This window comes from Thamnophis sirtalis, unplaced genomic scaffold, assembly GCF_051295495.1.
Source record: "Thamnophis sirtalis isolate CommonGarterSnake01/CBP01778 unplaced genomic scaffold, rThaSir2_p1.2 scaffold_7, whole genome shotgun sequence".
NCBI lineage: Eukaryota > Metazoa > Chordata > Lepidosauria > Squamata > Natricidae > Thamnophis > Thamnophis sirtalis.
Window position 1 is genome coordinate 24,279,896 of NW_028261387.1, and position 111,244 is coordinate 24,391,139.

At 37.1% G+C, this 111,244-nt stretch overlaps 4 protein-coding genes across 12 annotated transcripts; 2 read left to right on the top strand and 2 right to left on the bottom strand.

The window, feature by feature from the left end:
• Nucleotides 1–3,883: 3,883 nt before the first annotated feature.
• MIER1 (MIER1 transcriptional regulator) lies at nt 3,884–54,948 on the bottom strand. 4 transcript variants are annotated; one of them, XM_014072003.2, is made up of 14 exons: nt 54,886–54,948; nt 41,055–41,079; nt 32,868–33,013; nt 29,827–29,973; nt 21,117–21,237; nt 19,237–19,301; nt 18,106–18,178; nt 16,493–16,644; nt 15,961–16,042; nt 15,105–15,199; nt 9,106–9,233; nt 7,678–7,817; nt 6,661–6,968; nt 3,884–4,596 (listed from the first exon to the last, which is right to left on the bottom strand). In XM_014072003.2, exons 3-14 carry the CDS (start codon nt 32,964–32,966, stop codon nt 4,522–4,524), a joined length of 1,485 nt encoding a protein of 494 aa, XP_013927478.2. In that variant the 5' UTR covers nt 32,967–33,013; nt 41,055–41,079; nt 54,886–54,948; the 3' UTR covers nt 3,884–4,521. The 4 variants fall into 4 exon arrangements, with proteins under 4 accessions (XP_013927478.2, XP_087575626.1, XP_087575627.1 ...); XM_087719500.1 differs by lacking the exon at nt 54,886–54,948 and adding an exon at nt 53,820–54,028; XM_087719501.1 differs by lacking the exons at nt 29,827–29,973; nt 54,886–54,948 and adding an exon at nt 53,820–54,021.
• On the top strand, nt 54,579–94,170 carry DNAI4 (dynein axonemal intermediate chain 4). 4 transcript variants are annotated; one of them, XM_087719497.1, is made up of 17 exons: nt 54,579–54,948; nt 65,125–65,308; nt 69,467–69,657; nt 72,185–72,291; nt 72,993–73,149; nt 75,472–75,611; nt 78,644–78,799; nt 79,535–79,732; nt 81,184–81,425; nt 85,493–85,579; nt 86,261–86,412; nt 87,276–87,433; nt 88,404–88,519; nt 90,088–90,186; nt 92,032–92,258; nt 92,969–93,122; nt 94,016–94,170. In XM_087719497.1, the coding sequence occupies exons 1-17, from the start codon at nt 54,941–54,943 to the stop codon at nt 94,064–94,066; spliced, it is 2,427 nt and encodes an 808-aa protein (XP_087575623.1). In that variant the 5' UTR covers nt 54,579–54,940; the 3' UTR covers nt 94,067–94,170. The 4 variants fall into 4 exon arrangements, with proteins under 4 accessions (XP_087575623.1, XP_087575625.1, XP_087575624.1 ...); XM_014054895.2 differs by lacking the exon at nt 54,579–54,948 and adding an exon at nt 61,953–62,107; XM_087719499.1 differs by lacking the exons at nt 54,579–54,948; nt 90,088–90,186 and adding an exon at nt 61,938–62,107.
• A 4,265-nt stretch (nt 94,171–98,435) lies between these two features.
• Nucleotides 98,436–99,697, top strand: INSL5 (insulin like 5). The gene is made up of 2 exons (XM_087720756.1): nt 98,436–98,565; nt 99,504–99,697. Exons 1-2 carry the CDS (start codon nt 98,436–98,438, stop codon nt 99,695–99,697), a joined length of 324 nt encoding a protein of 107 aa, XP_087576882.1.
• A 1,047-nt stretch (nt 99,698–100,744) lies between these two features.
• DYNLT5 (dynein light chain Tctex-type family member 5) lies at nt 100,745–108,459 on the bottom strand. 3 transcript variants are annotated; one of them, XM_014054886.2, is made up of 5 exons: nt 108,135–108,459; nt 106,270–106,387; nt 105,199–105,290; nt 103,002–103,126; nt 100,745–102,311 (listed from the first exon to the last, which is right to left on the bottom strand). In XM_014054886.2, exons 2-5 carry the CDS (start codon nt 106,380–106,382, stop codon nt 102,108–102,110), a joined length of 534 nt encoding a protein of 177 aa, XP_013910361.1. In that variant the 5' UTR covers nt 106,383–106,387; nt 108,135–108,459; the 3' UTR covers nt 100,745–102,107. The 3 variants fall into 3 exon arrangements, with proteins under 3 accessions (XP_013910361.1, XP_013910360.1, XP_013910359.1); XM_014054885.2 differs by having other exon boundaries at nt 107,995–108,459; XM_014054884.2 differs by having other exon boundaries at nt 107,966–108,457.
• Between the last annotated feature and the right edge of the window lie 2,785 nt (nt 108,460–111,244).

Sequence of the window (111,244 nt, forward strand, 5' to 3'; positions counted from 1 at the left end):
GTATGGGAGTCATCAACTCCACCTCCTGCCAGGTATTTCTCTCTCCAGACCGGCTGTCGAACCTGAGGCGCAGAGTGAAACACTGCAGCCTTGCCAGGTCGGTACTAATCATCCAGCTGTCCCAGCTCCTGAGGATGATATCGTGCCTGAAGGTGGTCCCCTGGGCTCGTCTCCACGCCAGGGAGCTGCAGTGGTTCCTGTTGCCCATGCAGAGGGCCAAGATCAGCAACTCACACAGGCGTGTTTGGCTCCCGCGAAAGGTGATCCGATCTCTGGCATGGTGGAGGTCCAAGGCAGTCAGGAAGGGCTGCTTGTTCAAGGAGCCAGAAAGACTAGTTGTCACCACAGACGCCAGTCTCCTGGGGTGGGGCGCCCATTGTCAGGGTCACCTAGCCCAAGGCCAGTGGACTCAGAGGGAGGCTGCTCACAACATCAATTGGCTGGAACTGAGGGCAGCCCGCCTCGCACTGCGAAGGTTCTCCGCTCTTGTAAAAGGGGCTCATGTTCTGTTAATGACAGACAATGTGGCGACCAAAGCACATATAAACCGACAGGGGGGCACTCGATCAAAGGCCCTCATGCTCGAGGCAGAAGCTCTTGGCAGGTGGGCGGAGCGTCATCTGGCTTCTCTCAGTGCAGATCACATCTCCGGCATCAGCAACTGGGAAGCAGACTGGCTGAGCCGCCAACGCATCGACCACTTGGAGTGGCGCCTGCACCCGGACCTGTTCCAGCAGATCGTGAGGAGATTCGGCAAACCGCAAGTAGACCTGTTTGCCACACACAACAACACACATCTTCCACGCTTCTTCAGTCACTATCATTCGCCCCTGGTGGAGGGAACAAACGCCCTGAGGTCAGTGTGGCCTCAGGGACTACTGTATGCCTTCCCCTCCACTTCCGCTCATTCCTCAGGTGGTGAACAAGCTCCTGGCCGAAAAGGCAGACCTCATCCTCGTGGCTCCCTTCTGGCCCAGAAGGCCCTGGTACGCAGACCTGGTCAGTCTCTGAGTTCAGAGACCGTGGCGAATCCCTCGGGACCAATCTTCCTCAGCCAGGGGGCCATCAGCCATCCAGAGCCCCAGTGGCTACAGCTAGCCGTTTGGCATTTGAGGGGGAACACCTGAGGAAACAAAAGTTCTCTGACCAGGTCATTCGAACGATACAAGCGTCCAGGAGACCTGCTACTACTAGAATCTACGATGCCACCTGGGCTGCTTTCAGTGGTGCAAGGCTAGAGACATAGAGGCCTCATCAGCCTCGATTCCTCAGACCCTAGACTTCTTGCAGGAGGGTCTAGATAAAGGACTTGCTGTTAGCACCCTTAGACGTCAGGTTGCAGTGCTGTCCACTATACTGGCCAGGGGCTCCTCCTGTTCTCTGAGTCAACATCCTCAGATCAAGAGCTTTCTTAAGAGAGCAGCGAACATCAGCCCTCCAGCTGTTCACCGGTATCCGTCATGGGACCTTCCATTTGTGCTTAAGGCCCTGACGAAAGCCCCATTTGAGCCTTTGCACACGACCAGTCTCCGCCACCTAACCATAAAAACGGCCTTCTTGGTGGCGATTACATCAGCACGCCGGGTATCCGAGCTGGCAGCCCTGTCTGTCAGGGAGGATCTGTGCGTGGTTCACCTGGACAGAGTAATTCTGAGACTTGATCCGTCCTTTACTCCGAAAATTAACTCTTTGTTTCACAGGACTCAAGAGATTATTTTGCCCAACTTCTGTCCCCATCCTTCTCACCCTAAGGAGCGTGAGTGGCACAAGTTGGACATGAGACGAGCCGTGTGCACGTATGTAAAGAGAACAAAAGACTTCTGCCGTTCAGAGGCGATCTTTGTCTCCTTCCTCCCTGCGTCTCTGGGCCACAAAGTCTCTTCACACACATTGGGTCGTTGGTTACGCGCTTGCATAAAGCTGGCATATGAGCACCAGGGCAAGACTGCTCCAAGCTGGGTCACCACACACTCCACTAGGAGCGCAGCAGCTTCTGCAGCCTGGGCGACCCAGGCTTCTATTCTGGGCATTTGCAGAGCGGCCACGTGGGCCTCCCCCACGGCTTTCATTAAAAACTATAAGATTGACACCTTTGCCTCAGCCGAAGCCTCTTTTGGCAGAAGAGTATTACAAAGAGTGGCTGAAATGCCAGAGGCTCCGGTGCTTCCCCACCCTGGGACTCAATAGCTTGGGCATGTCCTACTATTGGACTCTCCGAGCAGTGCACTGGAGAAAGACCGTTGGCTTACCTGAACAGTCATTCTCGGGGCACTGCGAGGAGAGTCCAAACTCGCCCGGGGTATTTTTTCTCTTACACGATGTGACTGTATTGACTGTAACTGATTACAGGACTGTCTCCTTCGTTTTCAAACTGAGCATGCAGAGAGAAAGGGAGGCGTGGTCAACATAAAAACATCACTCAGTCCAAGGGCAGATAGGCTGTGTTAACCCACTATTGGACTCTCCTCGCAGTGCCCCGAGAACGACCGTTCAGGTAAGCCAACGGTCTATCTCCCTGAAAACAAGGCCAAGTGCTTGTTTCGGGGGTCAAAAGAAGAAAAGACTGTCTTATTTTCGGGAAAACATGGCATAGAAGTGTCCATGAACTGAAGGTTTATGCAAAGTTATTATATAACACTTATTTTAAAAATAACGTCCTTATATATAATGTGGAAATTTTAATACTTTAGATAATGATTTAAACTTTTCCAGGTCTATATTATTAAGTTTCTATACAAACCAACAAAAATATATAGCTAATTGATATTTTATCTCAAGACTAGTTTGAACAATGGAGGAGTCTTGATTGCATCATCTGATTATAATCAGAAATAAAAAAGGGAATAAAGATAATTCCCACCTCCTGTTATATCTGAGTATTATTTCTCTTAACCATGATGAAGTTTGGTTAAGCACACATGAAGTGAACCAGTACCAACGCCGGTAGGAACCCACCCCTGTCTTAATCACAATAATCACATTCCATTATTCTATCTTTATTGAATTTCTAGGTACCTGTGACAACCCTTGAGAATAAACTAAAGAGTACTTTTGAAGATGAAAAGTACTAGATTCTACCTAAAAATGATTTGTTTTCTGCCAACTTACCCAACCTTGCATGAAACCCTATTGTACTGTACTATAATTGCACCACAGCAAGCAATTCAAATAAGACATCAAACTAGGAAGATAATAGGTCATTCTTTAGAATTGTTTTATTTCCTGTTTCTATTTTATATAAAACACACCTATAAAATAGAAACATGACACAGTTTAGCATTTTACTGATTTTCCATGCAAATTGTCATAAAGTAGAAACCCTTTGATTTTTAAAATAATTTCCTAACATCTTATTAACTCCAGGTACTATAATTTTTAAATTTGTACTTATATGAATATAGCCTTATAAGATCCTGGCTTTACCAAATTCTTCCTTATTAAATCAGTTACAAGTTTTCATTTTTCTTTACTGAAGATTTGAATAAATCTTAAAAAAATCTATAAAACAAATTCTATCTGGACTAGTAATTTATCAATACTTCTAATAGCGATCTCCATTTTTTATTACAACAATTAATTGAACTCTATATTCTATTGTACGTCAGGAAATGATTATATTTTATTGGTAAATACCCTCAACAAAAATATTCAGACTTGGATATTACAGATCTAATTTCACAGCAAGAATGCATACATCTGTTTTTTCTATTTTTTTTAAAAAACCCTATTAAATATCTGAAGTTTAGTTTGAAACTAGTGTGAAGCACATAATTTTTTCAAGTGCAAAGGTTTGCTAAAACTATTATTGAACAATTCAAGTATTCTCGCCCATATTAAGCAGCATTTTCACATTCTCTTAAAAGAAACAAATTCCACTCGTAAGTACTCAATATTTGTATTTATATAAGCAATATGTTTAAAAAAATACTTTAATAAGCTTTTCCAGAATTGCAGACAGGGAGCTAGGTAAGAGACACAGGTATTACCAACAGTGCAAAATTACTATGTGAAAAATTTATAAAAACTACTTTGCAATTTTTTTTTTGATTTCTTTCAAAATATCACTTTAAACCCTTTATAAAGCCAACAGTCAGGCCTGTTGAGTTGAAGGTTTGATTCAGACTGCACACAATGCACTTTATGGATCAGGACACAATAGTGCTTAAAATATACATTACAATCACTATACAAAACTGTACTGACTTTTCAAACTAATTTGGAAGCAATGGGTTTCATCTTTTCCAAACTGCACTAAAAGCTGTTTGAACTGGTTGCTAAATTACAAGATTTTTAAATAGTACTAATAGTGCAATGTCTTTATCAAGTTATAGTGGCTGCATTTTAAAGAACATGAATAAAATATTGTATAAACACCTGCATAAATGAGATGCACATTATAATTAAATACTTAAAAACAGCTGAGCATTACATATTGAGTATGGAATGTCAGGATTTTCTTAGGCATACCATCAAAGGTAAGATTAAAGACCAAAGTAAAGTTTCTGAAAAATGTACACAGTGCTATATTTTACTTACAAGCCTGAGAACAATATATTTATAAACTTTCCTATGAACAGTCTTGCAAGCATTTCCAACCTGCAAAAATACAGACAAGGAACAGAAAATAGGCCTTCAAAGTTGCAATAAGAGTTCTAAAAGCATTGCCTTGCCTTGCTTTGATATACTTTTTAAAACATAATCTTTGATACGAGGCTACAAAAACTTTGGATTTTCATATTAACAAAACTGGGTTTGGTCAGCCATGGCACTTTCCCTAAAGCAGTAAAATTTAGAAGATTAAATATTTTATCTATACATGTATACTGCTTGTAGCCAACAGACAATAAATACTAGTCTTACAATGTTAAAGCATGGAATTCATCAAAAGTGTTTCATGAGAAAGCAGAAGGCTAAAAAAAAAATCTCCAGAAATTACAACAAAATTGTGTTGGGACAATCTAAAAATCTAGTGGACTTCATAATTAAAATGAAACTCTATTTTGCCAAATCATTAAATAAGATCAACTTGAAGCTATAGTTGTAACATTTCAAGTAAGCCCCAAGACAAGCACAAAATAAAACTTTATTTTATATAGCCAATGTGGCAACCAAAAAATGAAAGACTTTATATGTCATTGAGTGATTGATTCTGTACACCTTCATTATGGCCATAATCCAAATTCTTTTATATATGGGAACTGTCACTACTGAAATATCCCCAGACTGACAGGATTTGTTTCAAATGTAAAAAAAGATTAACAACCTTTACAGTACCTCAAATCCGTGCATATTAGTGCACATACACACCGTAATAACTACTACCCACACTCTTCTACTTCCTCAGAAGCAGTTAATCCATAGATTTGTTGATGCAGCATAAGGCCCCTCGGCATGCAGGCTAACATTTGTTCCTCATCAAGGTAGCCAGATTTAATTGATTCAATTCCTAATTCTACTGTGCTCACCCAAAATGTACATATAAGCTGATAAAATAAGGTAATGGATGACCTTGACTAATAAGATTTAAACATTAAAGCCTTTAGCTGATTTTTTTAGACTATCTCATAAAAAGAAATCTGAAAAACAATTATAAAAGCAAGAACACTTGTGCAATTATAGCATCATGCTAATCTAAAAACTTTTAAGTCACTATTTGTCCCAAGATAAAAGTTTGAAAATTCTGATATTTGTAATTTGGGTAAGCAATTTAAATATTTAAAATTTCTACTGCTTTCGAAACATGACTTTATTAATAAAAAAAGCTTTAGCAAAATAAAGTGAAGCTGACAAATCCTCAGAAGATCAACTCTCAGAAGATCAGTTTAACATACTGTACAAGTTATGAAAATTACATACTTCTTTTTAGTATTGTAAAAATCTTTCAAAGGCTACAAAATCTGGAAAAATACAGAAAGTATTTCTTATTTCCAGATAAGAATATGGAAAGACATCACTGATGTCAATAATTTTACATACAAACCTCTTGGTTTATTTTTAAAATATAATTCATTCATATATATGTGTGTGTGTGTGTGTATATATATGTATCCATGTATGTGTGTGTGTGTATATTTTATATATATATATATATATATATATATATATATATATATATATATATATATATATATATATATATATATATATATATATATATATTTACACACAGATAAACATACACACACATATGTATATACATATAGACACACATAGACACACATATACATATACACACATCAATGAATTCTCATGCAACTTTCAGGATTTACAGGCATTTCTTAAACTGTTCAATATTGCTTCTTTCTTCATGTCCATTTTATCAATTCTGCTTGGGAATTTTAAGTTATTTTTCAAAGTATAATTTAGATAACAGGTTAGTGCCCTGAAGTCATCTAAAGAAATTTGCCGAAAAAAAATCCCAACAACCTCTCAACCGATTCTATAGCAACCGGCTCTCTGATAGAAAATTCTCCCACATGCTGTATCTGCATTTCAGGATTTTAAAAGGTAACCTTAGCTTGGATTAGGAAGCAATTTAAATATATTTCAAAATCTCCATAAATTATTTTATGGGATTTGAATCTGTAAAGAGAACCTATTAACCCTGAAAATGCAGACATCCCATAATATTATTTGAATGAAACGTATTCAGTCACCCACAGTGTCCTGGTCTTCAAAATTTCCATGGGCTACTGTTTCTTGGAAAATTTCAGAGGAAGCTGTGCACTCTTTGTCACTGCTGTTGATTCTTCTCCTTTTCATGGGCCTTTCATTCATATCTTCAAGATCATGCCTTGCATTTGAATGAGGAAGTTTAGAATGATTGGAAAGGTTTTCAGGCTCATAACCATTTGTATCGAAATCTACAAGATGTGGTTTTTTGCCAGTTGTTGGTCCATTTATGTGCAGTCCTTCAATTTTCACGTCATCTTTATTTGATAACTCACTTGGTCCATTAGTAGATACACCTAGAAAGAAAAGAGAATATAAAACAGAAAAGAAAGAACTCCCATCTTTAAAAAACAAGTCACAAAAACAAATCATGCATATGACATTATCAAATATATAGAATACATGCTTGGCCAATTTGTAAGTATTTAGCTTTTAAACAGTATAAGTGACACACTACAAACATGGTTGATGACATGATGTCCCAAGCTAAATTTAAATAATGCTTATCATCTGGTATGCATTTTCCCCTGCTTCTATTTACTTAATATTATTATTTCAGATGTCTCTAGAACTGCATTGAGATGTTACAGTGGGCTGGGAAACCAGTTTTAAATTTATCCTTGGTGCTGGAAGTTTCAAACGTAGATATGGCCAATCCTTCTCTCTCAGTCCAAGCTACTTCACAACAAAGGAATTAAAGTGAAAACAAGAGATAAAAGGAGCACCACACTGAGTTCTTTAAAAAAGATAGGATATGAATCTGACAGACAAATAAATAAAAAATTTAAGGTAGCCTTGTGATTAAGAGTCTGCAGACTGTACATGAGCCAAATAAATTTTGCAGAATTGAATATTGCAGCGTCCATCTTTTAAAAAATGACAAAAATAGGGAATTGTAGAGAAGAATAATTTAAAATTAGATGAAAATTACTTGCAAAGATGTACTTTGTTGGCTTAAATAATGTACCATTAGAGAATTTAGATGGAAGAAGATATTTTACCTACCATTTTGATTACTATTGCTGGTTGTGCTGTCCTCTCTTTCCGAATGGCTGGTGCTACTATTGGAAGTTGTAGGAGGAGGGCTAGGAGCTCTGCTGGATGCTGCACTTTCACTTTCATCTAAAAGACGATCCATGTAGTCCCTTTAAAAAAATGATAAAGAAATTTGCTCTTCAAATGCTTCACTTTAATGTTCCCATGTGATACAATCCTACATTGAACAATCTGCATTCACCTAATGTTAAGCCAAGATTTTAAAACCACTGTTATTATTGAAGACAAATTTGTCTGCTTTGCACATTAATATTAAATCTTATTATGCTAAAGCAAAAGTATAAAAATGACATGGTGTTATATATGATCTAGGCAAGTTCTATTATCGTACTTAAGATAAAAAGCTCAAATTCAATAAATATGTAATAAGATAAAAAATAATCTGCAATCAAATAGTGTAACATCTTTTGCAGAATATAAACAAAACCCTAGAAATTCAACAATTAATTTGTTTACAGCTTGGCATAGAATTTGATGCTCATGATTGTTATTTCTAGGTGAAAGTACTTGAGAATAGAAGTAACTCTCACTTACTGATTACCCTAGTCATGTTCAAAGTTATTGGGGTGCTAAGAAATAACTTTATAAACAGTCTTCATATTTACGACTGTTGCAGTATCTTGCAGTCATGTGATCTCCATGCCTCAGAGTTGACTTCTGACCAATAAAGTCAATGGAAAAGCTACCAGTAAAACTGCAAGTTGTGGTCATGTGATGTGAACATGAGTGATTCACTTAATAACCATAGATGAAGTGACGTTGTAAGCCTATTGCGATCATATGATATCGTGCTTAACAACCATGTAACTTACTGATGGGGTTGCCAGTCCCAACTCACAAGTATGGTTGTTAAATAACCAGTAATCCCAAGGCATCATTCTAATATAATATACCTTAGTAGAAAATGTCCATTTAAGTTCATTTTAAATTTTGAATGGAGATTTATTATCAGTAAATAACACAACAAAGGCTTGTCTAAAGTAGCTATTCTATGCCAAGCTGCTAGAGTTTTTAAATTATTTTTATGATCTTTTTATTTGTTGTCTATTGTATAAGGTTTTTTTTTTTTAATTCCTAGGTGACTTGGGGCTATTTATTGTTGAAATGTGCACAGAAATTCTCGAGGGAACTGGCATACTCAGCAAGGTCCTCACTTTGCATAATGCTTTTACAAAAGAGAGAGGGTGAGTGATTCAGATCAAAAGAATCTCAGTTAAAATTCTCATTCACTGATTTTCCTATTCTTTTCTAAACTGATATTGACAACAATAAAGAAACATTTTCATTTCTAATTAATTTAGAAAGCTGTCATTTTAAAAAAAATGATTTCAAACCAGCTCAAGATAAGGAAACTAACATGTAATCAACAAGACTTACGTTACACCAGGATGGAGATTGTACTTCTTTTTACCAAATCTTGTCTGCTGAGCAAAAAAGTCATATCGTTCTGATTTTTTCCACATGTAGTAAAATGCTACACACTCTCCAACAGATCTTGTTCGTACCTGTGTTTATTACACACCAAGAATATAATCCACTTTAATATAAAATTCATAATAAAGAACATATCTATAGGAAAGGGAATATTCAATATGGAACATTTTTGTTAAAGCCAGCGGACAGCAAATTGCTCTTATTTTTTTTCCAACTCAAACATCATGCAACACCCCTTTTTGAATTTGTAATGCTTGGCATACCACCCTTACCACTGTCATTGTCATGATTGTGGTGATACTCTAATCTTGCCTACATATTCATTTTCTTAAATAATACTAGAATAAAGTAGTAGGACTATGATACAAACAATAATCAAAAATAGATCTCTGTAAGTTAAGTCTCAGGCAAATCAGTTTTTAATAAAGTGAACAAGAAACTATGGCTTCTATTAAAGAATAAAGTCTTGTTGAGTTTGTTGGAGAATTCCACTGTCATGGAGTAGATGTGGTGAAAAAATATTTGAAATAACACATTACAGAAAATCATGAGTTTTTTTAGTAGCTAAGAAAGGTGTGGGAAAAAGATAAACTCAACATTTTAGCTAATTGACAACAACGATGGACCGTAAGCAGGGGGCTAATCAAAAGTGGTAACAGCCTTGAAAACAGTGAATGTCTTTCTGGAATGCAAAAGCTTATAAAGAGACTAACAGAATTCTGTACAATCAAAGGAACATTATCTCAATAAACTACTGTATATCCCAAAAGAATTAGTGCCATAATTGCATAAGCCACTAGAACTGCAATCAAATAGTGTAACATCTTTTGCAGAATATAAACAAAAGGGGTTTTAGAGATGGAATCAATAGTAAATGTCCTGATACATTGACATTAGAGCCAGTGATTTGGCAGCAGTACTTCAAAGATAAGGAGCCACTGTAATTTCTCCATAATGCCTCCATAATGTCTGCTTTAAGTAATACAATTTCAAGGTACTGCCAAACAGTACATAATGACTGCTTGAAGTTCCAACGAGGTAACATAAGGGAGCAGGACATGCATCAGCATTGTAGGATCCTCTGGGTGAAATGGGATTTAACAGCTTCTCCAAGGTTGTCACATGGTAATGCCAGGTTCTCTAACTTATCCCTAAACTTAAGCATGGTTAAAGTTAACAAGATTCTCTGTTTAAGATGGATAGAAAGTGATTATATGGCAACTTGGTCAGTTGTTAATGTTAATGACGGTTATGTGATAGCCACTGGTGTTCAGTGATAATCACTGTTAAATTGTGTAAGGAAAATTCAATCTGTGAAAAGATCATAACATCCCATAACCGAGAATAACTGCATTTGTCATTCTGAGCTCTCATGAGGTCAAAGCCAAAAGCACTCTTTAAGTGCCACATAAGAATAAAACTAAGCAATAACACACGAGCACAATTGAGTCCAAAATTTCCATTGTTAAGTGAGACAATTGTTAAGTGAATTGTGCCCCATTTTACAACTTTTCTTGCCACAGTTGTTAAGTGAATCACTGTAGTTGTTAAGTTAGTACCATGGTTGTTAAGTGAATCTGGCTTCCCCACTGACTTGCTTGTCAGAAGGTTGCAAAAGGTGATCACATGACCCTGGTCACTGCAACCATCATAAATATGAACCATTTGCTAACTGTCCAAATTCTGATCGTATAATGATAGGAATGCTGCAACAGTGTTGTGAAAAATGGTCAGAAGTCAAACAGCAAGAATGCCTGACTACTGCTTTGTCCATCAGATTTTTTCCAGCAGTCTCAGGAAAATTCTAGCATTGGAAACTAGGCTGTTGAAAAAAAACAACCACAAATACCATTTCCACAATGCTGACAAGAAAACTGCAGAAAGGCAGTCCCAGAGGTCAGTGTCAACGTGTTTTACCTCCAGTTGTTGAATATTTATTTATTTATTTATTTGTTTGTTTGTTTATCATAATCTTCTTTTGAAGAGTGATTTCTGTCAGCCCCATAGGCAGACCAGACCATGAAATCAACCCTACAGAAAGGCTGCAACTATTTTTAGACTAGCTCCAACAGCAGAAACTTGCAAATCTGACTGTATTGTATCTCCACCTCTTTCAAGGAATTTGTCTGAGTCATTTCCAAATCAGTGACGTGCAGTGAGGTTTATGGCTGGTGAGGCAAGCGGGCAAAAGCCGCCCTATGTCTGCCAGTAGCAGGGCTTCGGGAGGGGGGCTTTCCGAAAGCCCACCCAGAAGCCCCGGCACGGCTTTCCGAAAGCCCCGGCGAAGCCCTGAAGCCCCGGCACCAGCCTGGTGGCTTTGTACCAGACTCCCATCTACGAGCCAACGGCGATCCACCCGGCCTTCTCACATCCCCTGGCTGCTGCAGCTGTCCCACAGCATCAATCCACAGCATCAATCTGACAGCAATCTGATGCTGTCCCACAGCATCAATCCACAGGGCTGAATTGCTGCCTGCCCGAAGCCCCGGCGCAGCTTTACGAAAGCCCCAGCGAAGCCCCGAAGCTTCTCACCGCCACCGGGCTCCACCGCCTTGCCCCCCGCCTACTCCAACGAACAATCCTCCGCTTTCTTCAGCTCAGACGGAGCCGGGACACCCAAGCTGCTGGCAGCGGCGGCGGGGGCCACCTGAGCGGTCATGATCCTCCCTCCCCAGCCAGCCAGCCCAGCCAGCCCATTCCTTCCCCGGTTCGGCTAGCTCCAGAGGGCTACCTGCCTCTCCCCCTTTCCTCTCTTCTCAAACTTCCTCTCAAATTGAGAGTTTGTTTGAGTGATGTAAACACACACACACACACACACACAAATTACTTACAAATTACAATAATTTTGAATTCCTCCCTCTGACCCACAAACCTTTTCCAGCTGTGTCACAGAGGATTTCAACTCTGCTCTTGTCTGCCATGATGAAAATGTAAAAATGTAAAAAGAAAAAGGCAAGCGCTGCTGAAGCCAGGCTGAGTTAGCTGCTGTCAGAGTCCCCAATGGATGACTCTGCTTAACTGTTTAAAAAAAGCCTCTAAAAAAAGTGCCCTCTACAGGAGGAGGCGAGAGAACCACGTGCCTCTTCTACATAAGGAATTTTTTGCCTTTTAACTCTTGCTTAACTCTGCTCAAGTGATCATAAAGATAGACTAAATGAGGCACGTGGTTCTCTCGTCTCCTCCTGCAGAGAGCACTTTTTAAAGAGGCTTTTTTAAACAGTTAAGCATTAAGCAGAGTCATCCACTGTGACTCTGGCAGCAACTACCTCAGCCTTTTTCCTTTTAATTTTTTTTTTCTTTTCATGACAGTGGTGAGGCCTTGCCTCCCCTGCCTGCACGTCCCTGGTTGAGAGAAAGAAAACTGAAATCTCCCACATACATTTTTGCACGTAATGCTTTCATTACACAGGTCTGCAAAAAATTTTTTTTTTGAGAGCTGTTTTGGTTATTCCACATAATCTTTATGTTTTTTGGTGTGCTGAATCTGAAAATGACCTCCATTTTGTCATAGGACATCACATTTCCTTACAATTTAGGTAACTATGTTAAATAAGGCAATACCTCAAAATAAATGGAAATAGACTTATAAAATTAAAGTTTTATTACAATATTTTCATGAAAATCCTTTTCTGAACTGAAATGAGCTCATCTACACACACTAAGCTCAACTCTTCTTCCTTGTGGGGCTCCCCTTGGTGCATTTACGCTTGTGAGTAGCATCTGGAATGTCTCTCTGAAGCATCCAACAGTAGTCTGCCATCATTGTAATGCTCAATTTTCCCTGGTATCTCCTTTCCATCTCTTTAATGTCTTGGTGGAATCGTTCACCTTGTTCCTCACTCACAGCTCCCAAATTTTCAGGAAAGTAGTCAAGGTGGGACTGGAGGAAATGCAATTTCAAACTCATCAGGCAACCAAAAGCTTGAAATGCTTTCAATATTCTTCCGATGATCTTTTTGTAGTGAGGATCTTTGTTATTGCCTAAAAATTTCTGTACGACTTCTTTAAATGCAATCCACCCTTCTTTTTGAGGATCCGTCATGGTATTGACAATCTCTTGATCTATAAGCCTTCTAATATCTGGTCCGACGAACACACCTTCCTTCAATTTTGCCTCCGACAGGCATGGAAACTTGGTGACCAAGTATTTGAAGCATTCTCCATCTCTTGGAAGTGATTTTACGAATTGCTTCATCAATCCCAATTTTATGTGGAGAGGTGGTAGAAGAACTTTATGGGAATGTACCAAAGTTTCTTGGAGGACATTTTTTTTAACCGACTGTTAGCATTCTCGCCTGCCAATTCTTCTTGGTCCAGTGATTTTGTCAGTCTCGACTGTCCCATAGACTCAGAAAACAAGGGTATTTGGCAGCATGCACAAGATCTTCAAGTCCGCACACACTTGCCAACCATGGTCTTCATATTTAGGTTTACGAAGAACCAATTCCAAGTTCTCGTAGGTTTCCTTCAAGTGTACGGAATGACCTACAGGTATGGAAGCGTAAAAACTGTTGTGGAGTAAAACTGTTTTGAGACTTCTTTTTGAAGAATCTATAAAAAGACGCCATTGCTCTGAATCATATTAGATTTTAAATTGACCCATCAGACCTTCGACATTGATGCAATAACCAACTTGTCTTCCTGGGCGAAGTAAGGAACGAACTCCTTTTCACGATGTCTGAATCATGAAGATGACACTCCTGGCAACAATAAATTCCTGCTTCTCAGCCTTGATCCGAGTAACTCAGCAGCATCTTTGGGAAGATTCAAGTCTCTTACCAAATCATTCATCTCCTCCTGAGAAAACAATTTTGGTCTTGTATCATCTTCAAAGTCAGAACTTGATTTGTCATCTGGTTCAGGTATGACTTCACCTTCATCAGAGCTAGGTATCTCTTCCAAGGTAGCAGGGGGCTTGGGTACTGGTATATCTGTGCCATGGGGGATGGGACGAATGGCTGAATGAAGATTGGGGTATGAAATGGAATGCTTCCATTTGGAATTAAACCCTTTCATATCGCATGAACAAAAGTAACAGTCATCACTATGGTTCTTTTGCTCACGCCATACCATAGGAATCCCATAACGGAAAGATTTTTTCTTACCCTTGAACCAGTTTCGGAGGTCCTGAACACACCGTTTGCACACTTTATGAGGGGCCCAAACTTTATCTTGATCTCCAATTTTTAGTCCAAAGTATGCAAAGTATACTTTTTTCACAAAGTCTGAAATATTCTGCTGTTGCTTCAACACTGTATAATCACCACAGATGAAACAGAAACTGTCTGGCAAATTAAAACACTTTCGCGGAGCCATAACATAAAGGTTGAAGAATGACGAGCTAACATGAATTGCGATGATAAAGTGTGAAACAAGAACCTGATGATGATCCGTGCACAAGTGTGGCATGCAGGAGAGAGCAGCTCTGTGTCTGTACACAAAATGTCACAGTGCTGGCCACGCTCCCTGCACTGACCGTAGATGCTGTTATCTGCCCTGTGTCTCCCTCCCACTGGATTCTTCAGGAAAGATTAACCCCTTCTACCATTAGCACAGACTTAAAACTGGCTTAGCTTATGTATATACTGCTGACCATCAGATTTACAGTGCTATATTTTTTTTTTACATAACTTGGACAAGCCCTTTAAAGTTTTTTTGGCATTTTATATCTTAAATGGACTTAAATGCACTTATATGAATTAATTAATAGTAATTTGGACCTTAAATTTGGTTAAATACCCATAAAATAAAAAAATACCAAAAATTAAAAAAAAATTGATAAATTTAAAGACAATTTTGCATGTTGTGGCAAATCATGATGTCTAGTAGTTTGATCAATATTTTATTTGTTTTCAGCACACCAAAATACATGGAAATTAGATGAAAATAATCAAACAGCTTTTTAGTCATAGACCTGTGAATTTATTATACAAGTTACTAACCTTGTTTGCTTGGATTAAGTGAAAATCCTTTCCATAAGCCTTCAAACCTTGTTCAAAATTTCTACATTCTTCTTCTGTCCAAACAGATAGCTCCTCTGAATTAAAATAATACAATGCACAAATTAATAAGAAACTGCAAGTGAAAGTCAAAGAAGGAACGCTATGAATTCTTAAATATTAAAAATGAGAGCATATCTCATGTTTGAAACTGGACTTTCTCTTTTTATTTAGATAAAGGTATTTGGAAACAGGGAAGCTCCTTATAATGTACTTAAAAGAGTACATGGAGAAGATGAGCAAATGCTTCATATTGTAAGCATCTTCTTCCTGCCTAATTTATTTCCTAGGATAGGGTTGGGGGTTAATTGGTTTAGAAAGCAGAATCTAGCAAGGGACTGTTCCTTTCTTTCTGTCATTTTTCATTTTCAGAGCATAGAAGTTCTTTACATTTACACTTTTACAGAAATCGATGCATTGTGAAAATACAATGCCATGAGTTGCCATCATTATCTTTTTTTTTATGCTGTACTAGTTTTCAAGATAACCAAGGTAGTATGGAAATACCTCCACAGCAAAAGATGTGCTATGAATTAGGTCCTCCCTGTCCTCTTCCCGTCCCACCTCCTCCACCACCCCATCTTCAGATGAACTCTCTTTCTCCATATCTACCAGAAGGAAAATATGGTTACTGTAATATATGTATATACCAGAGCTGAAGTTTAAGAGAATAAAATATTCAACTGAAATAAGTATGAAAATCACTGTGGCTGTGTGTGCATGTAAATGTAAGAAACAAATTTGAAAAACGATGTAGAAATTCACAATAGTGAAACACATTAAAAAAAATCATACATACCCCGAGCTGCTTTTACATTAAATCTCAATCTTCTTAATGCTTCATCTGTATCAAAATTACATTTCACTAATTCATACAAAGCCTGCAAAAGAAGAAGTCCAAATTGTCATCTAAGGTTTCAATTTTAAAATTCTAATGTTAAAAATGACAGAGCTCAAGCAATATGAACTATGATCTCCAGGCTTTTCTATATCTAATATAAAAATACAGAACCACCTCTTCAGGATATTCAAAAATGTTATGGATTTGATATAGGCTATTATTACTTTGCAGTAACATCCTGAAGGAGTGGCCTGCTTAAAATGCCTCTGTTGATGGAAAAAGGGAACCAATTTTCCCCGATTATGTGGTTTTTAAAAAAATCATCCACACAATCTTCTTCCACTGTTCTGGACAGCTCATACCCCTCCAGGGAAAATTTTAACGAAAATGTAAATAATAAAATGGGGAGGAGGACTGCTGCTAAAAACCAACTCCCTTTTTAGACAGTGGAAAAGCCCTGTTGGCCAATGAAGATTTCCATGTATTTTACCTGTTCATTATCTTTAATATGGGATCCTTCAGGAATTGCATCAATTCCTCTTTCATCGCCTGTACGTCTGGAGGCTTCATTAAGGAATTCAATCACTTTATCTTCAGTCAAGTAATCTGGATTCCATAGCAATTGATCATCATTTTCATACACTAAAATTAGAGACAGATAATTACAGGTTTCCTAACAACACTTAAATATCAGATAATTCTTTGCATTCTTTGCAGGCAACTCATAAATTTTTCATTGTTTAAAATATTAATGAAAAACAGGAGACCTGTTTTTAAAGAAGGGAAAGGCAAAGAGCTTCTGGAAAATGCCTCATTTGTGTACTTTACTGCTTACCTTTTTACTTATTTCACCCAGTTCCAAGTAAGCACAAACTATATTTCTAACAACATTACATATTACATAGTTATTATTTTTAAATATTTATATGTAAGGAAAAACTAGTACTTGAATGTTAAAAACTTTTTTGGGAATATAATAGCAAAAATATCCTGATCCGTACTTCCTAACATCCTTTGCAGAAACTATTCTAAAATTATATTATATCCTGCCAGCTATAGAAGATGTTACCAAATATGACATCTATGAATGCTGCTAGCCTCAGATAAAACCACATAATGAAAACTGAAGTGTCTTTTAATCTTATAACTTTTCCCTTTAACATATAAATGGAAGAGAGGGGAAAAAAGCACACAAAGCAAAAGAGAAATAAATTATTACATATTTTCTGTATTTAATTAGATTCTGCCTTTATTATTTTTACAAATAAAGTGGAAAATACACGCAATACTCCTTCTTCTTATTTTCTTCACACCAACAACCCTATGAGGTTGATTGGGCTAAGAGAGAAGTATTGGCCTAAAATCACTCAGATGGCTTTCTAGCTTAGTTGGAACTTGAACTGATGGTTTCCGGTTTTCTAGGTGCCTTACCCATTAGATCAAACTGGCTCTCAACTATAGGAAATATTTCAGACTAGTTTCGGAACACATCATTTTACCCTGACATGAAATAGTACAGTTCATAATTCAAAGTCGTCCATTAATATAGCCAATAACAGAATCAAGGTATTAGTTACCCAGCTAATTAATCATTAAGCATTGAACCAGGCAGAACCAATGTTATGAATTAATTGGAATTATATTTATTTCACTGTAATATATACAGTACCAAATTTCCAACTGGAAAGAAGTGTTGGAGTTGCTCAACCAATAAGTTGTTCTTAGAGTTTCTGCAATTTCCAAAGTACCACAGCTACAATTTCTGAAAAATGCTTTCACTATTATAGCTTCTGTAATTCAGGCATCTTGAAATATTCTTATTGATCAGTAATTCATGGGATGTTAGGAATTCTGAAGTTATATATTTTTAAATAAATCAAAGTGATTTCAGTTCACATATAACACTAATTTAAAAGCATTATAAACACACCAAGACAAACAAACCAATTCATTTAAAATGGCGCTCAGAGCCAGCTTCTGTTTCCTTTGTATTATTTCCTCAGTATGAATAAATCTAAAGCTTCCCTATATATTCTTTGTATCTTGTATCTTATTCTTAATTGTAACCTTAATTAAAATGAATTGCCAATTACTTTACTTTACCTTTCTCATTCTCTTTATATTTAGATATACCAACTGGAATTTCAGCTTGATACATGGAGCCCACCATAATTTCCTGTTTGGGAAAAAAGTATGAATTATCTATAATCACAGATCAAACACCATACCATTCAATAATTAGAAAGACAGTCAAATACCAATTGCAATAAAACATTTTAAGAGTATGAAATAAGTATATTCTTTTGTATATTGATTTCTTTATGTATTGTAAACAATTACACAGGCTTAATAGTAGCCAAATTTGCCAATAAAAATGCCAGATTCCACTGATTTTTTTCAAAAACTGCCAAATAGCTCCTTACTTAAATGGCTAAACAACTCAGGAACTTGGAAACAAAGAACAAGTTAACTTTCGATCCAAATTCTAGAATTACTGCTGCCAAATGCAAAGAGTTTGCAGCAGCTATAAACTACAACTCCAGAGTCTGTCTAGTTAGGATATTGGCAAAGCAGATTACAACCTATATTTAAAGTTGTTCACGAATAAGAAAAGATTCTGGAATTCTGACTTTTTATATGAGAATGAAGCAAGTACACTTAAGTAATAAATGATCCAATTTATCTGCAAAATTGAACTGTTAGCCTTGAAAATCAGATTAAAAACAAAAATCTGCAGAGTCAAAACAAGATTTTCAGTCTGACCCTAGCTATCAGGCAGACACAACAGTGAAACGTTTCCCCCAGTGACAATCATTTGGATAAAGAAGGGGAGAGGGGAGGAAATTCCAATGCAACATAACAAAATTGCAGATGTAACTAACAAAAACATTTTTCCAACCCTCCCTTGCTGTATTAACAGAATCTTCTGAAATGCTCAATACACTTTATTTAATAAGATTTTAACAATGATTTTATTTAAGTCAGATTCAGAACTTTTAAAATAAACTACAGCTGCATGCTTCAGATTTTCTGGCAAAGTACTCAGTCTGTGAGATCATTCAAATTTAATCTTCAAATAGCTTCACTGCAAAGGCTCCTTGAGTCCCATCTAGCTGGGACTAGCTTCGTAAGGAGCTTTGAATACTCATAATGTTAGGAAATATTTTTCCCACAAATTAATTTGTATAATAGTCATATTATGTTGATACAGTTTATCATAAAGCTCATATTTACTTTTTTCCAGTCTTCTGAAGGAATATAGTCTTCGTCTTCTTCAGATTCCTCTTCTATTTCACTATCTATATTTTAAAAAATTAACAGTTTTCACTTACATAGGGATAGCTATCCTGAATTTACATTTTTTCAAACAAAATATTTTTTACAGACAGATTTTTCAAGTGCCATATCTGGTTGGTTAATTAAATAATGAACTGTGATGTCACAACCAACTCTGGGTGACTAATTGTGGTTGGTATGTCCTGACTCATAATACTCTGAACTACACTAAGCTAGGAGATTTCCGATTTTGAAAAATATTGAAATGTACATTCTAATATATTTATTTTAGGCAAATAGCATTGCTAAAGAACTGATACATTAAAGATGTTGCCTAGGAACATCTATATCTTGAAAGTCCCCAAAACATAGTACTAAAATATAAAACAAGTTTTTTATCAGAGGCAAGTTTTAGCATGCAATACTTTAAAAAAAATAGAAATGTTCTTTATATAAGGAATCAGGAGAAAGGTTCATACAACTAAAAGTTAATTATATTCTTTCAGGGATATAAATTATAAGGATTTATACAAATGGTTCAGAATATATTAGCTAAGCAATTCATTGTAAAATCATTTAATCATCCCACAAATTCCATACAACAAAGGACAAACAAAATGACATTTTAAAGCAGAGATTCATGGATTAAAAATTATCATGTCATATATTAGTTTTGAACATTAAAAAAATTGCTGCATTTTTGGACTAACTTTATGTTAAGAGCATTTCTGCTCATACATACATATATGTAATTAGAAATAAGCTAAGCAAAAAACAGACAGTAATGGAAGAAAAATTAGTTAAAATTCTTAGCATTCATATAGACAAATATAACTATTAAGAGCAATGATTGAGTCAGCAATAACATCAGCTAAGCGTCTATTTCTCTAGCCAGTTTTCCAAATATTAGTTGTGAATATCAGAAATGGAAAATTTCTGTTTAACAAATCAGCCAGCCACCTTTACCTCTCTTCAAGACCCCCTTCCCCTTTTCCCACCCTTCAATATTCAGTGTGACAGTGCTCAGAGCTTATTATCTCACTAGCAAACAAGAAAAAGATATCCAGCAGTTAGAAATACTCTCTTCCAGAACACAGAGGATTTTCTCACTTGAATGCAGTAATAGCAGCATATGTGCTATATATACCTGGATTATGTTTTTACACATAACTGCAAGTTATACTCTTCTCAGAAATATATTAGAAAGTAGGGCAGTAGATCTTGAGATTTAAATACAGAATTCAGAAGTTTTAACACCAACCAGCATTACAGAGAAAATACCTTCTAAGTAGATCCATTCTCCTCAGTAGATCCAATGATATCAAGAGACAAGACTTTAGAGACTTTAGAGAAGATCATTCTCCCCCTCCCTATACAATTTATCCTTGATAAGTACCTTCACTGTAAAGACAAACAGCAACTACTATCTGCCTTTCTCTATGAGAAAGGAAAAGGCAATCTTTTATTTGTACAGAAAGTTCTTACTGTCTCCAACCAGCAGTTGATAAGAGCTCTGAAGTTCATAAACATTGTCATTCCACAAGAAAACATTTTCTCCTTGCAGATGCTTTTAAAATATTAGAGAAATGAGAAGAGAGACTCTTTCCCTACATCCAGAAGATTTCAACTATAGAGGAAAAAAACCACTGCCTTTAAATTTGTTCTAATATATAAAAGTAAGTACTGCAATCATCAACCTGATTCAAAATTCCAGATTTCATTGTTGCAATGGTTCTAGCTCTCCTGATGTTCATTTCCTGCATATGAGAATGCCCAAATATTTGTACAACTTCCATCCATTTTGAAAATGCTTGAAAACTGATTAAATAAATACATACTTGTATCAAAGTATTTACAACGACGTGGGCGAATTATTTCTGGTACTACAGATGAAACTGGATCTCCATTTGAGGACTGTGTCTCATCCTCTTGACCTGATGAATCCTTGATAGTCTCCTCCTTAGAAACAATGTAACAAAGATAAAAGCAATTATTTTACTCTACCTGGCTTCTAACAACATAATGCAGCAAAATAAATACAACAGTGATCTTAAATCAAAGGTCCAATTAAATGATGAATACATTAAAACATAAAAATCAGTATATCTTAAGAAGCATCTTAAAACTAAAAATAGAAGCAGCCTAGTAAATATTCACAAGAAATATTTCAGTTTCAATACTATCACTGGAAAAAAATTCACCTACTCATCCTTTTATATCATACAGGATGAGACCAAGAAAAAGATAACTGATTTTATGTTCATATTTAATTGGATAGTTTTATTATTATTTATGAACTTGAACAGTTCTTGAGGTTATCTTCTCCCAAGATATTAAAATATTTTAACCAATAATTAAAGGACAGAAATAATCTCCCTAAAAAAATATGTTTCCCCCAAATGAAGAGACAACAGATTGAATGTACATGCACAGATTTATATGCACATTCATGCCCACGCATGTGTGTTTGTGTGTAGACAAATACACTGTTGAAAGCTTCCTCCCTCGTTAATTTAGAATTGCTAAGTCTAGCTGAAAAATATATCTGTATATATATATATAACATATAAGCTACACTCCCAAAAAGGGGATGAAGAAAAAAACAAATCAAAACAAAAACATAAATGACTATTGGGTAAAATTTTCAGTGAAAGTAATTGATTCTTTTCTGCATAATCTCATGTGAGACAATCATGTCTCATGTGAGAAAAGTATGGGGATGAAAGACTTCTCTGCAACTTCCAGAGGAAATAGGAATACCACCAAGTATCAAAGTTTATTCGTGACCATAGACCAATATTCTATGTATATAGTCATGTCATAAATCAAAATAATAAGAGAAAAACCACAGCTAATTATCTTTTGACATGGAACAATCTATATGAAAAGTAATCCTACAGATTTTCATTACAGTGATCATGAGGGAAGAGTGCTTTTTTACCTTTTAAAAGATTTCTAAACTTTTATCAGCTAACAGGAAAAAGTGTTTCTTCCATGGCACAGTTGAAGCAATTAATAAAGAAGAGTAACTTTAGTACAAAGTGCCATTTCTACCTCCTATTTACAAGCTTCATGGAAAGACCAAAAGCTGGTAAGAGTATATGTTCTTCTGCGAGGGAGAAAATATATAAATATTTAAAGGAGTAGATAAATCCTGTTCCACAGGCCAGTGTTATAGGAAATTCTGCTTCTAGTGTAAACCCTAGATCAAGAACACATAGCATGGTTTCTTATAAGGGCCTCCCAGACTCCAGTGAAGTGAGATTCCACAGCAGACTGAAGTTATGTGCTTTTTTTCATGAGTAGTCAAGCTTAGATTCAACGTATAGTAATTAGAATAGATACTTTTCTCCTTCAAAATTAATTTTAACTAGTGTTTCAAACCCTCGTGTGGGCTTTCACTGTAGTGCAACCTAGCTCTGGCCTCAGCTTGCACTGAAATGCAATGAGTGAAGAATTCCTCCTAAGAATTTGTACTGAATTACGTTCAATTCCCCTCCCCCCCACTTTATAGACACAAATTTGTATGCTAAAGTGCACTAAACTCAGCTCTCTGGTCTTGAAAACTATGATTCCAAAAGGAATGTGATTATTTTCATGGTGCTTGACAAATTTAATCATTAGATTTTTGTGCACAAGATGAAATAGTTTCCTCGGTCTTTCTAGCAGAGGAATTGAAAAAAATATATTTTACACTGTTCAATGTTTAGGAATTGTCATTCAGTTCTCTTAATACCTTTAAATATCTGTTAAACTGCATTTGATTTTCTATTTATGAGAGATTTGTATGTATTGTTTTGTGAATGTGACTACTTTTGTTTTACTACAATTATTTCCTATTTTTTCTTCCATAGATAGGTAGTCCTCAACGTTCAACTACAATTGAGCCCAAAATTTCCATTATTAAGTGAGAGAGTTAAGTGAGTTTTGTCCTATTTTATTACCTTTCTTGCCACAACTGTTAAGTGAATGAATGCAGTTGTTAATTAAAGTAAGATGGTTGTTAAATGAATCTGCTTCCCTATTGACTTTGCTTGTCAATAGTCACAAAAGGTGATCACATGACCCCATCATAAATATGAACCAGTTGCAGGCACCTGACCTTGATCACATGACCATGGTGATGCTGCAACAGTCATACATGTGAAAGTCACTTTTTCCAGTGCCATTGTAATTTTGAGCAGTCACTAACAAATGGTTGTAAGTCGAGGACTAGTTGTAAATATTAACTTTGAAGTCAGCATGTATCAGGAAGAGGATGATGACATTATCTGCATAAAGAAAAATAGGTAATGGTTTGTTTCCTAGCCCTGGGGGAATGAAATGAACATTTTGTCGGAAGTTAGATATTTGTTAGGGACTTGATATGCATATTAAATTAAAAAGAGGCTTATATAAACCTTCTTACAATGGGAATTCACCGTACATTTGATTTGTTTATATATACTTTTACAGAATGAAATAATTAATCTAATAAGATTGCAATCCATAGACGTGTTTGATGATTTCTATTATAAGTTTTAGAGATCTAAAATTTCTGTTACATGGTTTAGGATAATTGATTAGTCTACAATTGATTGTTTGGAACTGTTGTGTCCTGAATCCTTACTAGCCAAGACCTGTTTTTCCTCTAGCCAAGCCATGTGGTCCCCACATATGTTTGCTATATTATTTATTGACAACATTTAAGAGACTGTTTGGACAGAAATTAATAGGATTTTAAAAAACTTTTCTTAAGATTGGCACTGAATAATAGCAATCAATGTATGTGAAGAGAAAGCCAGCACAGGAGCCCACTATTCTGCATTAGCTTTTGTAAGTAATGCCAGAAGAAAATAAGATAAAATAATTACAAGATGGAGATGGGGTCAGCAGTAGCAGCTCTAGAAAGTAAAAAGAAAGAGGGAAACAAAACTAGATGTAAATGGAGGCGGTGAAAGAGATCAAAGAAAAGAAAAGGAAATAAAAGATAGTTTTCGTCAGATATATTACAATTTCAACATGAAAACAGTCTCTACCAAATGGTTTATCTTCAAAGGCACCAATGCTTTTCAACAGTGAACTTTGCAATTGCTTGAATTTCCTGTCCACTTTTACTTTCAGCATCATTTTCTACTCTTTTAAGAAGTACAGGGAATGGAAGAGCCCCATCCACAAATAATTATTTAATGTGGGGTGGGGGGGGGAGGGGATGTCATTTTCTTGTAGATTACCTGTTCTTTATAGGATATATACAGGAAGCTAAAAATACACAAATATTAACACTATATTACAAGCTAAAATGACTATAAGGATAACTGAGGCTGATATGCATTCTTCATTAAAAGACTGCAGGTGATTAAAGAGCTGACGCTTGTCAGAAGCACTCTTAGCTACAGCCACCATCAAAACACCTAAAAATGGCAAGAAAACAAGAATAGCAATAAACACTCCTTACAGGAGTTTCTTAGCTGTATCAGGTTCTTTTTTTAATGCTCCCAGTTTATATATGGTATAAAGTGTCATTCATTCATGTCTTCCTTCTAATACTTTTTTTTAAATATTTAGATATAAATATGATTACATCTGCCTCCTTGGGATCTGATTTTAGAAACAAATGTTTTCAAACCTTTATTTATTTTGGACAATACCGTTAGTAATGTATCCCAGTTTCAATGAAGAAACTTCACTAAATAAATAGAAAGATAGATGGAAAGAAAGAAAGAAAGATTTGCTTTGCCCAGATTTGATAAGAGTGATTTTCAATGTTTCCAAGTGCAGGTTTCATTTTTTGAAGAACATTATCAGAAAATGTACTCTTAACTCTGCAGTTTTAAAAACAACTGACTGAAGTATTCTAACAAGATTCTATGACAGAACATGAAACATGTAATTGGTAGCCCACAAACTGGTTTGTAGTCTGTCTGTAGCATCAAGCAAGAACAATCTCAGATGTAGATACTATATATGTACTAATTTCTGAAGCGCAGGCCACATATTCCTATTCAATTCTTCAGTGCTCAGATGGGCTGCTTCCATCAACTCCCTATGCAGGTGCAATGAAAAAAAGATTTCATTATCACCACCATTTCCTTTCTAACTCTGATTCTAGCTTAATGGATATATCTCAAATCTTCCACAATCTGTGGGGGAAAAGAAAGTCCAGTGGTCCATCTATTTTAATGTTTTTACTTCCTAACAACTTATGAACTAGAGATAAACAACTTATTGCTTATAAGCTCTCCTATAAACAGGCATTTTAAGTGTTCAATGTTACTGCCACTTCATCTGAGATTCTGAAACAGATCTAGTAGTAAAATATGTTGTTAGTATGCTATAAAACAAAAGGCCAGCCTTTAGCATCAAATAAGAAGAAAAAGGCAATATACTAATGCAGGTTATATTTCATTGCAGGAATGCCTTTGGTCTCCACAAAAAGGTTAGTAGAGAGCACTGTGAGAGCCTAATTTGCCTTCTGAAAACTTGTGTTATATGACTGGGAATACCTATTATTACAGCTACTTTACAAATGCACCAACTGCATTTAAAATATGCCTCTAGCTTATAAAGTCCTCTATTCCCATAATCTTTGTTATAAATTAAACAGTTTTTTTTAAAAAATACAGAGAAATACAGGTCTCATTGCCTCAGACATTATTTCACATTAATTACAGTAAGACTTTGTTACACTTAAGTAACTTTACTTTGCATTCAACTTGTTAAGGTGCCTTTGTGATTGATTGAATAAAGTTAATTAGAAAATTGTTGTGTGATATCTTTCAGTAGAGCCAGTAAGTGGGCTATTTTCTATCTACCTATAAAAAATAACTGAGGTTTTACTTAAAACAAAGTATCTCAAAATAGGAAAAAATAAAGTTCTTAGCAGCACAATCAGAAACAAAGATTTATTTAATTCAGCTTTCCAATTGGAAGTACGGATATATCAATTTGTCAAAAAATTCTGCAATTCTTAAGTGAAAAATGAGAATTGGCAGGAAGAGCATTTTAATCTGAAGACCTTCTTGGACAAAAGAAAATGGCATATGCAATAGTCATACAAATAAATTTCTATAAATGTCAGTTCATACTGGATATAAAGAAATAATTATCAGTGTGTGTGTGTGTGTGTATGTGTGTATACACACACACATGTGTGCATGTGTGCATATGTACATACACACAGAGACATATTGTTCAAAATATGATGCCAAAGTAGCCATTGCATATGCAAACACTTTAATATGCAAAGTGTTCATATATTAGAAAGTTGGTTTTCAATTATCCATTTCTAAAACATCGTCCCAACTGCCAATCAAAACCTGTTGAATAAAATTTACTACCAATGGCACAGGAGACTAACAAACATCAATTTTCCCTAAGGAAAACATATTAAACATCTCCTGACAATTCCACTGAATTCAGTATTGATACTCCATCTTTTATTCAGGGTGTGCTCCAAAAGGTATTCCTGGCAAATATCTAACAATGGCAGAATAATGCAAGGAAATATACTTCTTCAGGTAATTTCAATCTAGGGAATTTAGATATTTATGAGTGATCAAGTGATCAAACAGAACTGCCTTCTGTGGTTAGAATGCAGTATTATAGACTACTTCTGCCAACTGCCAGCAATTTGATTCTCCGGCTCAAGGTTAACTCAGTCTTCCATACTTCTGAGGTCAGTAAAATGAGGACTCAAATTGTTGGGGGAAATATGCTGACTTTGTAAACCGCTTAGAAAGGGCTGTAAAGCACTGTGAAACTGTATACAAGTGTAAGTGTTGTCGCTATTATGCAATGTAGCCCAAATATTGGCAGCAGCTATCCAACCTTGACTGATTTCAAAATAATCCAGATCTTGTTAGGGAGAGACTGCCTAAAAAGGACAGGGAATGCTAGACATGGAAGTAGAAAAAAAAACATATCAAAAAAAGGAAGTGGAAAAAGCACTTTAATAGTTATGAAAGAGAACCATAATATGGCCAGAAAATTACCAAAAGATGAGTTCACACAAATATTTTATCTATGTCAGTATTTCTGAACCTTCATAACTTTAAGCATGCCGTCTGAAGAATTCTGGAATTTAAGGTCCACACATCTTAAGAGTTGCTAAGATTGAGAAACATTGATCTATGTCACCAAATCCTGACTAAATTTTGTGCAAGCAACTATCTCTGAACTATTTTCAAGGAGAAACCAAGATGGAGCACATGATAAGTCTATCTGATAAGTCATTGGAGTATGATTACTGTGGGCAATAACTTTTTTTATTGTGTATGTGTGTGTGTGGGTGTAAACATTCCACACAATTATTATCATTAAGCTCTGGTCATACACCTATATTGTTCTGTTTCACTATATACCATTGCAAATAGAAAGCAAAAAAGTTTCTCTAGGTGTGTGTGTATGTGCAGGCAGGCACATGCTTTCAGGCCTCAGTTTTATCAAGTAGCTTCAAGGTGCCAAGAAACCAATAAAAAGTATTAAAGTTGCACATGTCCTGTAACTGTTAAATTAAGTTATTAATGAAGGCAAACAAAGCCAATTCAATGCAATTTAAGAAAAAAACTGAAATTAAATATCCTAAATAAATATTACAGAGGCAATTTTTAACAAATTGGCTTGACATATTTTAGCTTGAAATCTGGAGAAAAGACTTGGCTTTAAGGAGAAAAATTCAACTCCATTTCCCTTTTTGTATTTCCCCATCAGCTTTCATAGCTTGTTGTTTGCAAAAAGGACAAAGTCCCACGTTGGAAAAAAGGAAAACTTTTTTGGGGAAAATTAAGGATGTGAAGGATCCTGAGTGCTTTCAAACTACCGTATTTTTCAGGGTATAAGACACACGTTTTTCCCTCAAAAAAAGAGGCTGAAAATCTGGATATGTCTTATATACTGAATACAGCATTTTTGGCCTCCCGCCCCCTTTGCAAATCCTGCCTCCTTTGCAAAAATGGCTGTGCATAGCCTTTAGGAGGCTTCCAGTGCTCTTGGTGCCTGGGGAGAGCAGAAATGAGCGAAAAACAGGCTGTTCCCCCCCCAGCCCCCAGCAACACTCTATAAGCCTCCTAAAGGCTATGCATTGCCCTTTTTTTTTGACAAAAATGGCTCCATTTTTGCAAAAAAAGCTCTGTTTTTTGCTCGTCCCCCCCAGCCCCCAGGAGCACTCTACAAGCTTCCTAAAAGTTATGCATGCACTTTTTTGTGTGAAAAATGGGCCGTTTTGGAGAGGTCTGCAGAGTGCAAAAACTTTTTTTATAATTTGCCTCTTCAAAATCTTGGTGCATCTTATACTCCAAAAAATACGATAGTTGCAATTGTAAAACTAATTTCTAAATGTTTATGGTAATTCTTTACATTGTTTGCATTGGGGAAATTTTGTTTCATTTGAAAAAAGAAAGCAAGAACAAAAGAAAAAGCCTGGAACAATAGCAGATGTTAGCACGGCACTATATATTTACCAGATGCTCTATTATAGCACTTTCAGAACAAAATAGGATTTTTATCCAATTTTTATTCTAACAACATACAGCAAAATAGCATTTTTATTACGGGAAATGGAGCAATGTAAACAAGGAAATATTTTTAGTAGATTAAATGCATGGACCAAAGATTAATAAAATTCTTAGGAAAAAATACTGTAGTACTTCATATGATATTTCTATTATTTATTGATGCCTCTTAGATTTTTTGCATTGTCTTTTGTGCTCTGCACTGTTCCATATTATTCTCTTGATTAATCATGTAACATGGTAACATTTCTGGTACTACTTAAAATTAATTATCATTTTCTTTATTGTAATATACTACAATAATTATAAAATATGCCATTTATTTGCAGATCAAAAGTGAACAATAAATACTCCCAGATAACAGGGTGAAAAGATGAACCTTTCTAATATGATAGCCCAATACCTCTACTCCAAAATTAAAAATATGATTAGCAATCTCAATTGCCCTACTCCAATTTTCTATGAAGTTAGTTACTTATTTCTTGGATCTCAGACTGTATTTGAAATTAAAGCGGGCAGTTTGCATGCTTCCTCATTTATTTTATTCATAAGTAATGATAATGGCAGAGGCTGAAGTAGGAAAGTCACTAATAAGTCACTAATAATTTTAACTGTGAACAGTCCCCTTTGATTAAACAAATATAAGTTCTCTCCTATTCAACAGTTAACTAAGTGAATGGAACAACAAGCTCCAGCTTTCTTCACAGCCTAGATTTAGTCTCATAAAGCCTTCAAGATTCATCTTGTCTCAACACTCAAGAATTGCTTAAACAAAAAACAGAGAAGACACTAACATGTACAAAACTATTGTAACACTGTGCTTCTTCAAAATAACCCTAAGAAGCAGTCAATCCCAGCTTGCCTTCCAATCTTTAAGACCCTGCACATATATACACAAGATTAAATCTGAAAATCAAAACTACACACTAGGTTTACATTCTTTTATCTACAAGAGCTTCTCTATATATTGCAGATTTCAAATAATTAAATTCTTGCTTACCAAAGGCACATGTACATAAAACACAAACCAAGTTTTAAATTAATAAATCTAACTCACTTTATTTTCTCCACTGCACCCACTGTTGTTATCATTATCTTCACCCTCACCCTCCTCCTCCTCCTCCTCTTCTTCCTCTTCTGGTAGTGGTACAGAACCATCATAACCATAAAGGCTAAGAAGCTCATGAATTGGCATATCACCTTCCTAAAAAGAATTAAAACAGGATATGAGAATTTAACCAATTATAAAACCATTATGGGATAACTAATCAACAGTGGCAACAATTGCTCCTTGGTGAGCATATGTTGAACTTCATATGTCTATAGTGACAGGGGTCAAGTATATATGTGCTTGTTAATAGCAGAAGGCAGGATGGGATACCGATGCAGTCTGATCGGATAGCCACATAACAATCAGGGATAGGAAAAGCAGGATAGAGCAATTTCTACTCTGTGCGAACAGGAAATAGTAAGACACTCACAGGCACACGCGCGCACACACACATACACTACTCAATTTGATAATAGCAACAAGGAAGAAAAAGCTACAAGCGATTGGTTTGTGTTATATTGACTTTGAACAAGTTAATGCTAGGCAAGACAACAGATGTCAAATTATCACACATGAAAATGTCTTTTCAATGTAGTAACAAATGTGTACATATAAATGTACATCTACAGTTATAAGTGTTTTTCAGAAAGCTAGTTTATCTTTTTTCTCTCTACAAATTAATTACATGGCTGATTAGTGCCATATAATTAGTGCCAAAATTGTCCTATAGTGCCAGAAATATACTATAAGAACGTATTCATTCTAATAGGTAATTTTTCATCCTGAAAAATATTTATGTAGGCCAGCAATTATTAACATGGTACACATAACACACATGTACATAATATACTATGTATATAGATTATGGATAAATATCTGCATGGGTATTATACACAACATATGAACACACGACTATAGAGATAAAAAATAAAATATTAAAGAAAGAGCAACTGGAATAAATCAAACAAATAAAACAAAAAGAAAAGTCAGTTTGATGATTAAGGCATCAGGCAAGAAATCAGGAGATTGTGAGTTCTAGTCCCGCTTTAGGCATGAAAACTGGCTGGGTGACTGTGTCTCTCAACCCAACCTAACCTACTTCACAGGACTGCTGTTGTGGAGAAAACAGAAGGATGAATGGATAATATGTATGTTCACAGTCTTGGGTTAGCTATAAAGTAATAAAAATTGAATAAATGAAATAAATAAAGATAATTCAAAACATAACTGCATTTTCCAAGTCTTGTGAATTCCAAGTCTCTGAAATTCTAACAGATATGGCTCAAAGATTTTTAAAAACACCTTTTACATTATGATTTTACCAATTAATAATCTGTTATATGTACTCAATAAAACAATATGCAAGCTAAACGTATGTAATCAAATCATACAAAAATTGATGTAACTGGCAACAATACAATTTTCAATATTGATCAAACTATCCATAGAACTGAATATGTGCAATATCTTTAATATGTACTAGCACTTTATCTGTACTAGGCTTTCACTGAAAGTCAATACTTCTGACCTTTGCTGTCTATTTTATAAGCAACTAACATCTTACTGGAGTGCAGACTCTTTATTCCATTAAGAAGCTGCACCAGTTTGATGGGACACACATTTTCATGGTGACACTTGCTAGATAAATGATTAGGAACACAGACATGGAATTTACAATGTTCTCATAATCTCACATTCACTCCTATTCCCCAGGCATTTTCACTTCACTATTTCTTTGATTTCAAGAAGAAGTAATTATCTCAGAAATCATTGACCTGAAAACAACCTAAATATTTTTCACTTCAGTCTAATATAACTAAACTATTGTATATTTTTTCAAAAAGTGCATATACCAAGAATTTATAACCATCAATATAATTCTAATCCCATATCTGACGATACAATTAGTCAATAACCAAACTACTTTCATCCTTACATAAAGAACAAGTCTAAAACTGTTCTGAACTGTTTTCAGAGGGAACTTTTTTCCATGTAGGTTGACTTTTAAAAAAACTTAACCAGCAGATAGTATCTTCAAAGTTAATGTAAGCACTGTCAATTTCTTTTTGACATATTCCACTTACTAAATAACATTTTTGCTTGCTTAAACAGAGAAATTTTTAAATGCAGCTTGATTTTTATCATTCACAATGGATAAATATTTGTTTACTCGCTTTTTCATCCTAACAGTCCCAGGAACTGCTTAGGATACAATTTAATCACAAGTATGCCAGTGTTTAATGTTTTATGATTATCAATTTCTTTTTTTTTTTTTACTTTCAGATTTACTTCATGAAGTAACCTGAAGATTTTGCATTTTGGTCTAAAATACTTTATACTAAATAAAGCCTATACAAATTTTATGCCATATTCGAAAGAGATGACTAAACTTTAGAGCCAAGGTGGCGCAGTGGTTAAATGCAGCACTGCAGGCTACTGCTAGATCAGCAGGTCAGCGGTTCAAATCTCACCGGCTCAGGGTTGACTCAGCCTTCCATCCTTCCGAGGTGGGTAAAATGAGGACCCAGATTGTTGGGGGCAATATGCTGACTCTCTGTAAACCGCTTAGAGAGGCCTGAAAGGCCTATGAAGCGGTATATAAGTCTACTGCTATTGCTATTGCCATAATGTTTAATATCTATGAAAAACTGTAAGAGCTAGGAGTATGGAGAACATGCTACAATGGCTATATAATATTTTATATGTCCTACTGAGATATAAAATTTTTGTTTCCATTATTTTTCAAGCACCATTTTAAGTGTGCCATTCAAAATAACTGCACGGATATTTCAGATATATAATACTTACATAATTCAATTTTTACTTGGATAATATTCATTTCAGAAACATTAACTTAATGCACAAGCACAGTCATGATACAACCTCTTATTAAATATAAACAGGTTATACCATAAGTGGAGCAATGTGCAAAAAATGTAATATAGGGTAAGAATTCTGAAGTCACAGAAATTTTGAAAAATGTCTATGTGCTTTCAGGCATTTACGAGAATATGTATAATATTTGCAGTTTAAAAAAAAATATTTACCCTTGTAAGATCTTCTATTTCAGAACTGAAGTTTGTTTCACCTTCCATCATTTCTTCCTCTTCTAGCGTTCGTTCATCATCAAAATCATGTACCAGCATGTCTGCTGTTGGGTCAAATTCATGGTCATCTGATGTTGCAGACCCTCCTAGAATTTGATTAATAACCACAAAATTGATCATCTCATAGATGTAAGTATAGTATTATTACATGACTGCAAAAATCAAGAATAGTTTAACAATTAAGGCAAGATAATACAGTACTTGAAGAAATCATAGAACAATGATAGTAATTCTGCAGGATCTAATCTGGGTCAGTCACTGGGACCAGAGCTTTCGGACTTGTGCTGGAGCCCATCTTCAGGGAACTTCATTGTAGAAAAAAGTTCCCTGAAGATGGGTTCCAGCAGAAGTCTGAAAGCTCGGAAGACAAACCTCTGGTCCCAGTGACTCATTCAGATTGGATCCTGCAACATTATCCTGGAACACATATCTTTGCCTTCATTCACATAGTAATTCTACTCAAGACTTTTCTCCACTATAGTGCTATGCACTCCACGTTGATCTAGCAGAAAACTATATGAACAATTGGACATAGCATTTGCTTTCTCCCTTGTCAATCACTATCCTGCCTTTATTGCTTCTATTCACTGCAAGTTGATTCACTGCAAGGCATTTAACCTCCCTTCAAGATAACAGGTTGTGAAACTAATGGATTTTGCACATTATGAGGCTGTTCCTGGACAGTGCCAGAACAACATAGCTAAAGATCACGTAAGTATGTCTCACTTGGGCTAAGGATGAGATGAAGGAAATATCATGGGGATATCACAGACGAAATGTTGCAAGTTTAGTTTTGTGGTGGGCAATCTCAGAATACAAAATTCTGGTGTAAATCCTATGGATTTTCTATAGAAAAATAATATATAGGACAGACAAAATAATGTATAGGACAGAAAAAACTAATTATAAGCTTTTTAGTGCCTATGCTCACAAAATGTTTCTTTCTCTTAGAACAATGTACATTCAAATTTCCAGATTGGGAGGATAATGATACATTCTGCACAAACAGATTTCAAATCTTTATAATCTTGGAAGGTTATTTATAATATTTATATAGTTATGCTTTGTACTAGCCAAAGTTCTAGCTGCAGTTGAAAAGTCCTTTATTTATTTGCAGCATAAGAACAATTCCAATTTTCACTATTCCACTAAAAATTATATATATAATTTTTAGTAAATCTAAATAGATACCTTTCACCCTGGCTTGGCTGATAAGAAGTCGAGCTCTGTGGCTTAGTGGTTAACACATCTGCCTAAGATGCAATACAGCACAGGTTCGATTCCCAGTAAGGGTATGGCTAGCTGATGAGAGCTAAATAGCTTGAAATAGATCTATACTAGTCTCCCTTTATTTATTTATCAGCACAAATACAACATATATATATATATATATATATATATATATATATATATATGAAATACAATATATATATATATATGAAATTATTTGAAAAGCTCCCCTCAACCTGAAGTGAAGATAAACAATGACCTGCAATATAAAAGGACGCAACATTCCATTATGCAAACATAAATGTTCTTCATTATTTGGAAACTAACCATGTGGTAATATCTTCTAGCTGCTGGTGGTTCTCATATGTATGCTTACAAATAGAAATTATGGTCTGCACTTTCTTCAGCATTGAACTGAACTTCTGTATCAAATAACGTTAGCCCTCTTTACCTAATGCACATATTTGCCATTAGGGAAAAATATGCTGCTACAGACATCATGTGATACAATTTGACATATTTTGAAAAATATAGCTTCCAGATATGTCCCTTTGACCATATGAAGTAAATCTTCAGAGACTATATGAATTGTCATTCTTCTCTCATTTTAAATGCACCATATTTTTTGGAGTATAAGATGCACCGGAGTATAAGACACACCACGGTTTTGAAGAGGCAAATTAAAAAAAAAGTAGGTAGGTAGATAGAGGGATAGAGAGGGAGAGAGAGAGAAATACAGTAGATAGGTAGGTAGAGTGGGAGTAGGTAGGTAGGTAGGTAGGTAGGTAGGTAGATAGATAGATAGATAGATAGAGGGAGAGAGAAGTACAGTAGGTAGGTAGGGAGAGAGAGAGTAGGTAGGTAGGTAGAGGGAGAGAGAGAGAGAAATACAGTAGGTAGGTAGGGAGAGAGAGCAGGTAGGTAGGTAGATAGATAGAGGGAGAGAGAAGTACAGTAGGTAGGGAGGGAGAGAAAGAGTAGGTAGGTAGGTAGGTAGATAGAGGGAGAGAGAGAGAAATACAGTAGGTAGGTAGGGAGAGAGAGAGGGAGTAGGTAGGTAGATAGAGGGAGAGAGAGAGAAAGTACCTGGCTGACTATCTCCTCAGCCCTAGTTCTATTTTAATTTTTTAAAGTTTTAATTTAATTCAATGTAGTGTGATGATTTTAGTTAGCTACAAAGAGATTCTTGTATCCATTGCCTTATTTTTTTTAAATAGTCCCCCTTTTAGTCTAAAACAGTGTTTTTCAACCTTTTTTGTGCAAAGGCACACTTTTTTCATGAAAAAAATCACGAGGCACACCACCATTAAAAAATGTTAAAATTTTTTTAACTCTGTGCCTATATTGACTATATATAACACAAGGTGTTATATAGCAAATCAGATACTAAGGCCTAATGCCACAGAGGGGAGAGAAATTCATAAGTTTTCAAGATTTCCTGCACTGCTTCAAACATATACACTTAATACCAATGAATCCACAGCTATTATTTGATACAAGAAGATGGGTATGAAGAACGGAAAGAAATTTAAATTAATAAAAAAAGATGCCACTGAAATCATCTGTTTTAAATTATAATCCCTCTTCCTGACAGTGGATCAATAAAAAAAGATTTGGCCCTGGTAGTGGTCCTTCATTTATTCCCTGGAGCCGTCGGCCGGGCTGGGCATCTTCGGCTTGAAGCCAGCGAGAGGGCCCCTGTGCCCCGGCGGAGGGCGGGCGGGCTGTGGGCTCCCGGTCCCCACATCAGTTTGCCTCAGTTGACGCGGCTCCAGGGTCGCTGCCCGTCAAGCGGGACATCAGGTCGCGCACCGCCCCTTTTGCTCCAATTCGGGGCGTCCTGTTCTGTCGAGGCTCGCGGCGAGGCGGCGCTTGAAACCTGCCACCGGCCCCGAACGGAATGCGCCGCGCGAAATGTCTCCCCCGCAGCCCCGGCTGTCCAGGAGGGCGGCCGGTCGGACCCAGCGCAGGCTCACGTACGGCGCGGCAGCGGGAACGAGCAGGCGGGCGGCGGGTCTCCAGCCCCAGAGGCGCTCGCGGGGCAGAGCGGCATCCCAGGCGCGCCGCACGCCCCGCCCGAGCCACACGGTAGTTGGCCGGCGTGGAGGAGAGAGCCAGCGGGGCGAGGAGACAGGAAGGCGCTTTCGGGACCAGCCAGTCAGACCCACCGCTATGAGCGCACGCATGGGACGTCAGTGACGTCCCTGCGTGCGCTACCTCCCGGCGGTCCCCGCGTTTTTAAAGTAAACGCGGGGCCGCAGGGACTTAATAGAGGCATCCCTGTGTCCCGAAAGCAACTTTCGGGATACAGAGATGTCCCGAGGCAAAAACACCCGGCGGGTGTTTTTCCCACGGCACACCTTACACTATGTCACGGCACACTAGTGTGCCGCGGCACAGTGGTTGAAAAACACTGGTCTAAAACATTTATCCAACTCTCCAAACACCCCCCCCCCAAAAAAAAATATGGCCAGCTTGTTTATTGGAGAAAGAATATCTTTGACTGCTTGGGTGAATGATTAACAACCCGACTCATTTCTCCCAGTAACTACAAAATGGCATCAGAGTCAGATTTCATCCAAGAAGCTTCTTCAGTTCTTCAGGAACTGGAAAACAAAAGAAACAAAAAAATCCCAAAAGTCCAGTTGCCTTTTGCGAAAAAAGCACCTTTGGGACTAAAGTGGGAAATAATTATTTTAAAAAACCTTCATTTAAACATTAGCCAACCTGCAATGGAGTAATATAATTAACAGAGTTGGGAGGTACCTTGGAAGTCTTTTAGTCAAAACCCTTGCACAAACAGGAGACCCTATACCATTCTGGATAAATGGTGGCCCAATCTCTTCTTTAAAACCTCCAGAGATGGAGTACCCACAACTTCTGAAGGCAAGTTGTTCCACTGGTTAATTATTCTCACTGTCAAGAAATTTCTCCTTAGTTCTCAATTGATTCTGTCCTTCATTAGTTTCCATCCACAGCTTCTTGTCCTGCCTTCTGGTGCTTTGGAAAATAGTCTGACACTCTCTTCTTTGTAGCAGTCCCTCAAATATTGGAACACTATCATGTCACCCGTAGTCCTTCTTTTCATTAGACAAGACATAACCAAATCCTGCAACCATTCTTTATATGTTTTAGCCTCCAGACCCCTAATAATCTTTGTTGTTCTTCTCTGCATTCTTCCCAGAGTCTCAACATCTTTTTTATATTGTAGTTGACTAAAACTGAATGCAACATTCCAAGTGTGGTCTTAAAGAATTGGCTAAGTAGAACATACTTCACTCTGAATTCACTCTGTACATATGATTAAACCAGCTAAAAATATTACTGTTCTACTGATCATCATCTCCACATCATTTCATTCCTGACTCCATCCCTTCTTGTTTACTTTGCATAATGTTTAAATAACGATTCTTACTGTACTAACTTGCTTTTAGGTTTTCCCCAGTTTTAATTTCCATATTGTCAAAGTGGGCAAAAATATGTTCTTATAGACAAGCGGTTGTTTCTTCTTTCAACACTCATTCCTCTCAACAAACAGCATACTACACTTTATGTTTTAATCAGTATTTGCACATACTAACATCTCTACCTATTTTCCCATTGTAAGTAAGCATTCTATTTATATAAATTCAACTACAATAGTGAGAAAAATATTGTGAGTCCTCTAAAAGTATTTGTAATCCTGTGGTTCTGTGACTTAAATTGTGAACAAAACTTCATCTAAGTCCTAATAATAAAGTGATTTTGATAGAACAATGCCCCAAAATAAAGTATTGTGTCATATTTTTGCTGAATACAGTACACCAGTCTTCATAGCCTTTCTTAGAAAAAGTATGTGAATTTTAACATTTAGTAACTTTGGGTAGAAATGTATAATTTTTTTTGGCCTTTAAATGTAATAGCTAGTAGTACCTAGTTAGCAATGACATCAACTAAACATTTCCTGCACATGTTGATTATTCCTGTTTTATCAGCTTACATTATTATAGATCATTCTTGCTGTAACAGTGATTTGGGTTGTCTTACATGAACTGCTCATTTCATGTCATGCTGCAACATTTCAATTGAGTTAAGATCAGTTTTGACTTCGCAATTCCAAATTGCAAAATTTCTTCTGCTTCAGCCATTCTGCTGTAGTACTTGTGTGTTTAGGGTTATTGTTGTGCTGTATGACCCATATTTGTTTAAGCTTCTGTTCACAGATGGATATCCTGACAATCTGCAGTAGAATTTTCTAGTAGAACCCAGAATCCATTGTTCTTTCAGTAATTGCAACTGTATGAGTTGTGAGACTGCAAACCAACTCCGAAGTATGTGCAATGTTTCAAAATCATGATTCAGTTTTTCTGTTGAAATGAAACGTTTCTTTTCCCACTAATAGAGAAATTATTCAGTTCTTTTTTTGTTATAGCTATCCACAGAACATTGTTCCAGTAGTCATCCCTCCTTGCTTTTTGGCATTAACTCTTTCTTGAGGCCACAGAGAGCTTTTTTGATCAAGGTGTGATTTGTTTCTGCAGATCTGCTACACGGTAAGTGAACTCCAGCGGTGGTAACTAATGTGCTTTTTTAACATGAAAGTTCCCCTCAAACTCACACAAAATTGACTTTTCAAAACTTGAAACTTCTGACATCTGATTATCCTAAGGTTAAACTTAACAGTGTATGGTCACAGATCCAGGGAGTCACATAGTTTGTTTTTTAAAATAGGTAGTGATTATTGACTCAATGTGTTTGATAAAGACATGACACAATGTACTGTTTTATGCTTTGTTTCTTTAACCAGAATATATTAACAGAATTTAAATGATGCTGTGAGCACACTGTGCTTCTCAAGGTACTGCAGGATTACAAAGAGTTCTAAATAGTTCACAAATTGTATTTGCTCTAATTTTTGTCATTTATTTATAATTTTCAAGCATGCACACCAATTTTCTTCTTAGATACCATTATTTTGGTCTCATACCATTTTCAAATCTGCATTAAACAGTCTATTTAATACTCATTGAAAGTCATTCCTATTCTCAGCCAAAAACATGGCATCCACATACAAGAAGCACTAAACATTTACTGCTGCAGCCAAAATACCTCTATTATCACAAGCATTTCTTATATCTCCATCAATACATTAGATAACCAACAGGATTTCACACATTCTAATCTTACCTTAAAATTATAATTTTACGTTTACATTCTAATCTTATCTTAAAAATTTCCTGACAGTGAGAACAATTATTCAGTGGAACGGTTTGCCTTCAGAAATTGTAGGTGTTCAATCACTATAGGCCAGTGATGGCGAAACTTTTTCGCATCAGGTGCTAAAAGCCGTACGCCCACATGCCCACCCCCATAACTTAATGCCCCCCACACCATGCCGCCTGTGCATGCATGTGACATCCCCCGCTGCCCCGTGCATGCACACATGGCTTTCAAGGAGCCTGGGGAGGGTGAAAACGGCCTCGCCTGCCCCCCAGATGCCCTCCGGAGGCTGGAAACAGCCCATTTTTCAACTTCTGGTGGGCCTGGTATGTCAGTTTTTTGCCCTCCCCAGGCTCCAGAGGCTTTCTAGAAGCCTGAAGAGGATGAAAACAGCCTTCCCCGCCCCCCGGAAATGACCCATTTTCTGACTTCCACTTTGCGCATTGGGCCGTTTTGAACGTTGGGCCATTATGATAGGGAATATTAATCTCATATTCCATATCATAATTTATAAAATTAACGTCATATGTAATGACTATAAGTACAGTCTTATTTCAAGATTTCTCAGATTATGTAGAAGAAATATAAGCAGCATTGAATATGAGTTGAAAGGAACATTCAGGTTCTGTACCAAATGTCAGATTATAGTGGCCCAGTCATGATTGTTAAATCTTTTTTAAACACAACCAGGTAATCCCAACATACTTTGGATAATTAGAATTTTTCTAATAGTGAATCAGAATTGGCCTTACTTTAGTCTGAATCCATTATTTTTGTCCTGAACCTGGGAATAATGAAGAATGTAATTTGGGTGCCTATGTCACTTCTTTTTACATGTTTGAAGTATGTTACCCCATCCATTCCTATCACCCGTTTTACTAAACAATTCAGGTGACTTAAAATCATTCTTTATAGGACTTAAAATCATTTCAAGTTAATGACTTTGCTTTTAGTATCAATTAAGTTAATCCCCCAATAAAATAACTTAATCAAAATACAAGTGAGATCTCTTTTGCTAATTAAGCATGTCTTGAAAGGGTTAATCTTCTACAAAAATGTGTGTATTACCTAAGAAGAATAAATAAACCTGCAATACAATTCTATTTCAAGTGGATAACATTATTCATGTTGGCACTTCACCTTAGTTATGGGCATAATAAAGCTTCATTTTTAAAAAGTTGCTTTCTTGCATTAATCTGAAATTTGTTAGATAATGCCATAGTCATATGCATCATATTTTCCAAATTCTAGTGATAGTTCAAAGGTAAATTTTTAGAAATATATAAGAGCAACCTCACATAGGCATATTTGTTACGGCTATGCAAAACATTCAAATGAAACATGTCTCCTAAAATAATTAAAGCAACAATCTTCTACAAGTGTAGTATAGCTGATTCCGAAGCTGTTCCTAGCTATCTGCATGCACAGCTAGTTGCTTTGTTGAGGAGAAGCACAATTGTGAAGCATTTCATTCAAAAGCTTTGTACATCTCTAATATTTGCTGAGCATGTAATGATCATTAGAAGTGGTCCCTTGAGATCAAACTGCCTTTTAGCATGGAACACAGACCTTTAAATAAAGTTCAATGTATTTAATTACAGCAACAATTGTGCATTCTATAATATATACAAACAAAATGAACTTGAATAAAGAACTTATATCTTCTCCAGTTTAGTAAATATTAAAATAAAACATTACCTGGGCTTGCTGATTCAACTGATGGCTGTCCAAAAGAGAAAAAGAAAATATGATTAGTAATAACACCAATTACAATGTTAAAACTTTGTATTTAAATCAAGCATATACTTGTCTAGAAAATGTCTGTTTGAATTGTTACATAAAGAAAAATAAATTCATCATGGAAATATTTGCAATCATCATTTTTATCCATAGGTAAAATACAGGTAGTTCTTGTTTTATGACCTCCCCCCCCCAGATACTTATTACCCAGTTACAAAATGCCATTGGCCAAGTCCCCCACCACCATGGTCAAATGGCTGCATTCTGGGCACCCAGTAACTGACTCACATTTACAGCCATTGTGTGCTCGCAATTTATCATAGTTTTGCTGAAAACTGGTGTTACTTTTGGTTTTGACAAAATGCCTCATAGTGAATAATACATTTATTTAATGACCAAAAACTCACTTAATGACCATGGTGATTCACTTAATAACTACTGGAAAAGGTAACAAATTTGGGTTGGGCATGTGATGACCTGCTTTACAAGTTTCACAACTTATAATTTAATGGGCAGGCTTCATTATGGTCATAAGTCAAGAACTATATATAATTAAAGAGAAAAAAATCTTACAGGGAACCTAACAGCAAAGCTCTTAAAATAGTATTAGCCTAAATAGTCAAACACACAACTGTTAAGAAAATTAATAGATATTTCAGATTTCTAATACTCGAGTACTCATTGGTAACTCAATCTTGTCTATCTGAAACATTACCAGTTAGCATGTTCATGGTATTTAATATGGTGTTTATGTCTGGTCTGCCATATTTTATTTTGGTATTGCTCGTGAAGATATATTTTACCTTATTCATCTTTCATGATGAAAAATCTAACAATCCTATATCTGTCACAAACATAAAAATTCGCCTATCAATACAAATAAAGAATTTATGAAAAAAAATTAAGAAAAAACAATGTATCTGTGTATATATATTTATGTATATGTGTGTATAGACATACACATATGTACAGACACATATACAGACACATATACACACACAATAGATAAATAGGTAGACAGATAGATAGATAGGATACATGAATATAATATTTCAAAGTTTCTGAATTACACCAGGCATGGGAAATCAGGGGTCCAGGCAGTTCAAAATAAAGGTGTATTGAAAGCTTAAGCTCTCTACAAGAATTTAAATTAATAACAGTCGAAGCAAATTGGCGGTAAATAACAGTAAATGGAATTCAAAGTGGGCTGGACTCTTATGGGTATGAAGGGACAGCCTGATGACACATTTGACTCCTCCTTTAGGCTCAGCCTGGCAATTTCCTATGGTTTAATTTAGAATATATGACATATCCATGGATGATTTAAATTTGTTTTCTGATAATTATCAATGATATTTATTTACTGTATTTTAAACCATATAATTTAAGTGATTCCCAGTGTACAAACTATTAACTATAAACATATAATAAAACCCAGAAATAAAATTGTAACAAATACAGTATATCAGTATAATATAGCAATAAAATGACACAAAGATACACTTGATGCTAATGCCACTTAATGTGCAAAAAATTAGACTTCAGAGGCCCTCCAGAAAAGCTGTTATCATAGGTCTATGAAAGATTGGATTGTATGGTGACTAGAACATAGGTACAAGAATATTCCTTAATTGGAGACTGCCAAATAAAGTTTTTTCTGCCCCCCCCCCCCTTCCATTTCCTTTATTTCTTATATGTGGACAAAGATCCTTGGAGGGAAGGAAAGGAATTCCAGGGTCAAGCCGTGATGGACCGTGTTCAGAATCCAGGTGTCCGTCGTGGTCTCCTCCCACTGGATGGCGTAAAGATGGAGATGGCCGCCAATGGGAGGATCCCGCTGACGGTCACTTCGACTTCCAGAAGGGACGGTTGGAATACCCCCCCCGCGGAATGGTTTGCGGAAGCCCTGCTGTCTGTTCCTATCTCTGAAAAAGGATTTATCCTGGGAGCGGTCCTGGGACTGAGGGTAGGACCAATTGTTTCCCCCCCCCCTCCAAGGAGGTGGAAGGCTCAGGGCTTTGAAAGGAATTGCGGCGAAAGGGCTGCCTCTTGCGGTCTGGCTTCTTGGTGACAGGGGGCAGAACCTTGCGCTTGTCCTTAGACTCCGTTAGAAAGGGGTCCAAGGCCTCTCCAAACAATTTTCCTCCCTTAAACGGAGCGGAAGCTAGTTTCCACTTGGCTTTCACGTCCACCTGCCAGTGGCGAAGCCATAGCAGACGGCGTGAAGTTACGTTGGAGGCCAGTGCTCTAGAAGAGAACCTGGTGGCGGCAAGAGAGGCGTCGGCAGAATATTCTACGGACGCTATGATTTTATTAACATCCTGCCTAGCTCTGGTATCGCCCGCAGGGAGGCCGGCCAACAACTTATGTAACCAGAACAGAGCCACTCTACCAAAATATGAGGACGCCGAAGCCTTCATGGCCCATGCGGTGGCCTGGTGGGTCTTATGGGAGACCGACTCTGCGCTCTTGTCTTCGCTTTTAAGCCCTCCAGTAAATCAGCCGAAAGGGCAGAATTAGACGTGAGGGAGACAATGGGGTCATCTACCTGGAGAAGCTTAAGCAACTCCTCCAGAGGGGCCTCCATAGAATAGAGCTTCTTGTCCGTACCACTAGGATTGGCCATGGTGCCCGGCTGGGCCCACTGATGCTGAATGATGTCTAAAAACAGCTGAGGAGCTGGGACCAGATCCAGAGGAGGGGAAGCCTCCTTGAAAAGTCCCGCACCTGGGTCCTGGGGCCCAAAGGTGTCCTTGGTACCCTGAGCCGAAGACGCCTTCTCAGCTGGGGCCAGCAGACCCATTTGGGGTGCCGCCACCCTAGCCTTGGTTAGGATAGCCCTAAACATGGAGGGGTTGAAAAGACCCGCCTCGGGGGTGGAATTCTCATCTTCTGAGAGGTCCGGAGCGTCTTGCTCCACCTTCTCCCCATCGGATACCTAACTGATTCCAGTAGGGGCCGGGGAAGCCTCCCTAACCGGGGGCTCCTGAGAGCGGGTGGCACAAGGCTTGTTGGCACTGCCAGGGTCCCTGGGAGCAGGGGAGGCAATTGCAGTGGCAAAGGGTAATTTAGTGGCCAACTGCTGGATCCCATCCGAAATACCCTGAGAGATTGCACGTGCCACTACAACCTGCATGGATTTGGACAACTAGGGCTCCTGAGAGGAGAGCCTGCCTGACAAAAACTAGGCCCTTGCATTAAGTGCTCTCCGCGGCGATCTGCGAGTGAGGACAGGCAGCGCGGTAATGGTCAGCGCCTCAGAGAAAAAGCACGCCAAATTGGATTCAAAATGGCAGCCGCAACATGCACGCGCACCTGGAGCGACACCAGGGGAAGCTGGAGAGCCTAATGCTCCGCGCTGGGGACCCTACCTCTCTATCCGTCACCTGGGCTCATTAGCAGCAGCTAACGAGCCTCCCCACGGCAACCGCCTTTACAATAGAGAAAGGCAGCCTCACTCCAGGAAGCCTGCCTCGCGCCGAACAGCTTTTAAAGTGAACGAAAAGCCGAATTAGAACGGAGGAGAAATTAAAGGGGAAAACAGAAGATCTAAACTAACTAACCACAGTAAAAATAAAATTCTAGGAGCTACACTACACTGACTAGGAGAACCAGCTTGCTGCACAAGGGCTGGATCTCCCCAAAATGCGTCCTTTAGGGCGACTGAGTTTTTTTGAAACTGAGCCTCTCAGGAGAGCAGGAGGTGGAGCTACAAAAATATTAAACTCAGTCCTTGGGCAGCAAGCTGATGTTAACCTGTGCTTGGACACTCCAAGCAGTGCGTAGGAAAAAAAGGCTTCAAAAGGAAAACAAAAAGAAAAAACTGAGAAATAAATTCAAATGGCAAGGAAAAGGAAGACTAAGAAGAAAACTATAGGAGAGTCCAAGCTTGGTTTAAATTAGAAGCTGGAGCTCACTAAATTAGTCCCTAATCGGCCAGACTGAGGGAAAAAAAACTGGCATTAACAAGCACCAGGAGGCGTGGCCAAGGAAAAAGATTCCTCAGTCCTAGGGCAACTAGACTAATTTAATCCATTGCTTGGACTCTCCAAGCAGTGCACAGGAAAACTATTGGTTCATCAACTTATGAATAAAGCTAGTATTATTACAGATGGATCTGGCATTCAGCAACAGTAGCTATAGTAATTTACAACATTATATGGTATATGTAATATCAAAACAGAATTTAAATGTTTTGTTATTGGCAGTAGGATCTTCCTCAAAGACTAAAGTGCCTAGGAAGTTATACTAAAGACATTAAGATATTATCTTAATATCAGTACTTAGACACTGCTCATCAACTACACATAAATGTTGATGTTCTATCCACTGAAGCTGCCATGTACAATAATAGAGAGCTGCTTCAACAGTCAGTCAATCACTTCAAAATATATGTTTCCATCTCCTTTACCTTTCAAGAAGCACAAAATTTCATAACAAATGATAAGCATGTTCTCAATAGTTTTGCAAAATTAGGAATCATATCCTTTAGAGGCTTAGTTTTTACTCAATTTTTTACTCCCAAGTTTAGTTTTTATTCAAACAATAAAATACTTGGTTCTTAATGAAGGGAAAAAAAATCAAGCAAAATAGAAGAACTTGTGAAATATACGAAGTATTTCTAAAACTACCTAGATATTTGCCACTATTGCATAAATAGATATTTTCCATTTCATCTCGCTCATGTCCCAAAAGTTCCAGATCACATTCAGATCAGATAAGAATCAGTTCTGATTATGGTATGAGAGACAATGAGAGTTGGATACAAATTTACCAAAAACATATTTTTAAAAGCTAGGGATGCAGAGCATAGCATTCAGAATTCATTCCAACCCTCTAATAATAGCTCCACTTTTAAGTCATGTGACTGGCAGAGAGGAAGAATGGAGTTCAAAGTTTTTTTGTTTTTTTTTAAAGAAAAGCTCACATTACATGGCACTCCAGAGGGGAATAGCGGTAAAATTTTCTTGGATTTTTTTTTCTGCACCCTTGGCCTATTCTGCCTATTTTCAAACTTGATCTTTCTTTTGACAGCTTCTATTCTAACAGCAAGTTTTGTCTCATCCTGTTCAGTATTATATGCTGATGGACAGAGTCCCAAGTCTCTTTTATCACAACAGAGTAAGAAATAGCTGAGTATGGTCCAGTTGTCAGTTCCATAACTCCAGTGTGCCACAAAGTCAGAAGCCCTGGAAATTTCAAATAAAAAGAACAGCACTTGTACAACTATCAATAAACTATTCAAAGTAAATATTATACTGTTCCTATTATCCAGAATAAAACAACTGTGGATTTTAGAGGCCTAATATACAAAAGCAAGCATAAGTTTTTGAAATGCCATGATTTCCTACTGTCTCTCAAATATATATCCAATAAACACAACAAAAAGTATTGGATATAGCTTCTGGTGATTACATTTTAAAAATAATGATATAACACTGAAAATCAGACTATTATTTGAATTGATTCAAAAAGAATATTGAGTTCACAGTAAGTCATGAAAGGAAGTTACTACATAGATCTCCAATGATTTAATGGCATACCTTTAGGATTATTATATTGATAGTCCATTTCTTTTCTGGGGATGAAGTTCATCCCCAGCCAGACACTTTAATTACCAGACCACTGCCCAAGGATAAATAGCATCAACTGGATGGAAAAATCTAGGTAAAAAGTTGATCCTCACCTATAATTATTCAAACTACAAAGTTCATGCACTATAATTAGGAATTTCTACTGCTTTGCTTATAACAGAAAAAGCTTTTCAAAAGACATTGGTATTCACTTATTTACTACCAGATGCATATTCTACCTTTATTTTATATAATCAATATAGGTGTATATAAAGGTCTATTTTCTCCACAACAATCCCCCTATGAAGTGGGTTGAGCTGAGAGAGTGACCCCAGGCAAGAGTAGCTCCCACTGTCATGATGCTCCAAAAGATCATAAAACTTGGCTTTTCTGGAGTACCTTTCCTTTCTGATTATTATAGAGTACCTAGTGTAGGAATGCTGTGTTATAATTTTAAAACACAATAAGATATTGCTTTTCTTTTATTATTGTTGTATTTTATTGCCAATGCATTAGAAATTGCTTTAGCATCATTTAGAGTCACTTTGACTGAAATAACTTATAAATGTATAAATAGAATGAGGAAATATTCCAAAATTTGAGGGCTGTTTGGCAATCAAACAGATTGCCTCAAGTAGTTATATATTTCTTCTGTTTTGGAGGTATTGAAGGAGAAGCTAGGCAGCCTTCTGTCAAGCATGCTAAAACAGCATCATTTCACTAAAAAAAAAATAGTAAAATGAACAGTGAGCTGGGCCAGGTGATTTTCAAGATCTCTTTAACTTTACCATCCTAGGCAAACCGGATTTATATAACAAACTATATATCAGGAAATGGAACTAGTGTAAAAGACAGCAGGGAGACTTTTGTACTCGTGTTGATCTACAAAGTTCTAAACTATGTGAGACCAGGAAATGTAAAGTATCATTTATTTCCATATTAATGTTAATGCCAAGAGGCTATCTGAACTGTGGAAGGATGAATGCAATAAATAAATATGGGTAATTTATTATCATAACTGGAAACCAGATTCTGTAGCATAATTACAAAATTTACTACCAAAGGGAAAAAAAATTGGCTCCCTTCTCATTCTGCTTTCAACAAATAAATAATCTACGTTGTCAGAACATGTAGTGTATGTAGAGCTCTCTGGGCCTCAAAGCAAAACTCTCACAAAGAGCTGTGAAATTTGAAAGTTAAGTTGTTGCCTCTCTCCAATTGAGATTGGTTCTGAGAAAGAGAAGAGAGGCATCATGAGCTGCTTCATCTTCTCTGCTGCTGTCACAACATGCTTAAGCCTCACAAAGATCTCCTCTTACTCTCTTAGTCATTACAAAGCATCCCAATCCTGGCAAACAACTAGAAGGTGACTGTCGGTAATGGCCCCACTACTGTTGTTGAGGCAACAGCTTACTTGGGAACAACAGTGGAGAATGATGAAGTAGAAGCAGCTCTACCCTCACATGCCATTCTTCTCTTGGTGGAGCACTGAGAGACCAGACTTATTTCTTTGAAAGATTGAAGGTATGGAGCAAAGAAGAATCTGGAGTATCCTGTATTTCTGAGCTCTGTAGAATTAAACTATTAATTTTTAACTGAGAAAAAGCCTTGCCTTCGCTATTTGTATGCCCCTGCTTTTAACTCTGTGATGCTATGTTGTTATTTAAATTAAATACCTCTTTCAAAGTTGGTATTGTATAGCTTAATTGCATGGTAAATATTGATATTTTTATTGCAACAAGTAATCCTCAACTTATGATCACAAATAGATGGCAATTTTGGTCATTAAGTGATGTGGTCACTAAGTGAATAATCAGGTGACTGAATTGGAGTGTACTACCATTTTTACTGTGGTTGTTAAATGAATAACAGCATTTGTTAAATGAATCCAGCTTCCTCCATTGACTTTGCTGGTTGGAAGCCGGATCGGAATGTGACTTTGACTGCAAGATGCTACAACCATTATAAATGTGAGCCAGTTGCCAAGCACCCAAATTATAATCATGTGACCCTAGGGTGGTACAATAGTTGTAATTTCAAGAACCATTATGGTCATAAGTCAAAGGCCGCCATAGTTTTGAACCAATGATAACCATTGACATAATGATAAGCAGATAAAAGTAGAGTCAGAATTAGTTCCCCAACTGATAAAGACATATAAACAACCTAAGTAAGCTTCCTTGTTATAGGGTCAGAAATCCACTTCCTTATCAATTTGTCTCAATGTTGTTGAGCATTTTAATTTATATATTGATTCTAAATTGAAAATAACTAATTGCTGAAATTCTAGTAAGCTCATCCCATCTATCTCAATTAATTTTGCTAAAGAGAATTCTGTGCACTCTTACTTCTAAGAGGAACTTTCCATTTAAGCAGTTGTCAATCACCATATTTTTTCTACAGCTTTAATTTCCCACATACTATTGATTCAACCATATAAGGAATGCATATCAAAACTCTGCAGTTAATCTAAACTTAAAACAAAATGTAAAAACTTTTACTAGCTTTTAGAAATTTGTTTGTTTGTTTTGTTTTGTTTTGCCTTTATTTGTATGCCACCCTTTTCCCTGGGGGGACTCAGGGCGGCTCACAATTCAAAAGAGGGAGGGGGAGAAGACAAACAATAGACAATACAGCATGTTAAAAAGAAAACACAACAATCACACAATTCGAGTGGGGCTACAATCTTAACCCCAGGCCAGCCGGGACAGCCAGATCTTTAAAGCGGCGCGGGACTGGAGGGTGGTGAGGGTCCGAATCTCCACGGGGAGTTCGTTCCAAAGGGACGGAGCAGCCACCGAGAAGGCTCTCCTCCGAGTAGTTGCCAGTTTGCACTGGCTAGAAGATGGGATTCGGAGGAGGCCTAATCGATGCGATCGAATCGGTCTAGTGGAGGTAATTGGCAGTAGGCGGTCTCTCAAGTACCCAGGCCCACTACCATGAAGGGCTTTATAGGTGATAAGTAGCACCTTGAAGCGCACCCGGAGATCAACAGGTAGCCAGTGCAGCTCGCGGAGGATAGGTGTTACGTGGGTGAACCGAGGTGCACCCACAATCGCTCGCGCGGCAGCATTCTGGACTAGCTGGAGTCGCCGAATGCTCTTCAAGGGCAGCCCCATGTAGAGCACATTGCAATATTCCAGCCTAGAGGTCACAAGTGACTGTTGTGAGGGCCTCCCGGTTCAGGTAGGGACGCAACTGGTGTACCAGGCGAACCTGGGCAAATGCCCCCCTGGTCACAGCTGACAAATGATGTTCGAAGGTCAGCTGTGGGTCCAGGAGGACTCCCAAGTTGCGAACCTTGTCTGAGGGGCGTATAATTTGACCCCCCAGCCTGAGAGATGGAGTACTTGGCCAATTCATGGGAGGGAAGCACAACAGCCACTCGGTCTTTTCTGGATTGAGCACAAGCTTGTTGACCCCCATCCAGTCTTTAACAGCATCCAGCCCCTGGCTCATCACATCCATCGCTTCGTTGAGTTGGCACGGGGCGGACAGATGCAACTGAGTATCGTCCGCATATTGATGGTACTTTATCCCGTGCCATCGAAGGATCTCACCCAGCGGTTTCATGTAGATGTTGAAAAGAAGGGGGGGGACAGGACCGAACCCTGGGGCACCCCACACGTTAGGGGCCCAGGGGTCGATCTCTGCTCCCCAACTAACACCGACTGTGACCTGTCCGAGAGGTAAGAGGAGAACCACTGTAAAACAGCACCTCCCACCCCCACCTCCCGCAGTCGTCGCAGAAGGATACCATGGTCGATGGTATCGAAAGCCGCCGAGAGGTCAAGGAGTACCAGGATGGAGGCGTGGCCTCCATCCCTGGCTCTCCAGAGATCATCGGTCAACGCGACCAAAGCGGTTTCTGTGCTGCAGCCAGGTCTGAAGCCAGACTGGAACGGATCGAGATAACTGGCTTCCTCCAAGGACCGCTGGAGCTGAAAGGCCACCACCTTCTCAACAACCTTCCCCACAAAGGGGAGGTTGGAGACTGGATGGACGATAGTTATTTAAAACAGCTGGATCCAAGGATGGTTTCTTCAGGAGGGGTCTCACCACCGCCGCCTTTAAAGCGGGGGGAAAGATCCCCTCCCGAAGAGAGGCGGTAACAACCGCCTGGATCCAGCCTCATGTCACCTCCCTGCTGTTTACAACCAGCCAGGAGGGGCACGGGTCCAGCACACATGTGGAGGCACCTACAGCTCTCATGGCCTTGTCCACATCCTCAGGGGTAACAGCTTGAAACTCAATCCAGTGATGACTTACCAGATCATCCCTTACTTTTACATTTTACAAATGTAGTTTTCCTGTTAGTTTACCCAAGTGGGGAAAATAGTTTATTTTATTGTTTATTGATTAGTCTGGGAAAATAAAAACTATAGAAACCAGAAATGCCTGCTTTTTTTTCTTACAACATAAAAAACTAGCTTTGCAAAACCAAAGCAATGTATAAAATTTGTATGACAAGAAAGGTCCAAACAATGTATGACTTTCCACATTCTACAATGCAACACCTTTTCTCAGTTAAAAATCAATAGTTTAATTCTATATATAAAAACCACTACATGATCAGATTATTTGGTCTTTAAAATATTTTGATAATTAAAGACTATTTGAATTATTTTAAAACTACTATAGCAAAATTAATAGCTAGCAATATTATTAATACTCTCATTCATGCATATTTCAGGACTTTTTTTGTTATGGTAATACTGTTCAAAAATATTTTCCCCAGAAATGCTGGCCTTATTTAATGCTTCTTTATTTGGATCAGGTAATGATTTGGAGAATTTTTGATGAGTTCAGTAAACATGTGTGTCCCTAAGGGAAAAAAAACCCTTCAATATTTCATCTTGTTTTAATGAAATTGTTACAAATTGTTTCTATTTTTAATATACTATTTGGGGGGGCTTTGATTATAAAAAATGTTTAAAAATATACTCCTTTGTAAATTACTTTAGGAATCCTTCTGATAACAAAAGAGTAAACAAAGGAAAAGAAAAATCATTAGATAGTCTGATTATCTAGCAGTGATCATTACTTCAAAACAGTGTCTTGTTTCAGAAGCAATGTAAAATATGGTTCATGTGTATGCATATATTTCTTCCTCTAGCATATAATTAAGAGCTCCAATTTTGGATTGAATTTCCTTTCACCATTCTGTTAGAATAAAATAGAAATGTTATTTAGTCAGCATAAAACTGACTAAATAAGTATAAAACTAATACAGATATACAAGTAGATACAAAACTCCAGAAAACAATAGGACATATTCATAGTAAGTTGTCAGCCCTACTATTAAAAATTGAATTATATAAATGATAAACTTAAAGGTGGCACTACTTTATTTAGAAAAGAAAACCAAGCAAAAGCTACTACTAAAACAGAAGAAACTTTCAACATTGTAATAAAACAAAGAAAAGTTAAATATACCCATTTTAACTCATTGTATCAAACTGATGTAAAAAACATTAAGTTTCAAAAAGGAAACTGTGAAGAGAGGCAAGTTTGAACATGAGTCACATATTCATGAAACTAATCAGTTTCATTTTCTGAATCTCAACTAAAATGATTAATTTTCTCTGATCTTTTCCTTGTTATTTATAATTTTGATGGATATCTGAAAACTGCTATCTTGCCTGTTCTGAGATAAGCTTCCCTATTTTTTCACATATTAATGTAATTGTAAATATAGACCAATTTCTTTTACGTCTTTTCGTTTTTGGTATCATTTTAAACAAAAATGTCATACAGACACAATCTTATTTAAGCTAGCAAAGGTGAGGACAACACAGGAATCAAAGCACTGTACTTGTTTGGCTCCACTTGGAATAATTATAACACTTTTTAAGATGCTTCTTTTCAAAGACATGTGCTAAATCAGGTTAGCAATTTTTGAGATAAGTAATTCATCCAAGCTGGGATAAAAGATTTTAAGGGGTTTTCCTTGTACAAAAAAACCCTAGTAACTATACTACTATCAGTTTGAAACAATACCCCATTACTTGTGGAAATCAATCAAAGGTGCTACAAATGGTAGTATAAAGGATTAAAACAAGCTTTCCTAGACAAGCTCAACTACATCCATATGCTTTTCTCTTGGCAGCAAAACAGAAACTGTTTGCTATTGCTTTTTGGGGGGATTTTTTTTAAAAAAAAATCCTTTCTACCCTGTAGATTTGGTATCCCTTGGTGGTCTTCCATCCAACTTTTCACAAGGCCAGTCCCTGCCACACCCACAAAAAGCTGGACAGGTGCTTTCACCTCCAGCACCCAGCCACCTTGAACAAGTCTTATAAGTTTCTCAACCTCACCATGGGAGCCTAAAACACCATTTTAAGCTTCTGAATTTCAAGTGGGAGGGGAATGACAAATGTTAACAGTTTGGGCAAATTATAAACCCCATCCCATCAGGAGAATGGCCTTTTCCAATGTCCACAAGCCAAGAACTTAACCTGTTAGAAAGTATCCTGCCAAATGCTGGAGCAGCACAGAGATCTCCCCACTTCAAAGACTTTCAAAGACTGTGCTAAAACATCCAACCATCGGAAGTGTGGGGGGGGGGGAGGCGCTTCAGCAAAATAAGCCTCTCTTGACTTCCCACTCGCCCCTCGAAGCTTTCGGGTCTCTCTAGATCTCCCATTCTTCTGCTGAACGGGGGGGGGGGGGAGACAATTTGGGTGAATCCAGACTGTCCCGAACAGGAAGAAAAGCAGCAGCAGCCTTTTTTTTCATACAGGAAGGCACCTCTCATATCCCAGAAGGAAACGAAAGGGTCATGTCAACGTTTCTCGCCCCCTTTGCCCAACCCATTCCCGCCACGCCGGGGTCCCTCAGGGCCGGGGCGTCCTCCCAGACTCCGGGGCCCCGCGAGTTTTAGGCGCAAGACGCCACCCAGGCCCATCTCGGGACCTTCCTCCCATCTCGGTAACTAACTTGTGGGGGAAGCGAAAGGAAAAGGAGGGCAGCGGCCGCGCAACAAGTTCCCGATTGGCCCCAGAGTCTCGACTCATATGTCTTTTCCCTCTCCGGCCGCCGCATCTTCCTCCTCTTCCTCTTCCTCCTCTCCTCTTCCTCGTCTCCCTCCTTCCTTCCCCTCCTTTTCCTTCCATCCCCTCGCCGCCACTCGCGACTCTCCCTCACTTACCTCCGCCATATTCGCCGCTCAGCTGAGGCGGGCCGAGCCTGGAGAAGGGGAATCACATCGCCGCCGCGGCGGAGAGGAGGAAATGGCACGGAAAGGTTGCGGCAGCGGCGGCGGCGGCGATGGGTCACAGGCTCTGGGAAGCGGCAGCAGTGGATGCAGGGAGGAGGGAGCGGGAAGCCACCAGGGGGAGGAAGAGGCCCAACGTCACCGCGCAAAGGAGGTGGGCGCGCCCGCGACACCGCCTCTCCCGCTCCCCCGCCCGCTTTTAGCCCGCCCGCCCGTTCGCTCGTTTTGCCTGCCCTTCCCTTTCTCTACCAGAGCGAGCGCTTCAGTCACGAGACGGCGGCGTCCGTTTCCCGGCGTCGCGCTCGCGGAAGGCGCTTCAACCCACCCACCCCCGCCCCTTCCCCGAACACGGGAAGAGAAACGGTCTCTTCGGGGACGGGGGCCGTTTGAAGTGGGGGAGGTATTTTAAACGGCCTACGCACGCGCAGTCCACACCCAGGGCCGAGGTCCCGACTTCTCTGGGCGGACGACGACTCCCCACAACGTAACGCGGGGCGGCCGATTTTTTTAATTTTTTATTTAAAATGAGCACCTTGTACAAAACCGCAACTCAACCCACCCGCCCAGACGGGCCGGGGTGAGTCAAAAGCTCCCGCTTCGCCAAAGTTACACCCCCCCCCCCCAAATCCTCTTCGGCGCTCTCTTCGCACGTTTCCTTTCGCGCATTTCCCCCGCGGTAAAAGAATGGAGCCCAAATTCTTTCCATACTTGGGTCAAATAAGTAGCCGTGGCCACTTTCCGTATCGCGAATGCCCGGGAATAAAGAAGCAAGGAGAGGGGGACTTGTGACGGGGAAAGTGCTAAAACCACTCCAGGGCAGGTTACCGCTGCCTTTTATCGTTCCCGAAAGGCGGGAAGAGTCGATCAGGGCTCGCCCCGTCTCCCCCCCCCCGGCCCCTCCAGTGTAGTCTACTTGAAGTGGGTGGGAGAGGAACTAGACTAGAAGCCCCCCAAGGTCCCTTCTAGCTCTATTCCGGTTCTGATTTGTCTCTTCACGTACCTGTTTGCCATGGTCTAAGAATGGCAGCTTCCGCCTCACGAAGACAGGAGCGGGGATGAACAGGTGGGAAACGAGCCACCGGGGGGGGGGGGAGGATTCGGCTTCTTGCTTTGAAGCGTTGGCGTTGCTGCCAAAATCGAATGGCAGAAAGATTATGACAGCCAGGCTAGTTTATTTCTAAAATTATTTGTCTTACAGCCAGGCTAGTAATGCTAGCCTCTGGTTTCAGCTGTAAATGGAGATGATTTTAGTTTTGTAGCATTTATTTGTTCCGTCACATGTAGTCCTCGACTTATAACAGTTCATTTAGTACTGTTCGAAGTCACAACTGCACTGAAAAAAGCGACCAATGACCATTTTTCACATTTATGACCATTGAAGCATATCCAGGGTAAGTTGATGTACATTTGGATGCTTGACAACTGACTCACATTTATGAAGGTTGAGGCGTCCCAAGGTCATGTGATCACTTTTGTGACCTAACAAGCAAAGTCAATGGGGAAACCAGATTCATTTAACAATTGTGTTACTAATTTAAGAACTGCAACGATTCACATAACAAATGAGGCAAGAAAAATGGGGCAAAACTCACTTAAAAAATTTCTCACTTAACAACATAAATTTTGGACTCGATTGTGGTTGTAAGTTGAGATCTACCTGTATACTATTTCATATGGATAGTCCTTGACTTACAACCATTTATTTAGTGACAGAAGTTACAACGACACTGAAAATAGTGACATGGCCTTTTTTTCACACTTAGAACATTGCAGCATCTCCATGGTCATATGATCAAAACTGGATCCTTAGCAACAGGCACATATTTATGAGGTTGCAGTGTCCCAGAATCATGTGATCTATGTTTGCTACCTTCTGACAAGCAAAGCCAATTGGGAAGACAGATTCACTTAACCACTGTTTTACTAATTTAACAGCTGCTATGATTCACTTAACAACTGAGGCAAGAAAAGGTGTAAAATGGGGCGAACCTCACTTAACAACTATCTTGCTTGGTAACAAAAATTTGGGGCTCAATTGTCATAAATTGAGGACTACTTGTATATTTAAAAGACTACGTAGTGAAAAGAGCCAAGAGTGTAAGTGTCATAGGAAACAAGGACTGAAGCAACTAATTTATGGTTTGTCATTCTGCTCGTGTGGGGAGAAGGCTCAGGTTAGGACTCAGCAATTTGCAAACCATCCCTCCCACCAAAGCAAAATGATTTCCTTTTTGGAGTTCTTAGAACTATATTGGTTGAGCCATCAAAGTTTGGTGATACAGTGCCAACAAAGGAGCTTGGGTTTTCTGACGTTTGGTGGCTGAAAACTTCCAGAACTGTTTAACATAGTTAAGGATGTAAAGAAGACCCTTTAACCAGGGATGGGTTGCTGCTGGCATTACTGCTGGTTCGGCGCACACATTTGCAACAAAAAAGGTCTGCGCATGGGGACAACCTAAGAAAAATAAAAATAAATTTCTGCAATGAAGATTATTCTGTGTATGCACAGAACCAAAAATTAAGATGGCGGCACTGGCGATAGAACCGGTTTGGGGGTGTGGTAGGCCAAATTACTACTTACTTGGCCGAACCAGTAGGAACCCACCTCTGCCTTTAACTCAGGGGTGTCAAACTGGTGGCCCCTCAGGCTGGATGTGTCACGCATAGGCCATGCCCGCCTCAACTCCGTGAATGGGAAAAACGTCACAGAGTGTCATTTGACAGCAATGTGACACTGCAAGTTTGACACCTGTGCTTTAACCCATTAAAAAAAATCCCAGCACTGCCTGTTTTGTATCTACTGATTTCAATGGGACAGTTTCTAGTTACATTCAACTATTCTACTCTCCAATAAATATGCATAAGATTGAATTCTGCTGAACTCAGCAGGATTTCCAACAGGACATTAAATGTTGCACTGTAAATGCAAAGATGAAAGCAGTGGAATTTTCAATATAATCATAAAAGTGCATTGCTGTACAATCTGTTCTTTTAATGTTGAAATCCAGGATGTGGTTTTATTGTGTCTTAATGTGTCTTCTACGAATTACCAACTATGTAGAAGGGACATCTGAAGAATGTTATAGACAGTGCTGATATTTTTCTCTTAAAGAAGCAATAACTTCAAGGTGCATGAAGAAAGGCCTGGAAATTTTTTATTGATTTATGTGCATGAACAAACATGCATATGTATTTATATCCCATCTTTGTTCAAAAACTCAAGGCAATACATAGAGTTCTATATTATTATTTTTCTTCTCAACCTTGTGAAGTAAGTTGGGCTGAAATTCATTTAGTGAGCAGCTATGGCTACTCTCTGATGTCAATCAAATACATTAACCTCTACACCGTGTGCACAATTATTAGACAAGTGAGTATTTTGACCATGACATCCTTTGTATGCATATTTTCCACCTCCAAGTTGTATAAACTTGAATGCTTAGTGGATATAAGCAGATCAGGTGATATGTATTTCTGTAATGAGGGAGCATGTGGCCTAAGGAGATCAACAACCTATCAAGGTGTGCATAATTATTAGACAACTTCTTTTCCTCAGGCAAAATGGGCTTAAAAAGAGATTTAACTGACTCTGAAGAGACAGAAATTGTAAAAGGTCTTTCAGAGGGATGCAGCACTCTTGAAATTGCTAAGATTTTGGTGCGTGATCACAGAACCATCAAACATTTTAATGCAAATAGTCAATAGCATGTGTCCACTGTATAACTACAACCCAGTACACATCTACTTTAATATTTATTGTACCTTTTTTGTAGGTAGTAGAATTGTAACCTAAAGGAATTCATAAGTAAGTAAACATGTCATGGAATTGGTATGCACAATAAAAATGTATGATTTTTTTAGTAACACTTCATGAGGTGAGGACAAGACGTAATGAGTGGAAGCTTATTAAAAAGAGATCCAACAATACAAGATTTTCTGACAGAACAATCAATGAAATAGCTTGCCTCCCAGAGTTGTGGGTGCCTTATCACTGCAGGTTTTCAAAAATAGATGGGACAACCATTTAACTGAGATGATGTAAGCTCTTGCCTTGCGCAGAGAGTTGGACTAGAAAATCTTCAAGGTCCCTTTCAGTCCTATGATTCTATATTTTAACTGAGTTGATCCCATTGGTTGCAACAAGAATTGATTGGTTTGTCAATGACATCATGGGCTGAGAGACTGGTCCAAGGTCACCTAATTGGCTTCCATGCCTAAGAAGGGACTAAAACACAGTCTCCTGGTTTCTAGGCCATCATCTTAACCACTGAACCAAATTGGTTCTCCTTCTATGGATTAATATGCTACTAAGTTTAAATTTATTCATAAAGTCTGTCAATATTTAGCAAATTTATTTCCTGCCCACTCCTAATTGACTTTAGGCAGCCTAAAGTATAGTTATATAAATACTAAAAACTATATATGAATGGTGTGGGGACCTACCTAGTGGTGAAGATGCTTGCCTTCCACTTAGAAAGTTGAGAGTTTGATCCTAAGTAGTGGCAGTTGTTTGTGGATTGCAAAGAGAAAATATCTGCTGGGAATTCCACAAAGGTATCAGGAAAGGCATCTGACCAGTAAATGCTCAGTTCCATTTAGCCTCCCCAACTCTATCAGACGGGATTACAAGACCATTAAAAACCCCTAAAAATGATATGTAAACATTAAAAGTCCCCGAAGTCCTCTAATAAATTATAATGAGGAGGAGAGTCTTAGTTCCAGCACTAATGAAGATCTCATATCAAAAAACATTTACAAATTGTAAAATTTGTAAAATAGAATTTTACAAATTCTGAAACTACGCAAATCGGAAAAACTTTTACAAATTTCTCAGTGGAATATCTAAGAAAAGGTAAATATTGCCCATTTTTTTAGAAATTCATTATCTGGATTCTCTTATTTTAATCCTTTGGTTTTCTGCTAGTGTTGTTCTGTGCAGTAAAAATGCAAAACAATTAACAGGCACAAAACTAGTTAATAATGTATTGGGTCAGGAATAGGAGTAAAGGTGTGTCTATTTCAGCTCTGTATTTGTTCAGTGTGTTTGAATTACAATAGCCTGATCTGATACGATAAGTTTTCAAAAAACAGAAAAGAGGAAGAAAGTCCTGGAACTCAGAATCTGAGGGAGCATAGCCTTTGCTCCATTCTTTGCACCCTACTGGGCTTCTGTATTGGGAGGGTGTGGTAATTCTGCACTGTTGTCTTTAGATGGCAGTTTTATCTGCTGTTTGCTGTTTTGCCCTACCTCTTCTATTTATTCAGACAGTTTGGTAGTGCTGGAGCTGACTGCTCATTGTTGGCACATCTGAAGCTGTCTCTGGGTCTGGCTCTTTGTTATCAGTCTCCTCCTCTGATTCCAAATCTGAGCCTACTGTGAGCAAACTAGCGCACAAATTAGCCTCTGCCAAGTGCATTAATAGTTTTAAGTTGAACCTTGATCTTTTTAAATGACTGATAAGTCTATCAAATTTTGCCTGAAAATATCTTGCGATACCAATAGCATAAGAAGAGTGTTTTATATTTTCTAGATTTAATAGAGATTAGATCTAGTAGCCTTGAATAATGAGGTTTCATTTCAAAACTCTGATTCACTGTAATTATAGATTCCATTGCTTCAATAATTGACATATGTCTCCACAACCAAATATGGAGTAAGAAAAGAATATCTTAACACAATCCAATTAATATGTTCTTGGTAGTAAAATGTTATTGTTTTAACTATTTTACTATTAAATGCATGCTTTATAGTAAGTTTCATTGAATTAAACATTCACTACAAAATGCCATCAGAAATGGGTTGAATAGATCAAGCCCTATTTCACTTGAAAGACATGACTCTTGAAGAAACACACAGACTTGAGTTGCATAAAAAAGACTATTTGAATGTCAGTGCTAACTAGTAAACATTCAATGAAAATGTAAAAGGAAATGAAACAGTCTTTAACAAGAATATTAATCAAAACTCAGCTGAAGGCAAAACTTGTATAAATAATTTAAATATCATAGGTATACTCACAAATTGCTTTTTATGATAATAGCATAATATGGATGCCAGCCCCTTTGGAAGATGCATTGAACTGGACTGCATATTATTTGCAGAAAGAGAAGAACTTCATTTGCTTAGCTATTCTGAATTTTTGATGCAGTCATATAATGAAAATCTACAGCTTAACTGCCATTGAAATTGCTTTAGGTATAGCCTCTGTAAAAAGTGATAAACCTAAAAGACATGGGAATCTTAATGACTATAACATGTAATATTAGTTTGGGAAGGCAGCAATGATTGCATCTTCAGAAAAAGTAAACAAAAAGAAACTATAATTTTCAGAAAATAGGCTCATCTGTTAACCAATTTGGTACAGTGGTTAAGAAGTTAACCTAGAAACCAGGAATTTCTGAGTTCTAGTCCTGCCTTAGACATGAAAAACCAGCCTGATAACTTTGAGCCAATTACTCTAAGCCTCATAGGGTTGTTGTGGGAAAAATAGGAAGAGGAGATAGTGTTAGGTATGTTTGCAGCCTTGAGTTACATATAAAGTAATAAAAATGGGATTTTTTAAAAATCAAATAAATAAAACCAGTAATGCAAGATCTGTAGGAAGAAAGTATATATCATATAGATATGACAGAAGAAATAATCAGAAAGAAGACACTTATCTTTGGATATGATTCCTGAACTGGCATGTTCTCCAAGAAATATTTTTAAATATAAAAGCTATAAATTTAATTTTCTCTTTAATCTTTCTAGATACTTTCTTAATGGCATAAACTTTATTATTCTTACCTTGTTACAAAAAGTCAGGCAACAAAAAATAAAAAAATAAAGAGCAGCTCTTTTTTTGTCATGGATCAGTATATACAGCTTCACAGTAACAAGGGCTCAGATTGAGAGTGAAGATGTGTAAAGTATATCCTACCCATCCCACATAGAACAAAGTCATAGAACAAATAGCATTAATGTACTAATAAATGTCCTCCCTTTTTGTATTCATGACTCTAGAGTAGATGGTTAACAATGAAAACAATGTAAGAACAATTAAAATGCAGTCAATAATGAAAAACAAATAACATACAGCAACCAAGAATTAAATACCACACAGTTAATATAAAAAGTGGGCTGGCCTACATTATCAGTATTATTTTGACAACAAAGCCAATTTCTTTAATGCCTTGTGACCTGAGTACGCTGCTTTTGACAAATCTAATGAGAGAGTTACCACTGGGAAGAGAAAGTCCTATAAGAACCCTGGTCTCAAATCGTGAAGGACTTTAAAGGCAACCACCAGCTCCTTGAATTGCACAGTAGCTAATACAGTCATGAAGCAGAAGCATCATATGTCCTGAGAAACTAGCACCCAGAACTGCCCAAGCTTCTGCATAATCTTTAAGAATAGCCCCAATTTTTGCCCTTTGTACAACAATTGATACTAGTGAAATATACAATACAGAATATACTGTAGTTTAAGCAAAACATAGGTAGAATAATGACAGAAAAAAATTACATTCAAAAACACCCTTGTGTCAAATTTATCTCAATATAATATTATATGAGATTTCAGATTAAGCCTCAAATCGCTGTGAACAACACACTTTAAAGAGTTCCTGAGGAAGATGATCTATTTTACGTGTTAGTAATATATTGCAGGTTAACTTCAAAATGCAGCATCAGTGGATGAGAGAAAATCAAATTTACAAAGAGGTTTAGTTGCATAGTTTTCCCTTTTATTTACATGGAATGAAAGGCTGACAGAACTTTCAAATCTGAAACTACCGTAACAATAGTAATAACATTTCCAGAGTAGATTCTAAGTCCCTGAAATAACCAAGAGGGGAAAAAATGCAAATACAGGCTATCCAATCTCAGTTTTCATCCAGGCTTTCTCATATTATCAGCCAATCATATAGCTACTTGGGGAAAAGGTGGCTACCATGGTTACTACATAAACAGTTTCCTATTTCAACAGTAGCTGTTGAGGGAGTCAAGCTTTGTACCTAATTTGGATTTTAAAGCAGAAAACTAGTGGCCTAGGCATTTACCGGTACTGAATCTTATTTCTCAAGAGTGCTGATATACTGGCAATAAGAACTGCTGCATATTTGGCAGCTTCAGTGTTCTCTCTGCCATTGTGTTGGGAGACATATTCAGGAGCTGGAAACAACTTGACCATGTCGGAAATGACTAATGACCAGAGCAAGAGGTTTAGCATCTTAATCAATACGTAAGTGGTATGATATGGTTGAAGCAAAGGGGTGGTTTTGAAGCAGGCTCAATGGAGAGGAGGCTATCTGTAGTCATTTTGTGACAAGCTAATACAGGTTTTCCTAATATGCTGCTGTTCTACTGTTTTAGATACGATGTTCATCAAATCAGTTTGGACAAGTAGTTATGGCTTATAAGCATTGCAATCCATAGCAGTCAATAAGGACCAGTTTGTGGGATTATAGGATAAATGTATTTCTTCCTGAAATCTGAAGGGCAGTATTCCTAAAACTCAAGTTGCCTGTATTAAGGCAAGAGACTTCAGCAGTGGGACATGAGGTTGGAGAGAAGGCATGGTCTTTATAGAAACAGACTTCTGCAGTTTAATTGTCTTCCTCAAACATTTGGTAAGAGTAAGAATCCCCTCAATTAAAAACTGGAATGTAGAATGTCATTCTGATTCTAATTTGTTTGTTTGAATTGATTCCTTTCTCATGTTCTAAAAGTTTTCATTCTGAAGTAAAAGTGTAGCTTGCTAAATAATAAATACAGCGATACCTTGGTACTCATTGTTAATTGTTTCTGAGAAGTGTGATGAGTACCAAACAATTTTTTCCTATGAGGAATAATATAGTGAGTAACAAGGCAACTGACATCAACAAGTTTTAGCTTGTGTGTTGAGTACCAGGACAAACTTTTCATGTCAAAATGCATTGAGTACCAAACTCAATGAGTTTCAAAAAGTTGAGTACTAAGATACAACTATGTATTAATTGAAATATTCTCAATTAAATTTTAGGATCATTACTAAATTAAGAATATTTAAGTTTTATTCTTAAATAATACATTAATTGTGCTTATCAATTTATGATTAAGGGTTTTTTTAAACTTTATTTGAAGAGATTGCAAGTGGTTGAGAAAGGTTAATAGGGTATGTGTGTACACAAGTTATTCTGAACCCTTCCTAATAGCCATGCTAGAAAAGGGAATGAAAGAAATAGAATTGGCTAGTCTCAAATTTACCTAATATTAAACCACAATGAATAAGATATCTGTCTCCATATTGGGATTTTTATCAATTATTTATTCTTTCAAAAACAATAAAGGTTCTTGCAGAAAAAATGGTTCTTGATCATACATTGAGCATCTATTCTGTCCTAAATAGATTTTAGTGACTAAAAAGATAGAAAATATAATGGGAAAATACAAATTCTAAAATGAAGACATTCATTGTGGCATTGAATACATGTAAAATATGTGTGTGGACGTGTGTGTTGATGCACACACTTAGAGATAGAGGTAGAAGTATCTAAATCAGTCATGATGTCCTTTCCTACTTTAGTCCTCTATATGAACATTGTAATTTATCCAGAGTTTGCCCTGTGATATGCTCAAGTAAGAAAGGATTTTTAAAAAATAATAATAATTTACTTACATAACAGCTGGGTATAATAGATTGATATTTTTGCATTTCATGATGTTATTAGAAAATTATAGCAATTAGCCATCAATTGAATCCATGAACATGTGTATCCACTAAAGCACAGATGCACAATGCTGAAAAACTGTAACACAAACTATCTACCATAATTCTACTTTTTCCTTTTTCCTTATGATATGCAATTGTATAAAACCATACTATAGTAATAAGAGATGTTAGGTATAACAATCTAGATGTCCATTTTCCCATGTTTGTCTATATTATAAAATGATTATGGCACTCATAGAAACACCCTTAATCACCTTAGTCTTGAAATATTCAAAATATGGAATTCAGATTACATACTTTAGATAATGGAGGTTAAGATTTAAAAACTTGATAGTTTCAAATAACTCACCATATAGAAACCAGTTTTCACAGGTGAGACAGTTCCTCTACAAAGATGTTCACTGAGGTTGACAAACTAGTGTGTGAACTTTTCCACCATTTGGGTTCACACATAGTTCTTCTAACCCACGTTTTGTTCAACTGTAGATTGTTCAAGAAATCACAATTGTTACATTCATATATAATCTTATGCTATCTAGATTCATACAGTTTGTCAACTAAAACTAAGCACCTCATATCTTAACCTTTCCATAGGATACTGTTTACTATAAAGACCTATAGCACACTTTACTAATCTGGGATCCTTAAAATGTACTGATTGTAGCAGTGATGGCGAACCTTTCTGTCCTCACGTGCTAAAATTGTGTGCTCATGTGTGCACCCCACAATGCAATGCACCCCCACCACCTGCACATACACATGCGACCCCCCCTGGGCATGGGGGGTTTGCCCTGCTCTGTAGGCTTTTCTCAAGGCAAAAATGGCCTCCCTGGGTTCTAGAGGCCCTCTGGGGACCAGAAACACATCCGTTGACACCAGAATGTTTCAGGGAGCACCTCCGGAGGGCTGGGAGAGGCCATTTTCACCCTCCGCAGGCTCTGGAGGCTTTCCTGGAGCCTGGGGAGGGGAAAAACGGCCTCCCTCAGGCCCATGGAGGCACTCCGGAAGCCAGAAATAAATCATTTCTGAACTTCTGGTTGGCCCGTTGGGCCTGTTTTTCACTGTCCCTAGGATCTGAAGGCTTTCCTGAAGCCCGGCGAGGGCAAAAATGGCCTCCCCCAGCCTCCCGGAGGCCCTCTGGAAGCCAAAAACATTGTTTCGAAACTTCCAGTTGGCCCGTTGGGCCTTTTTTTCATCCTTCCCAGGCTCCGGAGTCTTTCCTGAAGCCTGGGGAGGGTGAAAGTGGCCTCCTCCAGCCCTCCAGAAGGCTGAAAATCAGCTGGCCGGCATGCACATGCTGGAGCTGATGGCTCGTGTGCCACCTGTGGCATATGTGCCATAGGTTCGCCATCACGGGACTATAGTTTTATATTTGTCACCAAGTATTCTCAGTTATAGTCCAATAACACCTGGCTTGGTTAAGAAATGATAAATTATAATATTGTTTTGAGAAATGAGTTACAGTAAATGTGTCACATTTTAAAGAGCAAATTAATTTGAATCAACCTTGTAACTTCTAATCTGTATACTCATCTAATTATTACCAGGAGCCTCACAAAAGAACAAAACGCACATAAGAAGTTACCATCATCTTCAGCATCTGGAAGACGATTGAGCTTCGCTAGTGCCATGCAAGGCAGTAAAATTAGTTCAATGGGTCGCAGGAGTATCATAATCACTTCAGAACCAAAAATGGAAAAGGGTGCTTTACCCAGCAAACCTCTTGTCCAGGTAATCAGGCACTATATTAATTATAAATGTAGATCTAATTAACGGTTAAATCTAAGATAAAGGGCTATTAAAGATGCAAAAATGTTAGAAATGTATTGGTTCATCACACAAATCAACCAGATTTGTGACTGAATGTGGCATTCTTATCTACCTGTCAAATCCTTCCAAGGATAGGCAGATGTTGATGTTCAATGGTGTTAGAGGTATCATTGCAGGATGTAAGTTGTTGTGAGCAAAGTTGCCTTTTGTAACTAATGGTGAATTTGTCAATGCCGATGGTGTTCAAGTAATACTGCAGTTGTTTTACGATTGCATCCAAGGTGCCAGTACTATTGGTACTACCTTTGCTTTCTTTTGCCACAAAAACATATTGTTATTATTATTTCAGATAACATATAAATTAAAATCTTTCTTCTTGAATAGTTCTATAAGTGAGAAATATGAGTGTTATTTTCCCTTGATATCATTCCATCAAATTAAATGATAATTTATTTTAAATAATAATGCCAATTCAAGATAGTAACATTTTGCTCCATGATGTAACAGTAAATGTGATTGCATATTTTATCTCTTGAAATGAGCTATTTTCTAACCATTATCCAGAGATCATTTGAAGAAATAATAAAAATTCAAGCAATGGGCAACAATTTTAAAATTGAATTATGATTGAAAAAAGAATATTTAAATCTATTGTAAACATAAATGAAATGTAAGAATTGCATCTATTTCTTAAAAAAAATATTATTTTGTGCTCTTATTATACACCTGGTTATGTGGTTTTAATATTAAGGCTGGAAACAACGGAACATAAAATACTCGATCAAACCCAAAGCCTGAGTTGCTTAGTTGTCTTCTAAGCTGCAGATATAGTACATATTTTTAGTTTTAATCAAAAGTTAATTCTTGTATAAACATAAGTCTGTCATTTAATTATGAGAGTTTATATATGGTACAACATCCATTGTAGACCCATTGAGAACGACTGTAAGATTTTGTATCTTTTTTCACCAGGTCTATATAGCTTTTAATTATCTGTTTACAATTACTTTACAATCTGTTTTAGAATCTTCCCAATTATAAACTGACTGCTCTGCAATTCTTTGTATCCTCCTTTCATCCTATTTAAATATAAGAGACATTTGTCCTCTTCCATTTATGTAATAATTAGCGTTATATTACTTAAAACACATTATATAAGTATATGTAATTATATTACTTATGTAATATAAAGAATAGCTAGATGTCTAGCCAGGCTATCAGCAATTTTTAAAAATATTTTTAATGGATTTGGCTCTGAAATTTTGAATGCCGTATTTTTCAGAGTATAAGGCACACCTTTTTCCCCACTAAAAGTAGGTGAAAATGTAGGTGTGTCTTATAGACCGAATACAGGCGTTTTAGGCCTCCCAAGCCCTCCACACATCATGTTTTTGCCTCCCCCACCCCCAGAAACACTCTGCAGTACTCTACACAGCCCCTTTTAGCCAAAAAATGGGCCTGTTTTTGAGTTCCCAAGCCCTCAGTGCACCGCCCCCAGAAACACTTTGCAGGCCAAAAAAGAGCCCATTTTTGCTGAAAATGGACCGCACGGAGCACTGCAGATGCTTCTGGGGGCCACGGAGGGTGAAAATGCAATGCATGGAGGCATAAAACAATCTTTTTCTTGTTTTCCTCCTGTAAATTTAGGTGAGTCTTATATCTGGTGCATCTTATAATCCAAAAATACGGTATATTCAGAACAACTAGGTGTCCCCTGACCCCACATCAAGCTGAAGATGCAAGGCTTATTCCTTCAAACTATTCTTCATAACTGGCTAGTAGAATATAAGTCTTTTATTGGAAAAGACTCAGTTAAAATGAAAAGCTTGGTAGTTCTCCCTTTTCTTTGTAAGTCTGTTAGCCTTACCCTCTTTACTGAGCAATTGATAAATAGTTTATTTTGAGTACATAGGAAAGCTTATGTTGTTCTTAGTATCCTGTACTAACTTTTATTTATTTAGTTATGTATTCAATTTATATGGTCACCCATCACAAACATAAGAAACTCCATTTTTTGTAACACAAGCTGTTTTTCAATTAGTGATTTACAGCAGTGTTTTTCAACCTTTTTTGTGCAAAGGCACACTTTTTTCATGAAAAAAATCATGAGGCACACCACCATTAGAAAATGTTAAAAAAAATTAACTCTATAGCAATAGCAATAGCAGTTAGACTTATATACCGCTTCATAGGGCTTTCAGCCCTCTTTAAGCGGTTTACAGAGTCAGCATATTGCCCCCAACAACAATCCGGGTCCTCATTTTACCCACCTCGGGTAAGTCTGTGCCTATATTGACTATATATAAAGTGTTTTTCCCACGGCACACCTTATACTATGTCACGGCACACTAGTGTGCCGCGGCACAGTGGTTGAAAAACACTGATTTACAGCATCTTCCAATGTCACCCAATCTTTACTGAGATAATATTAAACCAGTTCCCTTTACATTAACAGTGAAATAATGATAGTTTCATGACTTCAGAAGAAATTTCAAATGATTAATCTTGCCATTCTAATGATTCTGCTTGTTTTTTGTTTGTTTATAGTTCCTGGTGCTTGTCCCAAAGATGCTTTTTTCAAGAGGCAACTGGACTTTATGGTTTTTCTTTGAAGACATTTTGCATCTCATCCAAGAAGCTTCTTCATCTCTGATAGGATATTGGGCATGGTGTCAGAGCTGAAGGAGCTTCTTGGATGAGAAGCGAAACATCTTTAAAGAAAACTACAAAGTTCAGTTGCCTCTTGAAAAAAGCACCTTTAGGACAACCATCACCTGGATGATGAGAATTTCCATAGATGTTCCTGGGGCTTGTTCTGTTGCTCAAACACCTATATCATACTTCCTCCTTTCAAAATCCAGTCTTGTAAACAGTCTAGCTATTTGGAAGTAAAAATAGTTCAACTTTTTTCTCTATTCTTCTGAAGTCCATTTTCCTTCTCTTCCTCTGTTATCCTCTAGCTATTCCATGTTGTTAACATGTAAGTCCTCCTGATCTTGTATTTTGTAAAGTTTCTTGCACATTGATAATGCTATGTAAACAAATATATAATCTGGAATGAATATGGTTTGCATACAAATGTTTTCAGGTTCAAGGAATACTCCGTTTAAAAAAATGTAATAGAAATGATAGGAAATAGCTGGATTAACTACAAAATATGTGGCTTGTATCAGTAAATTAGTTAGAAGAGTCATTCAACTTGATATTCTTCATGTGCTTGGAAATGTTTATTTTTATAAATAAGTGGATTGCAGAATTGGGCATTTCATTCAGTCCCTATTTCACACATTGGCTGAACAATTTATTCATTTTATAAATCAAACAATTACCTAAAACTCTTAAAACAGAATAAGAATCTTAATGTGCTTTGTGAATTTTTCAGCCATGATGTTATATAGTCTCCATGCTACTTTAATGCAGTCTAACTCCTAATATTTTAATGTACTCTTAAAAGTACTCTGAAAGATTTAATGAAGAAAAGCAGCATATCTGGGATAGTAGGAGACACCCACTCTTTAAAAAAAAGATCTGAATCTTTTTAATCAAATTAACGGGGAAAACCATTATTTTAAATATTGTTAAAATAAAATATTCAAGTCTTTTCTTTAATTCACAATTATGTTCTTATATAACTATGTATTTAACTATTTCTTTGCTTATTTATGATGGCTTGGAAAATTGTTTTACAACATTCCATCGGAACAATTTGGATTACAAGGAGACAACTCTAGAATAAATAAGACTTCACATTAATAGCTTATCCAATCAATTAAAGCCAATTTTTAAAAAGCTCTCCTTTTTCCTAATATCTGCTTAAGCCTGGTAATTTCTTAAAAATCAGAAAAAATAAATTTTATGTTCATTCATAATAAAATGGTCCTATGGAAAAAATGCTATAATTTGAAATCTGGAAGCATGTGCTGTTATAATCAATATGTGCCTTGTTTTCCTTTCTTCTAAATTTATGTAAAGAATATCAGTTCAAAGCTGCAATCTTGAATTAAGCCATATCATATTATCTTCTTAGTGGTAACAATTGCAATTTTCTATTGGTTTCTAGACTGGGGCTGAGGGAAGTCAGCTGTTTTACTATACTTTTGTTTTTTATTACATCTACAGGTTTTTGATGATCAGGGAAAAGATGTGACACCTCGTCCACTTTATCGTTCAGAATTGAATGTCGCACACAGACCAAGCAAAATTTTATCAGTACATGATTTTGCTGGGGTGACTCAACCTGATTTCTTGTCTTCTTTATCAATGCAACAAACTTCTGTAGCTAGTATTAGTTTAGCAGGTCCATTTTCCAGGTATGATATGACATCACTTTGTCAAAACTCATACTGATTTTGTCTAATGCAGGGTTGTTAAATTCCCATTGTCTCAGCAGTGTCACATGACATATTGTGACTTTTCCCCCCTTTGTTAAACTGGGCGTGGGCATAGCCAGTGGGTGACATATCTGGCCCGCAGGCAGTGAGTTTGACAGCCCTATTCTAATGTAGCATCTACATAAAGTTCTTGAATATTGTTGTTTCTCACATGATTTATCCCAATTGATCTTATAACCAGAATACTTTCCAATATACTATATATCTGTATAATATTAGGCAGAGAACTGAAATATCAAATTTACAATTTAAATTTTCATAATGTGCCAAAGAAACAATAATATCTGAAGATTGTCTAACAATAGTAGCTAAAGTTTCAAGAATTAAGTCAAAAAGCAAGGGTAAACGTGGGCAGCTCTGCTGAATACCATATTGTAACTAAGGATTTGCTATTTGTTGTAAGCTTCACAAAGAACAGATGTTAATTGAATCAACAGAAAACAAGAAAAATATAATTTTATTAAAATATTGGAAAGCTTGGGCCTACCAATATATGAAAAACAGATGCAGAAAACTAAAGGCTTTCTTCTTGACAAGATACTGAAAGTTTCTTCATCTGTGGTAGATTAACTCCACATTTAATAGCTTCTGAAACTCAAGCAGTGGCTTAAACTACATTTCTTAAAGCAAGCCAGCTCCCCCCCCCATTGTATTTAAAAGAATTGAAGCATTCTTTAAAAAAAATACAATTCCTAAAATGAGAAATAGTTTATAAGATCTGGTTTGTAACTGTTAAGGCATAGTTGATAGAAAACATAAACTGGTGGAATTTCTGTTATGTATATTGTGGTGGGAAGAAGATATATGAATCGGAGCTTACCTAAGTTCATTCTTATTGAACTTTAGCCCATAGACTTCATCAAGTGAAGAATTAATTGCTGGGTCCTACAAAAATATATAGAAAGAAATGAATTGCATTCTATTATAAAGCAGTTTAATTTATTAATTAATTCTTTTTTCATGTATCATTCTTCTTGTCCTTGTGGCAAGCAAACTAATTTGGAAACATAACTTAATCAGAAATCATATTATGTGAAGTAGACTAGAAATATTTTGTGAACTATTTCATGAAGAATGGATTTCAAATTAACGTCTCCTCATTTCTTTTTTTTAATAGTTTTTTTTAAAATTAATAGACAAAAACAAAAAACACAAAACCATCTTCCATTACAAATTGTAGAAAGTGTGACGGTTGGTTACAAAACCTTCTGTGCGTCCCTTCCACAGTACAGTCATCAACTATAATTCATATCGATACACATATTTTTAAATCAAGTATGCGGTATTTATATACATTGTTTTCATCATACCTCAGCCTTCATTTGACTGTAATTGTTTTTACATCATTTTATATGAAATATTCCAATTTAGAGCAAAACCACATAATGGCATTCCATTAACTCCTCCCAACATCCTACAATAAAATTGCATCTATGTTCTAAATAAAAAATTGATTATGTTTAATTTTTAAACTTCCTTTCATATTCTCCATTTGGATTTATATAGAATTTCCTCTTAACAAACCAATACATATATATGCATTATTATCATTATCAATCATTTATTTAAGTATAACCATTATCACTTCATTTTATACATAATGCTCTAAATTTAACTAAAGTTACTCAATTTTATTATCAGCTTTCATTACATCAACCTGTGTCTTTCCAGTAATAGTGCAGTCTTATGTCTCTTGCCATTTGTAGCATTAGCATTCTGATTAATTTCTTGGTAAGTCTTATATAGACTTCTCTTCGCAAGTTATTGTTCATTTCATTTCTTATGTAAACTCGAAACCCTCCATTTGCTTCTTCAATCAGCTTATCTTTAGTTATCACTCTTGCTTCTGATAAAGTTTCTCTCCTTAATTCCATCAATTTTTCTCTCTTTTCTTCTTCTGCACTTTGAAGTCTGGGATAGAGTTCCAGTCCATCTATCTCTCCTTTCCATATTCCACTCTTTTCATTTCCAGCCAGGCTCAGTTTACTATCAATATCAACAGTTTTCTTGTTTCTTTGATTATTTTTTTCTTCAATTTTTAGAACTCTGTCCTTCACTTTTTCCATTTGATAAACATCTTCAATTTTTCCATCAAATTTTACTGTGCTGCGTTCTATATTCTCAAATCTCTTCCCAATTTTTTCTGTTACTGCTAAGATCTTTTGAATTCCAAACATAATCATTTGCAATGTTAAAGTTTCTTTTTCTTGTTGCTCCATTTTCATTGTCTCCTCATTTCTTATGTATTTGCCTTTTCTATAACAAAGTCAGTACAAATATATTACATGTAAATGTTCTGTCCTCTAGTAGATAATGTTATAAGCAGCTGAAAACTACTAAGCCATCAGTAGTTCTGTGAATATGTTTTTGTTGATATGTAATATTCCTTCTTTGTCATTTGCTATTTCATTTCCATTAATTATAAAATGTTCTATTGAAACTACAGAACTTATGGGAGTGGCAGTGTTACAAAATCAACTGCTTCTTCTGAATCAATGGCAGAAGAGATTGTGGAGCCCGGATTTAGACGAGACACAATTTCTAGTTTTACAGGTAAAAATCTACATAAAATATTTGAATAATCATTTTTTCCTTCTCCTTCTGCACCATTAATATAAGTTTCTGACTTCTGCCAGACTCATGGCAGCCTGCAATACAACATGAATTATAAATTATATAAAAAAGGATGGAAGAAATATCTAATGATGATAGTAATAATAATAAAAAACAACAAAATAAAAATAAAAATAACTATAGTACAAAAATGTTTTGATGTTTAATAAAATCAAAGGCATCGTTATCAGTAAATAACAATCCTGGTGATTAGTGTAAAATGGTCAATACCATACACTCTCTGATCAGAGGTCTATGCTATGGATGTTACAGAACTGCATCTCCTCTGTATGTCTCCCTGGTAACATGTTTTTTAAAAAGTGCTTGATATCGTGTCTTGGCTAGTTTTAAGTATTACTTGCCCGTACCAGTTTATTGATGAATAGAATTATACCTACTACATTGAAACCTTCTTTTACCAAATGTTCCTGAAGCAACATCAAGAATTGAGGAACATACTGAATGTTGCTTTTAGGTATTTACACTCTCTAGCAAGTCTATACATCAAGGAAGTCTCTACATTTTAGAAGAAAAACCTATTCATATAAAAGAAAAGAATATGTTCATTGTTCCAATAACCTGCATATGACTTATACATGCTGTTCTAATGCAAAGTATGAATTCATTTTCTCTCATGGTAGATGTCCAGGTTAGAAGAGAGGAGATGTTAGAACAACTGACAAAGCACGATTTAGAAAAGACTGTGGATATATTACTGACTGAGACAGAAACAATTTGGATATTTAACATGCCAACTGATATGATATCCTCAGAATCTGAAGAAGCTGATGATGTCAGGTAAGTACAGTGCAATGGTTATTACATAACCTTGCCTCTTGTTAGCAAGTTTGCAATGAAATATGGCTTATAACTTCAGAAATTGTTCCTATGATGGTTTGTATTACAAATATAACAAAATGTATTTTGTTTCTGCTGTATCAATGAAGAGCAATCTATGTTCACTCTAGGTTAGTGAACTGCAATTCCCAGCAGCTCTAGGCAGCAAAACCAGTATTGAAGAATTGTGGAAATTGTGGAACAAGATTTGAGAGCCACATATTGCCTTCTAGTGTGTTTCCTAGCAACAAAGTATTTTATTGTTACACTGAGTTATAGTTTAGCATTATCTAGAGCAGCTTTTATATTATGCATTCCCATTTCCTGTTTCCTCTTGTACAGGTACTTGAAAAAGATAATCTCTTGTTTAACTGGTTACACTTTAGCTTTATATCTGAATCTGGTGAAATTGCAAATGTCAAATCAAATATCCGTTGAATTTAGCTCAATTCCTGCTGACTGCATGGACATAGATTTATAGAACTAGATGGGTTCATATAAAGTTCAAGTTTTGAAGAGTGTTCTTATATGAAGCTGGATTATTTTAATAAGTCACAGTTAATTTAGAGATCCAACCTGAGTAGTTTAAACCATAAGGGAAAGTTTCCACCATGTCATGGCTGCACAAGAAGAAATGTATGTGCTTACTGTAGTTAACTATTATATCTATTCTATATTAATCTACAAGTTACAGTAGTTCATATTATGTTTTAGGATGGTATTTTCCAACTAATGCCCTTTCAGATGTTTTGAATTATGATTCTCAACTCCTTCCTGCAATCTCAAAAGCTACTTTAAAAAGAAATAAGTCATTAAATGTTAAGATACCCAATTATAAGTCCTTTATATGTTTTCATTAAATTAGCAGTCACTGATAATGCATGAAGTATGACTGAGATTTTAATAGTTGCACAGCAGAATGAAAGGTTGCATTTTCAAGGAGGGCATGTATGATTAAAGAGAACTTGAAGTATTTCAATAACCATCATCACCAAATCTCTGGCCAGCTCCTAATTCTGAAAATCACATTTGTATTGCATCACAAGTGTCTCACCCCACAAGATCCTCTCAATCACTGCCAGTCACTGTCGAAAATGGTAAGCTAGCAGGCCAGTCATCTGTTCCTTGCTTGATACGTTCTCAAATGATTGATTTCATACTATAAATCTGCCATCACTGAGCATATCTAATATTTTACAGTCTGGTCAGCTATGGGAAAACAACACAAATATTATTTGCCTCATTATATCTATCTGCAAGTGAGCTGTACCCAGGGGTGGGTTCCTGCCAGTTCTAACCTCTTCTATAGAAGAGGTTCCACAAATCTACAGTGCCGTTTAGAACCGGTTCCAGCTCCCTCCCCCCGCCCGTCCGCACATCATCAAGATGAAGAGTGAGAGGAGGAATTCTGGGAGTTGAAGTCCACAAGTCTTAAAGCTGTCAAGTTTGAACACCCCTGGGGTTTTTTTCTAAAAGGTTAGGGGTGCAAGGGTCTTGTTACTTGACAGCTTTAAGATTTGCGTGCTTCAAATGCCGGAGTTTCTGAGGCAACATTTTGGTTGCTAAGCAAGAGCGTTGTTAAGTGAGTTTCACCACATTTTATAAGTTGGCCATGCCCACCCAGTCACATGGCTGTCAAGCCACTCCCACCCAGTCACATGGCCAACAAGCCACTCCCACAAAGCAGGCCACACCTACAGAAGAGGTTCTAAAAAAAATTGAAACCCACCACTGGCTGTAACAGTTATTTCTTCTAGATTGAGGTGGGCAATTATGGCCCATTTATGACCTGTGGACTTCAAGTCCCAGATTCCTGAGCCAGCCTTATGTTGAAATCCATAAATTGTAAAGGGACCATGGTTGCTTCTCTAGATCCTAAGAATTGAATGGGCAATTGCAGTAAAACAAAGCTGTGCATAAAGAAATATAAAAATGTGCAGTGTCAAAAAACAAGCAATATTGTTTATTTACTGATTCACAGCTGTTAATCTGGTTAGAAAAATGCAAATTTCAGAACTCCCTCAAAAGAATTCTGAAACATTTCACAGTGCAATTCTTTCCATATCTGCTTAAAAGCAAATCCAACAGAGAACTTACTCCCAGCTAAGGGCCTGCAATTTCAGAATTTCATATCTATTGTAGTACCATTTAAGAATGAGTTTCCATGTACAATATTTATGGACATATTATTTCTAAGAAGATATCTGCAAAGAAAAAGGATATCTGGTTGAAGTTGAAATATTTGCATCAGCACTGTGAATGCATATCTTTTGTTTTCCAAAGGAAAAGGAATATTGCTTATATGGAACTCTGTAAAAACAGAATTGGCAATGATCAATATGCCAATAGAACAATGCAAACATTGAATGGAGCACCAAAGATAAAGGAAGTACAATGTGACAAAATTATAATGGCTGACAAAGGTAAATTAGTGGGAATTATTTATAGATCATTAACACTGTATAGAAAGATCTATAGTTTCAACTTTGGAAGCAACACCAGAATATTTTTTTTAGTTTCCTATTCAAATATATAAACAAGAAAATTGTTTGGGCTTTATGCATTTTTTTCTTTTCTTTAGGCAGAAATAATTAATATTGCTTCTAAAGGTTTCTTATGAAATTGTATCGACTAATATAAAATATTACATCTACATCTATATGTTTTTTAAAGTTGTGTTTGCAGAGTTAGTACTCTACATATGAGTATTCTATAGTATTCTATATATTGATTTTCAAAAAATATTATAATAAAGTGGATAGACTTGAATGATAGAACACTTGAATATTGAATTAAAGGTTGGTTGCTAAATAAGATGTAAGGTTATGGAGATCGAAAGAAAGAATAAATTAAATGTTTACACAATGATTTCACACTGAGCGGGGAGTAAGATTTGATGCCCGTTTAGTAATTTAATGTATCTATCTATTAAAATCATGTGGCAGGCATTAGAGTCGTTTAGGGGTGAAAATACAGGCTATCGAAAATTGGCACCAGAATTCTGTTGTTAAGCAATATGGGTCATAAAATACAGTATCATTATGTGACTGCATTACTTAGCAATATGCTGTCATAACCCAAAGACTTTGTGGTTAAGAGAGGACTGGAATCTTAAAACAAGCAGGACAGTGAGTAAGAAGTAGGGGGTGAATACATGAGTGTCATAGGCAGGCACTTATGAGCCCAAGCAGACCATCAAGGGCTATGGGTGAACTAATGGGGGCTAGGGGCAGGTGCTACAAAGTGCATGCAGGGGGCTTATGGTGCACCAGATCCTGGGATCTCGTACTCCATGTGGGGATCTTTGGGAGAAAAAGTGATAGGAGTGACTTGCAGGAGTGACTTCTCTATCAACTTCCCTATTGACTAAGCTTGTGGGAAACTGGCAAGAAAAGTCACAAATGGTGATCACATGATTGTAGGGATGTGTGGCAGCTGGAACTCTGAGGACTGGTCATAAGTTCCCCTTGTTCATTGCTATTGTAACTTTGAATGGTCACTGAACGACTAGTTGTAACCTGAAGACTACTTGTATATGTATTTTTATATACATCCAATGCTATGTAGATGGCCAAGAATGATTTCAAGTGGATGTTAGATAGACAGTATAATAAATAAATAGTGTAGAAAAACAGTGAATATCATTGGTGCAAAAATTTGGACACCCTTTATATCAAGACAAAAGTAATCTTTCCCTGAAAATATACAATTTCCAAACATTTCCTGTAACCAACTGAGAATTGTTTTGATTTTTTTTTCTGCCACAGCTTTCCTTGTTGTCCTCTTCTTTTTTTAGCCAAGAAATGTGTTTAAATAATCTTCAAGTCTGGGAACTGTGCAATTTATTCCCAATTTTTTATTGTTCTTTCCTGGAAGTACTTCATAATTGATTTATAGTATGTTTCTGATTATTGTCCTGTTGAAATAATCCTTTTAGCTTCAGTTTCTGCTTAGTGTTGGACATTATTGCTGGTCTTCTTGTTTTTATTAAGACTTATATTCTATTTTTTTATTTTGATTAACTCAAAATAGTCTTCTAAATTTCTGTACTACTGTAACGCTCTCTACATGGGGCTGCCCTTGAAGAGCACCCGGAGGCTTCAACTGGTCCAGAATGCAGCTGCGTGGGTGATCATGGGGGTACCTAGGTGCTCCCAAGGTACACCCCTTTTAGGCAGCCTGCACTGGTTGCCGGTTGTCTTCTGGGTGTGATTCAAGGTACTAATTGACCTTTAAAGCTCTCCAGGGCTTAGGCCCAGGATATCTGCGAGACCACCTACTGCCACTAGTAGCATCCCACCGTCCAGTGCGATCCCACAGAGTTGGCCTCCTCAGGGTGCCGTCGGCCAGACAGTGTCGGCTAGTGACCCCTAGGGGGAGAGCCTTCTCTGTGGGAGCGGCTTCCCTCTGGAATGAGCTGCCCCCGGAGTTTCGCATAATCCCCAACCTCCGGTCCTTCCAATGCGCCCTAAAAAGTTGGCTTTTCCAGCAAGCTGGCCTGGCCTGAATAGAATAAAATATAGGATTAATTTGGTTGTTAATTTTAATTTAATTTTTAAATTTATATCAATTGTGGTTTTTTTGGATGCTTTATTTAATGTCCCTTCTAATTTTTGTAATATGCGTTTTCTTTTATGTTGTACGCCGCCCTGAGTCCTTGGGAGAAGGGCGGCATATAAATCCAATAAACCTAAACCTATCATGTCTATGGAGGGACTGGAGCTCACAATTTTCCAGTTTTTAAACACCATTCTCCTTTGCTTTCTCCATGGCTCAAGTGAGCCTAATTTCTAGTCAGTACAACTAAGGAGATAAGTGACTTCTTTTTTGTATAGGTGTATCTATTTTAAAACCTCAGTAGGTGGCAGCAGAATCAAATTGACCTTGGCTCAGAAGTAAGCAGAGTCAGCACTAGTTAGTATCTGGGTAAAGGAACTGCCAAGGTTGTTGGATAGCCATGGAAATTAGGGGAGGGTGGGAATCCCAGTAGAAGGCAGTGGCAAACCAGTTTTTTTATGTTGCCAGTAAAATATCATGGACCAAACCACCAGTAGTCAAGGATGCTTTTACTTTTTAAAAAAAGTACTTTAAAAGTATAGGATAGGTTTGTGCAAAAATGCTGCCCCTCCAAGGTGAGTGGAAGCAATTATAAACCTTCCTAAAAGATAATTGAAAAAAATTAAAATGGAGACGTCTCTTTAGAAAACTGATGTGACATATTTTATGTAAACACATCCTTTATGATCTTCCGGAAGAATGTGCAGTTCTACAAAGAAAACATGAGAATTCTGTGATATCTAGTTATAGTTATCTTAGCTTCTTAAACCAGTTAAAGAAATTCAACCAGTTTGTTTTTATGAAATATATCAGGAATATTTCCTTGTAACATAAATATATTGTACTTACATATAGAAAAAAAACCAGAACTAATCATGTCTTCTTTTTTCCCCCCTAGACATAATGGCCACTACCTGGGATTTATTTGATTCTTTTAATGCTTTGGAAGAAGCAACAGCAGAAACAATTAGTGAAGCACTAACTACAGTGGCTGGTAAACCAACTGCAACCAAAGAGCGTGACAAAGCTATAACCCTTGGTTCTGTGGAAACAGGTACTTTTACATACTGTATTTAAATTTCCGTATCTTCTCCCAACCAAATCAAGACTCACATATTATCTGTATATCGTGATTATATGTTAAAAAGTATATGGGGGTGGGGGTGGGGTTTTTACCCGTTTAACTAGATTATATCTTTTTAAATGATGAGGTATTATTGCTATTGACTCTCAGTTATCACAGTGTAATGAATTCTCTTTTTATTTTTCTTGCAATTTTCTGATATGGGATCAAATAAATCTTAATGAGTAATTCTATAAATGTTAATCTAGACAAAAATCCATTTTAAAAATGGAGTTTACTCTCCAGTCCATAGCATTTCAGCATTTATGAAAAAATGCACTAATACCTATTTTTATATTAACAATATATAAATACTGAAGGAATAGTTTATAGCCTAGAACTCCATCTCTATTGAAGTGGTTTCATGGTGTGCATGGAAAGCACTCATAGGCACTCAGAAACACACACATATACATGCATCCAAATTGTAGATTGAACTGGAGACTGAAATGTCACAGAGTAATCTTCTGTGGAAAAATAGAAGAATATAAAATAAAATAGCATATTGTAACATTTAATATATTATTTATTAATAGATGTTTATTCTGCCGTTAAAATTCCAAGTCAGTTCAGAAAATGAAAAATGGAGCATTATTTTCTCTTTCTTCTAATATGTCAGGTGTTCGCTTTGTAACATTTGCTGTTTTTTTTTGTTTTTCCTTTCAGAAAGCTTTACTTCAAGTTCCATTATTGATCTTGAAAGTGTAATTCTTTCCCGAATTCAGGAAGAAACAGAAGACCAGTCAGAAATTATATTTAAATCTGATAAATTTAATCAAGATCTCTTTTATATGGAAAGAGTCCTAATGGAGAATATTTTCCAGGCTAAACTTGCAGCTTATCGGCAACTTCCTATCCTCATAGGTACATAAGTCATCAGGTATTTACTCATCAGCATGAGTTCAGGAACAGTTTCTCTTATTGTAAAAAAATATTTAAGTTAGTACACAATACAGAAATGTTATTCTTAGAAGAAAGAGTAGGGAAATAGGAGGGAAAGAGTTCTGAAACCCTTATGAATCAACTTTATTTATACAAGTCCTAATTTGCTTCCTGAAAAGAAAATGTTAGCCTGGTTTACAAATAAGGTATTAGAATGTTTACCTACAGTCAAGGACAAAGATCTTCAGTTAGTAGGTTACACCTCAAAAAGACATCAGTGTCACCCCCATTATTTCTTTTTTGTTGCTGAAGAGTTAAATCAGGGCTCCTCAAGGCTTGACTTTTCTCCAAATGTCAAGATAAATGTGGTCAGTTACAAAGAACATTCTCCTTACAAGACAAACTCCACACACACACACACACACACACACACAGGTCTTGTTGCATTCGTGTCTTTTTCCGTGTAAGATTGAAATTGTCTTGGCAACGTTTCAGCGAGGTCTCACTCGCCATCTTCATGTGTGTTTGTGTGTGTGTGTGTGTGTGTGTGTATTATAAGTAAAAGGCAGAAGAAGAGTTTGAGCCCCTAGGCAGTGCACATAGGTTTTATGAACTTTCATATTTTGAGACCAAATCCATTTCACAAAAGAGGAACTAAAGTAACTTCCACCATAAAATCATAAGTACAAACAAAGAGGTAGGATGATCCCCTGATGCCAGAAAAACATTTTACAGAAAGAGAGCTGGTAGTCCTCCCAGAAGCATACAGAGGCAACATTTCCCAAAACATGTCTTAATGACATATAGTACTATACTGATAGCTTAAAGAAAAGAAAAGAACAGTTAAAATCTAGACAAAATTTCCTACTCAAATCCAGAGAAACATATCTTGCCATAGACATGTAAAGAAAGAATTCTTTCTCCCTCCTCCCGACTTTATAGTTCTGTTCCTTTTATTAAAATTATTTGGTTGCTAATTGTAAACTGTCCTGAGATTTAGTAGATTCAGAGAGAAAGAGGAAAATATGAATGAATGAATGAATGAATGAATGATGTTCTACCATTCCATTCCTCCCTTTTGGGCATTCTTTATAACAAATTATTGATCTGTAGATAACCACCACTCTTATTTTTTGGAGGCACTGCTGGAAATAAACAAATCATTAAAAGCTTTTCTTAACACTAGGTCCTTGTTTTTCAAAGCATGAAAATCCTGTTAATTCAGAAGAGATATGAACATGGTAGATACAATGACAAGTAACCTGTGGACATTGGGAACCTTTTTTTTTAAAGGAGAAAATGAGAACATCATGGTAGCCATTAGTATCTAGATATTAGTCAGGCTGTCACTGACCTGAGCAAGTATAAGCAATGCCAGTTGGGGAATATAATGATATCAGTATTTTCTTGTGTTTTTCTGCTTATATTCTTAGAGCCAGATGTCAAATCTGAATATAGTGAATCAGAATTTGATAATGTATCAGTAAAGGAAGAGGAAAAGCAGGAGGAAGAAGAGGCTGAAGAACGCCCATCAATAAAATCATCCTTGCTGTTAGAGTTTGGTGAACGACAAGAAGAACTACCACCACCATTTATGGAAGCCTTGTGGTCCTATGGATGCAGTTTAACAAAAGGCAACAATGTGAGCTGTATGGCTTGGAACAAGTTCAACCCTGTAAGAGACCACCAAATTTCTGAATATTAAATGTTATGTTTAAGGGTATGCAACTGGGCTGGTAGAAGTGAACTTTCCCACTTCTTTCCACCTTTAAATCCCCAGTACAAGTGATCAGGTCAAAGGAGCTCCATTTGTGTAAGGTTTCTACATAGTTTTCAGGAATCTCCTTTCCTCTTATACTTACCTTAGCAGACATTCTTGACCTTCTATGTCATTTTCAAGAACAGGAAAAGTCTGTGGTGAGAAGAATATAGCACAGAGAAATATTCTACTTTTCTACCGTGTTTCCCCGAAAATAAGACAGGGTCTTATTTTCTTTTGCCCCATGAAAAATGGCCTTGGGCTTATTATAGGAGGAGGGCTTATTATTTTCTGGGGCAGGTGAGAAGCAGGCACACCTTTTACCTTTCTAGTTCCATCGCGTTCCTCGCCATTGTGTTCAGGGAAGCCTCTGGTAAAAAAAAACCCTTCTCGCCAGTTCAATCAAACTTCTTGAAGTCGCGGGAATATTTTTTTTACCAGGGGCTTCCCTGGACACAATGGCGAAGAACGTGAGAGACCTGGGAAGGTAGGAGGTGCACCTCGCTTCTCCCCCCCCCCGCCACCCCTCGTTAAAGGGACAGTGGGGAAGGGAACCAGGCAGGCTGCCTTTACCATTGGGGCGAGGTAGGCAGTGTTGGGCCGCGAGGCGCGCCTCTTATCTTTCCAGGTCCATTGCTTTCCTCCCCCTTTCATCCAGTGAAGCCTCTTGTAAAAAAAAAAACCTTGCGAGTTGAACTCATGAGGATTTTTTTACAAGGGGATTCACTGGACAAAAGAGCGAGGAACACAATGGACCTGAAAAGGTAAGAGGCGCACCTCGCTTCTCCCCACCAGTCACCCCTCGCTAAAGGGACGGCGGGGAAGAGAACCAGGCAGGCTGCCTTTAGTTTGGGGTGGACAGTGGTTTTTTGCAAGAGAAGGAACAGGTGGGAGGGGATGATCGCATTGCTGGCCTGCCGCTCTTTTTGTGGCAGGCTCTTTTTGCATAGGAGGGAAGGGTGTAGGTGGAAGCACTTTGCTTCGTCTGCTGCTGTTTTTGCAGTGGGCCCTCTTTTTGCCTTGCAAGCTGTACCGGTAGGTGGTACAGTCATAATGGCGGCGACCGGTTGCGCATGCACTTAAATAGTTGGGGGTGGGCTTATTTTCGGGGAGGGCTCTTGAATTCCAGACTTTCTCTCTAGCCGTATTTATCAATATTTTTTCACCTATCTAATAACTTAACACCCTTCTCTTCTTTTTCTCATACTTTCATTTCTTCTGTGCTCTCCTGGATAAATGTTTCTCAACCTTTCTGATTATATATATATATATATATATATATATATATATATATATATATATATATATATATATATATATATATATATATATATATATATATATATATATATATATATATATATATATATATATGGTTATTCGGGTTTTCTCCCGCGTAAAATTGGAAGTGTCTTGGCGACGTTTCAATGAAGTCTCATTCGTCATCTTCAGGCTTGTTTACTCAGCTTCGTGCTTCCAGGAGCAATGTGATATCTCAGCTGTTTCTTCCTTTTAATTGCCAGTGCGGGTTTGAGTTGATTGGATGGGAGCTTGGCTGTGTTCTGATTGGGTGGAGGTGTGTTCTGATTGGTTGGGGGTTTGTGCTTCATGTATGGATTGTATGGACCTAATCCAAAAAGAAACCCCCACTAAAATCCAGGGCAGAGAACAAGAAAACGGAAGAGCCCTCCTCCCATACATAAAAGGCATCACAGACAGAATCAGCAAAATCCTCCACAAACACAACATCAAGACAGCTTTCTGCACAAACCAAAAAATATCCACCATCCTAAGAAACCCAAAGACAAAATTGAGTTAGAAAATCAAGGAGTATATGAAATCCCATGCACCACCTGCCCCACCACATACATCAGACAAACCAACAGAAGAATAAGTGCATGCATTGAAGAACACAAGAACGCAATCAGAAAAGAGGAACCAACTTCTTTCATGGTCCAACACAAAGCCACAGGACATAAAATTGACTTTAAAAACACCAGAACTATTGCCAAAGCTGAACACTTTAACAACAAAATAATCAGAGAAGCTATCGAGATAGAAAAACGCCCACACAGCATGAACAAACGAGACGATACCTCCCGCCTACCAGCCATTTGGAAACCTGCCCTTATTGACAAACGAGTCCCTAACACAAGGAATGACACCAGACCCACACTCACAAGAGCCACACAGGATGTCACCACCACACATCCACACAGAAAGCAGACTCAAACCCACACTGATGATGAGGCACGACCAAGGACCAGAAGCCAGACCGCAACTGCACCATTAGCCACTTTAAACCCCTCCAATCCATACATGAAGCACAAACCCCCAACCAATCAGAACACACCTCCACCCAATCAGAACACAGCCAAGCTCCCACCCAATCAGCTCAAACACCCACTGGCAGGTAAAAGAAAGAAACAGCTGAGATCTCACATTGCTCCTGGAAGCATGAAGCCAAGTAAACAAGCCTGAAGATGAGGAATAAGACTTCGTCGAAACGTCACCAGGACACTTCCAATTTTACGCAGGAGAAAACCCGAATAACCAAAGACCTACATACTAACACCTGCGAAAACCTCAGAAATATATATATATAACCTCAGAAATATACAGTGTATATGATGTGTGTATGTGTGTGTGTGTATATATATATATATATATATATATATATATATATATATATATATATATATATATATATATATATATATATATATATATATATATATATATATATATATATATATATATATATATATACATACTTATATACTTATATACTTAAAGTCACAACCCCTGGTATGCCCAAGCATGGGAGGAAGGTCACACTTCCACTCTCTGTCATTAGGCTCGTCACAAGAGACCATCCAGACAGAAACCCAATATTTTTTACTGTTGCCTTTTTGTTACATTTGTTATATTTATGCTGATAAATAAATAAAGGGTATGGCTAGCTGATGAGAGCTAAATAGCTTGAAATAGATCTATACTAGTCTCCCTTTATTTATTTATCAGCATAAATATAATATTATATATATATATATATATATATATATATATATATATATATATATATATATATATATATATATATATATATACATATATATATATATATATATATATATACACACACACACACACACACACACACACACACACACACACACAGATATATATATATTGTTAGCAAGAAAAATATGTGTTTTTCCACTCATTGTCAGAGTAACTTGGATAAATCTATATATTTATATATAAATATAAATATAAATATATTTATATATAAATATAAATATATTTATATATAAATATAAATATATTTATATATATTTTGCCAGTGTTGGTAACATTATTTCTGTCCCGCTTTAGTAATAAGTTATTATTGAGTTGTTTAGCTGGTCTTACTCATAAGGGCTGGTAAAACTGAAAGCAGCAGTTCTTACACTAGGGAAGGCCAGTATGTAACCATATCTCAATCAGCTAGGCTGGCCCCCAAGTGGAAAGGGTGAGGGAGAGATGCCTAAAGTTTAAACCGTGAAAAATGACTTTTTCTCTTTGATCTCTTTGCCTCCTGCAAAGAGCTATTGTATTCATTCTTACTGGCAGTAAAGATGCTAAGTATGCAGAGTTGGGTCTGAAAATCTTCTGTCAAATCTAGACAACTGTTCAATAAGGAACGAAGGGTCTGAAGAATTGTGATTGTATTAGCATTAATTTGACACTATCAAGGCTGCTTTGTGCCAATAAGACAACTTTTTCAACCAGATACTTTTTAGGTTGAAGAATGCAATGCTCAATTTGGTGCCAAACTGACTGGAAATTTAGAAATAGTAGTCTCTATGGATGTGGAGGGCATCTCATTGTGGGAAAAGCTCTATTATTTATTGGCTTGTTTTACTGAACTGCTCAAAATGGAAGTCATGGCAATTTCAATGCTATGTTGGCTGGTAGTAATCTACATTCTTGGCTCTTAGGATCTTTTAGCTGTTGGTTATGGGCAGTTTCGTTTTCAAGAGCAGAAGAAAGGCTTGGCATGCTGCTGGTCACTGAAAAACCCTATGGTAATGCGCACATTTAAAATATTAAAAATAATTTTAATTAAATTGATTGCATTTTTATTGCAATTGATAATGATGCAATATATTTTTTATGCTTGCTTAATATCATATTTTTTACAATCTCAGACCAATGCATAACAAAACATTTGGTAAAATCCAGATGATTCATTGACAAGCCTGCCTTTCTTTTGAAAGATAGGCTGCTTAATAAAATTCATATTATCTCAGAAGTCCTACCTTATCTTTTAGCATTTAGAAATAATTTCCTAATTTTAATTTAAATTAATTTTTTACTCAATTATTTAAAATTATTGTGGTTTTTTTAACATTATTACAATACGTATTTTTGGGACATAAACTTTTAAGGTGTAGAACAAATGTTATTTAAATTAATGACTAGGGCTTATACTGTTTTTAATAATGTGTGTACCATTGTGCATTGATGTTATGGCTTTGTATCTAATAGCTATATAATAATCAGCCTAAAAAATAAACAGTTGTCATTGCAGCCTGTCTTAAAGGGTTTCTTGGGATCTCTGGCTATCAATAATTTCACACACACAAACACAAATAAACAAATTTCAAATAGGTAGATACCTAATTAGAAATGTGAAAGTATTTTTTTTAAAATATGAATTTTGTGATGTTCTTTTATTTAACTTTTTATTTTTACAATCTGTTCAGTGGCCAGAACGTATCTACAACTGTGTTCATGGGGTAACCGCATTGGATTTCTCTACAGCCAATCCAAACCTCCTAGCAGTTGGACTGTTTAATGGGACAATAGAAATTTACAATGTCCAGTCCCGAAATCAAATTTCAGTTTTAGATAACAGGTATGACACCATAAATCTTCTAAGCTCCTCCTCAAACTTCTTATTGTTATAATGAATTGTTTTGGGGAAAAAATACAGGTTATAAGCAGTGCTAAGGCCTCATTTTGTAATATTTAATTTAATACTTAATTCCTGGTCTGTATGGCATGGTTGTGGCTCATTTGAAATTTGGAGGGATGACAGGTATTCTTCCTGTTTTTTAAATGGTGAGCAGCTTTAAGGGGAGATCCTCATCTCAATTTCAGCAGTTTTCTTTGAAAGAAACAACTTTCCAGAGAGATATCCCCATTTCACCTGATGCTGTCCTTTAACAGATATCTTCTTCCACTTCCAAACAAATAGAGTTAAAGTGTATCTCTCAAAAAAGCAGGAGTCTTATTTTCTTTCAAATGTCTATATGTATATTTTATTTAATTAAAATGTGCTGCTGATGGGTAGGAAACATACTCCTCTTCAAGTGTCTTAAGGGTAAATCTTTAAGAACATTTCCAAACTGTTTAAGCCTCTCATCCTTCTATTTAGATAAGCGTTCCTCAATGTTAAGAATTTTTTTAAGTTACAGAAGTTATTTGTTGGGATCTAGTCTAAACGTCAAAAACTTTCACCATCAGAGGTTATCTTCTTTTAATTTCTTTGTAGTAAGAGAGATAGTGCTGGTGTGTACAAAATTCCGACTTTATGCTTACATGTCAGGTAACTGTCTCAAGTTGATAACGCATTTTCATAAGCTGCATGTACGCATGCTTATATAATATAAAAATAAGGGATATAATTATACCCCTGAAGTTTTTTTTCATCTGTACCATTATGCTTTAGTTGCTGTATAAATCCAGGAGTTGTGTTTTTACAAAAATATGTTTCAGCGAATCCCACGATAAACATTTAGGGCCTGTGTGGCAGCTGAGATGGGTGGAACAAGACAGGGGAACAAGTGGAGAAGACAAAGGGGAGATCCTCGTCTCTATTTCAGCAGATGGCAGAATAACTAAATGGTTTGTTCGGAAAGGACTGAGCTTCACAGGTAAATATATTCACATTATACAATTATCTGAAATAATTCAAGGGTTGCATTTCAAGACTGGTTTGTGTTGATTTTTATTTGTGATTTATTATCTTAATGTTAATGGATTTTATAAAAATAGTTTTATAATGACAGATTTGTTATGTCTATATTAACTTTTTTCACATTTATGCAAAAATACCCTCAGGGATATCTACTATCATTAGCAAAAATGAAATAAAGGACTGCATTATTCTTTCATTTTCCTTCTTCAGCTTTTTGCTATAGGCTGGTGAAATAAAAACTGAGATAAAAAATAAATGTGTTTTTGTTCACATAAAACATTTGATCAAGCTGAGCACATCTGCAAAATAGCTGGCATTAATGTCATAGAATTTACATTATCACTTCTCTTCTTGATAATTGAGTGACAAGATCCAGTTTTCTAAAAGGAATTAATTTGCTAATATTATCATTCTTGCTTCTTGCATGTTTTTTATTCACAAAACTGCTAAATGCATCTATTCAGATGCACTGATCAGTCTCTTCCCAACTTGTGCCTTCCAGAAATGTTAGACTGAGACCCTTCAGAATTTGGGGAGTCATAATCCAACCCACTCGGATGATGTCAAGTTGGGAAAATTGTTGGATAATTTTGTTGGTGGGACTGGAGGATACTGTAGTATTTTAGAACTGTGTATAACTTAAAATGTACATAGAGAGCAGTTCCATTGCATGAGAGTCGTTCCCACGCCACCCATGATTGTATAAGCATGAGATTGTGCTCACGATTGAGATTTTGTAGTGGAGTGGCATTGTAGGTGGGGAGCGTAAACCCTCTTTTATGTTCATATGGTGCATCATCATTTTTTGCATGTGGTTTTAAAAAGTGATAAGAACATTCCCCCTTTATTCCAGACAAATAATTCTGCATTGTTTGTATGTGAGAAAAAGTAATCAGGCCTGATATTTGCAATTGTTTAAATTATAGACCTAATGAAGCTAAAGAGAACTACAGCTGAAAAGAAAAAAACAGGAACAGAAAGGAAAAGTGAAGCACTTATATCTCGACAGGCTCCAGGACTATGCTTTGATTTTCATCCAAAGGTATTTAATTGATTATAACATCTTAATTCATATTCCCTGGTTTGAAATATTTTATCATGTAAGTCATAGCAAGAACATTATTCCAAATAGTGAAGCACCTGATACTGATGGGTTGTTTCTAACAACTGTTTGGAACAAGCTGCATGGCACAGCTTTTTAGATCTCCAAACTAAGCAGAGAAATGGGCATCTTTTCAAAGATGGCAGAGCTTTCATGCTCTATTCAATGCAGTAAAACACCTTTGGCTCTTTATTACCTGGTATCAGATGGAAAGTCCAGAAATCTTGGGTAGTCATGCTTTTGGGAAACTTGAAAGCAGTATATCCTTTAATCACCACCACATTCTGCTCAACAAGAAGTAGTAAAAGGATGAAAACAGGAATTTACCTCATCCATGTGTCTAAACTAGGTATATTTTCATGCAGGATCTGCCCCCCCCCCTACATATGGTAACTTCCCAAGAAGTGAAAAGACATACAGATTTCTTTATACATCATGGAAAACACATACAGTATGTGAAAAAATAGCATATCATGAAAGAAGAGGATCTCTTTCTGAGGAGAGAAATAAAGTATGGCATGACTATAGCACAGTGATGGCGAATCTTTTTCACCTTGCGTGCCAAAAGCACAGGTGCATACACTATTGCGCTTGCTTGCGTGCCCACCCCCATAACATAATGCCCTCCCGCATTGTGCTCCCTGCGCATGCACGTATGAACCCCCCCCCTGCTTCCCCGTACATGCACGCACAACTTTCTTGGAGCTTGGGGAGGGTGAAAACAGCCTCCCCCACCCGCTCGGAGGCCCTCTGGAGGTTGGAAATGGCCCATTTTCTGACTTCCGGTGGGCCCAGTAGGTCTGTTTTTCACCCTCCGGAGGGCAAAAAATGGCCCAACATACAAACTGGAAGTTTGGGAATGGACTTCCGGGTTTCCTGTTGGGCCGTTTTCAGGGAAGCCTCTGGAGGGCGAAAAACAGTTGAAAATGAAGGCCGAAATCAGTTGGCCAGTGTGCGTATGCATGTTGGAGCTGACAGGGCAAACACTTCGCAGGCCCTAAGAAATGGCTCCACGTGTCACCTGTGGCACGCATGCCATAGGTTCGCCATCATGGCTATAGTAGGTTTGAGGCTAAAATGGAATATTATGGAAGTATTCATTAGCAGTTTTCAAACGTGGTTCCCAAAGTCAGAGGAGATTAAGCTGGTGGCATTCAAAGTGGAAAGCTGCTCATTGTCAGCTTGTGCAATTTTGTTATGCTGCCCTGAAAAATGCTGGAAAGAATGCTGGAAAATGACGGTAGATCCCTCCCTACTCTCTGCTATCCCCTGACATCCACCCTTTTTGCCTTTATAAATATGATTGGTTATTCTATATTGTTTTAGTAAAACACCTGATTATGTCAGCTCAGTAGTTTAAACGTTTGAAAATTCCTTTATATTAGAATTTAATAATTTCAAATGTTATATGGAAAGGAGAAAAGCAACCTTCCTATATTAAAAATTCTCACAAAGACATATAAGTTGAATAAAATAAAAGGGCCCACTGGAATTTGGTTTTGTTTCAGGACACTAATATCTACATGGCAGGAACTGAAGAAGGTTATATTCATAAATGTTCTTGTTCTTATAATGAGCAGTACCTGGAGACCTACAGAGGACACAAGGTAAGAAAAATTAAAACAAACCTGATCAAATAAACCGTCCTGCTCTCTCTCTCTCTCTCCCTCTCCCTCTCCCTCTCTTTTAATGTCTCACTCTTTCTCTGTTAAAATATCTCAATCTGAGGACTTTCCAGCAGTCCACAAGCAGATTGAGATTTCCAGACTCATGCTATGGGCTAGTTTGGGAAATGAGTCTACTTTTTTTCTGACTCTGCCCTGCTTTCCCTGAAACCAGAACAAAACTGTTGTTCTGCTCCAGTTCTGAAGAGCTTAGGGATTGCTGCCCCCCTTCCCTCCTCCACTGGTGGGAAGGAACTATTGCCTCCCCTGGTTTGTGACTCAAAATAATCTTTCTTGGTACCTGTTGTAGACTTGTTTAGAATATATACTCTCCCTTATTCTAACTACTTCAGAAATATGCAGTCCTGGTTTTGTCTATTTGAGAATATACTGAGATTTGAAGTGGTGGGGGGGGAGAGAAATGTGCTTAGATATGGAAATGCTGCTGCTATTGTTTCATACCCCACAAAAGGGTTTTAATAGCAATAGCACTTACTTATATACCACTTCACAATGCTTTTACAGCCCTTTCTAAGCAGTTTACAGCGTCAGCATATTGCCCCCCAACAATCTGGGTCCTCATTTTACTGACCTCGGAAAGCTGGAAGTCTGAGTCAACCTTGAGCCACTGGGGATCGAACTGCCAAACTGCTGGCAGCCGGCAGTCAGCAGAAGCAGCTTTCAATGCTGTATACTAACCACTGTGCTACCAAGGCTCTTTAAGACAGGGGGGATGATATCTTCTCAGTCATCTTTGCATTCAGGAAAACTTCCCTCGTTTTTTCTTTCCTTTTTCTTTGTAAATGACCAGACTTAACATATGCAACATATATTGCAAACATATATTGCAAACATATAATGTGTTTTATTTCCCTTTTGTGTGGATTACACCTGCGATGGCTTTTTTATATGCAGCAACCAGCAGGATCTTAAGAATGACATTCTTTAAATTCTGTTGCTAACCTAGGAGAAGGACGGATTGGCTTCTGTTATTTCTTGCCTAGTTCCCATGGGCATTTCTCTCCCACTGCCTACCACTTATTTTCTTCAGTAACGTGGCATGGCCACACAGATCTTCACTAGAAGTGAGAGATAAGGAACTCGTGAATAGAACAACCACCTGGCCAGCCAGTGGAGAATCATGCATCTAAGCCAATACCTTGCTCCCTATTGTCATAATTTCCTTATTGCATTTATGTTAGCAGTAAGGAACAAAAAAGGTGACTCGACCAGGTAGGGTAGAGAATGGCATAAGCAACTCTCATTGCTCTTAGAAAGTCAGGTAGATGGTGATAAAGTACTTTGCTGTATTGGGTTCAAGGAAGACTATGTAAATCTTAGAACTACAAGGAGAGGCAGAATGGGTATTCCCATTAAGGAAAAATTGGTCAGTCCACAACTTCCAAGGGAGCATACAAAACTCGCTCTGCAGGAACTGAACCAAAAGTTAATCTGCTTCCTTTGCCAATCCATCTGGAAGTTGCACAAGTATCATGAGGACTCAGAATGTAAAAGATTCCAGTTATGTCTTTATTCATTTTCCTCCGGACTGTAATCAATATAGTTAATCTGGTTAAAAGTGTGTCATTCAGCATATTAGCATTCAGAATTCTACTACCTTCTAAAATCTTTTTGAGCTTCTAGTTGAGCAGTATACTTTTGCATAAATATTGCTATATCATTCTTGATCTTTGTTGCCCTATTCGTGAATATATCCAAATATGATTATTTCCAAAAATGTACTAACTTTGCATTTCAATCACTACATTTCTCTCACTTTTCCTTAAGGGCCCTGTGTATAAGATCACATGGAATCCTTTCAGCACGGAAGTGTTTCTAAGTTGTTCTGCAGATTGGACTATCATGCTGTGGCGCCAGGATTCAGTTCGCCCAGTTTTAATCTTTACTTCCACTACCAATGTTATTTATGATATCATGTGGTCTCCAGGTTCCGCCTATGTGTTTGCAGCAGTGAATGAAACCAGGGTAGAAATCTGGGATTTAAGTGTGAGCACGTAAGTAACAGCATTTCCTAAAAATGATTTCCGACCAACACTAAATAGAATAAAGATCATACACTACATTTCTATTGTCCTGTGGCTATAATTGGACTACACCAACTGCGTTGCCACCATGTTAATAAATTTATCCAGCACATTATTCATATTTCTGACCTGTAAGAACTTATCTGTTTTTTTTACATCTCCCCTTCCCTTGTATGTCTCTCTTAAGTAATATAGCAGTAGCAATAGCAGTAGACTTATATACCGCTTCATAGGCCTTTCAGGCCTCTCTAAGCGGTTTACAGAGAGTCAGCATATTGCCCCCAACAATCTGGGTCCTCATTTTACCCACCTCGGAAGGATGGAAGGCTGAGTCAACCCTGAGCCGGTGAGATTTGAACCGCTGACCTGCTGATCTAGCAGTAGCCTGCAGTGCTGCATTTAACCACTGCACCACCTTGGCTCTTAATAATCTTAGTAGTAAGCTATTTTGCAAGACAATTGTCTGAAAAGTGGGTAAAATGTTACATAATTAAAATAATAGAAAACATTTTTAGGAAACAATAAATAAATAAATAAATAAATAAATAAATAAATAAATAAATAAATAAATAAATAAATAACATTAAACAATAATCAGGTACCTTGCATACATTATGCCTTGCAGTGGAATATGCCAAACAACTCTCCAGTTCCAACTGCACCTCTTTTGCTATTTATAGGTTGGATCCCCTGATTGTGAATCCTGCTACTGGCAATTTGAAATTCACAACTGTGCTTTTTGCTAAAAGTGCAGATTGCCTTCTGATTGGGGATAGTGATGGACTAGTCACTGTTTATGCACTGAAAAATATGAGCGTCTCAGACAAAAAGAAGGTACGTTTCATTGCATGAAAAGTCAGCATTGCTTTGCACCTGATGCAAGCAACTAAACTCCTAGTAGTAATTTATTATTTTGAATCTGCTGAATAATGACCTATAACTGCATCATTGTTCAGACAGTATTTGCTGTGGATGCTAAGGCAATGGAATGAAACTGCAGAACAGGTTTTTTTTCTTAAGGCATTGTTTCTGCCTATAAATTGAAGACAAGCTATTAAAGCACCAGCACTAGGATCACCTAATGTTGAGTTCTGTTGCTTGAGCTCAGAAATATTGTCTCAGAAGAAAAACAATCAGTCAATCAATTGGCAGAAAGTGATGTACAAGATAATGGGATTCAGCTGTTTCAGTCTGGGATTGACAGTTGTGATGCACTGTAAATAGAAGATCCAAGTTCATCATTTTCAACTTGTTTACAAAATGGGAAATATGAAATAGCAATAGCAATAGCAGTTAGACTTATATACCGCTTCATAGGGCTTTCAGCCCTCTCTAAGCAGTTTACAGAGTCAGCATATCGCCCCCACAGTCTGGGTCCTCATTTCACCCACCTCGGAAGGATGGAAGGCTGAGTCAACCTTGAGCCAGTGAGATTAAAACAGCTGAACTGCAGATAACAGTCAGCTGAAGTGGCCTCCAGTACTGCACCATAACCATTGCGCCACCTCGGCTCTTAAAAGATTAAAAAAAGATTTAAGAACTATGTACATACATACACACACACACACACACACACACACACACCATAAATACTGGACATTCTCATTTAAAGTCTTACACGCTAATTTTCTTTAAGATTTTTTAGAACAGAGTGCATAGTGTATGTATTCAAAATGCCTTTCAATATTTATGTTTTATACCTATGTATATATTTATTTCTTTTTCAGATGGATATGTTGCATGATATGATCGGCTCTAATCTAGCCAGTCCAGAGTAGGTTTTTTTAACCGAAATATTTAATAAAAGTGAAGATGATGTAAAACATGGTGTTTAATAACTCACCACAAAAATATAATTATTAAATATGTATGTGGTTCTGTATGTATATGTCTGTAATTGTTTTCCATATATAACACACTTACAAAGACAATCTGTGATGAATGTTTTAAAAAGCCCCTAAATGTTTTTATGGAAAGTACTAATAATTTATTTCAGGTAATCCTCAGTTAGCTACCATAATTGGGACCAGGAATTCCATTATTAAGTGACATGGTCATAAAGCATGATATTACGTGTCCACATCAACTTTTGATGACAGTACTAATAGTTCTGGTTGCGGTAGCTAGGTGGGATGTCATATCACCACCATGTGCTACCTCCTGCCAGCTTCTGCATTGACTTTGCTTGTCAGAAGGTGGCAGTGAAGGCCACAAATGGCAATCATGTGACTGCAGGACACTGCAATCATTGTAATTACAAATCTCCCAAATCCCTCAAATCCATATTACATGGTGTTGCGATGGCCACAACTTCAAGGACTGTAGATAAGTCTCCACATTCAGCACCACTGTAACTTTAAGCGGCCTCTGAATGAATAGTTATTATGCAAGCGTACCTGCAGAAACAAACACAAGCATTCGAACACAAATAATGAAAAATATTCTTTTTTGCTATGAATGACATCCAGATAAAGGCAAGTCAGTGTTTAAATTATGCCTGGATTCAGGATTGTTTTTGTTGATGCTATTCTAATTTTTTTTTATTATTATTGGGTAGGGGAATGGGATGTTCAGAGAAAGACAAAGAAAGAAAAACCCAAATTTTCTTCCATAGGTAACTAAGATCCATACTGGTATTGATCAGTTAGCATCAAATTAAGGAGTCCAATTTATAATTTGGTCATATAAATATAGGAAGTCTCCAGATTATGAACCTCCATGTTAAAAACAACTCCTAGTTATGAATGGGCTTACTGCATTATTCACAATGGTGGATGGCCATCTGGCAAAGAGATCTGCCTCAAAAAAAGAAAGGCAAGTGTAGGCTGGAAAGGAGAGTCCCTGTGCTGCAGGCAGGGTGGTCATAGTGGTGTTTCTCTCTTGAGAGTGGCTGTGCAACACAGCCCCTTCTACTGTCCAACTGCTATATTTCTACCCCCTCTTCTTCAGCTCACACTTTGCATGTATTCCTGTTTGTATGTCTGTCTGTGTGTGTGTGTGTGTGCGCGCGCGCGCGCTCTGACAAACCAAGCGAGTGCTGGAGATTGGAAGGTTAGGAGGTTTGGAGATCAGTTCTGGGGAATGTTTGGCTTTTGTGGGTTGTGGGGTTTTTTTTAAGGTATTTTGAAGGGCGTGCTGGGCAATACAAATCTGGGGCATTTAGCACACTAAACTTGTTTTCAGCAGTTCATGGTAAGACAAACACATAACTAAACATATTCCATTTTGTATACAAATTCAACTTAAGGGCAAATTTAGGAATGGGACTTCTTTAAACCTGGCAACATGCTCTTTATCAGAATTTGCTCTGAATATTGCTGAGTCTTCAAAGCTTTATTAGAAACAGCACTGGACACTGGAAAGGGCAAGGGCTATTGCTGAACAAGTTCTCCTTCCCCATCTCCAACACAAAACCTCAACTGGTCTTGTCTGCAATAATCTGCAGTTAACAGAAAATCTCCACCCCAGTCTAGACCAATTCCTCCATATGTAAGACATATGGCTTTTCCATTCTTAACTGATTTAAAAGTTCTACATTATTGAATAATTCTAAACCTTGAAAGCTGGAGAGCGGTCACAAACAAATACTATAATTTTTAGTTGTAGCATCAAATTGGCTTCCCAAGCATGGCAACAAGAACTGAATGCTTAAATAGAACAAATGATAAACTGGTTAGAAAGCATTAACACCTCCCTAAGTGCAGTTTACACATTTTTATGAAGAAATTATGTGACAACTGTCTCCTGTTGCGTTTCTAAAGAGGAAATGCATTAGAGTGAACAGTGTGTTAATCATTATCCTTCTAAAAGTGACAAAAGGATACATCCTTTCTTTTAAGAGCAGATAGAGATCGTTTTTATTTGTTGGTTCTACTAAAGAACTGAATATTTTAATGCTTTTGTAAACTGAAAAATATCAAGGTTAACAGTATTCTATGTCAAAGTTAACAGTCATCAACACTTAAGCCTTGAAGTTGGAGAATATGTGTGATGTAAGGTATCAATAAGTTTCTTTATATTATAGCTACTATGTATTTCAAAGCTTAAATAGATGAGCAACTAGTCTCAGCTACTTTTTCTAATAAAAAAAGTAGAAAGCGACCCATTTATACTTATAGTTGGCCACTATTCAAGGGATTCTGAGCAAGTTACTTTCTTTCTAGTCCAAAGGTAAATTATTCTTAAATTAATTTTTAGTAGATATTCCAAAGGATTTGGATTTATGGGCAGAAACCCATAAAACGAGTACACGTGCCAACCTCCCAAAACACCCTTTAAAAAAAGTTTTAAAAAAACTACCAAGTGTGTAATGAACTACAATTGCAATTTATCAAACAATCCAGATCAGAATTTGTCAAAGGAAAATGAAGACAATCTACATTTGCACATTGACAGGCTGCTTTTCTTAATTATAGAAGGTTTTCTGAACTAGCTAGCTTGCTTCTTTACAGAAAAGATATGGGTGCTTTCTTTTTCCAGAGGGCAAAAAGTAGCTTGCATTGCACTCCAAACTGCAATTTTGTGAGTTTCACAGAATAACATAACTGAAGATTACATGTGTTTCCTCATGTTATGCTTACCAGGGATTTCTGTCATTGTACCTGGGGATTGTTTTGCTGTTTGTGCTCCAATATTGCATCTTGCATGATTTACTGCACATAGACTGGAAATGGGCTGGAAACAGCTCTCCTAGGATGGTATCCTACTGTTCTAATAGGCTTCTAGCCTGATAACAGTATTAATCTTGTGTCCATTTCTTTTGTTTATACATATCCTGCCTTTATTATTTTTACACACAACTCAAAGCAGCACATATATCTAATAATCCCTCCACTTCCTATTTTCTCCACAACAACAGTTCTGTGAGGTAAATTGGCTGAGAGTGATCGGCCCAAAGTCACCCAGTCAACTTTCATGCCTAAATTGGGACTAGAACTCAGTGTCTCCTTATTTCTAACCTGGTGCCTTAATTACTAGACCAATCTGGCTGTTTCTCTTGTTTCTAGTGATGGAAATAGAGTCCCTGGAAAAGACAAAAGTTAGCAAGCTCAACTCACTTTTCAAGGATCAGGCAATCAAAAATGATTGTTTTGATATAGGCATGTGGAGTCAGGTGGCAAAACATTGATCATGAAGACACAATGCAAGGTCTGTGTAACATATTTTGTATGGATACCAGGATGCAATTATATATGTTGAGTTTGAGTTACATTGTCATCCATGCATGTTATTTTTAATATCACTATGGCTAGCTGTGGACATCTATGAGTTCTGTCAAAAGTTAATTCTGTTATCATCAACAATTGCTTTCAACAATTGTGAGTAACTGCTCCTAGTTATTTTAGTTTTATCTACACATGCAAGCTGAAGCAAGATACTTTTATGATCTAAATGCTTTTTCTCAGAATTTCAACTCTCTGCAACATCCTATGTCATCCTTGCGTGAAATCCATAATTTCAGAAACTGATACTATCTTAAAATAGATTATATCAGAGTGCAATAGAAACAGAAAAACAAATCAAAACACAAAATTATTCTCTCTCATTCCAAAATTATTCATTGATGGTTTTCAAAATCTGCAAAATTTCAATACAAAAGATCAATTGCTGGACCAGCACATGCAGTATATGATTAAAGCATTGGAAAAATTCAGAGAATCCAATAATTCTGCTAAATGTTCCAAAGCAACCTGGAATGTTCTTACTAGCTAAGCAATGTCCACTGCTTAAAAATTATAGCAGCCACAATAACTTGCACTTAGTTAAATATCACAAGTGAAACTGGGATGTTTGGATGAAGTGCACATTTATAATATTGATCTAATCAATAAGAATAATTCAGAATAATTCTATAAATGTTCTGGAACACTGACTGTGCAGCTGTTCTTAGCCAATATAGTGATATACTGAAACATCAGTAACTATTTGAGAACAACCCAGGCACATAACCTACAGCACTTAAAGCCATCAGAAAATATTTTACTAGTTCTGCCCACGTCATTCAACCAACAGCCCAGATACATATAAATTGATGCCAGATCTCAGCATGAACCTCTAGCGGCTCTTTACTTCTTTCCTGCTCAAATTGCTACAAGTTTTATCTACAAAATGAAGGTGGTACTAGTAGGGCTGCTTTTCCTCTGTGTCATGGCTATACATTCTGAAGCAACAACTATTAAACTCTGTGGGAGAGAATTTGTCAGAGCTGTTGTCTTTGCTTGTGGAGGATCACGGTGGAGAAGACAACTTGGTGACCCTTTCTCAGAAGTGCTCATAGGTAAGCATATAATTTCCCAAATATTCATAATTTGGCAAGCAATCAGTCATAAATAAATTTACCATTAACTTGATTTTACTATGCTATGGTTTAATAAAAAACATTTTAAAGATGAGTTATATTATAAAAGTAATAACATTATAACTAATAAAACAGAAACTAACATGGAGAAATCTCATTCTGCCCTATTTTGATGGTAGGAGCACCAGAAGAGGTTCTTAAATGGACCAGAGCTGGCAGTTATCTATTCAAGTCCCTATGTCTCAACCTATGCAAGCTTTGAAATATGCTACATAATATTGTGAGCAATATTGCATAGGATAATACATATAAATCAGTTTTTAGATTTCTACAAGCTATTTTTTAATGATAGGTGTTGGGATTATTTTGTTTTAAATAGATGGTTAGACAGACAGACAGACAGACAGATATAGAGAATTGAATATAGAATATAGAAATTCAGAACTTTAAAGGAGTCTTCAGGAATATATTTTGGTGAATGAAGCAACATCTCTTAAGGCTCACTGAAATCAAGTGCATGATTACAAAACTCAAAATCAGTTTGCTTTTGATCTTTTGAAGTTAATATATAATTCCTATTCTAATTACAGAAGCATTTGGAAGAAGATATAATCATCTTCATTCTTTTGAAAAGAAGTTAGCTTCAGTTTAGGATATACTTTCTGGAAAAGCAAAGCTTTCTGAAAGCAATGCAGTTGTTCCAGTATAAATTCTTAGACTGAAACTTCCAGGTTGATCTTCTAAATATTAACAACACAGACTATGCACACAGGAAAAATTTAAAAACATCAACTTTTATTTGGTAATAGTTTTAAATTTTAGGTTTATGGACATAAAATCTGAACTTGCTTGCCTCTCATTTTTATGTAATGGAACAAGAAATGCATACATATTTATAATTTAATCTCATTCCACAGATGCCAATGGAAATTACATGGAGAAGTCAAAATCCCAAAGCAACGAATTAATCCAGTACTACATGGAGTCTGAGAAAGATTTGCAAGACATGCAACAGAAGTCTGTACACAAAAGAAGCAAGGATGTTGTGCAGCTTACAATCACTTGTTGTACTATTGGATGTAGTGCAAACACTATAAATTCACTGTGCTAAAATATTAAAGTCCTGCTATGGAAGCTTATCTAATTAAGACGCATCATGTCTAGAATATAGCATTTTCAAATCTTTTCTGTTACACTTTGTATTCCCCAGCTCTGCAGATGCTCCTAACTCCTATTTTGTTTAGGATATTACATAAATTAGAAACACATTATCCATACTTGTGTATCAGCCATCTGAAGTTAGTTGCTTTGTTTCCTAACTTTTGAAATAAATGTGCAATTCAATAAATTAGTTTCCCTAAACTGTTCTTGTCAATGCATAAAAATACTATTGGGCTTGCAAATTTAAAAAAATATATCTCTGAACATGTTTCACTTTCTTATGGAATTCAAAGAACAGTTTGAATGAATGATAGAGCTCGATGGTTCAGTTTAGGAGCTTTAATCCATGATAAAGCTAATGGAAATCCTGACTGAAATCCTGGAATGACAGCCAGAAGAGACAATATCGATCTAGGCATTTCAATGTTTATTCTTCTAATTACTTCTTGCCTGGACTGATCTCAAAATAAAGATACTTCTGAGGTTTTTGCAAGGAAACTTGCAAATAGTGATGATAAATATTTGGTGGAAAAAGAAAAAACTATTTGGGGAAGGAATGCAGGAAAGAGAATGTTGTAATTTTTTTTTTACAGAGATAGGGAAAGGCCTACCAATATTCTTGGTTGAAAAACATTTGGTTTCAAGAAATGGTCAGTGTTCCAGAACAGCTGCAGCTAGCAGTCATATGGGCTACATATTTCACATTACTCTCATCTCACAGCCTCATTCCAAATGCATTTTAATTGGGGGGGGGGTGTTGCCTCCATTGGACTACAGATTTCAGGTGGTGACTGTGATACCTCTACTCATAAGCCGCAAAGTTTTGTGACTGCCTTACTGTGATTCCAACATTTCATGCCTGAAATTTAAATCAGCTTCAAATCATGTGCTACCATCTGGGCTATTTATTCTTGTGCGTCTTGATCTTTTAAGACGAGTTATCATGTACTTATTAATGGAAAAACATAAATACAAATAGACAAAAGGTAACTATAAATGGTTTCTACATGTTTTTATTTCAAATTGAATCCTTGTATTTCTTTTTTGAAACTTTATACAGTTTATCAATACATTTAACAAGTGATTTTAAAATATTTTTATATTTATATTATTTAGCTGTATCTGCTCAATAGGCAGCCTCTTAGGAAGTGGGCTGCTCCTTAACCAGTCATGTCCTTATCTAACCATTTTACAAAAAGAAAGGGAAAAAACACAAATTACTATTGCTATTATCTACTGTGTACACTACCATATAGTTTCCCACTGCCTTTCTATTAACACATACATTTCTGCGAAAAGCCAAATTGTGTTTCTAATGGATCAGCTTACCTTTCAAAATAGTTATCTGTGTAAGTATAAACAAATCTGCTTATTATGCTTATACACCAATCATTATTCAAGAATGTAAACAGGTAATTGTATCTCACATTTAAACCTATTATTCCATCACAGGTAATTATAACAGGGATACTGAATCTCTTCCTGAAAACTACAATGGTGCTTCAAAGTTTGTGAACCCCTCTGAATTTTCAATATTTCTGCACAAATATTACTTAAAATAGGACCTGTTCTCCACATTAAAGAGAACCTAATTAAACTAATGAATCAGGAACATTATACTTGTTTATTTATTGAGGAAAATGATACCAAACCACACACCATTAATGCAGAACCACTGAAAAGTCAAAAGGGTTCACAAATTTTTAAGCACCATTGTATTCAGGACCAAATAGCTGGGTCATTAGTTGCAATTACAATACGGGTGTCTCAAAAATTAATTAATGTTTTCTTCCATAATTAATAGATTATTTAGTAAACATAACAACTATGCACATTAGTTTATTAATACAACTTATCACCATGTTAATGTTTGATTGATTTGATTTTATTATATTTATATGCTGCCCTTTTCCCCCGAAGGGGACTCAGGGCGGCTCACAATTCAAATCAGGGAAGGAGGGTACAAACAAAAAATTAAAAAACAAAACATAACAATGCATAATTTAAAAACACACAACAGTCATACCATTCGAGACGGGGGCAACAGCTCTTTAGCCCCAGGCCTGTCGGAACAGCCAGGTTTTAAGGGCTTTGCGGAAGGCCTGGAGGGTGGTGAGCGTTCGAATCTCCACGGAGAGTTCGTTCCAGAGGGTCGGAGCAGCCACAGAGAAGGCTCTCCTCCGGGTAGTCGCCAGTCGACACTGGCCGGCGGATGGAATTCGGAGGAGGCCTAATCTGTGGGATCTAATCGATCTAGTGGAGGTGATTGGTAATGTGGATTGGTAGTGGAGGTAATGTGGATAGAAGTATAATTAAAAAATAAGATCTAGTTTGTTTTTCAGTTCACATCTTTTGCATCATCATTCAGAGTAAAGGGCATAGACATTTGCAAGAGCAAACAATGATCTATTTTTAAAGGAATATGAAGAAAAAGTATCACTTGTAGTATCCCAAAGGCATCTGCTTCCAATCTGCATGCTCTGTTTACCTAGCTGTCCAATGTATATAATCACAATAATTTTGTATCTTGGTACCATCAGGTCTTTTATCCTGGCTTTTATTACCTAGGAGAAATATATACTTGCTTAAACTCTTAGTTACTGTTAGAGTTAGAATTAGAAATTCTTAGAATACAGTACAAATCTGTTTAAAACCATTCCATTTTAAGTACAATTGATTATGAAATTGGATTTATAATTCCAAATAATTTAGAAGATCAAGTATTGTTGATTGAAAGTCACAAAAGCTGATTCTACAGTTAGTCAGGGCAATTTACTCCTATGGTATAGACAGTTATAAATTCCTAAATTATAGATTGCATCATAAATTCTTGACCTTCAGCTGTTCCCTCATGCAGCAATGACATCGTATTCAATAATATATAAAGGTATATAATAGAGAAAAGTACATTCTGAATAGCCTGAAAAGTTCTTTGCAATTTCTTTTTCTATTTTACAAAAGAATAGTAAAGTAGCACTATGAGCTTCTCAACAAATAACTTGAGATATAAAATCATAGCTGAAAAAGTTCATTTGAATATGTCCTGACACAGGCTAACACAATTATCAAATATTTTTAAAGCTATCTTAATATTTCACTCTTAATGTCCCATTGTTGTGTTGTGTTGCTGAAAAACAATTGAAACTTCGTTCAAATAAAGCTTAAGATAGATTCCCCTCTATCTGCACTTTAGAGTTTCTATAAGATCTATTCCAATACTGATTTTAATTCTTACTTTAGTGATAATTTTGTACCTCAGATATAGTTTTAGTCATTTGCCTGCACAACTCTGCTTCATATTGTTCTTCCTGTAGATAACTTACTACCACATCCTTCAAGATGTTATTCACAGCAGTGACTGGGAAATACTTTGTAGGACCTGAGAAGCAGAGAGATAACTCATTTTATTTAATCCATGTCATTCCTTTCTATTTGATTAAAAAGTAGATAACAATTATTAAAACAGAAATAGGAAAGGTGTGTAAACTGACTTTAATATTAATCATCAGTTAAAATTTGACAAAAGAGTCCCTTCTTTATAAATTTGCTAAACACAGAGAGAAAATGGAGCTAGGGTAATTTCTAAGGAAGTGGTTTCCATAGCCTGAAAGGATTTAGGAATAGGACCTTCTTGCAGATGCCCATTTTGTGATATTCATAAAAGGGGAATCTTCAAAAGGGCCTCTGCTCTTAAAGCCTGAACAGATCTACACTTGTGGGGGGGGGGGATGTTCTCCTTCAAACAGTTGGTCCTCAGGCTGTTTAGAGCAGAGGTCCTTAATTTTTGTGTGTGTTCTCTTTGAGAATCTGCTGAGATCTCTGGAGCCTTTCTTAGAAAAAAATGGATTCAGTGATGCTCAAGTGCCCTAAGAAATTTCCTATCTATCATCAGCATTTCTATTGTTAAATTTTAATTTCAACTTTTCCCCCCATTCAGCCCAACTCAGAAAAGAGGGTTTTTAGAATAATGGTGGATTTTGTTGATGTGCTGATGGCACTTCACTCCAAGGTTCTGATCTCCCAGGTGACTGAATCTAGATATTGAACAGCATGGAGGACTGAATATAATGCTTTGAGACAAAGCAGCTAAATGATCTGTGATTTCAAAAAGTAACTCCTTAGCCCTTCCTTCTCAAAACCAACTGATGGAAAAGAGTTACACTGCAAAACTGTTGGATGTTTGAATTATTCAGAGCTATGTCTTTTGTTAGTAGCTTCCTGGGTTAAATGTGCTTTTTGCTGGTCTCTCATGTTGGATGGCAACTTTATATTTTAATGAGCATCTCCCTGAAACTTTGAATTACATTAAAGCAGAATGCATATATTTAGTATCTGTGAATGTCTTTTTTTCCAAACTGGATTTAAATAAAGCTGTTGATTTTACAAAAGAATTGAATAATAGCATTTTTATAAAGAGTAAAGGACCATATTATTGTTTATGAACCTTCCCTTTTTTAAAATTTCATTTCTCTTTTAAAATTATTTTTAATGTAACTATACATTTGTCAAGGTATGCTATATATAATCTTTGGATGGTTTTTTAAAAAACCTATAACTTTATTTTCAAAGTGCAGTATATGCATGAAATTATATTATGAAATCATTCCAAATTGATAAAAAGTTTGGCAGCTCCATACCAAAAAAATTGATTGCCTGCAAGACATTCATAATCTTCAAAAGGCAATGTTTCAATAGAGTTATTAGCTTATAACTCTATTGAAACATTGCCTTTCCAAGATTATGGATGTCTTGCTGCCGATCAATTTTTTTCCCAACAGATTTCCTTCCGACATATACTTTTTTAAATTGTATAGTTTATTTGTTCTGCATCTATGTTTTTCATTCCTACCCAATTGAAAGCAGGAAGGCAACTTTATTTTGCACTAAACTGTTTTAACCCTGCTTTTAACAAAATATAAGGACGTTACTGTAAAGTATATCCATCCTCAAAGCCTGCCATATTGTGTCATTATACTAGGAGGGGTAATCTTGGGAGGGATGTTCAAAGAGGCTGCAGGCATGCTCCCAATGTTCATACTAAGGGTACCAAGCTGAACCCAGCTTCCCAGCTAAAATAAGAAGCACCTATATCGGGTAGCAATAATAAAAGAAGATGCTCAAGACAGATAATGACTTTAGAGGTTGATGACTTTGGCAATCAAATTTAGTCTGGAACTGATGGAACATGTAAGTAAGATATATTCTTCTAATTGGAGATTAGAATGTCAAAGTTGGAAAGAGAAGGAAACAGCATGACCTAGAAACCGAAGAATGATGTCTGGTTATGAAATACCTAGGCTGCTCCTACTGCTTGATGCCATCACCTTTATTAAATATACTTGTTTCACCATTATTATCAGTCTTGCATAAGTTAATCTGGTCTAGAGAATACAGTAAGTCCTAAATATCTTACATGGGGGACTGGACAATCAATATGAAAATTATATTTACCTAATTGGTATGTGTTCTCCATCTGAATAGCTGGACGCAGGCTATCTTCATGGTGGCCAGGTTCATCCATATATGACACAGTACTTACAGAGCTAAACATAATAACCAACAATAACTGTATTCATTGCCATATTAATTTAAAAATGAACAACCTGTTCAAGTATTATCAAGGAATGTAAGAACTATCAGAATAGGGATTCTTGGTATGTTAAGCTCCATTGATTTTGTTCATAATAATAAGTATAGTCTTGATATAGAATTTTTTTTTGTTTAAAATATTTTATTCATTTTCATTTTATATAATCACATATATACTGTGCAAGATTGAGGCCATATAACATTAAGCAATAAACATAACTCTTCTTATATTCCAAAATACAAAACCAACATAACGCTTCAACCCTCCATACACCCTTTCTTTCTCCCCCCTCCAACTTTCCTTTCTCCCCTTCAACATTCCCCTCTTCTACTTCCCCTCCCCCTTAACTTTCCTTTCTCCCCCTCCCTTCCATCTCACCCTCCTTCCATTCCCCTCTCACTTCATCTCCTGTTCAAGTATTATCAAGGAATGTAAGAACTATCAGAATAGGGATTCTTGGTATGTTAAGCTCCATTGATTTTGTTCATAATAATAAGTATAGTCTTGATATAGAATTACTCCCATGCCTGGAGAAGTACAAGTCCACAAATCTTAAAGTTGCTGAGGTTGCGGAATATTGCTCTACAACAACTCTGTTCTTTACATGACAACCTTTTAGTTACTTGAAAACTGCCATTTTTATTCCCTTCCATTCTGTCTATTCTTTCCAATCTCATCTTGCAACTGGAACATACCCCATGGTAGAACAACATGCTATGAAATAACTATAGAATCTTTATTCAATATGGTTCTCAGGACAGGACAGCTTCTTAAAAATAGCTAAATACTCTAGGAGTTTTTAACTATCACCGGGCATTTCCATGGCTAAATATAAAACAGTGTTAACCTCAGGGTGCCCAAAGGAAATAACCCAACAGACTACCAAAGAATTAATAAGATGAAAAATAAGAAAATATAACACTGCTACTTACTCTTTGTTTCTTCCAAAGAAATCCTTTGCTCTGATCTCATGGCTCCCCAAAGAAGATGTGCTGCCTCTGTTCTTGGCCAAGCGGGTGGCTTTATCCTTCATGATCTCTGACATATTTACTAGACATGAATTATACTTTAAACTTAATATTTAGCTGAAAAGGTATTGGCAGCTGATAAAGAAATGAATGTCCATTTTACAAAATCAAATAACTGAAAAGGCGTAAATGTACATTGCATTAGCTTTTAAAGTCTTTGGCAAAAACAATTACATCATCACATAATTATGTTTTTTTTTCTTTTGTAACCTGTAACCTAAGTGGAATTGAGAACCACCTATGATCACAGCATTACTACAAACAAGATTTTGCAACTCCCTTGTTTGCAATCAAAATGAGAGGAACGGGGCACTAACAAAAATCAAGAGTACTTCAGAGAAAGTTGTTAATTCTGGAATACAAAATCTGCACTTATTACTCTCCAGATTCAACAAGTGACACTTTAAAATAGCAAATTTATTCTTGGGAAAACCCACAGCCAATTCTATCATACATTCAGTGTGTTTTCCAGATTTTTTTTTTAATACTATAAGAAATCCATAAGTTGAACATTCAATTCATGCTCCACAAACTCTACATTCTCCTCAGGAAATATCCCTATTGATGTTTTACCTCCCAAAGACCCATTAGATCGCACAGGGTCGGCCTCCTCCGGGTTCCATCCACTAGCCAATGCCATCTGGCTACGACCCGGGGGAGGGCCTTCTCTGTTGCAGCTCCAGCCCTTTGGAACGAACTCCCCACGGAGATTCGGACCCTCACCTCTCTCCTGGCTTTCCGAAAATCTGTTAAAACCTGGCTGTGTCGGCAGGCCTGGGGTTGATGAGCTCCCTTCCCCTCTCGACAGGTGTGGTTGTTGGTCATTTTAAATGTCTGTTTTGTATTTGTATGTTCCCCTTCCCGTTTGAGCTGTTCGCCGCCCTGAGTCCCTTTAGGGAATAGGGCGGCATATAAATAAAATAAAACTTAAACTTAAACTTAAGTTTTGCCCTTCTATTTTTGTCCGTTCAACTGGACTTTCTTGGTTGTTGTTTTTTCCTTTGGAAACGTTTTGCTTTGTCATCCAAAACTTTTCTTCAGGTCTTGGGTGAGAAGCGAAGTCTTCAAAGAAAAAACAAAACAAGAAAGTCCAATTTCTTTGGGGATTTTAATGCCTAGTGAAATGAAATCAGTGATCTGTGTAATTATTTCAAATGCTATATTCTGCTTTAAATGAAGCACCCCACCAGGTCTGCAAAAATTCATTCTCTCGGGTCCCAAAGGTGCATTTTCAGGAGTCAACTGGACTTTGTTGTTGTTTTTCTTTTGAAGATGTTTCGTTTCTCATCCAAGAAGCTTCTTCAGCTCTGACAGGATAGCGGGGAATGGTGTCAGAGCTGAAGAAGCTTCTAGGATGAGAAGTGAAACGTCTTCAAAAGGAAAAAAAACCAAGAAAGTCCAGTTGCCTCCTGAAAATGCACCTTTGGGACAAGCATGACCTGGATGGCTGATCATCTCTACAGTCTTTCTCCCAGGGGAATCCGACTTCGACCGATCGCCTGGAGGAGATCAAGGGGCTTTCATTGTCCTTGTGGGACGTTTCCAGGTCTCCAACTTGAGTCCGAACCCAACCCAGTGCCGACAAAAACATGCTCTTTACCCCATTAACTAGTCCGCCAGACTGCTCACCGCGCCGTCCTATCTCGACTGCCAACCATCCGAACCACCGCTAAGTGGCATCCAACTGAGAAGCAACCTTTTACTCCTTGCTGCGTTTTGCCAGCTATCCGGACGCTGGGCACCCGAAAGACGGTTGCCGCGGTCCTTACCGCTTTCGCCGCAGCAACCCTGGGAAGCCGGAGATGTTGCTGGTTTCCCGGACGACAACTTGGGCCCTCGACGGCTGAAAGGGAAGGGCGGTCTTAGCCTTGCCTCCGCCTCCAGAGAGGCTGTGAGGGAGTGGAGCGGAGCGACTCGCGGCGAGAGAAAGACAGGCTGGCATTTGTGGCTTCAGGCGCCCATGTTGAGGTGGAAGAGAAGGCTGCCAGGGCGCAGCGTGCGAAGAACGCGACTGGAAGTCCGCTCCACCGTTCAAGCGGTAGAGCAGACTAGCCGCCAGCCAAAAAGGGAGTTTAAAGCAAAAGCTCTGCGCGCGCATCTACCCCGCCGGCTCCTTTCCCGAGCTGCACCTTTTGCCGCTCTGCCTCCCGAGCCGCGAGTGGGTTTTTCGGCTCCCGTTTTTCTCTCCCCGCTGCGAGGTTGCTCCGCCTTGGAATCTTGCGCGCTCGGGGTTCTTAGTCGGCCTCGCTCGGGGCGAGGAAGCGTTGTAGCCTTTCTCTGGGCTGCCCCGAGCCGCGATCTCCAGCGGGGTCTATGACAATAAGTCACGGCCATCTCGCCGCAGACAACTTGGCGCGGGACAACTCGCCATGAGACAATTTGCTGGGGGACAAGAGTTACACTAATATCAAATACATGGTGGAATAGGAATCATCAAAGAAAGGATGCGAAAGGAGGGACAGAACGGAATGTGGGTGACAAAAAATGAAATCATTGTTTCTATATTTCGAATAATTAAATTGAATTGTTAAAATGGCCTGTGAGTTGTCCGCGCGGCAAGTTGGCCCTGGTGAGTCGTCCCACTCCGGACTTCCAGTATCTTGCAGTTCGTGTCTCTGAATTCCTAGGCCAGCAGCCTTTTGATCCTCCCCATGATTGGAAGGGCGGGGGGTGTACTGAGGAAAACCCCTTAATAGTTTATTAGCTTATGAGGCAACTTTGGCTTCCTGAGAATATGACCTACAGTGTTTGCCTAATATATAAAAATTGTTGCTTCTTCCTAGCGTTTTCCCTCAAGTGCCGGATCTGCTTTTCCCCCCAGATCAAGTGAGTGGTGATCTACTGGTTGTGACAGGAATTGACTGACTGGCTTATTGCCAAAGCCTGAGATCATAGAAGGAGTGACTGACCCAAAGTCACCCAGTCCTCTCTCCTGTAAGGACACAGGCATCAACCTAATTATCCCTTTCTCATCTAAATGTCTGGGACATTCTTTTATTGTTAAGAATTACATCATAGATACATTTTGTGGTCATCTTTAAGACTGATATTGGGTAGGAAATGAACTAAAAGGAACATAATTAAAATTGGGTACACATGAAGACAACTTAAAAGACCTAGAATGGAATACAAAACAATATGTCCTGGTGAAAATTTATCGCCCAAGGGATTTTTTCCCCATATATGTCACTTGATGTGCCCTTATCACCGCATGGGGCTCAGTGAAAACTAATCTTAGTACATTGAAAATAGCAAATATTCTGAATTCTTTCCAGCCCCATCTTTTTCCTCTACTTCCATGTCTTTGTGTGGTTGGACATAAATGCATCTCTGCATGTATCTTTCACACTTGGTTTATTTTCTCATTAGAGAAACTAGCTGCCCACTAGACTATGGCTACCCAGATAGGCTTTCCCATTTATTTAGCTAATTTTATTGGGCTCCTGAAATAAGTATGATTTGCTGAAGATAAAAGTGAAAGAAAAGATTGCTGGGTTTACATTACCTTGGTAGACTTACAGAGCGTAAACATTGTTATCCACTTCCTTTCCCTGCATGTGAGGATTGAAGCTGGCTATGAAACCAGTGGGGTTGCAAAGAAATATAGCAGCTGATCAAATTTATTAGAAAAGCAGTTATGCTTTGAATGATCAGTAATAAATGGAAATGAGGCCACAAAACAACTTGCTGGCTAGATACTATCAAAGCCAATAGCAGCCAGACTTTAAAAAATTCTGAAAAAGTCATACAAGTTAATTCAAGATCCGAAAATGTGAAAAGAGCTGGTCCAGAGATTCGCCGAAAATTGGGCATGATTCAACGGATAACATCATTATCACCATCATTTTAACTGATGTGATATCTTTGCAGATGGTAGCGTCTTACATTGGCTGATTGTAAAAACTGGGTAAAGTCAGAAACTGGTTAGCATTAGATGGGGATCATTTGGAAATTCCAGGGCTATTGGCCAAATTGGAAAGGTGAAAAATCAACTTGGAAAAATGGAATATAACTAACTATTGAGATATTAGTTTCTTCACCACAGCAGAAAGCTCCTTTGATAGTTCTACCACAATAAAATCACCTGTCTCTAACACTGCTGAATTGATGCTGTCAAAACCAGGATTTGTGAGTGGTTTTCCCATATCAAGAGGAGGAGGAGGCACCCTCAGACATGATATGAATTTGTTCTTCTGAATTGATTCTGCCTCAAATAAAAAGCATGTTTAATTGCCAGTGTTTTTGAACATTTCAATGGGAGAAGAGTTATACCAACATCATTACTCTTTTGTAATATTCCTTGAAGCACCATTTGTTTCAGACTTTCTTCAAAAACTAATTGTACATTAGTTATTATTAGTGTCACCAGTACTGCTAATGTTAAGAGAGTATTAAACAAATAGAGCTATTAATTAAAAGTAATGTGAGTTGGAAGAAATAAAACAAAAAGCCAAAACAAAATGTTACTTTTAGATTTCTCATTTATTTTCAAAGGGAAAAAGAAAGTCACATTTAAATTACAGCTTAATTGTTATTTAATGTTCTCCTTGTGTAACTTTCATAAAGTTTGTTCTGAAATGGGAACCCTATTTGTATATGTGTGATAAACAATTGCATATTTTGGGTTTTTGTGAAATGGATGTTTAAGGGAAATTATGAAGAAAATCCATTTATAAAAATCATTATTTACAAAAAAATAGACATTTGTTTTCTAATCTAAAAGGAAAAGAAACATTGAAAATATGTGGTTTTATGATTATCTTCAACAAGTCAATACAACACATTCATATCACCAGTGGTTTGATTCAGAACTTTGAGGCAGGAACTCTTGATGCCACAAACGTTTTCTACAATTTACATTTTTTGGGAGGGATACCAC

What these genes read in the sequence shown, in the direction of transcription:
- MIER1 (XM_087719500.1), bottom strand. An exon ending in AAATAGAAGATCTTACAAGG is followed by an intron (nt 29,974 to 32,867) that starts GTAAATATTTTT and finishes AATTCTTTTTAG; the next exon opens with GAAGGTGATATGCCAATTCA. An exon ending in ATATAAAGAGAATGAGAAAG is followed by an intron (nt 16,645 to 18,105) that starts GTAAAGTAAAGT and finishes CTCTAATTTTAG; the next exon opens with TGTATGAAAATGATGATCAA.
- DNAI4 (XM_014054895.2), top strand. Translation starts at nt 62,055, where the DNA reads ATGTCGGAAATGACTAATGACCAGAGCAAGAGGTTTAGCATCTTAATC. An exon ending in CTTGGAACAAGTTCAACCCT is followed by an intron (nt 81,426 to 85,492) that starts GTAAGAGACCAC and finishes CTTGGCTCTTAG; the next exon opens with GATCTTTTAGCTGTTGGTTA. An exon ending in ATTTCAGTTTTAGATAACAG is followed by an intron (nt 86,413 to 87,275) that starts GTATGACACCAT and finishes AATATGTTTCAG; the next exon opens with CGAATCCCACGATAAACATT.
- INSL5 (XM_087720756.1), top strand. Translation starts at nt 98,436, where the DNA reads ATGGCTATACATTCTGAAGCAACAACTATTAAACTCTGTGGGAGAGAA. An exon ending in TTTCTCAGAAGTGCTCATAG is followed by an intron (nt 98,566 to 99,503) that starts GTAAGCATATAA and finishes CTCATTCCACAG; the next exon opens with ATGCCAATGGAAATTACATG.
- DYNLT5 (XM_014054886.2), bottom strand. Translation starts at nt 106,382, where the DNA reads ATGTCAGAGATCATGAAGGATAAAGCCACCCGCTTGGCCAAGAACAGA. An exon ending in TTCTTTGGAAGAAACAAAGA is followed by an intron (nt 105,291 to 106,269) that starts GTAAGTAGCAGT and finishes TATTATGTTTAG; the next exon opens with CTCTGTAAGTACTGTGTCAT. An exon ending in TGACTAAAACTATATCTGAG is followed by an intron (nt 102,312 to 103,001) that starts GTACAAAATTAT and finishes TATTTCTCCTAG; the next exon opens with GTAATAAAAGCCAGGATAAA.